Source organism: Artibeus jamaicensis, unplaced genomic scaffold (assembly GCF_021234435.1).
Source record: "Artibeus jamaicensis isolate MK-2021 breed Jamaican fruit bat unplaced genomic scaffold, CSHL_Jam_final scaffold_614, whole genome shotgun sequence".
NCBI classification, from domain to species: domain Eukaryota; kingdom Metazoa; phylum Chordata; class Mammalia; order Chiroptera; family Phyllostomidae; genus Artibeus; species Artibeus jamaicensis.
This window is the reverse complement of record NW_026522050.1, coordinates 4,695,453-4,821,043: the sequence shown is the minus strand read 5'-3', so window position 1 is coordinate 4,821,043 and position 125,591 is coordinate 4,695,453. Positions and strand designations below refer to the sequence as shown.

General features: G+C 38.7%; 5 protein-coding genes, 1 non-coding gene and 1 pseudogene across 11 annotated transcripts; all 7 read left to right on the top strand.

The window, feature by feature from the left end:
• Nucleotides 1-8,735: 8,735 nt before the first annotated feature.
• LOC119043714 (membrane-spanning 4-domains subfamily A member 7-like) lies at nucleotides 8,736-23,461 on the top strand. Its single transcript, XM_037137807.2, is given in 8 exon segments — nucleotides 8,736-8,790; nucleotides 9,490-9,622; nucleotides 14,470-14,604; nucleotides 16,495-16,551; nucleotides 18,532-18,738; nucleotides 21,338-21,436; nucleotides 22,195-22,238; nucleotides 22,240-23,461. Coding segments are annotated over 8 exon segments (708 nt in total). The 5' UTR covers nucleotides 8,736-8,785; the 3' UTR covers nucleotides 22,268-23,461.
• Nucleotides 23,462-28,057: 4,596 nt separating this feature from the next.
• On the top strand, nucleotides 28,058-44,685 carry MS4A14 (membrane spanning 4-domains A14). Its single transcript, XM_037137826.2, has 6 exons — nucleotides 28,058-28,195; nucleotides 29,603-29,731; nucleotides 34,131-34,181; nucleotides 35,698-35,847; nucleotides 40,420-40,518; nucleotides 42,862-44,685. Exons 1-6 carry the CDS (start codon nucleotides 28,058-28,060, stop codon nucleotides 44,683-44,685), a joined length of 2,391 nt encoding a protein of 796 aa, XP_036993721.2.
• On the top strand, nucleotides 31,539-33,447 carry LOC119043675 (nucleoporin NDC1-like; annotated as a pseudogene).
• A 4,746-nt stretch (nucleotides 44,686-49,431) lies between the features above and the next one.
• MS4A5 (membrane spanning 4-domains A5) lies at nucleotides 49,432-56,396 on the top strand. Its single transcript, XM_037137825.2, has 5 exons — nucleotides 49,432-49,587; nucleotides 51,305-51,433; nucleotides 53,779-53,835; nucleotides 54,774-54,926; nucleotides 56,286-56,396. Exons 1-5 carry the CDS (start codon nucleotides 49,432-49,434, stop codon nucleotides 56,394-56,396), a joined length of 606 nt encoding a protein of 201 aa, XP_036993720.1.
• Nucleotides 56,397-57,788: 1,392 nt separating this feature from the next.
• LOC119043732 (small Cajal body-specific RNA 1) lies at nucleotides 57,789-57,952 on the top strand. Its single transcript, XR_005081471.2, has one exon. It is a non-coding gene; the product is annotated as a small Cajal body-specific RNA 1 (non-coding RNA).
• Nucleotides 57,953-62,803: 4,851 nt separating this feature from the next.
• On the top strand, nucleotides 62,804-77,322 carry MS4A1 (membrane spanning 4-domains A1). 3 transcript variants are annotated; one of them, XM_037137804.2, is made up of 7 exons: nucleotides 62,804-62,927; nucleotides 69,127-69,301; nucleotides 69,727-69,846; nucleotides 71,225-71,281; nucleotides 72,806-73,039; nucleotides 73,806-73,907; nucleotides 75,498-77,322. In XM_037137804.2, exons 2-7 carry the CDS (start codon nucleotides 69,143-69,145, stop codon nucleotides 75,711-75,713), a joined length of 888 nt encoding a protein of 295 aa, XP_036993699.2. In that variant the 5' UTR covers nucleotides 62,804-62,927; nucleotides 69,127-69,142; the 3' UTR covers nucleotides 75,714-77,322. The 3 variants fall into 3 exon arrangements, with proteins under 3 accessions (XP_036993699.2, XP_036993700.2, XP_036993701.2); XM_037137805.2 differs by having other exon boundaries at nucleotides 62,848-62,927; nucleotides 73,845-73,907; XM_037137806.2 differs by lacking the exon at nucleotides 71,225-71,281 and having other exon boundaries at nucleotides 62,848-62,927.
• A 15,538-nt stretch (nucleotides 77,323-92,860) lies between these two features.
• MS4A13 (membrane spanning 4-domains A13) lies at nucleotides 92,861-117,760 on the top strand. Of its 4 annotated transcripts, XM_037137708.2 has the most exons (8): nucleotides 92,861-93,134; nucleotides 96,021-96,133; nucleotides 98,225-98,365; nucleotides 104,273-104,329; nucleotides 105,474-105,593; nucleotides 110,222-110,317; nucleotides 117,240-117,312; nucleotides 117,541-117,760. In XM_037137708.2, the coding sequence occupies exons 2-7, from the start codon at nucleotides 96,086-96,088 to the stop codon at nucleotides 117,297-117,299; spliced, it is 522 nt and encodes a 173-aa protein (XP_036993603.2). In that variant the 5' UTR covers nucleotides 92,861-93,134; nucleotides 96,021-96,085; the 3' UTR covers nucleotides 117,300-117,312; nucleotides 117,541-117,760. The 4 variants fall into 4 exon arrangements, with proteins under 4 accessions (XP_036993603.2, XP_053515164.1, XP_036993602.2 ...); XM_053659189.1 differs by lacking the exon at nucleotides 117,240-117,312; XM_037137707.2 differs by having other exon boundaries at nucleotides 117,240-117,760.
• Nucleotides 117,761-125,591: the final 7,831 nt, after the last annotated feature.

Sequence of the window (125,591 nt, the reverse complement as noted above, 5' to 3'; positions counted from 1 at the left end):
CTGTGGAAAACAGTATGGAATTTTCTCAGAAAAATAAAAATCGACCTGTCTTTTGATCCAGCAATTCCACTGCTGGGATTATATCCTAAGAACCCTAAAACACCAATCCAGAAGAACCTATGCACCCCAATGTTCATAGCAGCACAATTTACAATAGCCAAGACCAGGAAGCAACCTAGGTGCCCATCAGTAAATGAATGGATCAAAAAATTGTGGTACATATACACAATGGAATTCTATGCAGCAGAAAGAAAGAAGGAGCTACTACCCTTTGCAACAGCATGGATGGAACTGGAAGGCATTATGCTGAGTGAAATAAGCCAGGCAGTGAAAGACAAATACCATATGATCTCACCTTTAACAGGAAGCTAAACAATGAAACAAACAGGCAAGCAAAATAAAAACAAAGACACTGAAATAGAGAACAAGGGGACAGTGACCAGAGGGGAGAGAGGAGGGAATTTCAGGGGAAAAAAGGGAAGGATTTACAGGAACTAGTATAAAGGACACATGGACAACAACTAAGGGGGGGATGGGAGGGAGGTGGGGAGCACTGGGGGTGGTGGGCTGGAATGGGAGTAAAAAACAGAAAACTGTACTTGAACAATAATTAAATAAATTATAAAAAATTGAACCAATATTAAGAATCTCAAATCACATGTGTATTGATTCAGAAGGTTCATAAGAGTTTAATTCCATTGCATAATATGATTTGACACATGTGAGAGTGAAATAAACATCGATGGGGCCTTCCAAAAATGAATAACTAAATAAAGCTGTTTATGTGTTTCTATACATGCCCAGTAAGCAAATCTCAGAGAGGAAATTCCCTAAGTATTCACTGGGGAGGAAAGTCAGGACTCTTTCTACCAGTTGTGCAAACTGAATACTGAAAACTAGCACTCTAGGTGGAAAAAATGCATTGTTTAAAACAAGTCCCATTGTCCAAAGTTTATAATCATTCATCAGATTTAGTGGGTTGAATTGGTTGCAATGAGACATAACATTTAGCTTCACTTCCTAGAAATAGTTACTTTTTACACTCAATATTAATTGCTAGCTAAAATTACAGGGAAAAATTGGTGAACAAATCTTGTTTTTTAAAAAATACCATTAACATTTGATATAATTTAGGGGCTGTCTGTGTGGGGTTTAAAGATGAAATATAAACTTCTTCCAAATGTATTTTAATATCATCTGAAAAATGATGGTAAAATAGTTCTATATCCACTCACTGTCTGGTTCAAGAAAATACTTGGGAAAAATCATCCTAAATGTGTTATTACATAATTTTTCAAATATTTGCAGCTAAATCTACAAATGAACTCATAATCAGTCTACTCGAAGTATGCAAAGAACCCAGCTCACCAAGAAATTATCATGCAAATTCAACACTAACTGTAAACAGATAATTTGCCTCTTCACTATGTGGCCTCCCTGTCTTCCTGACACAACAGTGGTGACTGTGTGGCTGTGTTCAGCAATGGTACTGTGCATAGCCAAGGGACGATATTCTCCAGTGTTTCTCGTGGATGGAAATGGCAGTGTGACATGGCTCTAGACAGTGAGCCCTCACAGGGATTTTGCTGGGAGATTCTTGTGAATGTGTCGATTCCTTATTTTCATATCACTCCTTTTCTTCATGTCTTTCTTCTTTTTCCTACAGGGAAGGCGAATGGAAAGATGGAGGTAAAATGTCCCACTTGCTACCGCACAGCTCCCATGAGGCTGAAAGCCCACAGTGGATAGCTGAGCAGAAAGACAAAGGAGTGCAAAACCCTGACAACGTCATAAAACTTCTTTATTAGCTTCACACGGCTTCCGCAGGCTTCTTGGATAACTCTAATTTCCTAAGCTTTGGTGTTAAGGAATCTGTGGTATAGAATTAAATGCAGTCTATTTGATAGGCTAATATAGGCATCTCTACAAAGAATAAATACAGTTTGTGTAAATGAGAAAATAAGCCTGATGATGTTGTAATAAAGCAAGTTTCAAAGTGATCTTCACTAATAATTACCTCGTGTACCTCTTCCAACACTTTGGGACACACCGTTATTTAATGTTATAGTTGAAATGGCCTTAGAGAGTCTCTGGTTTTGTTTGTACCCAGCATTAAGCAGGTGGGGAAGCTGGGCTGCCTGGAGTTTTGATTCAGACTCAGAGCTCCTAACTCCATGGCCAGCATTGTTTCTTACCCGTTATATTGCCTACAAGGCTCCGTGTCACCTGTTCTCTTCCATTTATTGTTAATGCTCTCAGGAAGCAAGATTAGTTAATAAGGGGACATGTGTCAGTAATGCCAAAATGGGCTCGTTCTCGAAGGTAAGAGTGATAGCATTGCACCAGTTTGGATTCTCAGGGTCTCATAAATGCTTTTGCCTATAACTTCATCAAAATATCTCGAGGTGATGTAGGACATAAGTAGATCACAGATGTAGGCAATTAATTATCTACAAATGCAACTGTGAGGGAGACCACAGACTTAGCTAGCAGATTGCCTATTCTAGGACTAGGGACTCCTCAGTATGTTTTCGTGAAATTTTCATGTATGGAAAATGCAATGGGCTTAGAAGATGAAGAACAGCGTCCAATTTCTAGCTTGTACAGAGTTATCAGCTGTGTGAATAATAAAATTTTGGCAACACTATTATTTGTGTTGTATTTGGGGTGTGGGTGAGGGGATTATTTGCACGTATATGTGTCTGTATTTTTTATGTCTTTTTGGTTCTGCTGGTCTCTGTGGCTTCTCATGTCTATGTGGTCACATCAGTCCACATAGATTTTTTTAGCCCTCAACCAGATGACTTCCCATTTGTTCACTCAACATAAAAAGTGTAGAGTAATCAGTTGTGTGAATTTATCATATGTGCATATTTCCAAAACTTCCAGTTCAAAGCCACAGGTCCTCTTTCACATGAAGGGAGAATCCACTTAGTATCACCAGAATGACCTGTCGTTTCCTGTGAAGATGTGGGTGGGAGAAGCTCTCCAGTGCTGTGCAGAGTCAGCTGAGCTACTAAGAACTAAAGAAATAAAGCCTATTATCTATTCATGTTTTTTTCCTTGGTGGTATAAGAATTATCCCTGGTGAAATAAACACTGTGAAAAAAGAGTAAAGGAATTTTTACCTACCTGTAGAGGGAAATTAACTTTATTATAAAGTCTGTCAAATTTAATGAAAACCTACTGATTTCTAGAGCCTTCTTAGAATTTGTCAAAATTTAGAATAAGTATCAGGGCCTCTCAGAGGAAAAAGGAAAAAGTGCACAAAAAAGGAACAAAGTCGTTTTCGCTAAGGGAAGTAGACAATGATCTGGTGAAGATAAGAAACACAGACATGTACGTTGGTTTCAGGGCCATTTTAAGAGATCCTTTTGTATTAAGCTACTTTTTAGCAGAACACTTAACAACACAGTTTATAAGTGTTGATTTGCACTTGGTTTAGAAACTTAGGTGCAAAATTTACTTAATTCTCATAATTATGGCAAATTCTTGGAATAGATTGCTTAGTTAAATTCAGTTTTAAAGACAGTTATCTATCCTCTCCCCAGGTTTATCAATAATAAAGAACCTGCCAGTATTTTTGTGTTTGGAGACTTTGATAATTGTATGACTAAGGTTGGAAATCAAATTAATTGAAGCTTCCTAAAATTCCTTGCAGGTTTCCTAGATTGGATAAATGATCACCACTCATGCTAAACATCTAGTGCTGTGTGAATGTAAACTTTGTGTTAAACTAAATTGGGTCATAATAACTGAAGCCTTAATAAAAATGGGCTCACATTCAGACAAGTACCACAAATTATGTGAATAGTGGACTACTCTCAGAGTGTACTAACATTAAGCAGAAGAAAATAATTAAAAATCTTTATTAATACAACCATTTAAAAATAATTTAAAGTTCATAGATACAAAGATCGATAATAGCCACCCTTCAGTTTTTCTGCTTATAGTCAACAATTTTGTTCCTCATAGCAGGGAAATGGGAGGGGAAAGCAATCTAGAGAAAAACCATCGCCAAATGTTTGATAAAGTGTGTCTTATATTTTAAAAGTAAACAGCAATGTTCTAAATAATGTTGTCATCCAACAATATTAAATATTAAGGTATTCAAATATACATATTGTTAAAATTAATATTTTCAAGAATATTGAGAATATAGAGGATAGAACTGATAAGATTTTACCTTCTATGAGCTTTAAAAACCCAACAACTGTACTTGAACAATAATTAAATAAAAATTTTTAAAAAGAAAAAATCTTTATTTTTATAACTGCATAATGAGCTCTGAATGTGTTAATTGCTAATTTTTCAAAAGGAGGTGTTCTATTAACAAGTAAATCACATCTACTTAATTCATGCATAGATTCCCTAGAATCTTTATTCTTACTTTCAGAGTATAAGCAGTAAAACACTTTCGCATAAAGGACAGCATGATCGAGTAGTAATCCATTGTATACATGTGCAAACACATTCGTATCCACTCATCTACTGATGGGCACTTGGGCTACTTCCAGATCTTGGCTATTGTAAATATTGCTGCCTTGAACTTAAGGGTGCATGCATTATTCTGCATTAGTGTTTTGGGTTTCTTTGGATATACACGCAGAAATGGGATCCCTGGGTCAAAAGGCAGCTCCAGTTAGGCTGTTCTCATTTTGTCAAGAGCTCGGGAAATGGGAAAATAAATTCTTCCAAATTCAAAATTAACATCACTATTATCACTGGTTATTGAGTGCCTACTTTTCATTAGCGCTTTACATCCTTTCTTTTTAATTCCCTTAACAGCCATACAGTGGAATTCTTATTATCCATCCCCATCTAGCAGGTAAGAAAATTCAGGCTAAAAGGAACTAGTTGAATCACTAATAGGAAGGTGGGAAATGAATTCTAAATGGAGCCATGCAACTTGCTAGTCCTCACAAGCTCTTTTTCTCTCATGTTACTTATCATTTGTATCACTTTCCAGACCTTGAAATTGAGAAAAAGGAAGCAGAGGTATTTTAATATATAGACTATGTATAACTACAGCGAGACTCTTGTGTAATCATAAATATTACTTTGAGAAAGGGGCAGGAAGTCTCAGAGGCTGGAGAGCAAAGCGGCAAGATCCTTCTGGCAGGAGCAGCCAGGAGGAAGTTCTGGCTGAGAGCTCCCCAGAGGTGAGCTGGCCCACCAGCCATTACACACAGAACGGGGCTGCAGGAAAGGTAGGACGCTGGTTTGATCATACATTTTGGGGGTGACTGCTGGTTTTTTAACAGACAGCCAGGAATTATATTCTGACCTTGTCTGTGCTGCTGACCTATTGCATGGACTGGTGAGTCAGTTTCCCCTTTGGGTCTCGGTTTACTCACTTTCCAAATAAAAGAACCAGGTGAGACCATTGGTTAGGTTTCCTTCACACTTTGAGGTGGTGATTTTCTCTGATTTTCTGGATTTCCTGATGTGTTGCTCAGTCTCACACAAAACACACTCTCAAGAAAAACTGCAGTTAGATTACTGTAAATCCTGTGTTAGGACCCTGTTGTTCCACTCTAATTCTGTAACAGAGAAAATTGCTGTGTGCAAAGAAGTTGTCCTGCAAGCTACGATTTGTCTCCCAGGAGGGGATTTTAGAACTGTCTTGAAAAGTTGGGGGCCACCATCAAGTTTGTCTCCACGTGGTGAACATGAAAGGCCAAAGATCCTCCTCAGCCTGCGGAGTTTGGAGATGATGGCATCAGTGTGGAGATTTCTTCTGAAGCCACCCTTACAACTGAACTCCAAAACACTGTCAGCTTTCCAAACTGAAATGCCATGCCTGTGAAACAGTAACTCCATGTTCCCCTCTCCTCCCAGCACCTGCAACCATCAGTCTACATTAAAAAAATTAAATTTACTGGGATGACATTGGTTAATAAGATTATATAGGTTTCAAGCATACAATTCTAGGCTACATCATCTGTTTATTACATTGTGTGCCTACCACCCAAAGTCAAATCTTCTGTCACCACATACTTGACCCACTTTACCCTTGACTACGCCTTAACTCCACTTCCCTCTGGTAACCACCATACTGTTGTCTGTGTCTATGAGTTTTTGTTTGTTTTCTTGTTCGTTCATTTGTTGCTTTCAGTTTTATATGTCTATGGATTTAAGTACTGTGGCTGCCTCACAGAAGTATAATCATGTATTCATCCTTCCATGACTGGCTTATTTCAGTTAGCACATTGTATTCAAGGTTCATCCATGCACATGTCAGAATTTTCTGCTTGGCTTTTACATTTAGAATTGTTATCATCTCTATGTATTAGTATCAACAATACCCACAGAATAATGTTGAGTGCAAAAAGGTTGATAAATAATGTGAAAAATTATTCTATGTAGAATTATGAATGTATATGAACATACATAGAGAGGAGGAAAAACAAGAAAGGGGAAAAAGAATGTAAAGGACATGCATGAAATAGTCATTGCGTGGTAGTTAAGATTTAAGGAATTTTTTATTTTCTTCTTCAAACCTCATTTCCTTTTCTATTGTATTTGCTGTGTTATGCACTCTTTTAAACAAAACCAACAGAACTAATTAAACAAATGAGTGTGCATGGTACCCAATGGTGCAGTGAGCTAGAGGCTACCAACTGGGCTTGCAGGTCCTGGCTTCAGGCTTAGAATCAGGCACATGCTGTAGTCCTTGAGTATGAGGACTGACAAACGCAAAAAGGGTTACAGAAGGACAGAGACTTTAAAAAAATCCTTAAGTTGGGGTCGGTCTTTAGTTCTCTGTCTTCCCAACCTTATTTCTTTACTTTTTATTATAGTAAAAGTACTTAACATAAGACTTACCCTCTTGACAGCTTCTTAAATGTATTATACAGTATTGCTATCTATAGGGACAATATTGTACAGCACATCTCTAGAATTTATCTTGAATAATTGAAATTTTATACATGTTGCACAGCAAATCCCCATTTCCTCCTCCCCTAGGTCCTGGCAACCACCATCCTAGTCTTTGCTTCTGTGAGTTTGACTATCTCCCACACCTTATATAAGTTAAATCACGCAATATTTGTCTTTCTGTGACTGTTTTATCACACTTACAGCATTGTCCTCAAGGTTAACCTTGAAAGAAGGAAATCTTGCAATATGTGACAAGATAGACACACCTTGAAAGACTGGTTATTAAGGCTAGAAAGAAGAAGGGGTCTACATGGCATATTTGGGGCATTAAACCACAAGAGTGAGGCAGAAGCCAAGTTGCCAGAATACAGGAACAATTCTGGAGTTAGAGACCATCAACCCATATTCGCTAAGGTCAGGAATGTTACAGTGTATGATGGAGCTGGTGAGTGGCAACCGGTGGACTATAGCTATAAGGGAGGAAGGAAAGGATACAGGGGCTGAGGATTATATGTAAGTGGATGGGTAGGCCTGAACCTACAGCATATAGAAGAGCTCTGGCATCAGACTACCTGGGTTGAATGAAGTCTTGCCTTCACTACCTGCTAAGTCTTTTGAAAACTGTTTGCGTTTCTAAACCTCATTTTAATCTGCAGAACTCAAGGGAAAACAGTAACTATGTCAGAGAGTCATTGGGTAGATTAAATAAAAACCCACACAAAGTTCTTAACAGAGTGCCAGACTCATAGTAGTTGCTTAATATTGTTAGTAATTATTCCCATTTTAGCAAAAATGTATTTGGTTTTGAAATTCAGAATTTCTCCAAATCTGATTATTTGTTTACTTCTCTGGCTTTAAAGATGTGCCAAAAGAGGCCTGGACCATCAATGGCATCCTCTCTCCAGCGCTATTGTGAGGATTTGGTGTCAACACTGTTCTTCTCCTTGTTCATGTAATTTCACCCAAACTTCTGCCCGGATTCCAAAATCCCCCAAAATGATCACTATTTTCATAGTGAAACCTTTATTTTGATAAGTCTTTGATTAAAGTACTTGATGCTGTGAGAGCATGAGAAACTTGACCAAGGCATAGAGACAGGAATAGAAATGGGGTTAGAGGTCACTGACCTCTCACTGAGTATTATGGAGCACCTGATCAAGACTTCAGAGGCATGACAAAGAACACTCATGTGCATCCCCTTATTCCAGTCCTCACAAGAATCCTTTGCGATGCTATATTATCAGAAAAAAACTGAGGATGAATGAGGGGAAATAATCTGCCTGTGATCAGCTAGTAAGTATCAGAGCTGGAATTCCAATGAGTTTTAGATATAGCTAATATGTATTGAGAGTTTATCAATCCCTCTGTGTTGAACACATTACATGCATCATCTCATTTATGTAACCCTCACCACAAAGGTACAGAAGTGGCTAAAATAACTCATCTATGGTATTTTAGTAATGATTGGAGGGCATAGAATGTAAGCATAGGACTGGACTTCAAGACTCATGCTCAGATGTGCAGCTGGATGCTGAAGCTATGACTCCCAGCTCAGTGACCTTTTTCACCTCTTCCACTACCAGCAAGATTGTGGATGCCATTTCCAATATTCAGATGTTACACACTTCGAGAGAGCCTGGAACCATTGAGGTGATGTGTCAAGCGACAGAACTGTGGCACCATTAGATTACCATAAGCCTTTATCCAAACTATGGCCTTCAAGAGGGAGAATGTTGTGCTGAGAACAGATCTGGGGAGCAGCCCAGTGGCTGAACTGTGCTGCTGACACCACAGAAACCCAGCAGTGCTGCTGAGCTGGTAGACAGCAGACAACTTACTGCTTGAGTCTACATTTGGAACTGACAAAGCTAGGAAGGAAGAAATGGGGAGATGAGGACAACTAATGTGGTAATGAAAAAAATAGCACAAGCTTGAGAGCCAGATCAACTCGGTTCATATACTTTCTGGTTATGCAAATATAGACTAATTAATAATTATATTTGCTACCATACATTAAAACTTTCTATGTGCCAGGCTTAGTGTTTCGTGTGACTAGTTTATTTAGTGAAAATCACTTGAACTTAATTAGTCATGAGTTTCTAGTGTATAGAGTGGATTTAATAATATCTAAATTGTTATAAGAATTAGAACTGCTATGGCCTAGTGCCTAAAGTTCATCAGGAGTTAAGGAAATGTTTATATTAACAAATTTTAAGCTAGTATCATTGGGGGGGTCATTTCAGGTGGTACTGAAAAAGGATATGGAAAAGGATTAATCAACATCTTAATGGAAAGAAAATTCAAGAGAATGATGGAAGCCTGAACAGGCAGTATAGGTGTAGCATAAAGGTAGAATACAGGGAGATGTTGTGTGAGAATGTGCCACAGGTGAAGTAGAGGTACAAGAGGAAGAGAATTTGGAAGTAGAGATTATTGGAAGGCAAATGAAGTGGATTCAAGGCTGCCAAGCAAGTTCTGTCTGCCTAAGGACAGGTTATCCCTTGGACAATGGAGCACAATCTTAAGTGCCTGCAAAGTCTGCTCCCTGGGACTTTTATAGCATTAAGTCTAACCTTGGGTCCTAACCGAGTTCATTGCCTCTTTCAGCAGCATCAGCATCATGTTAACTCAGCCCAAGGCCAAGGAAGCCTTTGACTCCTTCACTCCAAAGGACACCATTATCTCCCCAGAAGAAGATAAACTGGACAATGATCTCCAAAAAGAAACCACAGTTCTTGGGGTAAGTCCACCTCATTATAACGAGAACCCTGGGGGAACTATTGTGAATGTATCCCAACTACAGATCTACAATAGATCTGGGAGAGTTTCTCACTTTTTTCTGTCTGACTCCAGGCTCATAGAGGCATGGAATGGGGGCTTTATGGGAAAACTGTGTCCTCCCTCGGCCTTTCTGCGAACTAACAAAACCACTGGGTCTTTTCCACCTGAAATCTCTTGTAAAGTCTCTTGTAAATTGTCCTTAATTACAGTAGAGAAATTGATGTAACCACATGATTTTACTCAACATGATTGGAATAGATCTTACTTTAAGCTCATTTCTTAAACATTTTGAGGCCACACGACCTGGACTAATCTCACCATGGGAGAAGCACTTTCTCCCTGTTCACATGAGTCACTATAATACACCCCAGTGTTCAAGGTGATCGTCTCCCTTCAGATTCAGGACTTTAATTCCTTCACGGTTCTGAATATCCTATTTTAAGACCAAAATCCTACTTATGCCCAGCTTTAGAAACCTGCCCAATCGCCCCCTCTAGAATTCAAGGTCAGTTAACAGGATAATCCTCTTTATGCCATAGTTTTTTATTTTTCTCAAAGGCCTCTTCATCTATAGTGCAAAGAGAAATCTAGCCCTGAAGGAACTGTTTCCACTGCAACCTTTACTTCTAGGCACAGAAGTGACGTCAGTGTTTTCTTGGCTTCTCCTAGACACTTCTAGATCAAGCTTTCCCTCTCATCTCTACTTCTGCTTTAGAATCTCCTGTCATCTTACTAGATAACTCACTCCCACCTGAAAAAAGAATTTAATTGTTCTTTTTTACTTATTATTTGAAAAATCCGAAGTCAGTATTCTACCAAAAATGATATTTTTTAATGTTATTTATATTTTGCTTGCTTGTTTGTTTTGTTTTTTAGGTTCATGTTAAAGGTGAGATCATATGGTATTTGTCTTTCACCACCTGGCTTATTTCACTCGGCCAGGACACTGAAATAGAGAACAGCTGACAGTGACCAGAGGGGAGAGGGGAGGGAATTTCAGAAGAAAAGGGGAAGGATTTACAGGAACAAGTATAGAGGACACATAAACAAAAACTAAGGGGGTGGAAATGGGAGGGAGGTGGGGAGCACTGGGGATGTGGTCTAGGATGGGAGTAAAAGACAGAAAACTGTATTTAAACAACAATTAAAATAAAAATAAAAAAATGTTATTTATATTTTGAACACTGGAAAAGAACAATTATTTCAAGTAATTATAGTCAGTCATTAACTTCAAGAGGGTTTTTCTAAAGGTAATTTTAACTAGAAATAATTGAGAATTTATAGAAGTATTAAAATTCTAGAAGATTTTTTACTTTAAAAACATAAAAATAATCAGAACATCAGATGATGTATTGGCAAATTGAAAAGCGATCATCCTTAGAAAAATCATTTGATGAATAAGTTGCTTGAAACTAAAACCAGTCAACATTTGTTATTCTACTGTTATTTACCAGTGTTAACTCCTTCATTAACTTCTTTTAACTGACTGACGCCATGCTGACTTGCCTTTTTCCCTCAAAAGAAAGCCCTGTTCCTTCAGCTGGTGCACCCTACAACCTAGCCTTCACATAGCCTAGAATAACAAACCTATTTCATTTGCCTCTGCAATCAATAAGGAATATTGTAAATATGTTTATTTATTCATCTACCATTAATTGAGCACCTTCAATACACTATTTTACACACTTAGAATAAGCAGGGAACAATACAGCTGAAAGGGGAAAAGGGACATACTCATAGTGTTTAAAAGATAATGACAAATTTCAGTGCATTCCCACTTCTTTCACTCTCCCAGGTAATTTACCTCTTTTCCCTTCATGAAATTAGCTCCTCAATCACTGTCACTCCCTGAAGTGAAGTTTCTATTATTAGACTTGACTATTTCAATATTTATGCTTATGATTCTTCCAGTATCATGTGCTCTTTGTTCCTTGACCTCTTCTTCCCAGTATTTTATTCATACTTCCTTAGACAAACATTCCCTGAGTTTTACCCTGGACCTTATCAATACTAACAGCAGTAAACCCATCAATATCTACATTTCCTGCATCCTATACTCCAACCACTAGCTCTAATCTTTCCAGGTCACTCCCTCTTACTGTACAGTGACTTGAACTTTCTTTGCTCTCACTGAGACTTATTGAGAATATCTCTTTTTTCAGTCTTACTTTCTTATATTATCATTTCCTTCACCTAGCCAAAATTTTATAGTCCACTCTCTCTTATGGAAGCTCTCAACAGCCTCATCTCTAGAAAGCATCGTTTTCACAAAAAACTGTGACATTGATTTAATTCTAATTCTGCTCATTTTCCTACTCCATATCCAAATCTATGCAACTAATCTTAGTCACACACATATGCACACACCCTTTTGATTTGTGTCCATAACCACAAATCAGCCTTCTAATTTGTGACCATAACCTCAAATGGACTAAAAAAAGGTACCTAAAATATATATTTCTTTCATCTATTCATTTTCCTATTATTCCAGAAAACTATTTCATACATTCTTATTCCTCAAACCTCTTATGTTTCTTCCATCCCCATTTATTAACTTGTTTCCTATTATACTAAAAATGTTGAGGCAATCTGGATAGAATGTCCACAAACTGTTACACACCTACAATTTCTCATACCTATATCCATATATTCTTTTCCCCAACCCCAATTACTAAGAACAAAATGTCCATCTAGTTAATGATAACCCTCCCTTCTTCATACAGTATCTTTTATCACTTGTTCCAGTAATTCTCCCCATTGTCTCTGCAAAAATTTAAATTAATTCCATAAGCACAGAATATTACTGCAACTTTTACTATCTTGAAAAAGAAAAGCAAAGCAAATACTTTTAAATTCATACTTTCTCCATTGATATCCTCAAAAGTGGGGGGAAGGGTTTTCAGGAACTACTATAAAGGGCATAGATAAAACCAAGGGGGAGGGTGGAAGCAAGGGATGGAGGTGCGTTTGGCTGTGGTGATGGGGAGTAGTGGTGGGGAAATACAGACAAATGTAATTGAACAACAATACAGTAATTTAAAAATAAAAAAATCTGCTGCAATGCTGACCTCATCTAGTAATATGACTTCAAATATTACCTATACTTACGACTTAGAAAAAAAAGCTGTGTCCTTTGCCTGGATCTCTCCTTCAAACTTAAGACTCATATGTCCAAAAGCCTATGTACCTCTCTGCTTGGATATCTACTAGACATCTCTCTTTTAACCTGCACAGGACTGAAATCCTGATCCTTTTCCTCAAACCTGCTCCTTATACAATATTTCCCATCTCATACCAATTGTCATTTCTATCATTTCAGATGCTCAAGTCAAAATGCTTGGAGGCAACCTTCATTCTTCTTTTTAAAAATTTATTTATTTATTTTAGATTTTATTTATTTATCTTTAGAAGGGAAGGGAAAGGAAGGAGAGAGGGAGAGAAATATCAATGTATGGTTGCTTCTCATTCGACCCCTGCTGGGAACTGGCCTGAAACCCAGGCATGTGCCCTGACTGGGAATTGAACCACGATCTTTTGGTTCACAGGCCTGTGCTCAATCCACTGAGCTACACCAGCCAGGGCTTCATTCTTCTCTTTCATAACCTACGTTCAAACTTTCAGCAAATCCTATAGGTTTAATCTTTATGGTACATCTAGAGTCCAACTACTTTTCATGATTTGTACTATCAAATTTTCTTTTATGTCAAGACCATCTCACATGTGACTTATTGCAGTATTCTCCTTTTTGGTGATCTCCTTGCTCTGTTTCCTTACAACATTTAGCAGAGCATGTGGAATAATCTTTTGAAAATAGAAATCAGATCATGTAATCATTTTGCTCAAAATTATCCCATGGGCTTCCTTTTTTACTAGAAATGAAAGACAGAGTTGGTAAAATAGCCCACAAAACCCCTACATAGTTTGTATCATGCCCAAAGTACTTCTCATATCTCATTTCCTACTATTTTGCTCTTAACTCATGCTATTTTCTAAGGAAGTCATTGTAAAGAACATAATACCTGTCGAGTGGCAGGGATTTATATTTACTTTATTCCCCTGATGCTTGGCATACAATAAATATTTAATAAATTAATTGTAGGAATGGTTGAATTCTCTTGACTTTAGGTTATTTCTCCTATATTTGCATCATCATTCAACTGCATATTCATTAAACAGTGAGTAAGAGTGTGAGCTCTAGATGAAACTAACAGGGTCTAAATCCTGGTTCTTCCACTCAGCCATTTATGTGGGTTTGTACAAGTTATTTTAACTCCCAGTGCCTCATTTTTCTTATCTGTGAATAAGATGAGATGAGTAGCTAGAAGTAGAATGTGTTATCATCACGGCTGTCATAAAAATAGTAATTATTATTAAAATCCAATAATGACAAAGATGAGATGAATTCCTGCTCTATTCTATTTCCATTGACATCAAGCCCTTTATGAACACCCCCTTGGTAAGTTTGCTTTCTATATCCATCTAACTGGACTGTTGTCCAGAAAAAAATTTTCTCTAACTACTTCTCCTAGAACCATAAAAAATTTGTCAACTAATTTTCTCAAAATAAAGTTAAAATGTCCATATAATCATGCCCTGATTTGCTAGTTTAATAATACTATCAGAAAATAAAAATTGTTACGAATTCCTCTTAGAGATTGTCTATTGACTTTTTGTAACACATTTTTTTCCTTTTTAGTATGACAAATTATAACATTTTAAGACTTTTTATAATTCACGATGTACATGCAAAAGCCACTTTTATCTATTTAAAGTGCATTCCAGAATTTTCCTTCTTGTCTCTTGTAGAGTATCCAGATCCTGTGTTGCCTGCTGATTTTAAGTTTGGGGGCCATTTTGGTTTCTTCTCCCTACTCCTCCCACCTCAAGCCAGCAGTTTCCATCGTGTTGATGTCTGGGTACCCATTTTTAGGAGCTCTGTGTGTGAGTAGAGTGGGATCTTCAAGAGGGGATACACTTCATAAATGCTGACAGGGTGCTAAGTCATGGAGTATCTCAGTCCCAAGAGGAGGGGAGAGAGAGGGAAAAAGCAAAGGTCTTCAACTTTCCCTCTGTTATTATCCCTCATCATGTCTCTGCAATTCAAGAAGAGCAGAGAGGGGCTTAATCTGATATCCTGAGTGAGCATCCCATGGGGTGAATGGATGGGACAGAAGGTAAGAGGGTAATGCAATGGGCATACCAGCATCTCTTACCTGGCCTTACACAGTGCCTCTGGAAAAGTGGAAGATTTTTTCACACTTTTTTTGGGGCCTTGAATGAGGCCATTGGATTCTCTCCAGTTTAAGAATAATTCACCTGTCAGGTAGAGAGTGAAAAGGTCATTTTTAAAATAAAATGAGCACCCCTGGTAGATGCCACAGGTTTGCAGAGGATTAGACCAACAATGGTAAAATTCATGGGAAGCAGGGATACTCTTGCTTTGTTTTCAGAGGCAATCAGTGCTTGGAAAGATTTTTTGCTGCCTTCCATTTAATGGCTCACAAATAAGGCCCCAGTGGATTTCTTTATTTGGACACTAGCCAGGGCCTAATCATATCTCCCCCTATACTTGTTTCTTTGTGGTATCCTCCACAAAGGAGAAAAAGGCATACATTCTGGGCAGATGAATCTTACCAAGGCATCAGCTCTGTATGGATACAGTCCTTATGTGGACACAAAAAGGAGCTACTCCTACACCCAAAGCATAATTTGTCTTTGACTTTTCTATTTAGCCAGTGGTTGTGTCATATATATCAGAATTAACTCCTGGTGGGCCTTATTTGTGACAACCAAATCCCTAAATCACAGCTTAACCAACACTGTAGCTTCTCAGAATATCTTTCTAACTCCAGCTGAATCCCTAACACCAGCAGATCAAATATTGACTTCCAGGGCTTTATGATGAAAGACTATTCACATATGACCCTGTACTTCCCACCTTCCTCCACTCCCAGTCTGACTCAGGCCACCTACACCCCTGGCTTGAAGCCCATTTGTTTCTGTACCTTGCCCCACCAAGTGTTTCTTTTGGCTGCTCCCATCTTCTATCCCTTCAAGTCACCAGTCTTTCTCAACTTCCTTTCTTTCAATCTTGTAAAAAAATTTTAAATGTACAATGATGTTTTTTATGGAATTACTTTAGATGGTGAGCTGTTACTAACCATGAAAGACAAGAATAATGATTCAGTGAGAAAAGGCTTAGATGATGTTTAGTGAAAAAAAAAAAAAAAAAAGAAAACAAAACTCTATTTACAATTAAATTCAGGGAAGAAAAGCCATATGCATAAACTGTATTTACAGTCAGATTCTGTGATGACAAAATATAGCCCTAACAATAAACATGAATAATTTAAAAAAGATCCCTACCTATTTAAAAGATCCCTATCTGTTACAGTTGATTGTAAGTGAGGAGTTTCCAGATGTTTCTATCTCACATCAAGTGCTTTGCAGATACAGCTTCTAGACAAGTGTGGCCTGTTGCAACACATAGACATCCTTTGACCTCTATTGTAGGGAGATTTCTAGATGATACACTAGGCCTGGGTTAATAATCAATCTTGTAATAACACTCTCCTCACATCATGCACACCTCCTCTCCAGGCTTCCCCAGCTTGCAACTATTTTCACTAACATGAATGCATTCCCTTGGGCATCTGTTGATTCTTTAAAGTCAATGTAAACATCCTGAGGGCAGAAATCAGGTCTCTTGGTATGGATCTATACCATTCCTACAGCGTTATCTTTCTAAAAGTTTTACGATACTTATTGATTGAGTGATTGACACATTTCCACAAAAGAAATGAATTGATTATTTCTCTCTTTTCTGAACAGTTTGCCATTGCTGGATTCCTCTCCATTATCTCTGGGAAAAAATTAACTAAGCCCTTTGTAAGTATAAGAACCATCAAATCTCAGCTGGTTGGTGTGAGTAGAACTTCAGAGTTAATTCTTCCGGTTCAAAATCTCCATTTGAGTGTCTAGAGAAATACGGCTCAGAACAAATGAGAGAGCTCAAGTTCTTCCTGCTGGTCTGCTGGCAAAACTAGGAGTAAAACCCAGATTCCTTGCCTTTTGGACCAGTGCTCTCTCCCCTACAAAATGAAGCCCCTGGATAATGTTCCAAGTTTAGAGGAGGTTTACTCAGTTGCTTAAACAGTGGAAATTTTTACATATACCAAGAATTCTTTAAAGCTTTTTTCTTTTTTTATTGAATTTTTTTTGGTGACATTGCTTTTTAAAATTATATGGGTTTCAGGTGTACAATTCTATAATACATCACCTGTACATTGTATTGTGTGTTCACCACTCAAGAAGTCTCTGTTCACCACCATTTATCCCCTCCATACCCTCTTGTACCTACTCTTACCCTTTTTTCTCTTTGATAATGACTATACTGTTTAAAACTTATCTTGGCTCTGAATAGGATACATCCCAGCCAGACCCTAGAGATTCTTTTTTTTTTTTTTTTTTTTTTTAGAAAAATCAACCTAATAATGACTCAATTTCCCTAAGTGGCATGGACAGAGGCAGAGGTGTGTGGGCTTAGATCTTCTCCAGCTATCTCCTCCATTCCTGCAGGAACAAGAAATGATCAGACTGTGGCCCCTTTCCTGACAAAGGTCAGGAGTTGGGGCTAGTGGGTAGAAGCAGCTGAAGCCATTGATTTTCTTCATAGCAACCCTCTCCCTTGACACAAATGCACAGAGATGTTAGGGAAAAAAACACATCCTGACTCAGGAAGATTCAGGGTCTGGTTAGCCATGGATGAGTACACCTAAGATTCACAAGACTGGTATATGCTCCTGATGCTTGAAGCTAGAGTCTGAAGCCCAGAACCTGTGGAAAGGGTTTTGAAGAGTTCACAGCATTGGATGGAGTCAGAATTCTGGACTTGGAATCAGGAAACCTATGCTCCTGTCCCAGCTTTGTCCCTGATCCATCTCTGTGCTTGAAAATTTCCTCTCTTCTCTGCGCTTCAGTTTTCTTATTTATAAAATGTGAAAGATGAATATGTGGATCACAGATGTGGCTTCCTAAGTGCCCTGAATACACTGAAAGGAAAGACTGTACTTGGGATGAACTGATACAATACAGGCTGCACATGTTGGCGACAGGATGATAAGTGGGCTCACATGAGAACTTTGGGACAAGGTGCTGCCCATTCACTCTATTCTTCCTTCAGGAATGCAGCAACTTGAAGCCATATAGCTACTGGGCCACGGGAGAAGAAGATAAAGCAACCATCCTCCCAATGCCTAGTACCCTGCAATGATGCTCAAACAGAAAAGGGCATGACCTGGTACAGAAAGGAGGACTGGTACAGAGTCTGGCCCATCAGTGTTTTTGCAGAGGAATGACAACCCATAAGAGCCCTTTCCCCCAAAATGTAGACTATGACCCAGGAGTATGTGTAGTAAATGAGGTTCTCATAGGCCTGATTCACCTATAGAATGTATTCCAACTTCTCCAGTGTGATTCTGCCTTTTCTCTGAAGCCACTTCATTATGGAAGAAGAAGCCATAGATTGGTCTTTCAGGGAGGGAAGCCCTCAAAGCTTCTAGAATGATTCTAAGTCTATTGAGGAAGTCAAGGGAGGTGTTGACAATACCACTTCTGTCTTTAGTGCTACAGAGAGTCAAGGGGCCAGAAGCCCTCTTTCAAACCAGGAATTACTCATTACATGAGGTGATGAACTAGATAGTGAGGAGATGTATAGGGATGAAGGGAACACAGTATGTGCCCATTAGGAGTATGCTGGTTAGAGTGGTGACAGACCCAAGGAAGCTCCACTGCAGTGCAGTGGAAGGAGGGAAACAGAATCACATGTTGCTTCTGTGATGAGATTCCAGTGCAGAATTTCTCTTGCAGGCCGTGAGCAGCCTGATGTCCAATGCAGTGAGTTCTGTTGTTGCTGTAACAGGCCTCATCCTCCTTGCTGACAGCCTGGTAGCCCTGGGGAGGGCCTCTCAACTATGTGGCTCACAAAGGGAACATCTAACTGCATTGCCTAATTTGGAGTACGATTATACAACATATGAAGTTGAGGGCTGTGTCTTGGGTGGTGTCAGCCTAACAGTAAGTAGTTTTGGATCAAATATCCTGTCATGTGAAATCTCTGTCCCCCACCCTTGCATAATCATGCTTTTTCAGTAGTCCCTATCCTTGTTAGTCTGAACGTCTGGAAGCAGACAGAAGAAAAAAAATTATTGTTGAAGGAGGCCCATCAGCAGACTGCATATTATGGGGGATGCATTGTACAAAATCAAAAAAAGGAAATCAAGAAGGGATGTGGGTGGTCCCTTCTTAAATCTCAGTAAGTTTAACTCTCAAACTGCCCCCTTAGTTGAACAGGCATTTTTTCCTCAATGAAATATCCCAGAAATATCTCTCTTTATTTGAATTTCATTGGTTTGGGATGAGTGTACCCTGCATTAAGTTAGATAAGAATTTTGAATCCAAAGCCCAAAAATATCATTATTATACTTTGTCAGGCAGAGAGTGAGAAGGGCATAGGAGATGGCCCACCAAAGGGTTCAACTCTTAGCAGAAATGCCAACATCTCTGGGCAGCATTTTCTTGCTTCTTTTCCCCCAAACTTGATGGTCACTGCCTGTTGGTGGTGACAATCCTGGCTTAGTCAGTCCTCTCTATACAGTCTCAGAGTTTTTGAAATCATCAACTCTGACCCTTTAAGAAGAAATATTTCTTCTTTTTCGAGCCCTCTCAGTAGGAGCTAGGGAGACAAAGGCACTTCTGTCTAATTCCCTGGGATCTATCTGTCTTGTGGATTTCAGAGAATGTGTGCTAAGTTTATGGACTCATAGTCTCTCATGGGTCTGCCCATGTGACCTAGAGGTTGTTAAAATTAACCCCTTTGATCCAAGAGCTTGAGGAAGCGGGAGAGCACCGAGACCCATCTGGTAGAGGCCAGCATGAGGAAGCCCAGGAGATAGTATAACCCTGATGCAGGTCAGACATTAGGCAAAGCAATGGGGCTGGGAGAGGCATCCTCCCCACTGGGAAAGTAGGAGCTTAATTTAGTGAAAACTAATGTCGGTACACCAAACTGCCTCCCACTCTTGGATAACTGGAGTCAAAGAGGACTTCCTACAACATCCGAGGAGGTGTACCATGGCAAAGTAAGCTAGTTCAAAGGTTCACTCTTTCTTTACTAACACAAAGATAACCTGGGCAAAAGTAACAAATTAAAAAATATTTACAGTATATACCCATGGTTTTCAGAAGAAGGAAGAAAGGGGGCGGTGAGAGGAAGAAAGAAATCAAGGAAGAAAAACATTATATGTTCTAGAAACTAAGAAAAACCCTAAAGCCAGGTCATGACCAAACAAGAGCTGAGAACAGAAAAGGTGTCAGAGACTGGGGTCATGGGGTTTTAATGCCCATGGCAGGATCTGAGGCTCTACAGAAAGCAGGGAGTGCACAAAAATGTTAGAAGCTGAGACAGAAGGTTTATGAAAATAAGACAAAGAAAACTCTGCCCAACATTCCAAGGAGCTTTAAGAAACTCTGCTGTAAAAATTTCTAGGATGAAATAATCTCATCAAGCCTTGTGCAGATATGGTATACAAATATAAAATTACATAGGAAAGGATAGAACTTCAAATAAAAGCATTAACTTAAAAACTTTCTGGATCTGTGAAACTCCTAAGGTTTTATCAGAGTCAAACCTAAAATTACTATTGAGGGAGACATCCATAAACCCAATCTATGAGTCTCCCACAAATGAAAGAATTTCCCCCAATACCACCCCCACATTGAAATTATCTAAGAAGAAAAATATTTTGTAAAACATAAGGAAAAAATGAGGAAAGCAGCAAATGGGAGAAACACAAAAGTTAGTTGCTCAAGAATTACAGGTTACATAATAATTTGAAAAAAGTTATAATAGAAATATATTTGGAACAATAAAAGACACACAAAAAATAATTGAAACCAAAATGAAAGAACATGACAGTGAAAAAATAAAGAACAAGTAGATTTGAAAAAGAAATAAATGGTATGATTAGAAATGAAAATTATAACAGCTGTTATTAAATTAAAAGCTTAGCACACCAGTTAAATAGCAGTCAACATATGCAAAGAAATAAACAGTGAAACAAAATGGAAATTTGATTAAAGCACACCAAACACAACACATTAAGATAGAAATTTGGAAAATGTGACAGAGAAATTAAAAGACGTAGAGGATACAGAAAACTAAAAAGGTTCAACACATATCTATCAGAGCTCCAGTGGGACAGCATGGGAGAGGAAAGTTGTGCAAAGAAAAATCGCTGAATATTAGTCAGAATCTTAAAAAGACATGAGAGTTTAAGCTTAAGGAATGCACTGAGACCAATGTGAAATAAATGAAAATAAGTCCACATCTAAAACGTCATGGCAGTAAAAAGCACCAAAGGAAAAAAGGAAAGAAAAGCTGCTAGAGGTAAATGAAGGAATACTCTTATCTCAGAAAGTTCTGAGATGAAGGTTCTGAGATGAAACTGTAGCTGCTACTTCTCTTCTGTTAACAGATTGAAAAGAGAAAGCAGAAGAGAGCATTAAACTATTTTCTTTCTGCCTGAGCCACTGCTAGAGCTTTCATCTTCTATATTCTCTCAGTCAGGTGCAAGGGCTGGCTTAGGGTACCAACCATTCCTGTCCTGATTTGCAGGGTGTGCTGGTGGTGTTGTTTGTCTTCACTGTGCTGGAGCTCTTGCTGGCTGCATACGCTTCTGTCTTTTGGTGGAAAGAAGTCTACTGCAACCCTGCGGTGAGTACTTTGACATGTCACATGATACCTGCTGGGTCCCAATATTTGAGCTATGATGATCCAGGTCTAAAAAGAGAAGTCCATTATTGGTCACTGAGTACATGTGGAAGGCAACTTTTATAGTGAGAAAAGAGTTCAATTAATGGGATCCTTCATGATGACACTCTGGTCATCTGAGATCAGTTGGTGCCTATTGGATGGCAAACTAGTTAGAGAATTGTTTAATATGAAGCTAGACAACTTTAGAAATCACCTGGCTCAGTCCCTTATAAAAGAATCAATGCTTGGATTAAATCACATGGAGAATGAATGATGCAGGCTAATGGGCTGAGGCTGAGAACTTGCATCTCTTCACTCTTGTCATGAACAGCCACCTGCCTCCCTTCTCAGTTCCCTTGCTGGTATGATGAGATTTTACTGGAACATCCTGTGTTCTGTTTATGCTTCCCCATGTTCCTTCTTCTTAGGTCTTGATGTTACAACTTTTTAAAACTCTTACTTAAAAGCTGTAGTAGAAAAAAGGAGAAATATTTAAAGAGGACAACTAAATTATGATTCAATCATGATCTTATCAGGAAATGGTAACCTAATTAGCAGATTAGAGAATGGCATTTGTTTGAACTAATATTGATGCAATTACATATTATGAGAAAGTTGGGAGAGCTATTCTACAACATTTGTGGGGAAAGCGTTATAAATATGTATTTTAAAAGCCTCTAAAATCAAAAGCCTCTATTAACAAATTTTATCTTTCCTAGAGTTCATTTTTTTTGCCTCAGTCACAAGATTATATCAAACATGTCAAAGACTTCTTCAAGGTCATGGATGTGAGAACTCTCAGCTCTAGAGAAAAAACGAAGGAGAAACCCAGTGCTCAAGGCAAAGTGTGACTTCTCTGAACTTTCAGTGATTTTAGACTATGAAAGAAACTTAAAAAAAAATAGCTACTGTTTTGTAGTTTGTCAGTGTGAGTAATTTTCTTGCCCTTGAAAATAATTTCCCAAAAGGCTGGGCCAGTAAAATTTCATTAGCCTGTCTTCCAAAATGACCATAAAATTTACAAGCTTCTTTGGGTAAACTGGACAGAAAGTAATTGTCTATCATAAACAAGAGGAGAAAATGTGCTCTCTTGTGTTAGTGTGAATTGGCTATGTGCCTGAGCAGGCGCTGTTTCTGTATTATTTTCACATGAATATTGCTTAAATAATAGACATTAGGATTGCAGGAAAATTTTAATTAAAAATACTTAAAAATATATGGCTTCCTTTTTGTCAGTTGAATGGATTACATTTTTGTCAATTAAATATAATAGCTCAATGGTTTGTCTCATTTAATGACTTTATTCTTAAATATCTGGTTTCAAAGATTATAACTAATTATAGTGCTCTGTCCCATCTAAGTTATAAACCAAGTAAGAAATTAGACCAATAAAAATAATATCAACTTCATTACATATTGGTGTAAACAACATGAACTACCTAATAAAGAGCTTCTTAATACTGCCCTTGGGTCTGGGTCTTGGGCCCTGTCCCAGAGGGGACTGTGCAACAGAAACATCCATGTATGTTTTCCAAGTGACATGTACAAGAATGGTCATAGAAGTCATACACATAATAATCGTCAAAGGAAAACTATCCAAATAAACAGTAGAAAAGACAAATAAGAATTATGGTATATTTAGATGATGAAGTACTATACAGCACTGCGAATGAACAAACTACAGTTCCTGCGGCCACATAGGTAAACCTACAAAAAAATAATGATCAGGGGGACAAAAGCTATGTATAAGAGAGAATATACTGTATAATTCCATTTACATAAAATAAAGTTTAAAAAACAAGCAAAACTAACATAGAGTTAGAATTGAGAGCATGGTCACCTTTGTGGGTAATAATTGGAAGGAGACCCAGAGAGCCTATGGTTTCCTGGAAACATTCTCCTCAATCTGGCTGCTGATGCTGTGCATATGTGATGTGTTCTCTCGCTTCTCCGTTATAACAAAATAAAAACCATTTTTAACAGTTACTTTTGACTTCTTGTACTTGTCTAGTTATTGAGCCAACTCTCATGTCTTCTCCTCAGTCAAATTCTTTTAAAACATCATCTCCCCCAAATCTTGAAGTCATCATTGACTTTTCTATTTCTCTCACACATCATATCTAAGCTGTCACTAAACCCTGCTAGTTCTAACTTCAAAATATATTGAGCCTGATTACTTCTCACCATCCCACAAGTACTCTGGTTCATCATTTCCCTTTGTCATTATCACAATAAGCAGCCAGCTGGTCACCCACACCCCTCAGCCTTTTCTCCTCATAGAAGACAGCAGGAGTTTTGTTTTTTAATCTAAAATAGATCATGTCATTTCTCTGCTCAAACCCATTCCATTTTATTCCAAATAAGAGCCAGCATCCTTAAGTGTCCTTATAAGATCAAAACTCTCAGTTCCTCTCCGATCCTCTCTCTGACTTCCCTCCTCCTTGCTTCCTCTACTCCTGTCATAATGGCCTTTTGCTGTCACTTGGCATATTCTTTTATTTTATTACACAGCATTCCTCTACCTGAAAGGATTTTCTTTCAATTATTTTTATTGCTTGTTTTCTCACTTCTTTCAGGTCTCTCTTCAAATCTCTGAGCTGCAATAAAACTCCCTCCCCAAACCTATAAAAATTGTAACCCTCTTTCCTTGTCGCTTGCTTATTTCTTTCTTCATGGTATTTACTACCATGTGACTCACTATGTATTTTATTTGTCAATTGTATGTCTACTCCAGTAGTCTGTAAGCTACATTAGGGCACTCAATTACTACTCCCTGCTGAGGTTTCAGCTCCTATTTGAATGGTTTTTAAGTGTGTGTGCAATTGTGAATATTTTAAACTTGGGTGCAGAACACTTGAGGTTCCTCTTTATCTCATATGTCAAGCAATGCAATAAAATTATATTTTATCCAGGACATATTTCTTTTTTAAAAAAATTTTAATTGTTGTTCAAGTACAGTTTTCTCTATCCAGGACCTATCTCTTATTTGTTTGTTTTTTTGCTGTTAACAAAAAGTTTCTTCGGTATAGCTGGAGAACTATATTAAGAATCAGACACTGAAATAGAGAATAGGGGGACAGTGACCAGAGGGGAGAGGGGAGGGAATTTAAGGGGAAAAAAGGGAAGGGATTTGGAGGAACAAGTATGAAGGACACAAGGACAAGAACTAAGGGGGGCGGAAATGGGAGGGAGGTGGGGAGCACAGGGCAGGTTGGGCTGGGATGGGAGAAATAGAGAGAAAACTGTACTTGAAAAATAAGTAAATAAAATTTAAAAAATCACCTGGAATAACATTGTAAACTGACAGAAGGTACAGTAAAGTTGCATCTTTCATTTTCAACTCTCCTCTGCTATCCCCCAACCCCCAACCTGGTTGTCTTTAACAAATGACATGACCACCCACTAGTTTCCAAAGACAGGAATTTGGGAGTTGTTCTTGACTCCTCCCTTTGCCTCTCTACCACATTCCCATTGGGAAAACTGTTAGGCAAAAACCACTAACAGGAAGGTCTAATGAACTCACAGCAAGAGGAGTGAATGGTTTCAACCAAATCCAAGCAGATATTGCAAATCTTTAACATACACATTAGAACTCTGGGTTCTCACTCTTAATTTTTTAAAAAATGCATCTTCCCCCAAACAGTAACCCAAAATCAGTGACTGAGCCACACACACTCAGACCTTTATCACAAACTCTACAATCTTTCCTCCTATCTTACCTAACTTGGTACAAGATCTCCTTGGTCTGATGATGTAGTAAGCAGCCAGGTGAGGCAGCAAGGCATTGAAGGAACCCCTAGGTCCTGATGGCAGCCTCTTGCCTCTAGCCAGCAAAGCCAGCTTACTCATATGCTCATAAGGAAACAAATTCCGTCAGCTCTCCGAATGTGCGTAAAGTGGGTTTTCCTCAGCTGAGTCTCCAGGTGAAAATACATCCTGGCTGACTTGTTGACTGCAGCCATGCGAAGTCCTGAGCAAAGGCACCCAACCAAGCCATGGCTCCTGAGCCACAAAAGATGCAAGCTAATGAATGTGTACTGCTTTAAGCCACTAGATTTGTGGTAGTTACATAGCAATAGTAAACTAATACACACTGAATTGCTGCATGGAGAGTGGAAGCGAAAAAGCCAAGTTCAAATTTCAGCCCCACCACTTAACCAGCAGTAACTACAGTACTCAGGTATGTCTTCAATAATAGCTATGATAATAAAAACCTACTTCTCAAGGTTGTTGGGAAGGTGATTTGGTAATACTGACAGAAAGATGCACTTAATGAGGGAGTGAATATCTCATTTTACTTAGAGCAGTGTTGGCACATACTGAGCACTAGATAGATGTTACTTGTCAAACTCAAGGAAGAGAGGTCTCCTGCAGGTTGAAGGCAAGAGGGAATTCCATTTCCACTCAAAGAATATCACCCTGCTTATAGATACCCCATAAGGATTCTGTCATTTCACCTCTCCATGGAAAACCTAGTTCCTGCCTTCTGGTCTGATTCCACTGATTGAAATATTAGAGAGCCCATTTTTAAAAAGTTTGAAAGTCTGAAGCAGGAGGCAAAGGCAGAGGCCGACAATCAAAATGACATGCATTTTGAAATAACCAAGGCATATAGAATTATAAGCTTCTTCTACTTAATGTCAGTAATTCATTCCTAAAAACCAGGGGTTTTACGTGAAGACAGTTCTTTTTCCTTATTTTAAAGGAAAAAAATTATATGCTATTGGCTAACTCAAAGTCCTATCCAATTTTCTAAAATGTGAGTAAAAGGCAATAAATTATTTATATATAAGTTGTAAGTTAACAGGTTATAAAAGGTTTAAAGTACTGCAATCACTTGCTCACCAAATAATCACAGCAATTGGTCAAGATGCTGTGTGTGCAGTTCGTGGCTGCAGTTAGAGTCAGCACCATTGGGGGCGCACTTCTCTTTTCTTGCGCAACTGGCTTTTGAAACTCCGCATGATTCTGATGGCCGGTCAGTTCTGCTCAGATTTTACATACAGACTTGTCCCAGACTTTGTTTTGTTTAAAATGTTGCATTGCACTTTAGACACAAATTAAAATTTACCCGAATTAACATTGGCAGAAAAAAGGTGTGCTGAGAAATACATTCCTTCTCTGTGGTTTGGGTGTAAAAAACAAAGAGGCACTCTCTATAAAAAAAATAACAGGGGGAACAGTCTACGACTATTTCTGTACATCAGTGGTTTTCAACCTGGAATGATTTTGCACCCCCAGCGAGCAAATTTAGCCAGGTCTGGAAACAGTTTTGGTTGCCGTAGTTGAGACGCGCTGCTGGCATCTAGTGAGTAGAGGCCATGGATGCTGCCAAACATCCTACAATACACAGAACCCCCTGCAGCAAAGAATCATCAGGCCCCACCGGCCAGCAATGCTGAGGCAGAAACCCTGCTATGTATGGTTGCCACAAACGAGGAAATATTAAATATATATTCAAATAGTATCTTTGTTTTAAAGTTTATATTTCAAACAAAGTCTATATTGAAAGTTTATATTGAAAGTCTATATTTCTGTTTAGAAAAATACACATTTTGTCCCATGTCAGAAATGTTTCTGAGGACTTATTTAACTCTGCAAAATAGAATATTTGACTATAGTTACTAACTCCCACACCTCAAGGAAATCCTATGGCTGTTTCATGAGGAGTATTTGAATATATATATACATATATATATATGTATATATATATGCATTTCTTTGGTTTTCTGAAATCATTTTCCTTTATGAGTTAATAGTTAAAATCATAACAGATATAGGAATATAAAGTATTGACATAGAAAGTAAAATTTCAAAAAAGACTTTCTATTGTCTTAACTGTATAATTGAAACCAGGAAAACCTAGAGTAGAATTAGCTTTACTGGTCTTTCCAAAAGCTAAAATATGCTCTGTTAAAGTGGCAATGATGTTGGGCCTACATCTTCTTAATGACTGATTTTATACTACAGAGGGATATGGTTGAAAGATACAGGAAGCAATTCATTAACTACAAGTGGAACCTCCTTCTGAAAGAGGGTGGAAGCATGATTGAGCAGAATTGGCACAAATTTTGGAGACATAAAAGCAGAGTTTGACTCTTTCTCTTGTCCCTTAGTATGTGATCTTGGGTAAGTTAACCCTTCTGTACCTCAGTTTCAGCATCGTAGAATTGCTTTATAAAATTTAATGCATATTAAAACAAAACGCCTTCTACAGTGCCTAGAGCATAGTGCATATTCTACATTCTTTAGTTCCTTTATATCTCATGAATATAGATGCTAGACTTTGCTTTTATATATACTGCCCATTTATTTTGTGTTTACTGTCTGTTTCTAAACAAATTGACAAGAAAGTAAGTCCTCTGGATAACTGGATTCTTCACCAGGAAGATACGGGGCTGGATATGCTCTGGAATTCTAAGACTCTATGACTTAATGACTGTGATTCTGTGGTTCTAGTACTGAGGTGAGTAATCAGTATGGGCTCATTGCTAAGGACTCCACGTGGGACTGAAGGAAGACCATGATTGTGGCTACAAAGTCTGCTCACTCATTTTTTAGATAGAGTTTTGCCTTTGAATCATGGGGTCATCATTTGAGGTCAAAAGATCGACCCATGCCATCACTTTACAACCAAATGAAACCGTATTGACTGCGTTTCCCTATGGGCCTCATAGCTCTCTGCTGGATTTCCTCAAGGGAGAGCCCAGAGTCTTGGGGGTAAGTCCTCTCTCATCCATGGGTCTTCCTGGAAGGGAAAAAAGAAATGATTTCTCCATGTATGTCTCCAGAGATACTTTTCAGGGAGGGAGTAGACTCCCTTCCCCCTTCTTCACCCTTCAACTACAGTGTATCATTCTTGATTAATCAAAAATACTTCTAAGTCATTTGCTCATACAAATACTTGGATCATCTGTAGAAGAGCCAATATATAGCCAATACAGTTTCCCTAGATTTTGGATAAACAAGAGAAATAAAAATTCTGTTTAGAAAAATACACATTATGTCCCATGTCTTAGAAATGTTTCTGAGGGCTTATTTAACTCTGCAAAATAGAATATTTGACTACAGTTACTAACTCCCACACCTCAAGGAAATCCTACGGCTGTTTCCTGAGGAGTCAGTTCTGGTCTTTGAGTTACAGCAGAGGAGATGCAAGAAACTGGAGTAATTTTTCCAAATATTTTATTGAAGAGGTGACCTCAGAATATGGTGGCACCTCTGAGATTGTAACAAAAGCCATTAGAGTTTAAACTTCCCCTCTGTGCTGTTGCAGGCATTGGGAAGTCTTTAAGAACTACACTCAGTGCTCCATAGTGAGCTACAAAGTAGACACACACATAAAAACAATTGCAGTCATAAATGTACTTAGAAGGGAGCTGTATGCACAAGAGTAAGATACTTAGTACAAGAGTACTTAGTACAAGAGTAAAATCACTACTTGTGGCACCATGACACAGAGGTGTAGCCTAGGGACAGAGCCCAGAGTGCTGAAGGAACAGCTCTGCATTGAGAAGAGCCATGGGCCCACCACAGAGCTCCCTTCTGTGCCAGCTGAAAAGCTCACTAGGTTCCTCTCCACTTTATTCAGGCTGTTGCATGAAGATATGAGACATAATCTCACCCTCACTTCTCCACTCTGCATCAGTGAATTTTATAAACTTTTAGAGAACTGGGCTGAGCTACAATCCCAAAAGCAGACAGTGAATGTGGAAAATGTGTGTGTATTGGGGAGTGGGGAAAGTAACAGGATGCTGGGGCTACAGAAGAAAAAAGGTGTAAAGGTGAATAGCCTGTAGTCTCTGTCTTTAGGGTGTTTGCAATCTATAGGTAGAGTCAGACGTATACTCAAATTTGTCGTATACAAGAGAAATTGGTAACACCAGGGGTTATAGCAAGTAGTGATAAATGAGAGTAAAGCATTTGAACCTGAAGGACCCAGGCAAGTGTGATGAGGAGAAATAATGGGCCTTCTGAAAATCTGAGAATGGTTGGTCAATGGAAGAGAAGGCATTCAGTAAGAGGGAAGAGTGACAGATGCTTGAGGGAAGCCCAAGGGACCTGTGAGAACCAGGCCAGAGACACTGAGGCGCTTGTGACCTCATGTACCTATTTCTCTCTTCACAGGCTGTTCAGATCCTGCTTGCCTTGATCATTGTGAGCATTGGGACAATTTTTGCATTTAATTACTTCAGTTACTCCCAAAGATTTCCACTTGTTTTCTTCACAGGATATCCATTCTGGGGAGCGCTTATTGTGAGTACTGTTGGGAACTTTAGAGAAATTACTATAAAGACTGGCCTCAAGTCCTGGGATAATGAATCCTATGAATATGGTCCCCAAAAAGACCAGTCCCTTCCATGGGAAGATAAGTGACTCCATTTAGTCACCGCACTGCCATCATCAAAGTAATAACTACTTGTAGGTGTGCAGTGTTTAAAGGTTTCCAAAACTGTTTAGTGTATAACAAGACATTAGCTCCTTTCTATCAATCTGGGAGATTAAGTGGGTGAACACCCTGCTTTTCCCTTTGCAAATAAGGAAACTGAGTTTGAGAAGAGTTAATTTAAAAATATGGGGTTGGCCAAAAAGTCTGTAAGGTTTTTTTCCTGTAAAATAAAAGACATTTTTAAATTTTTCATCAATAACTTTATTGATTTGGATATTTTGAGTATATCAGCTATCTCCTGCATAGTAGAATGTTGATTGTTCTCAGTTAACAGCTCAACTTGATCGCTACTAACTTCAACTGCTCTACATAACTCTGGAGCATTGTCCAGTAAGAAATTTCCAGCATGAAACTTTGCAAACCACTTTTGACACATTCAATCAGTCACAACACCTTCTCCATACAAATCTCTTTTTGCATTTCAGTTGTGTTTTTACCTTTCTTGAAATAATAAAGCATTATATGCCAAAAATGTTGCATATATTCTTCTATCTTCAATATTAAAATGGCTAGACAAAATTTACCAATTTCAATTTTTTTTTAAAAAGTACGCTGATATGACAGTTGTCACAATACAATTTAACAGAACTGTTTTGAATAAAATTAAAGACAATTAAGTGCTACTAGAGCCATCTTGTGGAAAAAAACAAGATAACTTTTTGGTCAACCCAATACCTAGCTAGCACTCATAGAATCACAGACTCTCACAGCTTAAGGAGAATTTTAAGATGATCATTATGGTTCAATCCCCTTGTTATCCTGAAATAATTTTATGAGCGTCATTTATCTAGTTAATTATAGAGCTATAAATAAAATTCTTAGTAGAGTGCTATTTCCAGCCAATCTTCACAGCCTTGGTTCCTATTTTTGTACCACAATATTTAAGGGTAGACTCATTAGAACTCCCCCCACTAGAACACAGTCTCCAAGAGGGCAAGAATATTGTCTTGGTTGTTTCATTTTCAGGGTCTAGACTCATGCTGAATGCACAGTAGGCATGAATGAATGCATCATTCAATGGACAAATGGATGGAATGAAAAATAAATGAGACCACTATCTCCATTAAAATCTCTACTCTTTTGAAGAACATAAATATTCTATGCCTTTTTTATAATCTGCATTACAAAGACAATTAGTAGTGTTTTCTCTTCCAAATACAAATAATATAATATTGACTATGATTTTCAAACTACGCACTCTGCACTGTAGAAAAACCAAACAGACCAACTCTTCACTTGTCCTTTTCACAAAGAATTTTCCCAGTATGACTTTGTGTGATTTGCATGCATACATTTTAATGAGATTCTGGCATACAGCTTGTTAAAACTCCACTTTTCATTGAAAAGATATTTACTGAGCACAAAGTATATCTTCAGCAGTGTCCTAGGTGCTGAGAGTTCTGGTAAATAGACCCTCTTTGAGAGAACTGGGGGATTGCTCTTAGAATTTGTTGGGGTTTGCCATGTAATAAGGAGGCTAGAAATGAGGAAGTAAAAATAACATAACCTGTGCTAAGCACGCATAAGAATGGAATACCGGGTGAACCATGTAAGGATTAATGGAGAACATATCTGGCCTTGGGAGGTCAGGGAAGTGCTTGGCACATAGATGTCATGGCACATCTTTTGGCCTACTTGGGCTGGAGGATAGTTGCAAGTATTGTCTGGTCAGTGCTGCTTCTACCCATCTGTACCACAGTATTTACAATCTTCAGCAGCAGTGATTCATTTCATCCTATACAGTGGCTGTCTGATTCTTTCAATGATCTATAGAGTTGTGTAATTTTTTATTTCTTCCTGCTGTCAGTAGTAATAATAATAAGTATTTTCAGTGTAGACTTCTATGCATTGTGCCTTCCATTCTCTGCTCCAGACTGGCACTCATTCATCCTCAGGGATATCACTCATCCTCAGAAGCTCATGTACTTATTTATTCATGCTGCAATGGGAGTGATGGTGGCTTCATGTGCTGCAGAGATAACAAAGGGCTGATGCAGTTTTCTTGTGGTTTCCTGCCCTGGAAACCACTAAGAACAGTACTAAGTACTAAGAGCTTCGATGACCCAGCTGCACAAACCTGCTTAAATAAGTATCACCTTTTTTCCTACTGGCTGGAGCATTTTATGGGTTATAGCTACAGCCTCCTGTATTTTCTTAACAATGTGAACTATCCTCCATTTTCCATCATACAGCAATATAAGTTCTTGTGCTTTAGGAGATCTTTGCTCTTAGTAGGTAATCGCAGTTGTATTGGATCACTATTCTTGATTTAAAATATCTGTATTGCATATTACTGTCTTGGCCCTATTCCCAAAGCACTGCTATGGACCTTCAGATTGATGATCAAGTTCACAGACCTCTTGATACTGTGAGTGGTTGCTTGAATCTCTCTATCACGTCTGGTTATGTGAGTTCTCTTGATGGCTTGGTACATCTCATGGATACTCTTCAAGGTCTATGACACAAAGCCTCATCTGTTCCCTATTTAATGACAATTTTCAGAAGAGTCAAATTAAGGTCTCTTAAAAGTTTTAAATAGCAATCTGCCCCTTATCATGAAGTATTTGGCCTTGTAGGACCTGATGTTGCTTTCTCAATATTCTTCATGAAGACAGGAAGAAGTTTTTAATATTAGCCAACCAAGTGGACAGTTCCACAACTGAACAGCTATTTCCAGGGAGTGTTTGAATCTTCTAAATGATATGACTCAGAAGCTGGTTATCTATCAAAAAGCTGCTACTAAAAATGGAAGGGTGATGTCTTCATCATACCCAGTAGAAACTAAGAAATTGAATTCTCCAAAAGAAACCACTTTTCAGACCCCCAAATTTAGCCAGATTCCCTGGCCTTCTATACTCAGTGTTGCAAGACCTTTTGGGTTTCAGTTTGGTTCTAGTCTAATTGTATCAGACAGCTGGAATTTTTAATGTAAACACCTGCTATGGGTCACCTCAAAGTTCTCAGCTGATAAGAAGAAGGCCAAGTTTATGGACTTCTGCTTCTAATCAGCAAATGAATGAACTTTCTAATCTCCCATCTATTGTTGGTGCCAAGAGCAAGACAGTGAGACAGCCCAGTGTGATTATTCATGAATTCAGAAAAAACATGAACAGATTAAGAATTTCTTGTCACAATGGGTACTGATAATGTATTTTTTCTGTAAGCACCCACAAACCTCTATTCAGGCTGTTTTTTCATTGGAAGGTCTGTCTCAGTAGCAGCATCATTTAGAGAAGATGGATTTGGAATTGTCCAGATCACACGACCAGCAATTCTTAGTACTTTGTTGATTCTGCAAGAGGCAGTACAAGTACTTCAAGCTTCCTCATGCTTCCAGTACACCACCTCGGATTTCAGGAACCCTTGTGGATACGTCTGATAAAACATTAGGATTTGCATTTACAGCATCATGAAAAACTGCCATTTATCAAATAACTACCACATTTGGAGAACATTCAAATGCTGTGCAAACATTGGTGAACCTCAGAAAAGACTTCAATAGTTTTTGGAGTTCAAAGAATAGCTGAGTATATAAACCATGTTCATTTCACTGCTGGTACAACTACAGATGGGACAGTATATGCCCAACATTCTGGTATCTGAATAAAATAGTTAATTAATGCTTCCTTTGTCGTGGTGGTTGCTTAGAGAACTATACTTTAGAGGGAGAAATTATGGGAAAAAATTATCCACAAAATAACCAAAAATGGCCTTTTCTGTACCAGTTGCTCACTGTATATGCGGTATAACAAAATCTTTATTCAATTAAAAAAAGAAGAAGTGGCTGAGATCATTACCAGATTCCAGGCCGCATATCAGCCTTCAGAGAGTTCTGCCCTGAGAAAGTCTCCTTCCATCTGCTCAGAACAGACACAGCTCACTCTTCCCTTTCCCAGACTCAGAGTCCAGGATTATCTTTCTTTTTGGAGCCCAGCTGGGCCAAACATCTGAGTGGTATCTTTTGGACCTTGGAGAGGGGCTTGCCTCTCCCAGCTGACCTTGGCAAAGAGGCCTTGGTCAGTGCTGAGCACAGCCAGCACAGTATTTCCTACATCAGTTCTACCCTCCTCCTCTGATGCTTAGGTAGAGAGACTGGTTTGGGAGAACCACAGACCAATAGATCACAACATAACCTCCTAAGTTAATTATATTGTAAAGTGGTCAAATCCATCACTTGTTAACTTTTGTCTCTTTTCTTCTTAAAAGTTTATTATTACAGGATATGTCACAGGATTCAACAGGAAGGAAAAATGTCTGGTAAGTCACTTTCGTGGCTCCTATGTAATTTGAAATCTTCTACTTGCTTTATCTCATCTTTGTGTACAAAGCCTTCAGTAATCCAAGATCTCCTATGAAAATCTTTACATGCCAAGTTTGTGGTTCAAGTCACTGCTGTTGGTCAGTGTCATCATTAGCCCTACACCCTCCCACTGGTTCTCATCACCCTGGTCAACTAAACTGAAAAAGTTGCTTATTGGAAGCCCTCCTACACTCCTCTAATTTTCAAATTCCAGCAATTTTCAAACAATGTGCTGAAAGAATTTTTAAAACATCCGAGACTTGACTATTTAGTCAGAGGCACTGACCTCTTTTCCCTTAGATTGTCAAATAAAAATGACACAGTCAATACAATAGCCATTGGTGTAAATGAACCAAAATTATACCCAGTATTTTTGTCAGCTCAGTAAAAAAATATATATTTTTTGAGAATGTGAGTAGTTTATGTGTGCTATGGGATGAAAAAAGTTGAAAACCATTGCTCTAATTCAGTGGTTCTTAATTGGGAGCGATTTTGCAGCCCCTCCCCCACCCCCCTGAGAATATTTGGCAATGTCTGAGGACAGTTTTGGTTGTACCTACAAAATTGAGATGTGCGATTTTTCTTTCCTCTTTAAAATGAAGATATTATCCTCCCTTCAAAGGGATTCAGACATATAAGCAAATAATAATAATAATAATAATAATAATATAAAATGGAATGAGTAGAGGCATTTGGATGGGGCCATGTGAACTTTCAAGTTGGTGGAACACTGGAAAGGAAAGGAAAGGAAAGAAGGAAGGAAGGATGGAAGGACCTTTAAGCCTCAGTCCCAATTTGTTACCACGTGTGAATTATGTTAATGATGATGTGGTGGGTTACTGTGCAAATCCCCCTTGAGTAATGGATCTAAGCCACGTGAGGGCAGGACCTCATCTACCCTGCTTGCTTCTATGTCCCAGGGACCTAATGCAGAGTCCGACACATAGCTGGTGTGCACTAAATATTTATTAAAATAGGTGACTAAATGGGTACTGCCCTAAAATTAGGTGACATCACTCTCATTTTTAAAGGTAGAAATCAAGACTCCAAGAGATTAGCTATCTTGCATGACATTCTATTAATAGTTCACTAGACTCAAAATCAGGTTTGATTACAAGGCCAAGATAATTTCTAACACACTATTTTGCTTATCAGTTGTGAAGGGTGGTGCATAGGATAAAGTAAACATTTTCTTTAAAAAAATTAATCTTTGTTGTATTTTCATTACCATTTTAGTCCTCTTATTCTAAGCAAAATAAGCCAGTCAGAGAAAGACAAATACCATATGATTTCAGTCATATGTGGAATCTAATGAGCAAACTGAACTAACAAGGAAAATGGGGACAGACTCAGAGATGGAGAACATTTTCTTAAGCATTAACCACAGAGCACCCTCCTCTACTCCTTCTCTTTCTTGGCTTCCTGGCTCATCCTAAAACTGTTTGCCTTTATTATTTTTAACAACTTTCCCAGGGGCAAGATGTCATGGCCATGAATGTGATCAGTTCCTTGGTTGCAGTGGCTGGGATTGCTCTCACCATTATCAGCTTTCAACATCAGCACCAGTACTGCGACTCGCCTTCCATCGAAGGAATATGTGTTATAGGTAGAATCCTTTTCACTGTAAGTGGTCTTGTTCTGTACAATGAAATCTCTGTAATCTTATCTGAGATATTCATGATGCACCGATTCGATAACTGATGCTGTGTCCACATTTGAACTGACTGTTGAGAAGCACGTTGTGGTTCGAGTCTGGATTTGAAATCCTGGTTTTGTCACGTGTAAGCTTGTGGCCTTGCCTAACATTTTGTCTTCTCTGAGCCCCAGTTTTCCTCATGAAAAATGAAGATAATAAGAGTATCTACCTCATTGGAAGGATTACTTAAATTAGAATACTACCTGGTACAGTGTAAATGGTCAACAGATTTTAACTATTACCTTTAGGGTTGACATGGATTGAATTAAACTTTACCTTTTCAGCATTAATGAGGAACAGAATGATTTTAAAAGTTTACCTAAAACTAAAAGCAAATACAGTGGGAGAAGGCATTTAAGTCGCTTAATAAAATATATTAATAATTTTAGAAGATAAATGATTGTATATAAATGTGCCCATTTTACTTATTAAAGCAGATGAGATGTGTCTTTACCAGAAAATGTAATTGTAGGTATAATTTCATATGTTTATCTACAAAGTATTCAATGAGATTATTTTTACACATGTCAATAAATCAAAAAAGCCATTCCCTCTACTTCCCCAAGTGAATGCTGGGGTTTCATTCTCTGTCTACCAGCCACATCTTCACAGCTTTTGTTCTAGATTGTTAATGAGATCTGACCCATTTGGATGGAAGTGAAGGGGAATCATGGGAAATTGTCTTCCCCAATGAAGAGGAAAAGAAAAAAGAGCTATTAGTTACTCAATAGATCTTATTTGATCCTCATAATCACTCATTAAAGTGAGTGATTGTGTTTCCATATGTTCTGAGGTAAATTCCAGACTTAAACTCATAAAAGGTTACTAAAGAAAGCTAGAGATCAATCAATATAAGAGATGAAATCCTGTCCTAATTAGGCCAATCCTGTCCTAATTATAATCCTTACCTTTTTCATAGTGGGAAGAGGGCCACCACTGTACATTATTTTAGTATGTACAAGGAAGAAATTGTGTACTGAAAGTGTTAAACTTCCAATATAAATGAAACTTTGGTGCCTACTTCCTGCCCCACATGGTTGGATATTGCAAGATTAGTTTCTACATACAGTATTAAAGATGATTTTTTGGGACTATAAGATGCACCTAGGTTTTAGAGGAGGAAAATAGGAAAAAAATTTTTGAAGCAAAAAATGTGGTAAAATATTTCATAACATAAATGACATAATATTTCACCAGTGTAAATGTAAACAGAACTCAACAGCAGCATTAACAACCATTATTCCTCCCAAATTTGGACAGGGGGAAAGGGCAAAGTGCATCTTATATTCCAAAAATATGGTATATCTAATTTGTTTCAGACTTCATTTCTATAACTCCACAATTCCTTGCTGTAATGCATACATCATAAATCATAAATGCCAGAGCAATGGGCTTTAGGCATTTCTTGGACTGGCTTTTGTTCCAAAGACCATCCATTTTCTACACTTCAGTCTATACTTCAACAGGTAAATCTGAGGACATTAGTCAATGGCTTCCTGTTAAACAGAATTAAGACCCCAATCTGAAAAGGCTTGTAAGACCCTGTAGAAACTTCCTGCCTATCTTCCTGACATCATTCCAGACCTTTATCTTCCTCACTCCATTCTTCTGCCACTTTCTGAAATTCCTTAAGGTATCAATACTCACTGTCCCAGGGCCATAATACCAGTTTTTCTTTGCTTCAAATGTTCCCCAGACCTGTTCCTACCATTTTCCACCTACTCACTGAACCCCGCCTCTTTCTTTACTTTCAATTGAAACATCACTTTTTTTTACTTTTTAAAAATTTTATTGATTATGCCATTACAGTTGTTCTATTCCCCCCTTCATTCCCCTCCACCCTGCACCGCCCGCCCCCACCATTCCCCCCCTTTAGTTTATGACCACATGTCTCAAGTTCTTTAGATTCTATATTTCCCATACTATTCTTGCCCCCCTATCTATTTTCTACCTGCCGTCTATGCTACTTATTTTCTGTACCTTCTCCCCCCTTCTCCTCCTCCCACCTCCCTGTTGCTAACCCTCCATGAGATCTTCATTTCTATGGTTCCGCTCCTGATCTAGCTGTCCTTTTAGTTTGCTTTTGTTTTAGGTGTGGTTGTTAATAACTGTGAGTTTGCTGTCCTTTCACTGTTCATATTTTTAATCTTCTTTTTCTTAGATAATTCCCTTTAACATTTCATATAATAAGGGCTTGGTGATGATGAACTCCTTGAATTTGATCTTATCTGAGAAGCACCTTATCTGTCCTTCCATTCTAAATGAAAGTTTTGCTGGATAGAGCAATCTTGGTTGTAGGTCTTTGGATTTCATGACTTGGAATACCTCTTTCCAGCCACTTCTTGCCTGTAAGGTCTCTTTTGAGAAATCCGCTGACAGTCTGATGGGAACTCCTTTGTAGGTGACTGTCCCCTTATCTCTTGCTTCTTCTAGAATTCTCTCCTTCATTTTAATCTTGGCTAATATAATGATGATGTGCCTTGGTGTTTTCCTCCTTGGGTCCAACTTCTTTGGGACTCTCTGAGCTTCCTGGATTTCCTGGAAGTCTATTGTCTTTGCCAGATTGGGGAAATTCTCCTTTATTATTTGTTCAAATATGTTTTCCACTGGTGGCTGTTCATTTCCCCCTTCTGGTACCCCTATAATTCGGATGTTGGAGCATTTAAAGATGTCCTGGAGGTTCCTAAGACTCTCCTCATTTTTTTGAAATCTTGTTTCTTCATATTTTTCTGTTTGGCCATTTTTTTCTTCCTTCTGGTTCACTCCCTTGATTTGAGTCCCAGTTTCCTTTTCATCACTATTGGTTTCCTGTGCAATTCCCTTCATTTCAATTAGTTTCACCTTCATGTGTTCCTCTAATTTGTGACTAAAATCAACCAGTTCTGTGAGCATCCTGATCACCAGTGCTTTGAACTGCACATCTGATAGTTTTTCTATTTCTTCGTCACTTAGTTATGGGCTCTGGGGCTTTGAGATCTTCTTTAGTCATTTTTGGTCTGTTCTGCATGGTTAAGTAGGAGGAGCTGAGCCTTAGGTGTTCACCAGGGCGGGGCCGCCCATGTAGCTGGGATGTGATGCTGTATGTGGGGGCGGGGTCAAAGCAGGGAAATGGTGGCCCCCTCTGCTGCCTCTTGCTGCTGAGGCCTGCTGGCTCCCGTCTCACTGCCCACTCCCTTGCTGGTCTATCTGTGCACGAATGCGTGACCACAGTCAACCCGACCACCCTGCACCCTCTCTGGGCCGGCTGGTCGCTCACTGGGTCACGCACTGGGTTGCTCACTGGGCCCGCCCGTTGCAACCCCATGCCTGGGATCCAAACACCTGAGTCCATCTGAGGGAGTTTTCTTGTGCAACCCCACTCCACCAGCTGCTGGCTTCACCCCTCTCACTGGTCAGGCTGAAGAATTCGTTGTTATCAGACTTCCGAAAAGTTCAATTTTCTGTGTTCCGGCTGTGTTTTCTGTCGCTAATATTTTGTTGTCTCTAAACTTGGTTGTGTGAGAAAGCACATAGGTGTCTCCACCTATGCTTCCATCTTGGCGGAAGTCCTGATTCCAATCAGAAACATCACTTTTTTAAGGATATCCTTCTCGATTGCAGCTCTACCTTCCCCAGTGCAGACCTGATCAGATCTCTTATGAAAGCCATGCATAGCTCCCAGCACTTTTTCACAGCACCTACCATAATTTAGTTAAGTAAGTAATCACCTATTTATTGCTGTTTGCCTTCTTTACTATGATAGAAGTTCCACAAAGACCAAAACCAGGTATCTCTTGTACAACAGCTAAAACCAGTAAATTTACAGTAGGTACTTCATACCTAATACTTCACCAACAAACAGGGTATATCTAAGCTTTTGAATGTGTTGCAGAAAAATCAAGATTCAGTTGGACTCAGTCACTTCCTCAAGGTTAAGTGTAACCTTGAACCCAATTGTACCACCTCTTTCTATCTTATAGTCTATGCTTTTTGGACACCATGCTATTCCATGCTGCTTCTTGATTTATGCATTACCTTAAAGCAGAGTGTGCAAAATGGAAATCTGTGGGCTATATTCAGCCTGAACATATGTTCTAGTTAATTTACATAAGTAAATAAATAACTGGAAAATTTCACATTAAAAATATGTATATCAGGCTTTCTTAAGTGGAAAAAAAAGACCAGGCATCATGGGGCCCCTATTCCCACATGGTAACTATTGCCTGAAACTGAATAATGGATGAATTCTAGAAATACCTTTATTCTCCACCATTTCTCCTCTTACCTGTTTAAGTCATGTAAGATGGTTGCCTGGCCTCTACAGGCATTGGAATTTGTTTCCTCTGCTTATTGGGAAGACATGAGATGAAAATTGTTCAACCGCTGATGGCTACAGAAGCATCTACAATATGGGTTTTACTTTATTTGGCCATATAGTGTAAAGTGGTCCTTTGCTTAGATCTGTAAAATGAAACAGTTTTCATCCTAATTGCCATTTATTTATATTCATTTTTTTGCAGGGCATTTTGTCAGTCTTACTAATCATCAGCTTGGTAGAGCTCAGCATCTCTGTGACTATAGCCTCCTTTAGAAGCAAGTGCTGGACAAGGTCAAATGAGGTGCGTTCAATTGTTGTTATAAGAACGGATTCCCAGTGGGGCACTCCAAGGTGATGTCTGGCCTATCAGTGCACAGAGCAATATTCTCAGATGCTGAACTAAAACTTTTAAGTTTAGGATGGTGAAGAAGGTACAAGCTTAAAATTGAAGGCCTACTCTAACCTTTGAGACAACTATACAACTTTTTCTTTGCTCTACTTACTATCTCTATTCAGATAGCTCCTTATCTCCCTGCAAAATGTATGAAAGACTGGACTTAATGGGAACTCATATTACTGTTGCATGAGGAGCTTATATTTTGGTCATATGGGTGTGTGAGGCAATTCCCTCACCAGAGAGAAAGCAGAGAAGAATATTTACCAGTGATACTAATATGACAAAATAATCATTAGAAATTATATTTACTTAATGCTATGTCAGTCATTATTATGATCACTTAGCACCAACTTACTCAATCTTAAGAAAATTATTAAAGCACCTTTATTTTACATATAAAAGAACTAAAGCTCAAAGAGTAACCTCTCCAATGTCTTACAACAACCAGGAATCTGACTCAAATAATGTGGTTCCATTGTGCTCTCTATATATCGATGACAATTCTTGGCCCTGTGTTAGTGGTTTCCTGCCTTTTTTACATCAACTTTATAGAATTATAATTTTAAATAATTAAAATATATTGATTTTAAGTGTACTATTCAAGGAATTATGATGGTAGTTAAACTACCATCAAATAAAAATGTGAATTCCTGACACCCCAGATGGTTCCCTGGAATATGTCTTATGGTCAAATTATCTTTATTACTTCTTTCAGTTGTTACTTTCTCAAACTTCATATACATGGGATTTTATGTAAGTACTCTCTGTATTTGGCTTCTTTTGTTTAGCAACATATTATGAGATTCATCCATACTATTGCATGTATCAATAGTTTGTTCCTTTTATGTAAAGAAACACCACAATTTGTTTATCCATTTACTTTTTAATGGGCATTTGTGTTCCCTTCCTTGTGTGGGCAGATGTTTTCATGTCTCTTGGTGTGTTGTGTCTAGGATTTGATTGCTAGGTAATATGGCAAGTGGATGTTTAACTTTATAAGAAAATGTTATTTTCTTGGACAACTGAATCTTTGTATTATTCTGGAGACACATATACAACATGGGTATACATCCATGGAAAAATGTTACACAGTTCTTCAAAGTGACTGTACCATTTTGCATTCTTTTTTTGAAATATTTTTATTGATTATGCTATTACAGTTTTCCCAATTTTTTCCCCTTTATCCCCACTCCACTCCACCCCACCCCAACCCTCCAGCATTCCCTCCACCCTTAGTTCATGTCCATGGGTTGTACATATAAGTTCTTTGACTCCTCTGTTTCCCATACCATTTTTATTTCTCCCCATCTATTTTATGTCTACTAATTATGCTTCTTCTTCCCTGTACCTTTTCCTCCTATTCCTCCCTTCCCCCTCCCCACTAAACTCCCTCTGTGTGATGTCCATTTCTCTGGTTCTGTTTCTATTCTAGTTGTTTGCTTAGTTTTTGTTTCCATTGTTTTTATTTTCTTTTAGGTTCATTTGTTGATATTTGTGAGGTTGTTGTCATTTTACTGTTCATATTTTTGATCATCTTCTTTTTCTTAGATAAGTCCCTTTAACATTTCATATAATAAGGGCTTGGTGATAATTAATTTCTTTAACTTGACCTTATCTGGAAAGCACTTTACCTACCCTTCCATTCTAAATAAAAAACTTCGTTGGCTAGAGTAATCTTGGATGTAGTTCCTTGCTTTTCATGACTTCAAATACTTCTTTCCAGCCCCTTCTTGCCTGTAAAGTTTCTTTTGAGGCAAGCATTTAGCATTTAGCATAAAGCATTTATTAGCTATTTACACAATAACTTTTGCTAAACTATATTGTTATCTAGTTTTGTAATGAGCACCTTATGGGCAAAACCCACATCTAATTATTTTTGATCTCCAGCATTTAGCTCATTTAGTAGGTAATTGATAAATAAATAAAGCTGAATATATGAATACTGACTGGATAATTTAAAGTGTCCTAGAAGTTTTATAATGTTAAGTATAGAAAGACTTTCAGACTATCTTAATCAAATTCCCCTATTCAATATTTGAGATAATAGAGGGTGATGACTTGTCCAAAATAAAACTGGTGAGTTGATGGTAAGGGCAGTACTGATACTTGTTTTCTTATTCCTCATGTAGTTGTTATTTTCTATCTACCGTCTTAAGGCAGAGATAAAAAGAATTTGGGAATACAAGAAGAAAAGAACATAAAAAATGACTGTTATACTAATTTTTCTCCTACTCCTTGGTTTTATAGATTGTGTTTCTCTTGCCTTTGGATGTTACTCACGAGAGTGAATTATCTATCCCTGATGAAAATGCTATAATACAAATGGACCTTCAAGAAGAGCCAAACAGAGGTGACTCACCAACAAACATACAACCTGTTTTCTTTGGAGGCTATACTTTCTTCAAGTTAAGAGTCTCAAGAAATCCTTTAACCTTCCATCATTCAGAGAGAAAAGGCAGTAACAATTACTACAAATCTTCTTCATCTGGGTCAGATGAACAACAGAAAAATATCCCTTCCCCTTTTAGCTATTATGAGGAAGAAACTGAGCAGAAACCTTTGCCTCCCAAGTCAGAGAAAAGGCCCTCAGAAGATGACGCACACAGTGATCGAATAAATGATGAAGATCTACAATTTGCTGTTGAATATCCCTCTGAAAGGCAAACCCAAATGCTGCAGGCTGAAGCCTTGCCACTCCAAGTTTTTCCATCCCATTCTGTAAAAAGTCTTGAAGCATTACCACCCAATCACTTGCCATCTCAAGCTCTGTCAGCACAAACCCTGTTATATGAAGCCCCCACACACCATGTCACACAGTCTCATGACCTGATACCCAAAGACATGCCAGCACAAGACATGCCTTCCCAAGATATGCTTTCCCAAGTACAGGATCTGCCAATAAAAGCCATGCAACTTGAAACCCAAACATTTCATGCTGTGCAGGATCTTAGTGTACAACAGCTAGAACAGAAATTCTTGGGCCTTCATCTACAAAACATCCAACATCTAGACCAGCAATTTACACATACGTCATATCAGGACATTCAATCAGAAGTAAATTTGCTGACCCAAGAATGGAAATATGAGAAACACCAAAGCAGGAAATCCATCAGGAAGCATTCCTTTGACCAGCATAGTAAAGGCTGGCAATCTCCAACAAATAAATTCCTAGACTTGCCAATCCAAGCCCCACAACCCCCAAGGAAGAAATCCCTAGACCAACATATCAAAGGCTGGCTATCCCCAAAGAGGCACTCTATAGATAAACAAGTCCAAGGTAAACAATTCTCAGATCAGCAAGCTGAAGACCAGTTATCCCAAGGAAAGCAATCTCTAAAACAACAATCCCAAAATGAACAAGGTGAAGACCAGCAGGACAGAGAGGAGAAATCCCTCGGGAAACAAAGCCAACATAAAGAAGCTAAAGACCTGCAGGCCCAAGAGGAGAAATCCCTAGAACAGCTAGACCAACATCAACAATCCCAAATCCTGAAGTACCAAGACTGGCAATCTTTAGGCCAACAATCCCAAGAGTGGAGTATGCAAGAATGGAGAAACAGAGAGTGTAAAGCACAAGAATGCCAATTTGAAATGAAGCATTCCCTAAATTGGGAGTCCCAAGCCTGGCAAACCCAAGATCTATTAGAGAAAGAATTCCTAAAGCAGAAAGTTCTATACAAAGAAACCCACACTCTGCATGCTGTACCTCAACAGCAATCACAAGATGACATAGTTCCAGACAGTCAGTATCAAGGTAAGAACCAACAAGATCTTCAGTCCACTGGTATCCCAAAAGAAGATATGCAACTAGTCCCTATACAAACAAAAGACCTCAAACTAGTGGACATGAAAAGTCTATGCCAAAAGTCAAGTGAGATACAATCAGAAGACACAAAGCCAGATTTTCATCATGCCTCCTGCCAAAGCTCAGTACAAGATGCGTCTTCCACCTATTCATCCAATGTAGGTTCAGAACAAGATATGCAAGATGTGCAACAAAACGCTTCAATTAGCTCAACTTTAATCTCATGTTATGCAAGGGATCAACAGCAATCTGAAGACTCTGACTAACTTGCAGGATCTACCCAAATACCACACTGCTCCCAATTATGGAACCAAATTAGGGAAAAACAATATAGTCACCTCCAACCTATACTCTCAGGTACTGTTGCCACCTTATTCTCTCACCAGAAAATGAAGGGCAACCATAAAACTCAAAGGATTTGTCCTTAAGTAAAATAAAATGACAACAAATATTAATACCGTTTCAGAACTTTGTGAGGGTAAAGGAGTAATTCACACTTAAACTCTTTGTCATCATGTTAGTGTCTCAATTTATGATCAGCAATTATTTTTACGACCTAATACTTATCAGATGTGCTTTTCTATGGTGCTGACGTTTCTTGCCTCATTCCATGTGTATTACATGGGCTTAGTACATCAACAAGGAAGAAGCCTATGTTGGCTCTTTAAAGTCTCAAGAACCAAAAGAGTCAACAAAGGATAAAAATAAATTCCTCCATTCCTCCATTTTTCTGTTTCCAATCACCCAATTTAATCCCCCACCCCCAAATCTGTGTTGAGAGTATATACTCTATGTTTGTTTAGTTATTAATGGGGTCATGTGGCAATGAGGACAGAATGTGGCATAGGGAGAGAAAAAGAAGTAGGACCCAGAGGAGGTTAGAGAATGCATATGTCATCAAAGAAAGTATGAAAGACTCATCTATTGAGTGATGCTCTGGCTCCCTTCCACCTGCCTGCACTCACTGTTTTGAATTTCTCAACATTCACGACATATAATTTCATCCTCAGTGGTCAGAGGAAATTGTGTGAACAAAAGCCATCTTGTATGCATCTGTACTGATCCCTTTGATACAGTTGGGGTTGTTAACCATCTTCTTTCTGCAGTCTCCATCACCCCTGTTGTCTTCTGTGTTTTCATATTGTTTCAAAAAGTCTCAAATAAGTATTTTCAGAGGACCTCTCACTGACTTCTTTCTTCTTTGAAATCAGGCACATGCCTTGTTTTCTTTTCAATTTTTTTTCACTGTTGTTAAAGTACAATTGTCTCCATTTCCACCTGCCCCCATTCCTCCCATCCCAGCCATCCCCACTTCCCTTCCCTGATCCCACCCCTCCTTAGTTTTGCCCATGTGTCCTTTTAGTTGTTTCTGAAAACCCTTCCCTCTTTCCCCCCATTATCTCCTCCTACCTTCCCTCTGGTTACATTGAGTTTGTTCTTAATTTCAACGTCTCTGGTTCTATTTTGCTCACTTGTTTGTTTTGTTGATTAGGTTCCACTTATAGGTGAGATCCTGTGGTATTTGTCTTGTAGGTGTCTTACATTCTTGGGAATAGGCCCAAACTGTGTCATATCTGCCTTCAAGAGAATTTTGTACAAAGGCTTTCTTCCAGCAGGCATTCAATCATTTTTAAAAGCATGAATGAGAGCCTGAACACCTAGAGATGAGTGAAGTTATGTGTAGTAGAATAATGAGGCATAGAGCTAGAGAGACTGATCATATGTTCCCTGTCTTTGCCTCTGTAGTAAGGATTAGCCTCAGGAGCTACCCAAGGTTGTTTGACCTTGGTACAGGCCCTACGTGAGTTTGCCTCCAGTTCCTAAATGATTATTATTTCATATTCCATTTATTCTGAATACTACTAATCATTTCCCCTTTTGCTTTTACTGGATTTGCGCATGTTTGTAAGGTGCTTGTGTAAAGGCTTTAACTTTCAGTCCACAAACTCAGGTGTTCCAGAACCACATATTTCCAACTCTTAATCAAATTTTTTGAGAATCCAGCCCATATAGTCTTTCCTACCCATTCAGCCCCGTACCCATCCAACACGCTCAGATACGGTGATGCACTCATGCACAAGGGTTCTGGGGTCTTAAACAGTGCCAAGTCATCGGAGAGATGATTACTGTCATCACTGACAAGTCCACACCACTTACCACTAAGAGACTCATTGTCTCGGTTCACATTGACCCTATGTGTCCTATAAACTTGATGCTTCTGTACCACACTTGGAACACAGGTTTTTCTTCCCCCTGTAATTGTAAGAATACAGTGCCTCCTAGGGCAGGGGTGTAAAACTCACTTTCACTGGGGGCCATATCAGCCATGCGGTTGCCTTCAAAGGGCCAAATGTAATTTTAGGACTGTATCAATGTAACTACTCAACAGTTAAGTGAGAGCTTGGCGTTGCTGCTGGTAGAAACAAGGTGCCAGGCTGGGTAAAATAAGGAGGAGGGCTGGATTTGGCTGGAGGGCCTTGTGTTTGCCCACTATGTCCTAGGGTATAAACTCACAGTGTGAAAGTGTAAAAATGTTTTTAAAACCCATCATATCTGAGATTTTACCATCCCAGGGGGAATGACACTAAAGAGCAAGGCAGAAGCCCCTTGTGCCCCTCAGACCCTTAGGCACCTTTCCAATGTGCAAGAACCCTCCATTTCTATCCCTGATTTCCAGGCATTCTCCCCGTCTTGGAGACACCTAATACTGTCCCATCAATGAGTTTGGGTTTGGAGTTGACAAAATCAGATGTGTTTAGGAGCCAATAATGGAGTATAAATATGTGATGTAGCAGTTTATAAGGCCAGGGACAAAATGCTCTGGGGGACCAGAGCATTTATGATTTACTTAAAGGCAATATAATTTGTAAAAACTATTTTATTCCAAACACAACATATCTTTTCCAGAATCTACTAGGGTCTTTCTTTGATAAAAATTGGGAAGAGTTATTTTCTGATGCTACTACCTTATGCCTACAATTCCCAAGGCCCTGTGGGAAAAATGAGCCAGTTATTCACTGTCATTTGCTGGATTACACATCCCATAGCGAGATTACACCTTCCAGCCCCCTTGCATCTAAATAGGTGAGAAGGTGACCATCACCAGTGAAGTGTTGGTGAAGTGATGATCACCACTTTTAGGTTTGAGCCCTCAATCCCTTGCCTTGTTCTCATAGTCTCTCTTTCCTCATGCACTAGCCAGATGCAGTGTATCCAGGACCTGCAATGCTCAGATCTGTAGAGAATTAAACCTGGCCCATAAATAACTACATAGATTAAATCCAGTGCTGAACATTTAGTTGGATTGTGACCTAAGGGAGAAATCTTATACGGCACTAGGCCAAGCCAAGCATGGAATTATTTGTCACAGAAGTTACCCTATTCTGCATAATAGTCACTAAGGCTCAAAATGGTAGACTCTTAGCCCTTTAACAAACTATCACAAATGGAGCTGCTTAATGGAGCACAAATTTATTATCTCAGTTTCTGTAGGTAAGAAGTAGTAGATAACTTGGTTAGATTATTTGCTATCTCACTTAGCTACAGTCATAATACTGGCCAGGTGTGTGGTTCTGAGGCCTGGGACCCTCTTTTAGGCTCACTCATTGTTAGAAGAATCCAGTTCCTTGCTTTATAGGTTTCCCTGTAAGCTATGTCGGGGGCGGGGAGGTGACACTCTCTGCTCCTAGAAGTCACCTGCATTTCTTCTCACGTGGTCCCCTCTATCTTCAACCCAGCGATGGTTTGTCAAGTCCTCCTCAAACTCCCACTTTTAAGGGGTCCTGTGATTACACGAGGACCCCTTAATAATCCAGGATAATCTCCCTATTTTGAAGTAAATTTACTAACTTTATTTGCAAAGCTCCTTCTGTCATTTAAGGTAACATATTAATGGGCATGATATCATTTCCACAGTCCTGGGACTAAAGGAATGGAATTTTCTTGGGAAGCTGCAATTCTTCCTATCACACCTGTGATTAGTGGTAAAGGTAGCAGAAAAAATGATCCAATGTATTTTGATGTATTACTTTTTCATTTAATATATTAACTTGCCTTGTCACTCATGAAACCAAAGTACAATTTATTTTTGAACAGCACAGGTTTAAACTGCATAGGTTCACTTATCCATAGATTTATTTTCAATATCTAATCAGCCCTCTGTATCCCCAGGTTCCATATCTGTGGATTCCACTAACCACAGACCAAAAACAGTCTTTTCCACTCAGATTGGGAGTCTGTGGATGTGGAGGAGGAATGTACGCATTGGTTTATGCCATTTTATATAAGGGACTCAAGCATCAGATGATATCAGTGCCTCTGATGGGAGACCATACTAAACCATCTAGCTCTGGTCACTTCACCAGTTGACCACAGATGCATGAGAAAACTTGGAAGCATAGAGCCAGGGTGGACAAGAACAGTAGAAACACCCTTATGATCCACAGAATTGTGAGCAAAATCAAATAGTGGTTGTTTGAAGCCACTAAGATTTGGGGTCATTTTTTCCTGGCTAAAGCTAATAAATTCAATGGCAAAATGAACAACCAACCAACCAAAAAACCCTGCCAAAGTGACAGGCTAAACAGAGACTATAACTGAGGGGTTTTATCCTTTATCTTTCTTAAGATAGAGAACTAAAATAACATTCACAGTGCTCTTCTACTTGGGAATTGAAATGACTTTATAGATCAACTAGTCCCACCTGGTCAGTGTACATATAAGGGAGCTGAAATCAAGAGGGGGGATGTGACTTCCCATGGTCACAGAGACAGCCTGACTGTACAAGGACTACCAGGCAGGTCTTCTCCCCACTCCTGGGCTTTTGACTCACTCACCTTAAGATCGTGACCAATCCTGAGATTCCATGACTCTGTGATTCTGTGGTTCTATAATTCCAAGACAAAGTACAACAATGCCATCACTCCAGACAACCTTGGGACAGGAGAAGAGCATGGTCTAGACTGAAACACCAACTAAATCACTTAACACTTCAAAATATCAACAACACCATCATGGAGTCAAAAACTGCGCACAATCCTGTGTTTATGGTATTACCTCCAGAGGTCACTGTCCCCGAATTTCATCAGTCACGGGACCCTACAGCCGCAACGCTCGAGTCTACCATGCCCTTCCCAAAATTACTTACTACAAAAATAAAAATCTCTGGGGTAAGTGAGATCGGCCCTAAAGTAAATTCTACTGGAAGTGTGTTACAAATTTAGTATTTGTGTTCCCTAAAGTTCACATTTGGAACCATAATCCTAATGTGATGGTAACTGGAAGCGGGGACTTGGGGGGTGGTAATTAGTCCATTGATGTGGTGCTTTCATGGATGGCATTAATGTCTCACAGGAAAGGGTCAGAGAGCTAGTTAGGTTTCTTTGTGAGGATTCACCAGAGAAGTCTGCAGTCTGCAAACCAGATGAGGGTCTTCACTAGGATATGATCACTGTAGCACCCTGATTTCAGACTTTCAGCCTCCAGAACTGTGAAAAATAAATTTCTGCTGTTCATAAGCTGCTCAGCCTATGATGCTTTGTTATAGACACCTGAACTAAGACAGGAGGCAAGGGGAGAAGAGGAAGGGAAAATATAGCACAATGTTTTAAGGTGGGAGCCAGTTCCAGCTTTTATTTCCATTTGATTCAGGAAGTATTACCATCCTACATCAATTATGTGCAAGGTTCTGTGGAGAGGAAAATATAATAAGTAAGCTAAGGTTGCTGGGTTCCTACAGGTCACAAAGTAAAAATCTCCAAACTGACCAGAGATTTCTCACAGTCGAGCTGAAAGGAAGGAAAGAGAAAAATTAAATAGAAATCAATAGATCAGATTCTATATCCTGGGTTATCGAGTTCTACAGTTTTATATTCCCCCAATAGAAAAAAATCAGAATTCAGTTTGACAACATGACATATTTTTATATGTGCGGCTTTTTAGAAAATCCCCTAATGTTGCAAGTGCCCATCTCTCCATTCGCTCATCTAGCTGTTCATGAATATTATCTTTTATTTACAAATCCTTCCTTCAGACAGTGTGGGAATTGAGGCTGTAATATTGCCCATATCTTAGAAAATATTTGTTATTTTAATTCTCAGCCTCCAAAAATGATATTATTAATTTTTCAGAAAAAACACCAACAAAAAATTAGAGAAAAATGGCTTGCTGACATGCAAAAGAGGTCTCTCAGTCTAAATTTTCTTAATGTGCTTCATATATAATGGTATCCAATCTTTTGCTGAAGATTTCAAGTTATTTTAACAAAAATATATTTAACTGTGTGTAAGAAAGATTCTCTGACTTAGCAGAACACACTCAAGGTCCATCTATGTTGTTGCAAATAGTAAGATTTCTTTCTTTTTTATGCTGAACAATAATTCCTTTTCTTTATCCATTTATCCATCAGTAGTCAGTTAGGCTATTTCCATGTCTTGCCTATTGTGAATAGGGCTTCAGTGAACATGATAGTGCAGATTCTTCTTTAAGAAAATGATTGCTTTTCCTTTGGAAATACACCCAGAAGTGGGACTACTGAACCGTGTATACGGCAGTTCTATTTTGAATTTGAACTTGGGGACTCTATTTAGCAAGCATAGAATATGGCCTGATAGTTTCCATCTCTAATTCCCAGGTGGTCCTAAGGCTGCCAATCTGTGAACTACACCTTCAGGAGCATTGATTTAGATCATTTTGCTTATTACCAAATACCAGATAGAGGGATATGAAAATACCTGGGTACATCATAAATGAGGTTTCTTCTCTCTGGCCCTTATTCATAAAAGAGGACAATTGCCAGATCCTTTTACCAAAAGGAGATCTAAATTTTTGAAAGGGGGGCCCACCATTTTTCTTTGTCCTCACCAGGTCTTTTTTCTCTGTTTTCAGGCTATCCAGATCCTGCTTGGGCTGATGAACTTTTCTTTTGGAGTTATTTTCATTTTCACCTTTGTAGATCCGTACCCAAGGTTTCCCTTTATATTTGTTACAGGATATCCATTCTGGAGCTCCATTTTGGTGAGTATAGTCAATCAAATTCAATATAAAGCCATGCCAACAGGGGTATTAGAGAATTCTTAGTTACAAAATGAGCTACATTCACTTGCATGGTAGGTTTTGAAACATCAAAAAAAGTCAATCTTGTTGAAATTATTTTCCCATTAATTCATCAGAGTTACTGATATTCCATCATTGGGTCTTGAAGGTCCTTTGGGAATATTTCTTTGGGTCTTAAGGTTATTTGTTCATTCATTGAGGAAGATACATAGAGGAAGTCAATGACAATTCAAAGATTAATAATACATGGGCCCAATACTCTGATTTCTCTTTGGATCATATAAATCTTTCACCTTTCAATACATGGGCCCTGACTATGGAAAATGGTATGGAGACTGTTTCAAAAACTAATACTAGAACTATTATATGATGCAGCAATTTCATCTTGGGGGATATATCTGAAGGAAATGAGTATACTATGTCAAAGAGATATCTACACTCCCATTTTCATAGTGGCATTATTTACATCAGCCATGACATGGAAAAAATCTAAGTGTTCATCCATGGACAAACAATAAAGAAGTTTATACACACACACACTGGAATGTTCTGCCATAGAAAAATAAGGATACCATGCCACTGTGACTACATAGATGAAACTTGAGAGCATTATGCTAAGTAAAGTAAGTCAGATAGAGATGGACAAATACTGTATGATCCCACTCTGTGTGAAATCAGAGGGGGTGAGGGATAGTAAAGAAAAATAGGGTCAAATATATGATGATGGAAGATGTAACTTTGGGTGGTTGGCACACAATGCAATATACAGATGATATATAGAATTGAAATTTATATAATTTTATTAACAATTGTCACCCCATCAAATTTAACTTTAAAAAACAAACAGAAAGAAAAAAGAAGAATCAGATTTGAAATTGCCAGAGGCAGAGAGGCATAAACTTCCGGTTATAAGATAAAAAACTACTAGGGATGAAAATGCAACTGTATACATGATGACTGTAGTCAACACTGCTGTATGATATATATAAACACTCATGTATATATATGAGTAGATCCCAAGAGTTCTTATCACAAGGAAAAATACATTTTGCTCTCTTTTTCCTTTTTCTTTTGTATCTATTTGAGATGATGGATGCTAACTAGAGTTATTGTGGTCATCACTTCATAAAATTTGTAAGTCAAATCAATATGCTGCACATCCTAAACTTACACAGTGATGTGTATCAATCATTCTAATAGAATTGGAGGGCAAACAAAAATCAAACACATAAAAGTGATAACATGAAAAATTAGCATACTGTGAGATGAATGGTGACAGGGGACACACACACGCAGCCTCTGTAGGAAGCCACTTTCCAAACAGAGGGGCAGTTGCCCAGAGACACTTCTAGCTTGACTGTTTCAAGAATGTTAATCAGATGAAGACGCATACAGAGGAAGGGAGTGGGGGGACGTGGGGGGGTGTAAGGGGTAGGATATCTTGCTGTATACCAAGGGAGCTACATGAAAAAATTAAAGAAAAGCTGCAGGGTTGTCCAACCATTTATAGCCATCCTGCCGTGTGCAGCCCAGGATGGCTATAAATGCAGCCCTGCACAAAATCGTAAATTTACTTAAAACTTTTTCTTCTGCTCATCAGTTTCTGTTAGTGTTTGTGTATTTAACGTGTGGCCCAAGAAAACTCTTCTTCTTCCAGTGTGGCCCAGAGATGCCAAAAGGTTGGACACCCCTGGGAGAGAACACTTTCTAAGAGTTCAGTGCAGAGAGTAAAAGTGGAGGGATAAGGCTGAAGAAATACCAGGCAATGCACTAGAAATTTAAAAATGGACGTACTGTGATCAGTTTTGAAATTTCTACTAGACAAAGATGCTATCACAATGACTCATCTCCATGAAAATTCTTGGGGTTTTTAAAGAATTCCCAGAATATTAGCTGCAACTCTGCCTGTATTCCCATCCAAGAGAACACATTAGATTGTAAGTGGGGACAAAGGATATCTCTTATAAGAATGATGGAACCTGACTTTATTAGTTGCAAATTGAGTTGACACCAGTATGTCCTGAGTCTGTAATAGCTGTAAAGTGACAATGGATGAGAAAACTAAAGCCCAGTGAAATTAAAAAAAATTTTCATGTTCAAATAAATAGTTAAGGCTAAAGCCAAATTTCTATCCCAGTGTTTTTCCCACTATCCACTAGTGGACCACCCATTCAGAGCATCTCATCCTCCACACTCCCCTGAGAGTTGTGTGAAGTATGAAGGAGGGTCTGTGAAAGAAACGTGCAAAAGTCTGTGCTGTGTGAGCTCTTTACATGCATCACTAAGATATGACTCCTTTTCAACAGTTCGTCAATTCTGGAGCCTGCCTGATTGCATTGGAAAGAAGAGGCACAGAAACTCTGGTGAGTTATGTCTCCCCTTCAATAAAAATTTATTTATTACTTTGAAATGACTCATTCAAGCTTAGAAAATGGATCTGGAAAATCATTAAGCCTCTCTAATTCTATAAGCTGTCAATCACTGATACCCAATCAATGTTATTTGCTTCTTTTTCCATAGAATCATAAAACACTAGTGCCAAAAGCAAATATTCTAGGTCATTCAGTTTAATTCTGATTTTAGATATAAAGACACTGAGGTGTGGGATAAATGACTTGTCCAAGTTCCTCAGCCAAATGGCAGAATGGGTCATTATCACAGTAACTCACTCGTTCTTTCTGTAAGTGTATTTGGTGCCCACTGCATGTCAGACGCTGGGACAGGCTGTGGTCTGACCCACACCCGCCATGATGGGCACACTGTGCAGACAACATCATGAAACCTGGTAAGCAGCATCTGAGAATAAATAGGTTTTAACTGAAAGATAAATTACAAGTAGAATATTTTTACTTTTCTCAGAGTCAAAGCTATGAGACATTAATGAGCCAATAAATTATTTTCAGTGATGAACACTTCCTGCAGGCTTGCAGTTTTAGAAAGATATAAAAATTGCAAATAAATACATACGTTTAGACAGAGTCATAAAACAAAAATGTGAATAGGTCATGACTTTGACCAGAGCATCAAAATGCAGTGTCATTACCTCTCTGAATTGTTTTTTTCCTTCCTCAGCATGTAACCCTCCACCCAAACAAATGGCACAGGTTACGGGGGGTGGAAAGGTTGTGAAAGGTTCCCTGGACCCTGTCATTCTGAAGATGAGGGCCCGGAGACGGGAAGTGACACATACTGGAGGGCAGGGCAGCTCCGTGGCTCTGTGACCAGAGTCCTGCCGTCCAAGCCCCCATCCACAGACTCAGCCTGCACCTGACCATCGTGTTCTGTTTTCATTCTCCTTCAGATGAAGATGACCCGAACCATGAACTGTTTTAGCGTCCTGGCAGCAACATTTGGAATCCTCCTCCTTGCATTTGGTTTCATTGTAGATCAAAACTACCTTTGTGGCTATTCTGGAGAAGTTAGTCCGTGTAAGGCTGTTAACATCCTGTTCCTTGTAAGTATGCTGCATTTTTAGGGTGAGGAGTAATGGGCCAAATCATAAATATTCATTAGCACCTAATCAGCCACATCCAAATAATGTTGCAGACAAATGTGTTTTTCATTACAAATATGTACAGAAATCATAGTACCTAATAGACATTATATCAGGCATTGTGGATAGAAAAATAAACATATTATAACCCCCAACTTCAGGAATACATGATGAGTAAAGGAGATAAAACATATACATTAATGACCATAATATATAAATAAGTGATATACTAAAAGAAAAAACAGGTATAGAAACATGGTAGTAGTTATAGCCTTCGATGTACGTTAGACTTATGAGTGGAATGTTTTTATATCTTGGTTTTAATATTTAGACTGGACTTCTGATAAAGATTGATAGATCAACAGGAACTAGTATAAAGGACACATGGACAACAACTAAGGGGGGTGGAAATGGGAGGCAGGTGGGGAGCACTGGGGGTGGTGGGCTGGAATGAGAGTAAAAAACAGAAAACTGTACTTGAACAATAATTAAATAAATTTAAAAAAAGATTGACAGATTGAAAACAGACATGTTATTTCTGCTCTTTTAAAATCCCACTAAAATTAGTGTAAATGCATCTAAAAGATATAAATCTACACAGACAGAAAAAACAGTCCATGAGACTCAGCAAAACAAATAGTCTCAGCAAAAAAAAATTGCTGAGAAGGCTTCAAATTAATCACATCAGAAAAAGGGGGTCCTAACAGGAGTAAAATATCTTGCATGGCAGATTCAAAGGAACACTGAGCCTGTGGATGTAGTAGAATCACAGAAAACACAGGGAAAGAGAAGAAAATAGATTAGTGTTGGCAATAGTAAAATGGGATTTGTGAATTGACCCTCCTCTAAAAATAAAAAGAAGTCTACATTAAAAAAATTTTAATAGCTTCAAAAAAAGCCCTGAAGAGCTGCAAAGTTATCTAGACCTCCTAGATACACTTTTAGAGGAAAGCCTAATTTGACATCTGTCAATGGAATGCCAAAGAGCAACAGAGTAATCTACCTCAAGATTACTTGCCAGTGTTGCCCACATGGAGAATGATTCCAGTCTAAGTGCAGCAGAGGAGAAACAAACCAAGGGCTTGTGCTGTGAGGTGCTGTGCTGTGCTGTGAGGTGCTGTGTGGTGCAGTGTGGTTTGGTGCTGTTCTGTACCTAAAATAGCTGTACAGTGTAATGAGCTTCCAGTTCACAAACAAACATTAAATACATGTGAGACATGGGGGAGCCTTCTTACCTAGGCATCGCTACTTCATTGTCATCAGAAACCCCACTATTGTGCTAATATCATGACTCTTCTTTTTTCTTTTCTCCTGTTACAGGGAATTTTGATCGTGCTGATGGTCTTCAGCATTCTTGAATTACTCATTACTATGTCTTTTTTAGTTTTGAGTAAACAGTTTGACTGCTGTGACTGTGAGGAATGGTGTTGAAAAGCACTGTGAAAATAAAGAAGTGTTATAATGTCATGGAGAGATGAATTATTTATGTTTGTGAGGAAACACCAGCAGGAACATAGGACATTAAGGCTGGCAACTCTTTGAAGCAAAAGGGAGTGACTCAGGAAATTAGGGTTGGGGAGCATTTTGGCTGATTAAGCACTTCCTGCCTCTTGACAATGCCTTCCTCGAGCCACATGGTCACTTGGGGGTCACCTCCTCTGTCAGTCATGCATTCACTGACTGGAGAACAGCATTCTAACAAACAGAGAAAGGAACCAAAGCCCATTGTGTGCAGTGACCAGGTCCATAATGGCCTGTTGATCTCTAAGAGACTCTACCTAGTGGCTCTTACTCCATTGTTGGGTGGGCAGATGAGTTGATTGGAAGAGTGGCTTGGTCCACAAGTTTTACAAGTTTGATTGTGCAAGATCAATATGATCTACTTACAACGACTGCAATAGTAACAACAATGCATAAAGAACTGTTTCACATGGTGTGGGAATGTAGCCCATCCCCCACTCAGAAAGGCCAGTGGGGAGTGAGGTCCAGCACACAGGAGCCACGCCCAAGGATTGGTCTCCTGTGGGGAATCAGGCCTGCATTGTATCTAGGACACTATGAGACTTGCTTTTGCTAACACTCCCTCACCCTGAATTGAGGCAGAAAGTGCTTACTGTAACTTCCTAAAATCTGAGCTAAAGCTCCCAAGTATGGAGTGTAACCAGTTCAACCACTTTTCCCCCTTAATCTGTAACATCCTTCTCTTTGAAGTAATTAGCAACATTCTTTCCTTTGTTATCTGTAAAAGATAATCACCTACAGTGAACCCGTGCATAGTAAATGAGGACCATCCTGGATGTAATGTACCCCAAAAAGCAATAAAAGCCTGTCCAGGCAGGGGTTGGGGCCCTCTCTCTCACTCAGAGGTTGGCCATGCTGTCCCTTTTTCTCCACAGGACTTCTGTAGTCTGTGTGAATTTGTTCACAGCTGCCACGACACATGGCTCCTGCTGGCCAGGATCCGCATCAATAATGGGGCGGAATATTGGTGAAAGCCACCACAATGTTCCAGGCACCTTGCAAAGTGTTTTATGTGTATGATTTATTTAATCTAACAAATATTCTAAGAGGAAAATTTTACTATGATACTCATGTATGAACAAGAAAACTGAAGCACAGAGAAGGTAAGTGAGATGCCCAGGGGTGCAGAGGCAGAGCCTTAGTACTGATAAGTACCAGGGCCCAAGGTGTAAACTCCTACACCAACATACCAATGTCTCTGAAATTTTTAGTCTCAGAACCCTTTTACATTCTTAAAAACTGTTGAAGACTCATTACACATTACTACAAATAAAACTTTTATTAAAATAACTATGCTTTCCACAGCACTTGATACTAACCGAGCTATCTGTATCCTAGCCTTGGGTCAAAGGCTTGTGATGCATTGTGATAGCTTGGTTTAAGAAGTGTGATACTAAAACAAGAGCCATGAGTCTTAAGCCCAGTGTGTAAAGACACACACTGAGTTATAACTCAGCAGCACAACTGTAAGAGGGAAAGGAAAGGCCCTGGCTGGTGTAGCTCAGTGGATCGAGCACAGGCCTGTGAAGCAAAGGGTGGCTGGTTTGATTTCCAGTCAGGGCACATACCTGGGTTGCAGGCCAGGTCCCCAGTAAGGGACATATGAGAGGCAACCACACATTGATGTTTCTCTCCCCTCTCTCTAAAAATAAATATTTTTTTAAAAAGGGAAAAAAAATAACTATGCTTTCCAAAATAGAAAGAAAATTCATGCAGGCAGGAGCACTGACATATGGTTTTACAAATCTCTTTTTTCAGGTTAGTTAACATTCTTCTATTTTTGGCTTTATTGAGTTATAGTTTGTATACAATAAATTGCACGCATTTAATGTATGCATACTTCTGATATCGTCATCATAGCCAAGATGTTAAGCACATCCATCACTTCCCAAAATGTGTGTGTCCATTTGTTGGGCTCTGTTTTTGTTTCTGGGTTTTGTTTTGTTTTTTGGTAAGAACACAACATGAAATCTTATCCTCTTAATGTATTTTACAGGACACAATATCATATTATTAACTGTAAGCACTCTGTTGCACAGGTCTTGAGAACTTACCTTCACAACAAAAACTTTACACCTATTGCAAACCAAATTCTCATTTACTTAACTGCCCATTCATATCACCTGGAAGACTTTTATAAACCCCGATGCACTACATACTACCACATACCAATTAAATCAGAACGTGGAGAGTGCCATGCAACACTGCTTTTTGAAGATCTCTAGATGACACTGACTCCAAGGCAGAGCAAAGTTTGGGGGCTACCACTTCTCTTCAACTTAATGGAAGACAAGTGGGGTCTCTTCATTTCCTTTGTATTCAACCTTTTGTGACACTTTATCTTCTGTAGCCTGTGGACAATACCACTGTAAACTCATGGGAAGGGGCGAATAGGTCTTATTCAGCATCATTATGAGAGTTGTTTTGAGGTCACAGACCCCCCCGAAAGGGTTTCAAGGACTCCAGATGGTCCCCAGACCACACTCTGAGGACAGCTGCCTTATATTATGTTGCATCCAGCGATGGAATATATGTACTCAGCATTAGAGTCTTTATTAGCTCTGTCGCCTCACTTAATTCTCATGAGAGGCCCCTGAGAGGTATGTACAACTGGCCTATGTCACAGACACGAAAAGTGAAACTCAATGTGGTTAACTTTTTTGATGCCACAAAGGGATTTGATTTAGAACCAGGATTTGAAGCAAAGTCCCCACCTCCAAACCCCATTATCCTATGCTGCTTCTGGCTGAGAAAAAAACCTGGTGTGTTCAAAGAAATAAACTACCAGGTTTTCTTTTCTGCTAGAAGCTGGAAGGAGAGTGCCCTGTAGTTGTATATATGAGGGCAGAGGATGGGGGAACGAGGTTCTGATAAAGTTTTATTTTTAAACGTTTATTTCCAGTGGAGTGAAGTTCTGATGAAAACTGTTTGGTGGCGGCCGAGTGAGGTTCAGACGTGTGAGGTTCGAGATGTATTTAAGGATGAGAACCTGTTGCCTCAGGGTTACGGCTTTTAAGTCAAACCCAGTTTAAATGTCAGTTCTGTACTATAAAGCTGGTTGACGTGAACTAATTATTTAATCTTTGTGAGCTTTAAAGTCTTAGCATAGAATGCAATTGCAACATCTCCATAATAAGTTACATGAGCTTTAAATGAACTCTGTGGACGGCCTGGATCAGTGGCTGGAACTTAAAAATTACTTAGGAAATGGTAGATTTTCTTTTAAATTTATAATTGAGGTTTTTCTTGCTTTCCAAACATCACATTTTATCACTTACTCTGAGTTTGGGCCCATTTCTCCCGTTTCCTGAACTTTAGTTTTTATAACAATAAAACAGAACCAAAATTGTGTTGTTATAGTGACGGTACCTGCTGAACACACAGGTGTTCAACTGGTGCTACTTTCCTGACTGTTAAACCTGTAACGCAGTCCTCCAGGACAGAGAGAAGGCCTCGTAAACTACAAAGCTCTTAAGTACCCAAATTTACACTTTCCTTAGTTTTAATTAGTTGTGAGTATAACATTGGGACTTTCCAACTTGTAACCAAGTTCTGTTTGCAACCAGGGGGAGTGGTGGGTGGTGGGGAGTAAAGGGTAAAGGGGTCAAGTGTATGGTGATGGGAGAAGATTTAACTTTGGGTGGTGTGCACACAATGCGATATACAGATTATGTATCACAGAATTGTACACTTGAAACTATATCACTTTATCTACCAATGTCACCCCAATAAATTTAAGTTTAAACAAGTATTTGCAATGATGTCTTTAGTTTCACCTCTGAGGGACCCTGAATCTCCCTAAGCAATTCTCTGCAACCAAACCCTCCAACAGCAGGTAATTTGGGGTGCCAGGCCTTCCTGATCATGGAGAGGGTTGTGATAATCACCTGCCTGGGAGGCAGGACCCACGTAGAACCGTCCTCTCTCACAGCACTGCAGAGAAGGCGCAATCAGAAAATCTGGCCCTGCTCCCCAGGGATGTGCAGGTCAACGGACACAAATAATTGTGATAGCACCGCAATAGGAAATGTAGAAACTACATGGTGAAACATAGTTTTCATTAGAGAGGCAAAATGTTTCCAGGATAAAAATAAATAAGAGTGTTAGGAGGTAAGGTGAATCAAAGAAAGGAAAATTCCCATCAGGCAAATAGTAATTAAATAAAAGTTGAGTTAAATTTTTATGTAGACTTCAAGAAAGATATCATTCTATGGAAGCAAGAAGGACACTAGATGATGACAAGAGGCTTAATACAAGAAAAAATAGATCTAATAAAATATCTTCAAATACAACAGAGAAAAAAATAACAGAACAAATGAAGTGCCTGCTGACAGACTCAAACAGCGCTGGGGCTGCAGCACACCCAAGCACTTAAAGGTCAATCCAGCCAAACCAGCGAAGGTTACATACGAGTTCATTTATATATACAAATTCAAATTCAAGTTTATTCATTAGCAAGCACACATGGAGCCACCTAAGTGATCTCACTTGGCCACAAAATAACAGAGTAGCAAACACTCCAAGACAGACTTGGGGAAAATGGCATCCACGGTGACAAGGATAAGAAAAACCAGATGTGCAACCCCAATTTGAGCCTCACTGATGCCAGATATTTGCTCAGTATGACCCCATTCCCTGTTCACTGAAATGATCTCACCTTTAAGTGGAACCTACTCAACAAAACAACCAAGCGAGCAAAATGTAACCAGAGACATTGAAATTAAGACCAGAGGGGAGAGGGGAGGGAATTTAAGGGGAAAAAGGGGGAGGGATTTGGAGGAACAACTATGAAGGACACAAGGATAAGAACTAAGGGGGGTGGCAATGGGAGGGAGGTGGGGAGCACAGGGCAGGATGGGCCGGGATGGGAGAAATAGACAGAAAACTGTACTTGAAAAATAATTAAATAAAATTTAGAAAAAAGAACAAATGGACAATAACCAGAGGGGAGATGGGAGGGGATAATGGGGGAAAAGGGAAGGGTTTTCAGGAATATCTATAAAGGACACATGGACAAAACCAAGGGGAGGTGAAATCAGGGGAGGGAGGGGGGATGGCTGGGGGAGGGGGAGATGTGGGGGGGAAAGACAGACAACTATACTTGAACAACAATAAAATTTTAAAAGAATGGAAAACAATAAAATAAAATGAAGGCACACCCCTCCAGCCATTCATCATCCTAGACCCAAACCTTGGGCCTCACTATCATCCACAACTCAGATCTTATGAAATCACCATCCCTGTCACCCACCATTCAAGCACTTGAGCAGATACTCACAGACCCACAACCAGAATGTTAAATGATGGCAGAGCTCATGTTTCCACTCCTCTCCTCCCTACAGCTCTCATGGTACCGAGGAGAGGAGTGGAACAGCTTTCACAGCTGACATCAGCACATTCTCCGTCCACATGGTAGTCTGTTCTGCTGATGAACTGCTCCAGTGGTGGGAAAAGGGCATTTTTTAAAATTTTTTATTAAATTTATTGGGGAGACTTTGGTTAATAAGATTGATCCTAAAGGCAAGGGAAGTAAAGGCAAAAATAAATGAATGGAATGGCATTACTTTTAATGGTGCATCAAAAGTAGTCTCTTCAGAACTGCTATTACCCATTGTATCCAACCCTCTGGTTCCGAACCATCCTAAAGAAAAGGGAGGCAAAGGGAGAGATAAGGAGATGAGAGGAGAAGAAGGGAGGGAAGGAGAGGGGAGGGGAGGGAAAGCAGAAACAGTAGAAAATTGTACCGGTGGGAGAGTGTAATCCGTCCCACTATTCTTTTGACATTGTTTCTGTAAGTGCTGGCTCTGACTAATACATAGCTTGTCGATAAATGTTATATTTGTGTAAGAGTCCTAGTATCTAACTTCAGAAGATACAGACTCCAACCTTCAGGCATCTCAGCCCCGGGAGATTTGCTGATCTTCAACTGTGGAATCAGGAGGATATTCACAAGTACATGGGCTTAATAATTCTTGACTTTGTCTGCTAGACGCCTCCTTCCCACCTACTGACTCCTAAAAGTGAAGTAAAAAGGTAAAAGTCCTCACAGCCCATCTTTACAGAATTTCTAGAGCCCTTGTTGCCCTTGGGGACTCACGACCCACACCTGCTTGCAGGGTGGGGGCTGCAAAGCTCTTCTAATTAAGGTAGCATAAAGTACACCATGCAGTCCCCTGGGGTCTTTTTCAAGAAGCGAAACCTCCTAGTATGGCAGAAACATTTTTGTACATCCCTCAGCCCTGGCCACTGAATGTTAAACTAAAATAACTGGGGCAAAGCCCAAGGTAGCAGAAGCCACCGATTTCCTGTCACCTGGTATATATCAGAGGTCCCAGGCCTGGCCTATCTCACTTACCCTGTGGACTTGAGAAAACAGCCCTCCAGCGAACTCAGCAGCGGACATCAAAGCAGCCCCTGGGGCCTAAGGCTTTGGAGACTCGGGTAAGGAATCAATTTACATACTTCGTTTAAATGACTTAAAACTTTGTTTTAAATGACTGATGGGTAAGGTATAGAATGGTTTGGGAGACTGGAGATGTTCAGCTCTAACCCTAAGGCTTCCCTGGTCAAGTTTTCTGATGGTGTCATGACTGAGGAGGGCTGATATCAAGGCTTGCTGCTCACTCACTCCTAATGTCTCTCTCTCTCTTTCTCGCTCTCCCTCGATCCTGGCCAGAGTTGAACTTTGTGTCATGCTACAAAACAGCAGATTACAGCATGTAGGTTGAAGCATGGCTACCAACCTGCTGGACTCAAACTGGCACTCGACCACTTACAAGCCATAGAACCTCAGGCCAACTTACTAAACCTCTAAGTCCCTCAGTTTCCTCTTCTATAAAATTAGAGCAACAGTAATACCCACTGTGTTATGAAGCTAATGCAGTGCATATTATCTGATATCCTTAGATACCACAGTGGGTATCTAAGAGCTAAAATCCTGAAGCTCTTAGAACCGGTTGGTTGCCTGGTGCCAAACAAGAAAATAAGCAGTAGTGGCTGTAACGAAAATAACTATTCCTCTTGCTTTAAATGCTTTTGTCTCCAGAGGTATCCCACTCAATGCAAATGTCCCTAGATGCTAAACCTCAAGAGCTAATGTTCCTGGAGGGGGCTAATGGACACCAAAACGAGCCCTAAATCCTGCCTCAAGACCGTCACAGAAGGGTGCAGGGAGGACAGATTAGAAAAAAGAAAGACTGAAGGCAGAAAAGTGAGATTTCTGTGCCTCTACCAAGAGAGGAAATGAGAACTGAACGCATCAGGTGACACTGGAAGTAGAAAGAAGGTCCACCTGCAGGATGAGCCCTATGGCACAGGCTGACGGGGCACCACCTGGCCACTGCCTGACCATGGGAGACAAAGCGGCAGGGGGGAAGATGCCTCCGGCATTTTAAGCCTGGGTGACAGGGCAAACAGAAGTAAAGCGACCTGAGTGATGACACCTGAGGAAAGGCCAGCGACTTGGCAGCACAATCCCCGAAGGGAGCAGTTTCAGTTCAGTGGCTCTGGCTGCAACTGGCTATGAAGCTTCATGAGTGAGGGGGCGGGAGGAAGTGGAGGAAGAAGGTGGAACCACAAGCTGGCTTTTTAAAAAGCATGTTTTATTGATTATGCTATTACAGTTTTCCCAATTTTCCCCTTTTCTCCCCCCTCCACCCTGCACCCCCCAACCCTCCAGCATCCCCCACCTTAGTTCATGTCCATGGGTCGTACGTGTAAGTTCTTTGAGTTCTCTGTTTCCTATTCCATTTTGACCTCTCCCCATCTATTTAATGCCTACCAATTATGCTTCTTCTTCCCTGTACCTTTCCCCCCCCATTCCTCTCCTCTCCACTGAAAACCCATTTCTCTGATTCTGTTCCTGTTCTAGTTGTTTGCTTAGTTTTTGTTTTCATCATTTTTCTTTCTTTTATTTTTTTGAGGTTCATTTGTTGATAGTTGTGAGCTTGTTGTCATTTTACTGTTCATAGTTTTTATCTTCCTTTTCTTAGATAAGTCCCTTTAACATTTCATATAATATTGGCTTGGTGATGATGAATTCCTTTAACTTGACTTTATCTCCCCTTCCATTATAAATAAAAGCTTTGCTGAATAGAGTACTTTTGGATGTAGGTCCTTGCCTTTCATGATTTCAAATACTTCTTTCCAGCCCCTTCTTGCCTATAAGGTTTCCTTTGAGAAATCAGCTGATAGTCTTATGGGAACTCCTTTGTAGGAGTTCCCGTAAGAAGGAGGTAACTATCTCCTTTTCTCTTGCTGCTTTTAAGATTCTATCTTTGTCTTCAGTCTTGGGTAACTTAACAATGATTAGTGCCTTGATGTGTTCCTCTTTGGGTCCAACTTCTTGGGACTCTCTGGGCTTCCTAGACTTCCTGGAAATCTATTTCCTTTGCCAGATTAGGGAAGTTCTCCACTATTTGTTTAAATAAGTTTTCAATTTCTTGCTCTTGTTCTTCTCCTTCTGGCACCCCTATAATTCAGCTATTAGAACGTTTGAGGTTGTTCCAAAGGTTTGTAAGACTCTTTTCACTTCTTTGAATTCTTGTTTCTTCATTCTGTTCTGGCTGGATGTTTATTTCTTTCTGTTGTTCCAAATTGTTGATTTGAGTCAGGTTGTCATTGTTGGTTCCCTGCTGTCACTGTTGGTTCCCTGAACATTTTGCTTTATTTCATTTTTGGTATCTTTCATTTGCTTCTTTCATTTTTTGACCAAGCTCAATCAGTTCTGTGAACATTTTGATTACCAAGGCTTTAAATTCTCCATCAGATAGGTGGCTATCTCCTCATCGCTTAGCTCTCTTTCTGGGATTTTGCTCTGCACTTTCATTTTGGCCCTATTTTTTTGGGGGGGGCCCTCTTAAGTTGTAAGGGGGTGGGGCCTTAGGTATTTGCCAGGGCAGGGCAAACCTCCTTGCTGAGCTGCAGTGCTGCCTGTGGGGGAGGGGCCAGAGAGGGAACAGTTCAGATCATCTGCTAGTCTCTAGCCCACTTTTCCAAGAGCTCTCCTGTGAGACTCACTCTGTCTCACTTCTGAACCACTTCTTTAAAGGACTGAAGTTGTAGTGGAAGGAGATGGGCTAAGGTGCACAGGCAGAGGGAAAGCAAGGACATTCTTCCTCAGAGATAAGTATACAAGAGGCCAGAAAGGATGAAAATGCAAAACTATTTTGAGTGACGAAGGAGGAAGTTGAGGTAATAAAGGGGGAAGTTGAAGTAACAAAAGCTTTAAACTTCTCAGTAAATGATGGAATTATTGGACCTAAAGCTCCTAACTCAAATCACAACCCATGAAGGTTGTGAGTTGTTTTTCAGAGGATGGACAGAAACAATGGTGCCTTTCGGTTAAGTTTTTTTTTTTTTAATAGATTTTATTTACCTATTTTTAGAGAGAGGGGAAGGGAGGGAGAAAGAGAAGGAGAGAAACATCAATGTGTGGTTGCCTCTTACGTGGCCCCCAGTGAGGACTCAGTCCACAGCCCAGGCACGTGCCCTGACTGGGAATCAAACTGGCAACCCTTTTGTTCACAGCCCCTGCTCAATCCACTGAGCCACACCAGCCAGGAACAGTGGTGCCTTTTTAAAAGTCAAGAGAGATTTGCAGAAGTTGCTGTCATAAAATGGGGCAGTGTCTGGTAAACTGAATCCTGATTTTAATATAGTTTAGTGAAAATAAGATTTTCTTGTTACCACATTTTGATTACTGTGATGAGCAACCCCAACTAGTATACCAAATAATCTTTAGGCATAACTATTTGGGGCATTGTTTAATAATTGTGGACATTTTTTTTTTGGATAGGGCAAAACTTCAGCAATCTATTATATCCTTAGCAGTATGGGGTGTAGTTTTATATATTCCCACAGAATGTAACTTTTCATTACCCAGTCAGTCTAGGATTTTCTGGCATTATATATATAGAAACAAGTATGTCTGTGTCTATAAACTACCATTTCACAGTAATATTTACTGAAGGCTTTGTAGAAATTTCCATAGCAAGATATAACTTTAACAGAGCACGCTGTTCTCCCCAGTGGTCATGACTACCATTCGCCACTGCAGACACGGCCTGAGTAGAACTTGCTTGCATAAATGGTTTGTTTCACCAGTCATAGAGACACAGTCTTAGGCAGCTGGAAAATATGGAGAAATTAGTAATGACAGAGGTTCAATCACTGAGATAATTGGTGACCTTTGCTCTTTAAGTCACTGTCACTGAAATGAGCCCTCTGGAGAGGAGTGTGGTGACTCCCAGCTCTTTCCAGACTAGTCATGGGACAACTGACCTCTGTGAACCTCCGTTTCCACATCTGCAAGAAGACAAAACACCTACTCAGTAAGGAAGGTTCTGGGAGGTTTGGCACTAGGTGCACATGCACTGTCCCTAGCACACAGCGGTGCTCAGTGAACAGCTCTGTGTGGTCTGGTGTGTGGTGTAGCACAAACAACACCAGTCTAGGAGCTGTGGGGGCTGCCTTCCCCTTTGGCTCAGTCACTAAATGCAAGGGCTTTCACAGGGCATGTCCCATCCCCGGGCCACAGTTTCCTCTTTTGTCAGATGAAGAGAATGGTTTCTGAAGTTCCCCTGACTAGCTCTAAAAATCCTTCCTGGTGACCAGAATCAGTTTGTAAAATCCCTATGGGGCTACATTACTACAATTCTTTTTGGTTGGTGGTCTGGTGGGGTGGTTTGTGGTACAAAGCAGATCCCCATGACCTCGTAATATCTGATAATATAAAAGTCAGGCAAAATCAAGTGCAAAGCACCCAAAGCCTCCTCTCTTCCTTTCAACCCAGACGGATATTCTGTTGGCAACTGATTTATAGTAACTCATCTGTCTGAAGGAGAAGGAGGAGGTTCATTAGTGAAATAGACTGAATTCCTATTCCCCACAGAGGACAAAGCAGTCTGGTACCATAGATACCTCCTTAGATAGGTCCAAGTCCTCATTTTAAATCTTTATTCATCATGAAACTTTGAACAAGTTACCTAACTTCTTTATGCCGTTATCTTCTGTACAAAAAGGGCAATAACTCATCTCTAATCTCCACTCTGTGAGGCTCAAATGACATGTCAGGTGTGAAATCTCTCACTGTAAAGTAGGTACAAATGTGAGGCCTGTCACCTGTCTCATGGCACACCTGCAGTTGCCCAGCTGTGTGTGACTTCAGTAAGATAAATGAGATAGACAGACAGCCTTGGTCTCCAAGGCTCCTTATGTGACTTGCAGTCAATAGAGACAAGAACAATGATCTGTCCCTAAAGAGAGATTTCCAGGGTCCAGGAGAAACCTGGTAGAATTCACGTAAGTAACTGACATAAACAAATTAATACCAAAAGGAGGCACGAGATGAAGAAGGTTGAGCAGTCTTAAAATATTAGAGCTGGGGAGGACCTTGGTAATAATCACTAACTTCAGCTACTACAATTAATGAATAAATCATAAATTGTAAGAATAAATAGCATGTACTACTTTTGCCTCATGTACTAGGCACTTTCACGTTTGCTTACTTGTTTCTCATAAATGTCGGTGAAAAGGGTATTGTGTTTATTTTTCAGATGGAAACAATGCTCATAAAGTTAACAATATGAGAAATAAGGGCAACAACAAAAATAGCTAATAAGTATTCAGACATTAGTACTTTACATGCATTTATTTCTTTAAACATATTTACTAAGAAACTACTGAAATACTGGACAAGAAAGAACTATACCTCTGCTTTGATGGAATTTATATTATAGTGGGGAGGTTGAGACTGTAAACAAGTAAGAAAACAATCAAGGTGATTCCCCACAGGGTAAATGCATGAAGCAAATACAATGTGTTGCAGGAGAGAGTAACTAGGAGGATGCTTCATGGATTGAGGGTTCAGGGAAGGCTTTTCTGAGAATCTGACATTGGAGCTACACCTGAATAAAAAGACACCAGCCACCCACAGACCATCAACCCATTTATGATATAGTAACCCTATGAGACAAGAATTATTTTTATTCCCATATTACAATTGAACTTGAGGTGCAGAGACATTTAAAAAACTTGCCCACCGTTTCACAGCAAATAAAAGAACATGATTTAAACTATACAATCTTAGAGAACCTCCTTGAAGTGATTAACTCAAGGTCACAGAGTTAGTGATAAAGGGCAAACTAGAATCAGCCCCTCCTGATTCCAAGGACGGTCATCATCATACTCCGTCATGATGCTTCTGGTCCATCACAATGGACAAGAGCAGGTAAGCAAAGGTATAGGGACAAGTCAATGAAAAATACATTTTCTAATAAAGCATGGGAAAAGCATCCAGGGATGTGAGAAAAACAGAACATGCAGATATATGAGCACTGAGTTCTCTATTAAGATCAAGAACGCTCCAGTCATGGTTGTCAAGAATACTGGCAGTGGCCCTGGGTCCATATGTCCTTGCCTGAGATGCCCTGCCCCTCCACCCCGGATCCTACCTTAGAACACAGCAGTAGGCCTTGCTTCAGCTCCAAAACAGAAGGAAGAGGCCATATCCTCCTTCCTTCAGTGTCACCTATGGAAAGAATACAAACAAAAAGTATTGAGGTCAAATGACTCAAAATAAAAGACTGCTGAAATCCTGTTCTCTCTCTTCTCATTTTATTATTGGTTTTATTTTTTTTAGGAGCTTTGAAGGTGAAATGACAACACCCAGAAATTCAATGAGTGGAGCTCTCCCAGCGCATCCTGTGAAAGGCCCTGTGGCCATGAAACCTGCTCAAAAAATTATTCCCAAGAGGGTGGCTTCTGTGGTGGGCCCCACACAAAACTTCTTCATGAGAGAATCCAAGGCTTTGGGGGTGAGTCAGTTGTCCTCCATTCCATATTCTAGGGACTCTCCGGCCTAAAGAAGCAAATGCTGTTGGCCAAGTGCAGGACTCAATCCAATTTGAAGGTATCTGATCCAGCCTGAGGTGTTCTTTATGTTGGAAATGATGGGTCAAATCAGTAATGTACTGAGAAGTTATCACAGTGATGGTACATCACCTTTTGACTTGAGGCTTGTGTATTTAAGGATCTCCCATCTCAGTTCATCACTAACATCCTAGATATATCTGCCTTGGAAATGTCCCAGGTGATAGAGAAAATGGATCTGAACAAAGCAAATGTCTTGGCATCTTTACCACTCCCTTTGGGCATTTCACACAGGCTTCCAGCCTTACCTCTACTTTCTGACTTGGAAATGATTTCAGTTCACCCACCAGTGCCCCTATTTCCTCCCCAGGCTGTCCAGATTATGAATGGGCTCTTCCACATCGCCCTAGGTGGTCTCCTGATGACCCACATGGAAAACTCTGTACCCATCACTGTCACTGCGTGGTACCCTCTCTGGGGAGGCATTATGGTAAGTAAAAATTCACAACCATTTGGGGAGTGATGCAGACAAAAATGTTGAAAAGCTCCACAGAAATATACCAGATTATTTCTGTGTTGAGAAAAGTTGAGCAGAAAACGGGTTATCAGGTTAAAGTAATGTAATGGAGAGGGTTGACTAAATTGGGTGTGAATGCCATGGTTGAGCTAGTTGCCATACGTCATGTGAGGTTAGAGAAGGATGCCCTACGTGAATCCACATAGGGAAGGAAGATTGTTCAAAGCATGGCCTCTACACAGTCAATTTGAGGGGGGCAGGGAAGAGGAGCGCTAGGTATTTGGACTATATAGCATGGTGTTTCAGAAAGCAAAAAGGGGTAGGAGCATCCCACTTCCAGCTGGTTCTTCTGCCCTACAATTCTGCTTAGTTACTATTGCATGTGGTGCAATTAGTCCCATCCCAAATAAATCTCTCATTGCTTATCAGAAGAGCAGCGGTTTCATGTACATATTTTCCAAGCTCGTAACCCTGCCTGGTTGTGGTATGGGGCAGTGGCATTCAAATTACCATTATAGTTTTTAGGTGCTATGATAAAAGATGAATCCAAGATCAAAAATTTCAAAACAAGGAGAAAGGGATGAGAATGAGAATTTCCTCCATTTTGCAGCTTGAACCATAGAAAAGGAAAATGATAAATACTCATCACCACTTCCTGTAGCGGCCAATATTTTAATGGGGTGCCTGTGGCATTCAGGCCAAGTATTTCCTGCACTGATTCATCTTTCACTGGTGTCAGTCCTGTAAATCATTGTGTGTTACAAGAAGCAATTCTACAGTTTTTTTAAAAAAACTAAAAATAATTTAAATTCACGTTGTGACTATTAACTGATATAAATGTGAATTCTGCCTCTTTGGTTTTATTATATTCCTAGTCTCAGCTCCCCAGTTCATTGAATAAAAGGCATAGATTAAGTGTCATTGAACCTGAATAAAGGAGAAATAGGACCACTGAAAAATAAATGAATGTGATTAAAAAGAGGCTGGATAGTTTAGTGAAAGTGGTTGAAAGTGTGGATAGCTTTTTTACAACCAGTTCTCAATGTTAAAAAGTAACAGACCGAAAGTGACCAGAGGGGTGGGGGAGGGGGATAACGGTAGAAAGGAGAAGGGACTAGACGAAGAACATTTACGAATGACCCATGGACAACAGTGCAGGGATTGAGTGTGGGAGCAGGTGGGTGGGATGAGTGGAGGAGGGCAAAGGGGGAAAATTGGGACAACTGCAATAGAATTACAATAGAAATGATTTAATTAAAAAAAGTAATCTTCTCCCTCTGGGCCTCTCTTCCCCTCTGCCTATTCTCCCATTTCCCACACCCTTCCCTACCCACTGCCTCTCTTTTTCCAGTATATAATTTCTGGATCACTCCTGGCAGCCGCAGGGACAAGCTCCAGAAAGAGTCTGGCAAGTAATCGTGTTTTTCTCTCCCACACAATCGAGACATATCTAAGGTCTCAGCTGAAAACAAGAACCCTTAACGACCTTTGGAATCACAGTAACATTGAATTCTCTAAAGCTTAAAAAGCAAAAAATCCTCTTGATTTTATTTATGAAAAAGTTGGAAATGAGAATCTACCTGAAATGCATCCATGGAAACAGAATTAAAAGCAGATGGGTGAAGAGCATGCTTATGATCTTATGAGTGATAAATGCCGTGTGAAACTAACATATCCCTTTAAAAACTGTGTCATTTTCTCAGGCCATCATGTAGGACAACTGTTGAATCAATGCTACGATTGACTCCCTAGTTAACATCAAGTTTTAACTTTGAGCTCACCTCCATGTAACTTTGAGTTTTCACCTGTAAAATGGAGATAACAGTCCTTGCTACCATATGAAATTGTTTTTGGTGGAGTACAATAAAGGAAAGTGCTTCAGAGGCTATGAAGAGCTACAGAGTGGTCTTGTTTATAGGGACACATTTACACCTAGGAAGAACTCCCCATACTGTATGGGTCAAGAGCTCACCAACAAGTTAGTTTCCTTGCTCTACTTTTTTTCACACCTACTAAGCTATTACTGACTTGAGTCACTTCCAAAGTCAGTGAGGGACTGAGTGAATTGAGATGCCCCTCTCTAGCAGAGGTCTGGCAAACCCAGTTTTGGGGGAAAAACAACTTTATGAAGGTTACATTGTTTTATTCCCCAAATACAGCCCATCCTACTGACTTGCCACCTGTAGGTCATATAGTTAAGGATGAAACACGTTTGTCTGAAAGTAATCATCCATAATCTCATATCATTATGGTACTTGTCACATATATTTTCCAGTTTATACCCTTTATTGTCCTCACAAGGTAGAACCCACCCACTGACATCCTCTTACCTAATGCTACCAGAGTCATCAGCCCTAATGGTACTTTAAAAGGTGGCTGACTGGGACTGATTGCAACCAGTGTCAGTAGGAAGTAAATGGTGGTGTTATTCCTGCTGCTGTTTGTTTTTACTTGATAGTCTTTTCCCGGGGGGTTCTGTCTGCTCTCTCCCTACTTATACCCACAATACCACCCACTTCATTGAGATGAGAGAACCTCCTTCTTGCTCTCCCTTCTGCCTTCCTACACAGGCAGATACGATCTGAATATTTATCTTTATTTACCCAACAAACATTTATTAAATGCCATCTAGGACATTGACAATAGCAGTAAAAGGAAGTGAAAGAGGGTAATTGATAAGAATTAAGAATTATTCCCACAATTTTTTCTTGATAAATTAATTGGAGATGGGGAAGACTGAGACAGAGTGAGAGATGAAGGTTTTTATTTTACAGTGTCAGAGACTGAAAACAACTGAGAGACAAGTGGTATGGATTATTTAGGTATAGCACCTTTGTGAGTCACAGGCATAAGACCTAGAATTCACCCCTGGCTTAAATTCTCCCAGTGGAAATTAAACCCAATTAATGACTCCTTTATATCTTTATTTCAGGTCAGAGGGAAAATGATAATGAACTCAGCGAGCCTCTTTGCTGCCATTTCTGGAATAATCCTTTTGATCATGGACATATTTAATGTTACAGTTTCCCATTTTTTAAAAATGGAGAATTCAAACTTGAATGAAGCTTCTGCACCACTTAACATACACAACTGTGAAGCACTTAACTCCTCTGAGAAAACCACTCTACATATGGAGTATTGTTACAGAATTAGGTCCGTGTTCTTGGTAAGTGTGAAATTTGATTTCTTTTCAGAGAGGAAGTGTGATATTTTTATTATGAGCATCAACTCTAGATCCAGACTGCCTGCATCTGGTACTTATTGCCTCATGGCTTCGGACAAGAATTTTAACCACATTCCATCTGAATTTTAATTATAAAATGTGGAGGCAATAGTACTTATCTTGTAAGGCTGTTTTGAGGGATTAGTTAATATATGCAAAGCATTTAGAACAGTGTCTGGTACATAGAAAGTGCTATACAAATACTTGCTTTAATATTAATAATAATGTTATTATTAATGGTGTTGATATTTATTATTATTATTGATTAATGTGAACACTGAAGAACTATCTGAGGAGTCATGAGTTTGCCTCAAGAAGTTTTTAGTGTAGAGTTTGAAGAGGAAAAAAATGTATCTACCAAGTGTGAAGAGGTGTCCTTGGTGTAATACCACCTAAATAAAACTAGATAAAATTTAATTTGGGGTTCAGTAATTATTCTTTCCTACATAGAATTGATTCTTCAACAAATTATTAGTTTCTCATTTTTCTATCAGCAACATGTGTTAACTATTTGTTGTATGTCAGGAGTTGTGCTAAGGGTTAAGGTAATAAAAATACTGGTATTAACAGTTCTTCCTGATAGTCATCATTTACTTGAAGAATTGATCTTTTAATAATTTAATTTTAGTCAAAGTAATTTACTGAGCAGCAATCATATTCTTGTACTTTTTATTATTACATTTTCATCCTCACTTTTGTTTTTCTTCAGAGCCTTTTTGTGGTGATGCTGATCTTTGCCTTCTTCCAGAAACTTGTCACAGCTGGTGCTGTTGAGAATGAATGGAGAAAGCTGTGCTCCAGACCCAAAGCTGTAAGTCGTAGCCCATCTGTCTACAACCTTCCTCTAGGAAAACTACGTCTCATTAACAAAACACCCTTCTCGAATCTTCACAGAAGAATGCAATGCAATGAGACTTTGAGCCTGGAGGCTTCATGAAAAAATGGCCTCGGTGTGAAGAACCATGTCTGGAAATTTGAAATAAGTCTATAGGTTAGACAGAAGATACAATTCTATAATGTGCCACCCTCTTACTAATCTTGACTTTTGCTTGACTTCAGGCATCCAACTTGATTCCATAGTAATGAGTAAAAAAGCAGGTGGCTGAAGGATGAAGGCCAATGAAAGCCACTAGCTCTTCCACTTTATTTTTCAGTATTTCTTTCTTCCACCTACCCCCCATACATACCACCTTCTTATCTAATCCCTCCTCCAAAATAATAGCTCAAAGAAGCTCCACAACTGAGAAATAGTAACACCTAACATCAACCGCTTCAGAACTATAGAATGTCGATTTAGAACAAAATTTAGGAATCATCACTAATTCCTTCATTTTGTTGATGAAAAAAGAAGAATTGCAGATAGATTTTCCCCAAATTATCTCCAATAGAGGCAAATCAAAATGATACTCCATTGTAAATTGTGTTGCTAGGAACACTGGGGTGCAGAGGTTCTTTTGAATTGGTTTTTCAGGATTCTTAGGTATAATCTCAGTAGTGGAATTGTCAGGTCAAAAGGCAGTTAGTTCCATTTTAAGTTTTTTAGAGAAATTCTTACTGTTTTCCACAGTGGCTGCTTCAGTCTGCATTCCCACCAACAGTGCACCAGGGTTCCCTTTAATCCACAACCTTTCCAGCACTTGTTTGTTGATTTATTTAGGATGACCATTCTGACCACTGTGAAGTGGTATGTCATTGTGATTTTAATTTGCATCTCTCCGAAGGCTGCAGATGCTGAGCATCCTTTCATATGTCTCTGGGCCTTTTGTATGTCCTCCCTGGAGGGCATTATGCTAAGTGAAATAAGCCAAGCAGTGAAAGACAAAAATATCATATGATCTCACCTATGAGTGGAACCTAATCAAAACAAAGAAGCAAGCAAAATATAACCAGAGATATTAAAATAAAGAACAAACTGACAGTAACCAAGGGAAATGAGGGAGGGGGATAACAGAAGAGGAAGGGGGACAAAAGAGGAAGGGTTGTCAAGGAATATGTATAAAGGACCCATGGACAAAGCCAACAGGGGGATGGGGTAAGATTGAATGTGGGAGGTGGGGGTAGGTGAGTGATGGAGGGAAAATGAAGACAACTGTAGTTGAACAATAAAAAATAGCTCTGTAAAAAACCATGAAATTCTAAGTGCATTTATTATTGCAGTATTCCTTCCTAAATATTATATGATCATTCCAGGCAAAGTGGCAAAAACTGCTGGCCTTGAGGATGATAAGTGATCTGATAAGAATGTAAGCACCTAGGAAATCAATCCTGGCACTTGGAGCCACATAGGAAATAAAACCAATAGCATAAAAACAAGGAGGTATTTGGTAAATATTTGTAGAGATTGTTGAGAAATGTGTCAATGGTAAAGATTAAAAAATTCATTGAATTTTGTGTATTCTAGGATGTTGTTCTCCTGTCAGCAGAAGAAAAAAAAGAACAAGCAGTTGAAATAAAAGAAGAAGTGGTGGAGTTGACTGAAATATCTGTCCAACCAAATAATGAAGAAGACATTGAAATTATTCCAGTTCAAGAAGAAGAAGAAGAAACAGAAATAAACTTTCCAGAACCTCCCCAAGAGCAGGAATCCTCACCAGTAGAAAATGATAGTGTCCCTTAAGCCATTTTTTTGTTTTCTGTTTCCCTTTTCTAAGCATTAGGGTTCATAGCTTCTCAGAGACATATCTCCCCTCATTTCTCGAGGCGCTCTGCATGTATCCTGCACAACTGTCTCTGGTCTTTGTATAGAGTGACCACGGCTCCATCTCTGTGTTTCTCATTCGGAGAGTATGCTATTGCAGCCGATTGTGTCATAACGTTTCTTGTTCAGAGCGGTTTTCTATATTAAAAAAAAACAGCAGAATGTGATTTCTCACCAGCCTTTGCCTTGGCTAAGCCAGAGTAGTAGCAACAGTAGGGTATATTTTTCATTTCTTACCTTCTCAATAGGGAAGAAATGCACCTGATGAAAAGGAAAAATGACAGCTTCATGCCATCCCTAAACTATCTCTAATTCCTTACACATCTACATTTTTGGTGGAGTTCCCTTTGTACCACTGTTTTAAGGAAAGTAAAAATAATGATAATGAGGTGCTATAAGGAGCCTATTTCATCCGTCTTTCTATGAGGCTGACACTGTGGCACATTCTTAGAGCCTCCACCTCTCCCACCGCAATCAGGGATGCTCTAGGTGGCCAACACCCAATCCTTTTTTTTTTTTTTTTGTATAAACAGCGCAGCTTATATACGGCCATATCTTTGTCTGTCTTAACTTTCTGTAACTCCTGCTCTAGGCCCTTAGTTGCATTGTCTACCTTTAAGCAAGGGAAGAAAGAATGAAAGAAAAATACCATGAGTACCCACATCTCAAATGATAATCAACACCAGCATTTGTTGACTATTTTCCAGTCAACAAAGTATTTTATCAAATAATTGCATTTTATTGTCCATGATCAAGAAAAAAAAAAAAACCCTATTTTACCAATGATTCAAAGAGGCTAAGTAATTTGTAAATAATTAAAGGTTATTTCTTGATGGTCATAGCCAGCAATTTTGAGAGCCTTTTTTCATACCTAGATCTTCTTACTCAAATCCTGCAGTATTTGGAATAATCAAATTGCCTGTCCAACATCCACATAAACTATTAGAGCTAAGTCAACAGGTTTTATCAAGCACTTACTCTCTGACCAGGACCAAAAAGGTTTTAAGAGAGACAACAAAGAGTCAGAAATCTTTACTACTTGCAGATAAAAAGATTTAGTCATTCATCACTTTGTAAAACTACTTATATGGTAAATAGAAAATTAGTTTTCAGATTATATAATGCAGACATGAAGTGCTACAGCCATTCTGAGAATGAAGATTCTGCCTGAAAATGAAATAAATGGTTACAATCCCAAATTTCAGGCAATAGCTACCCTACTTTTGATTCTTGTTCATATTCAGAGATACTAGTACTTTACGAAGAAAGAATGTTAACCTAGGAAGATGTCACTAGAATCTATCAACTACATTTGAGCATTTGCTACATGTTGAGTACTGCCAGATTTTCGTAGGTATATAGACAATATAATTTCAATTCTTTGTGATATTTCCATTTTCTTAGGGGCACTCATGGAAGATATTTCCTCTGATTAGAAAGAAGGAAGGTAGGGCATTCTTCTGTCTATGTAAAGAATTAGATTTAGATAAATAAAATATTTGCATTCTTAGTTGCAACATGATTCCAACATGGTGTTTCCCCAGTCTTCTTTATTCTTGTAACATCAGACCGTGCGAGGCTCCTCGAGCCTTAAGTTCATATTCATACAACCCAAATCTGGGTTGGAACTGTGAGGTGTGAGGATATTGACCATTCATGTCATTATATTCTTACACACACACTATCCCCCCACAAAACTTTTCACGGAACAGGTCATTAACAACATATCCCTCACTCTCAGCACTCCAGAACATGACTGAAATACATGGCAGGCACTCCTGCCTTGAATAAGAGGAAACACAAGAATTTCATTTTATTCATTTTTAAGATCTCAGATAACTAGTTTTTACTAACTTCAGATAATTCTTTATAATCTGAGACGTTGTTAATGCCTGTTGTTAGTAATCCCTGCTATGACCTTCTTCCAATTATCCTTTGGACAATTTGTTCACAGTAGGTCACAGACCACCTCAATCTGTCCAGGACTGAGGGGTTCCCTGGGATGAAGAACTTTTGGTGCTAAGACCCAGATGGTCCAAGGCAAACCAGGATGGTTGATCACTTTTGTTCACAGATTACAGATTACAGATTTTACCCATCTGTAATCACTGTAAAATATAATCTGATTTTTATACTAAATATTTTTCATAAATACTTTTCTTAATTGACATATAATTTTCATATTAGTTTTAGTTGCAACTTAGCACCTCATTAAATCAACGTGGAATTTACCACCCCTCTAAAATTGGTTACTTAGGGTATTTCCAAATTTTGGGTTTTGGGGTGTTTTTTTTTTTGCAGATCACTTTTGGAGCTGCAGAAACCTTGAGAAATATGCATATTTCCTCTTCTCATTATTCAAAATGTGGCTTCACACTTCAAGCTTATTCAAAGTCTGTCAGAGGCCTAAATAAGAGCTAACACTATAAAACTCTTAGAAGAAAACATATGTGTAAACCTCCAGACCTTGGATTACACAATGGTGTTTTAGGTATGACACAAAAAGCATAAGCAAACAAAGAAAAAATATCATCAATATTAAAACTTTTTTGCTTCAAAGGAAACTGTAATGAAAGTGAAAATACAACCCACAGAGGGGAGAAAATAGTTGCACATTATGTAACTGACAAGGGTCTAGTGTCCATAATGTATAAAGAAAGCTTACAAATCAGCAGTAAAAAGACAGGCCAATTTAAAAAATTGGCAAAAAATCTGAATATATATTTCTCCAAATACACAAATGATCAACAAACACATGAAAAAGAAGATCAATGTCATTAATCAGTAGGGAAATGGAAATAAGAACCACGATGAATACCACTTCACACTCATGGGGATGGCTATAATCAAAAAGAAAGTAATGGGACTTCTGGTGAAGATGGGGGCATAGGTAGACACACTCACTTCACCTCTTTTTGCAACAATGGAAAGAATTGCAACCAGATCTCAAAACAAATAATACCCAGAACCATAAAAAAATCAAGCATTATGGAAGTCCAACAACGAAAGATTTAAAGAAGCCACTTTCATCTAGTCAGGTAGGAAGGGTGGAATTATGGAAACAGGCAGAGAGGCACACAGATACAGAGTGGAGTGGAGAGGTAGCAGTGGCGATGGAATGGATATAGTGGATAAACATATGGTAGATAAAAATCAGGAGGAATACCTCGGTAGCATGTGATCCCAGACCCAGGCCAGCCTACACAGCTCAGGGTTTCAGCACTAGGAAGATAAATCCCCATAACTTCTGGCTGTAAAAACCAGTGGGGTTTGGGGTGTTTTGGGTGGTGAAAGAAACTGCCAGATTTTCAGGGGACTCAGCTTCAAGGACTCAGATGGACTTAGACCATATGCAAACCCACTCACTCTGGGATTTACCACCAGGGCAACATCTGGAAGTGGGTGAAGTGACTAGAAAAGGGGCAAGTACCAGGCAAACCTCCACAAGCCCAGCAGCAGCACTGTCCCCTCTCTAAGCCCTCCCCCACACAGAGCCACAAAATGGTGAAGTGGGCTACCCCTTCCTGGTGATTACCTAAGGCTCCACCCCTCACTATTTACAGGTGCCTTTTCTATAATAGTCCATGCTAGTAAGACAGGGAGTCAAAGCAGCTCTATCTAATACACAGAAACAAACACAGGGAAGCTATAAAATTGAGGAGGCAAAGAAATATGGCCCAAATGAAAGAATAGAACAAAACCTCAGAAAATGAGTAAAACAAAATGGAGATAACCAACCTGTCAGATGCAGAATTCAAAACACAGGTGATCAGGGTGCTCAAAGAACTCACTGAGTACAGCAATAACATAAAGGAAGAAATGAAGTTTACATTAAATGAAATAAGGAAAAATCTACAGGAAACTATAGGTGGAAGGGAAGAAGCCAGGATTCAAATCAATGGTTTGGAACATAAGGAAGAAATAAACATTCAATAAGAACAGAAAGAAGAAACAAGAATTCAAAAAAATGAGGAGAGTATAAAGATCCTCTGTGACATCTCCAAATGTACCAACATCCAAATCATAGGTGTGCCAGAAGGGGAAGAGGAAGAGAAACAAATTGAAAATTTACTTTAAAAAATAGTGAGAACTTCCCCAATTTGGCAAAGGAAATAGACCTCCAGAAAGTCCAGGAAGCTCAGAGTCACAAAGAGGTTGGACCCAAGGAAGCACACACCAAAGCACATCATAATTACATTACCCAAGATTAAAGAGAAGGAGAGAATCTTAAAAGCAGCAAGAGAAAAGGAGGCAGTGACCTATAGAGGAGTGTCCATAAGACCGTCAGCTGATTTCCCAAAAGAAACCTTACAGGCAAGAAGGGGCTGGAAAGAAGTATTCCAACTCATGAAATCCAAAGACCTACATCCAAGATTGATCCATCCAGCAAAGCTTTCATTTAGAATGGAAGGGCAGATAAAGTGTTTCCAAGATAAGTTCAAGTTAAAGGAGTTCATCACCAGGCCCTTATTATATGAAATGTTAAAGGGACTTACCCGAGAAAAAGATGATCAAAAATATGAGCAGTAAAATGACAACAAACTCACAACTATCAACAACTGAACCTAAAAACACAAAAACAGAAATGAACTACACAGACAACTAGAACAGGAACAGATTCACAGAAATGGAGATCACAGGGAGGGTTGTCAGCAGGGAGGTATAGAGGGGAGAATGGGGGAAAAGGTACAAAGAATAAGAAGCATAAATGGTAGGTACAAAACAGACAAGGGGAGGTTAAGAATAGTATAGGAAATGTAGAAGCCAAAGAACTTATATGTGAACTAAGAAGGGGGAATGCGGGTAGGAGGGGGGTGCAAGGTGGAGGGTAATAAAGTGGGGGGTATGGGACAACTGTAATAGCACAATCAAAAATATATTAAAAAAGAAGCATAATTGGTAGGTACAAAATAGACAAGGGGATGTTAAGAATAGTATAGGAAATGGACAAGCCTTTGGACTTATATGAACAACCCATGCGCATGAAATAAGGTGGGAGGGTTGCTGGAGGGGAGGGGAGTACTAGGTGGAGAAGGGCAAAGGGGAAAAAATTGGGACAAGTGTAATAGCATAAACAATAAAATACATTTTAAAAAAGAGTCAACCCCCAAATTATTAATAAATGTAACAAAGAAATCAAACCAAAAAATAAACTTATGATTGTTGGTGAGGTTTTGGAAAAGTTGGCACCCTCATAAACCGCTAGTGGTGATGAAAGTTGGTGTAGCTGTTGTAAAGAATTGTTTGAGCATTCCTCAATAAGCTAAACATAAGTTACTGTAAGACTCAGTAGCCCACTAGTAGGTATATATACTCAAGAGGATTGAAAACATGCATGTGATCACACAGACTCTTTTATACAAATGATCATAGCCGAATTATCCAAAAAGCCAAAAGTGGAAACAACCCAAAAGTGTATCAAGTGATGAATAGATATAGACAGTGTGGTATGTCTATACAATGAAAGTATTCAGGCATCAAAAGGAATGATGAACTCGTACATGTACAACATGGATGAACCTTGAAAACATCATGTTAAGCACAAGAAGCCAGATTAGAAAATCCATGTATGATTCCATTTACATAGGTGCCCGTCAGTAAATGAATGGATCAAAAAATTGTGGTACATATACACAATGGAATTCTATGCAGCAGAGAGAAAGAAGGAGCTCCTACCCTTTGCAACAACATGGATGGAACTGGAAAGCATTATGCTGAGTAAACTAGGCCAGGCGTTGAAAGACAAATACCATATGATCTCACCTTTAACAGGAAGCTAAACAACAAAAAAAAAAAAAACAAGCAGAATAAAAACAAAGACACTGAAATAGAGAACAAGGGGACAGTGACCAGAGGGGAGAGGGAAGGGAATTTAAGGGGAAAAAAGGGGAGGGATTTGGAGGAACAAATAGGAAGGACACAGGGATGAGAACTAAGGGGGGTGGAAATGGGAGGGAGGTGGGGAGCACGGGGCGGAGGGGGCTGAGATGGGAGAAATAGACAAAAAACTGTACTTGAAAAATAATGAAATAAAATTAATAAGAAATAAAAATAAAATAAAATAATCATACTAGGTAAATTCATAGAAACACAAAGTAGATTGGTGGTTGCCAGAGGTTAGTGGGTGTGGGAAGGAAAGTGGAGAATGACTGCTAACTGATTCAGGTTTCCTTTTGGGGGTGACAAAAATATCCTGAAATTATATAATGGTGATAGTTGCATAACTTTGTAAATATATTCAAAACAATTTAAAAGGGTTGGTTTTATGGTATGTGAATTACATTTCAATAAAGATAATTTAAAAAGAGAGAACCAGTGATATAAGACAGCCAGGAAGGACTAAATAATGGTAAAATGCCCTAGTGACAAGCACAAAATAATTGCTCAATAATATTACAGGATAGGAGTGAGCTATCCTGTAATATTATAGTGAAAGCCAGAATATTATAAAAAAATCTCATGGAATAGGGGAATTTGAGTTGAACCTTAGAGAAGAGGCAGAAATTATATAGTAAAAGAAAAAGGTATTTTTATTAAAAGTAAAAGAAAAACACTATTTCAGGTAGAGGCAGCAATACCTACACAGAATGAAAACAAAACATTCTGGCTGTGTTCAGGGGCACTAACAGAGCAACCTGGGCGGATCTCAGTTAAATCAGAGTGTTCTCATACTTAAGAGAGTAGAGAAAGCCAGGGTACATACCATGCAGGGTCTTCAAGGCCTATGGCAATTAGGCTTTAATTTATAAACATTAGGAAATTATTAGAGGTGTTTGAGTAGAGAAGTAAGAAATTATAATATTATCAGCCACACCTCACTTTATTTCATGGTTTCAATTTCAAAATAAAAGAAAGCTTACACTGAAAAAATAGTCTAGAAAATAAGTGAGACTAATAAATAAGAAACTAGACATGAATTAAAGGTTAATAAGAAGAAGGTTATATTTTAGAGATATTTTGGAGTAAACAGGACTTAGTGGATGTGAAGGAGTTTATTATATATAAAGAGGGAAAAGAGAAAGAAATCAAAGACATCGCTCAGGTCTGAGTTTGGAAAATCGGGAATGGGGCAGGAGAGAGATAGGAAGCTAAGAAGTGAGAAGCATGGGAATTGGATCATGAGCTCTGATTGGACTGGTCTATAATTTTACAATGTAGATTGAAGATTCATTATGATATGTATTGCAAACATCTTGAAATGCTGGTTGGAAAGTCAGATGAGTGAACAGGATTAAACATATAATTGTGTGAAGTATTCACATAAAATTGGTAGAGTTATGGGAATGGGTGAGAGCTCTCAGGGGAGAGCAACAGTAAGGAATGACTTAGTTGTCAGAGAAAGTGAAGTCAGCGAAGATGAAATGGAGGACGTCTGATAAAATAGGAGAGGCACTTGGAGAGTGGTCTGTCTTGGAAGCTAAAGAACATGAGTGTCTCAAAGGGCAAGGAGGCAGCTGAGCAGCATTGTTTAGAAATCCCAAAGCATCAGAGTTGAGTAGAGATCACCGGATTGAGCAATTAGGAGTCGCTGACAGCACTAGGAGAAACAAGCTAGAAAAGCACTAACGAGAGAAGACAGACTGCAACTCAGTGAAAAATTGAATGTGATATGAAAATATTTGAACTGGGAGAACAGACTGCTTTGGGGCTGTTTGGTCATAAAAGGAAGGAGAGAGATGATTCAGCAATTTGAATGAGAAGCAGGGCAAGAAATTATCCAACATGGTTGGTGGTATGAAACACGTAGGCACAGACAGGCACAAGGCTACATTCACTTAAGAAATCCAAATATTTATCGAGCACCTTCCATGGCTTGATACTGTTCCAAGTGATGAGCATACAAGGTTGGACAAAAGTAGATCTACAGTTGTGTGTACACAAAACACAGCTATTCTTATATTATTATTTTATTAATTATTGTATTATTTTTCATATGAACAACCGTGAAGCTACTTTTGCCCCACCCTGTATAAGCATTGAACAACATAGACAAACATGTCTGCCTTTGTGAAGTTTTACATCATTCCAATGCATTAATCTCCTGTCACTAGTCAAGAGGATGTTGTGAAGTTTGGCCTCTTTCATTCACCTCAGGGATGGGGTGTGTTGTATCACTCCCAACTTACTGACCTTCTGACAACTTACTGACAACTGTGTGTGACTTTTACAGTGTTCTTGATCATCAAACCCCTATTTTCCCAGCTTTGGCAGGAATGACCCCTGGAGCCAACGTGACAGAAACAAATTTGTGGGCGTTGGCATCAATGAGAAGAGCAACGTCACTCTACAAACTAGATGAGATCAAGCAAGGGAGAAGGGGCTGGTCCCAACAGAGCAAGAAGCTCTCCATGGGTCAGTAACTCTGACATCGTCTTCCATCAGCTTCTGTGGTGAACGAGGTGCCCAGAGATCTAGTCACAACTCTCTGTGCTTTTATCTTCATAGGAAATGAAACCTGCAAAAGTTATGCTTTTGTATTTTGCAGGAAACAGCTGCAGTGAACCTAATTATATTACAGGAACAATCCAAGTCACAAGATGGTAGAAAACTTTATTAAAATTTAGTATATAGTCCCCCTCCAATTTTTTTCTTTTTAAGTTAACATGAACTATGTGCTTGACATAATGATGTGTTGAATTGCATCCGGGATGTATTTTTTGCAGACCTTTTGTTTACCGATGTGGAATAGCAACAGATTCTTTTAAACACTTTCTCTTTCCTAAACCCTCTTGAAAATTGGATTAGTAGGAAATCTCTGAGATAGACAAATTTGGGAAGGGGTATCATTGAATGGGGAACAACTGGAATAGATTTAAGCTGAACTGAGTTTCATGCAGGCATTTTAGCATTAAAAGAAGCTGGGGTGTGTGACATTCTTTAAACCACTCTCTTTCAGCGAAAGCTGTGCCCTGCAATCACCTGGTTATGAGGGGGCACGGTTAAAACTGCTGACATCTAAGTGCCAGCCCAGGGATTCTACCAATTGTCCTGGGGTCAGGATGGGCATAGGATTGAAAAAAAACCTCTCACAGTGGCCCTGGCTGGTGTGACTCAGTGGGTTGGGCATTTGTCCCCAAAGAGGAAGGTTGCAGGTTCTACTTTCAGTCACAGCACAGGACTGGGTTGCAGGCTGGGTTCCTGGTGGGGGGTGTGTGAGAGGCAACAGCAAACAATCAATACTTTCCTCTCACTCTAAAAATAAATAGATTAAAACTTTTCAAAAATTAAAAAAATAAAAATTCTTACAATGATTCTATTGAGGACTACTATTCTAAATTCTTTCTATGAAATCTAAATAGTTAAAGTAATGTAGGCAACTAGTTGTTGCTTGAAATAGCTTCTGAAATACACTTTTGATTTGTAAAGACAATATTTCAAAATTTGGAAAAATTAAAGGCAAAAGCCAGCAACATAAAAACAGGCCTTTTCTGATGGCCCCATTTCACCTTGCTCTCTAGACACTGCCACCAACTTCACTTTAATTCTTTGCCTGGCACACTAGTTACAATCTGGAGTTTCTAACATTTGTTTGTTTGTTCTTTTATTTGTTTCTCCTTCCTAGAACACAACTTTCTGACTGCTGGGACTTGTCCATTGTGTCTTGTCTATCACTGATGCTCCTTTACCTAAAAGAGTATGTGGTACATATTAGGTCCTCAACCAACACTTATTGAACAATGACGGTGCAAATCAGTTCTGTTTATGTTACTTGTATTTATAGTAATTGACAGGCATATTCTTTTCTCTATATAACATTTATAGGGTTTCATGTATATTTTACTTTATTTTAATGGTTGCATAATAGTCCATTGCTAGAAATGCCAAAATTGTTTTAACCATTTACCCTGTGGGTAAACACTAAAGTCGACTCTGATTGTATATCTCTCTACTTATCTATCTCTACGCGTATGTCTGGTCTATTAAAATATGAGCATTCAGTTTTATTCTTCTTTTATCTCTTTATTGGACAAGTTTGCATTACAAGTCAGTAAAATATCGAATCAAAGGGATTTTAATATTTTCTTTTTTTATAAGGAGTCTTTTATTTATTTTTATTTATTTATCTTCAGAAGGGAAGGGAAGGAGAGAAATATCAATGTATGGTTGCTTCTGGTGTGTCCCCTGCTGGGAACTGGCCCCTGCTAGGAACTGGCCTGCAACCCAGGCATGTGCCCTGACTGGGAATCAAACTGTGATCCTTTGGTTCACAGGCCCATGCTCAATCCACTGAGCTACACCAGTCAGGGCTCAATATTTTCTTTGTGTGTCAATTTTTTACTATAGTTTGTATAGTTAAGATTCTCAGTCCCACAAAAACATAAGTGTATCCTGGTCATTAAATTTAGAGTAACTTTAATAAATTACCACTCTCTTTTACAAATCCTTTTTCTTAATTCATTAAGCAGAAAATTGTATGTAATTTCAACAATTTCCCATTGCTAGTGAAATGAAATAGCATTCTAATAAATTTCTTTTTATTTTCTGTTCCTATTTTCTGTCCACTAAATGCAGTTTACCTTTGCTTTTATTTTTACTAAATTAATAATATCAAGTATTTAAAACATAGTGGAAATATAAGACACACCAAACCACAAAATCCAGCGTGGAATAAAGCACTCTGCCTTTTTTTTCCTCCCTCCCTCCCTCCCTTCCTTCCCTCCCTTGCCTCCCTCCCTCCTTCCCTCCTTCCCTCCCTAAGGGTAAGACACTGCATATAGTGTATAAGCTCATCAAGCTAAGCTACTTTCCTTAATTGGAGAAATGAGAATCACTTTTTTTTGGCTATTCAACAAGCAGAGAACAGGGTGGCTCCCAAGAGATTTTACAGGCATTCAGAAGTTAGATGAAAGCAAAAAGGTGATCTTCTTAACAAAAGGAGGTAATATGAAGCATAGATGAGACATCCAGAGGCAAATGACCCCATCTTGCTTAGGTCTAGGTGCAAAGCAGTTCAGGTGATGATTCTCTCAAGTGTATGTTTCAACCAGCAGGGCGGGAACAAGAACAAAGAGCAAGGAGATAGCGATGGCAAGAAAGAGTAATGCTCATCTGCACCAGAGACCCCTCTTCATAAGGCATCTCAGTGTAGAATATACCCACACGATAGTGGACCAAAGCAAGAGGAAACTGATTTAAATTAATACAAGAAATACACTGATGTAAATTAGAAGGAGAGGAACTACCTTTTGTTAAATATACCCCACGTGACCAGTATTAGGGTGGAAGTGTTATATCCAGCATATTAGTTATGCCTCACCTCGACCCCATGGAAGTTGGTGTGATTCCATTTGACAGATGAAATAATGGAGTTTAAAGAAACATTACTTCCCAGGGTCACACAGCTAGTAAGTGGGAGCTGGCATTCACATTTCAACCTAACCACAGATTGTCCATCCTTTCTCCAACTGCCTCCTTTAAGACTAAAAAGGGAAAATCTCTGACTTCAAAAAGATACTCCATTTTCTATTAAATCTATAAATCAAGAACCAAATAGACATACTATACAAGCACTGTTATAAGATTCCCAACTATTTGTCACTTTCTAGGGTTGCACAGTGTCCGGGGAGAAGCAGAGGGACACATTTTCTTGCTTCTCCAAGGTTCCAAGGTAACTCCTTGCTATTTCAGAGAGAGAATAGAAGTGTAATTATCCCAAACATGTATGAAGTTAAAAAAAAAAGGCAAAGATTAACCATGAGGGACATCTGGTGGTCAAATCTGGTACCATCATGTCATGATTGCTTTTCTGGATCACACTTGCCACCAGAGGCCACTACTGAAGCTCAGACACCACACAGAACTTCCAAGCCTTTGTTTGACTCCCTGCCTAGTTGGCTTATCATGACCTACAACTGACCCGGTTCCCTGCAGGCACCCTGCTTCAGTACACGGGTTGAGTTCAGACACACCTGCACACAGACCCTCTGCCACTTCCTGTGTGGTCTCTATCAGATTGCTCCCCATGCAAGGATGCAGTTTCTCTGTGTATATGATGGCAATGAAATCTATTGCAGGACTTCCAAAAGAAACACATTAATGTGAATCTATGAAGTCCCCAATACATGGCACATGATTTTATTTCATAGCCAGTTCTATGCCCGACATGGCATATACTACCATTGTTTGACTACCAGTGATTGAGGTTTAGAGTTTTTGTCCATAGACGTTCTAGGAAGCCTAGCCCTTTTGGCTCTCTTCCTCCTGTCTTTATTCTGACCCAATGTATATGACTGAGCCTTGGTTTCTGTACTGGGCTCTCCAGCCTAAATAGTCTATTCCTTGCCACTTCCCTTTCTAGAACATTGGATCTGACTCTCTACGCCTCTAGCTTCAAGTTGGAGCCTGTTTGGCAAACAGGAAGTTATGATGACTGACACAGGCTGGTGCTCCTGAAAATGTGGACCACAGACCAATGCTGGAATGCTCCTTTATACGTTAACTAACCCATGAAAAGATAACTACAGCAGACAAAAGTAAAACATGTAGGGACTCTTGCCTTACTGACCCATTACACTGATATAGACCACACTGGCTGTTCAAACTTGTCTAGTAAGTTGCATGTGGTATAAGCCCCATATTGATCAAGCCCTTCAGGTCCACATTACAACATGTGGTATGTTAAGGTTGAAGGAAAGTGCACTAAGAAGTGCCTTTAAAGATTAATCCCCTTTTTTGAGAACATAGGTATTAGAGAATAAGAGGCCAATAAGAAAATGTTTGCATACTTGCAATTAAAAAATAATATAAATGAGTGCAAAACCAAGTAATTAGATATATGATTTAAATAAGAAGAAACAACAGAAATTTAGAAAAGAAAAAAGATGGCTTAAATTGACAGGTACAGTCAAGAAGATGTCATGGAAAAGGTGGAGCTGAGCTGAGCCCTAGGAGAGGCCACACTGAATAGTTAAGACGTGGGCTGTATAGTAAATTAGCTGTATTAAATCCCCTAATATGCCCCTCAGTAACTGTGTGACCTGGATACTGCTCTGGTGGGAATGGTGGGACTCTTGGGAATGACATTAGTGCTTTATTAAAGAGGCTCTTGAGAGACCCCTAGCCCTTCAGCCATGTGAGGACACAGCGAGAAGGTGTTGGCTATAAACCAGGAAGAGGGACTTCACCAGAAAGTGACCATGCTGGTGCCTTGAATGTGGACTTCCCAGCCCACAGAACTGTGGGAAATAAATCTCTGTTGCTTATCAGCTACCCAGTCTGTAGTACTTTGTTACAGCAGACTCAACAAACCAAGACAGACAACTACTCTCTTTATGTCTCTGTATCTGCATCCAGTAGATGGGAGGATTACAAGAAAAAACAAATGTATTTATAATATTATCAAGCATATAGTTAGTGCTCAATATGTTATTTTCTCTTCACCAATACTTTCCTGATGACAGGGATTACCCAAGCAGAGAATCGATCCATTTGAAAAAAGCTATCATGTTTTCTTCTAAGTGTGTCTGAGAGGCTCTCAGCGGGTGTGGGCTTAAGCAGTAGCACATTCTGAAACTCTCCTTAGGCCAAATCTGCAGAACTCCCCATATACCTCAGACAAGGCCTTATGCTAAGGTTCTGGTTTAGTGTATGTGACAGCCTCACTGTGACTCCCCTCTTCTGGTACAGGTGTGCCTGAATGACAGCCAGGGATCTTGGCAGAGTTGACAGAACCAGCAGTGAATATAGCAATGTGTCAGGGGTGCCTGAAAGTGAAAAGCAAATTAAAAATTCCTGTTTTCAAACAAAAATGCATAGACATATACAACAATATGGCAGTTATCAGAGAGGAAGGGGATGGGTGGGAGGCAGTAAAGGGAAAAGGGGTCAAATACATGGTGATAGAAGGAGATGCGACTTTGGGTGGTAAACATGAAATGCAATATATGGATGATGTGTGGTAGAACTGTATGCTTGAAACCTATATAATTATGTAAACCAATGTCACCCTAATAAATTTAACTTAAAAAGACTTAAAAAAATTAGTGTCCATCCAATGTGTCAATAGAATATGAGTTCTGCCTTTCTCAGTCTAAACCATTTCTGAAATATATATTGTTGTGGACATAAACTGATTTTGGCTCCCCAGTATCCATCTACTCATTGCTCTTCTGGTACCCAAATCCCTGATTTACTTGGGGGAAATGATCCTCTATGAATTTAGTCATTCTTAAAAATGATTTACCCCTGGAGTTTTCAGTTGCATGAACCAATAAAAATCCCTTTTGCTGCCCTAGCTGGTGTAGCTCAGTGGATTGAATGCAGGCTGCAAACCAAAGGGTCACTGGTTCGATTCCTAGTCAGGGCACATGCCTAGGTTGTAGGCCAGGTCCCCAGTGGGAGCCACAGGAAAGGCAACCAAACAATGATGTTTCTCTAACTCTCTTTCTCCTCCCCTTCCTCTCTCTCTAAAAATAAATAAATAAAATCTTCTAAATTAAAATAATTCCTTTTGCGGAAAAAAAAATAAAGAGAAAATAAAATTCCTGTTTTCTTTTTTTCAGGAGATCATGATCAGACTAATGCACATTGGTTTCGGAATTATTTTGAATTAATGAGCATCACTGATGGATCAGTTTCTAATGTTCCTGAATAAGGAAAGTCTTCTGGCATTTTAAAGAAAAGTCCAAAATTAACTCACATTCCATAGAAATAAGCAGCTGATGATAGCAGAGAAATAATCATGGAGCAAATTGAGTATGACCAATAGCGCATTGGATGAGTCAGGGACTTTTCGAAGCCTGTTGGAGGTCTCCTGAAGAGTCAGGATTTCAGTGTGTTTATTCCTGATCTCAGCTGTCTGGGAAAGGAATTTCAACCATGCTGATTATCCCTCTCTCTCGCAGGTCTGCAAAACTAGTACCACAGCCCACTTTGCCAGCTGAGCAATCAGCAACACCAACAGGGTAAGTTGGATCTCTTCTCTGTAAAGTGTTCTGAATACACACTGGAGAAATACAGACTGAAGTGTCAGCTAAGTCCTACTGTGGGCTTTCCAAGATGGTCTTTGTCCTTGACTCTGATGGGACCCGGGGATAGGGTAGGGGTTTGGGAAACCGGATAGAACTGTAATAACAATACTGCTGTTTTATTTATTCTTTTTGGTCTGTCCTGCTAATTTCAAACATGTATGCAACCAAGATCTTCCTCAGCTCCTCCTAGAAGTGATGGCCACTGAGCTCATGCCACCAGGTATTAGAGAAGAAAGAGCATCACACAATCTTGTGGAGTGAAACTAGTTTGCAGAAGGTTAAGAAGCTGGCATCTACTGTCTCTGATGGCTGCTAGTCTTTAAAGACTACGTTTGAGATTCGTCCTTGGTTTGCTACTAATGATAATTGTGTGTATCTCCCTGCTACTGTTTCCTCCTACACACCACTACCACACATTGGCATGGGTATAGGACCAGAGGATTGAAAATAACTCTAACAACCTTAAAGTTAATTTTTTTCTGCTAACATTAATCTTTCCTCAATAAAATATTACTAAGAACAGGAGCCTGTTTTGGTATATTTTAAAATTTTACTTTGGGTTTGATATTGTTGTAGAGCAACAGTTCCGACAAAAGCAGAATGATACAATTTCTCTGTTGATGATTTCAAATCATCAGGGTGTCTGTCAGGGTGCCCACATCACTTAGAGAGTTCCCTTACTCATCCCCTTTCTGTTCAGAAAGCAAATACCCAATTGCCCTTGTTGGAGGCATATTAATTTGTACATTAATATAATCAAACATCTTGCCTTTTGGATATCTACAGACCTTTGTTATTTGCAAAATATTTTCATGTGCATTAAATTCATTTACAACTGGGGTAGTAGCAGGACAAGGATGATACACCAAGGGGCTTTTACTGGGGTTTTGGCTTTTTTGTTTTTGAAATGGGAGATACGCAGGCATGTTTAAAAGCCAACAGGAACAATCCAGGTAAGAGTGATGTTGAATATATTAGAGATAAGGGATGAATGGCAATGGAAGTTTAAAAAAATTAAGTTTGTATGTGAAGGGCACAACCAAAGTCAGGAGGAAGGGGGGTTTATCTATGTAACAGAAAGGAAGATGTCGTTGTTGCAGAAACCAATCGGTGGCAGTGATGGTAATGAGTAGTATAGGAGGCTCCCATTTGGTGGCTGGTGTCATCCCTGTCACCAGTAGAAGGGAGGTCGTGAACAAGGGGAGAGGGGTCATGGGTCAAGTCAGAACAGTGAGCAGAAAGGGTAATGTTGGAAAAGTTATGGAAACAGGGAAGAAACTGGTCAGAGAAACAGGGAAGGGCTGCCGTGGCGTCCTGAGAGCAGGGCTGAGGGGTGATCACAAATTTACATACAAAGTATTTCAGCTTTGACTCACTCAGCTGTGTATCCAGATAAAGCACCTATGCGATTTTATCCAGGGTTATGGGCTTTGCTAGAGGGGATGATAAAATATCAGGAAGGCAAAAAACTTAGGCTATTGTCAAAGTATTGCTAAAAAGATAGACTGTGGAATTAAAACCTGATAAGTAAATAAAGATATTGTTTGCTTAAATTTTTGTTTCATCCACCTCTTTTAGCTGCTACCTCAGCTTCTCTATGCATCTCTTTTTCTCTCTTTTTTTTACTGTTGTTCAAGTACAGTTGTAGACATCTCTTCAATAAACATGATTTGAACCACTGCCCACATCAAACAGAACACTTGGCGCCAGGTATAACCTGAAAGGTAAACTTACCTCAGCAGGTGGATGGAAAAGTCATTCCGGTGTCTTGCTAAATATTCCCTTCATTAATCTCTATATTTGCCTACCTGTTTTGAAAAAAAATGAGTCTGACTCAGCTACTTGCCTTTTCATTATTTACACCTTCTGAAGTGTACTTGTGGCCAGCAGTTGAGGACAGAAAAGGTGAAGGACAAACTTTTCGTCAGTGCCACTGGTCACATTGCAGGAGATGTGTAGATAAGAAATGCACCAGAAAAGCCAATACCAGGCATGGAGGTTTAAAGAAACCGCACCTAGAGTTACGGTCAGCGGTAGTTGACGCGGGTCAGACCACGTGACCGGGTTCCAGTGAGTTTGCGCACAAGCTCTCCGGTCCTACCCACCTGGTGTGTGCACGCAGGCACACAAGGACCACCGTTGGAGGCCCGGGCGGCCTAAGGGAGGAGCCTGAGGGCCAGCTGGGTCCTGGGCTCCTTGTTACCTGAGTAATGACCTCTGGGCAGGGTCTGGGGACCCGGAGCTGAGAGCACCGCCAGCTGAGATCTGCCTCCTGAGCCAGGCCTGCGCAGAAACGCCCCTAAGCCTGGGCCTGGACCTGAGAGTGTGACACTCGATCGATCCTGGGGACCTTCAACAAGTGAAATGAGGGGTAATGCTATCAGTTGGCTTATGAGTTTTCTGAAGTGTTACAAGCCATAAGGGGGCATGGAGACAGGATTTTCCCACACAAAGGCTGGGCTCACCCCGTCTGAGTCTCTGGGTCATAGCCCAGGACTGTTGTCCCTGAACATCTGAAATGAATTCCTCGAGTTCTGGGAGCTGACACTGACTCGGGGGCCAGTGCTGAGAATCAGCCGCGAGATTGCACGGTGATCCGGAGGCATGCACGTCCAGCACGTTAGGGGAATAGGAGAGCAGGCCCCCCAAAGAGCGTCACTGTGGGAGCTGTTGGGGCTGAAGCGGACGGAGTGGCGGGGATGAGGCTGAGAAGGTGGGCCAGGGGCAGTTAATGAAGGGCTCCGTATGCCCCACTGCAGAATTTCCAGACAGGGAGGAGTTGGTTGCATGGCTACCAAAGATGCTAAAGATGGAGAAGTGGTTTCTAGACATGCGCTCTCTGGGAGTATTCCAGAATTTGTAAAGAAAGTTTGGGGACTTGGCAGCAAGGGCTCTGGACTTGTCCTGCAGCTGCTTTTTGTGTTAGTGATGGAATCAACCGAAAATAACAAAGAATAAATGACTAATTTTATTTATGTATTTAACAAAAATGGGATAGTTAACTGGGTTGTGTAGTATCTGCATGTAGAATGTCTTTTTTAAAAAATTCTAACCATCATTTATTCCGGGAATATACTCTAGCATTTCTTAGTTTCTTCCTTTCATCAGTTAAGCTAAGGATTTTCAACAGACACACATACCTTCTTTTCTTTAGTATTTTAATGAACACTTCGTTTTGGGCAGTTTTGGTAGGAGCCTGATAAAGATGATAGTAATGCTAAATATTCTGCTCCCCAAGTCACTCTTGCCGCTTACACTGTCAACTATGAACGTGAAAAGAATTTTTATGTATACACAAAAGGACTTATTGTATTTATTACTATCCTTCTGTTTGAAAAGTTAAATAATAGCAATTGAGATATGGCTTTTCCTCATCACTGTCTATAAATTCTGTAATTCTATCTCTTTTTATTTAAGCATGACAGAATGATTAATCTTGGTTGCCTATAGGCGTATACCCTTTCTTTTGGTATTTCTCAGAGGTAGTGTTTGAATATAAAAAGCTTACTACTTATACTTCAATTATGTTTTTTTAATTTTTACAAATTTTATTTAGTTATTTTTCAAGTACATTTTTTATCTATTTCTCCCATCCCACCCCCCCTCGCCCCGTCTCCTCCCTCTCTCCCATTTCCGCTGCCCCCCCCCCCCCAGTCCTCATCCCCGTGTCTTTCATACTTGTTCCTCAAAATCCCTCCCCATTTTTCCCCTTAAATTCCCTTCCCTCTCCCCTCTGGTCGCTGCCCACTTGTTCTCTATTTCAGTGTCTTTGTTTTTATTCTGCTTGATTGTTTGTTTTATTGTTGAGCTTCCTGTCAAAGGTGAGATCATATGGTATTTGTCCTTTATACTTCAATTATGTTTTTAAATTTTATTTATTTATCTTTAGAAGGGAAGGGAAGGAGAGAAGGAGAGAAATATCAATGTATGGTTGCTTCTGGTGCATCCCCTGCTGGGAACTGGCCTGCAACCCAGACATGTGCCCTGGCAGGGAGCCAAACCAAGATCTTTTGGTTTGCAGGCCTGTGCTCAGTCCACTGAGCTACATCAGCCAGGGTCTTATACTTCAATTATTAATGTACTGTTTTTTCTATTCTCTGTCAGTAGCTCTGGGATACTTACCTAGGTTTTTTTTCTGTCTCTATACTGTACAAAATTAAGAGACATTCAGAAAATCAGTTTTAGAAACGAAGGCTCTTCAAAATAATCAAGTCATGAGATTTTAAGGATGCAGGGAATTAAAGGTCCTCTAGTCCATACTCCCTGCTTTCTGAAAAGAGAAAGTTTTAGGATCATCTATCAGGTGATCACCTGGCTAAGTGGCATCACTGATATTATTGACCTAAATATGACATGTTAGAAGATGTAGAGCAGTTTAATTTCTGACCCACAAGAGGATAAAGCCCCTTAAGGGGGATACAATTTTTATCCAGGTTTTTATCTTAAAGTAAATAAGAAGATAATCTAAACACCAGAGAGAAATACAGGACTATAAGCTGGGGGGGCGGGGGGAACCCAGCAGAAGTCTTTTAGAGGGTGGAGTGATGGAAGAAAAAGGTCTTGCATCTAGAAAGAGGAACTAGGTAGCAGGTATGTGTCAGGAAAAAAATCACAAGCCCATAATAAACTTAAGTACAAGACCTTGATTTTGAAAATGCAAACATAGCATTAGGAATTGCAATGAATTGATTGTGAATTGCAAGTGAATTGTTAAAAGCTTTACCAGGAATTTTCCAACACTGTTCCCTAAGTTTTCTTTCTACCTTATCATCCAGACATTTGTTCACTACTCAGAAAATATCCGTAGTATACCAATATTTTTTAGCCACAGGCTTTTCAGTTGAGACTCTTATTCAGAACAGGTAAATGCAAGTTGATGCTACTAAATTATATATATATATATATATATATATATATATATAAAGATTTTATTTATTTATCTTTACAGGGGAAGGGAAGGAGAAAGGGAGAGAAATATCAATATATGGTTGCCTCTTATAAGTCCCCTGATGGGAACTGGCCTGCAACCCAGGCATGTGCCCTGACTGAGAATCGAACCATGGTTGCTTGGTTCCCAGGCCCGCACTTAATCCACTGAGCTACACCAGTCAGGGCTTGATGCTACTAAAAATGAAGGCATGAGAAGAAGAGAGTGATTACCTCTGAGTTTGGGGAGGTGGCTGTGAAATAATAAAGAATCAAACTTAATTATTTTTTTTGAGCAAAATGTGTATATGTGTTTTGTATTGTTTTGTAGAAGTTTGCTAATAAAGATATCACCAAAGATTAGAGACGTAATCATCTAGAGGAAATGCTAGTAGTATGGCTGTATGTTCAAATCTTTCTACAGCAGATGCACTTGTGTTAGGGGTAAGTACCACTTCACTTTGACTACATTTGAGGTCATGCACTAGTTCAATTTAATAAGGAACATTCTTGGATCTGGAAAGGGTCAGGTTTGGTTAAGCCAACAGGGTAAAACTTGTTGTTTTTTTTTTAAATGTTGATTGTTTTTTTACAAATTTTGAGTGATCTCATGGCCCTTCATAAACTAGTATCTGTCAGATACAAGCAAACTGACCAAACTCACATACACAGGGAAATAGACAAAATCCAAAGTAGACATTTAAAAACCAGTATGTTTTTTAACTGTAAAAGAGATCTATTGCTGATCCCTTTTAAGTACTGTATTGATGTCTATGCAGCAGAATGATTATCAATCTGTCTCTTAAGTTATACACACTATACGCAGAGAGTTTATCTAGCTCTCTTACAAAAACACCAAGGAATTGTGGAGACCATGCTCTTTCACATGTAAAGGGGAAAACAGTTTCTCACTGGGTGTGAACTTTTCCTTGAAGCTACCTACTATGTAGACCTAAGTCTTCCACCTGACTGTTCAGCAGGGGTTCTTAACCTCTTTGGAGTCACGGACCCCCTAGATATAGGAAGGAAGCTCTGAATCTTCTTCTCAGACTCACGTGTCTATCATAACCCTTTGCACTCATTTTTCCCTCAGGGGAGGACTATGTCTTCCTGGAACCCATTCTTTGGCATTAGGTTAAGAACCATTTTTGAATAAGAAAACCCATCTTGTCCTTCAAACACTAGCAGCTGTGCTTTCTTGTACGGTTCAAACACTAGCAGCTGTGCTTTCTTGTAGATTGGTAATTGTTCTATATAAAACCATGATGGTTTTATATAGGACAATTACCAATCATATAAAAAGGGACACTATTTTTCAAACCCAGTCACTTTTTTAACAGTTGGAAAGTCCTGTGGAATTTATGTTCTTGATACTGAGGTGCTTCCACAGAGGGTATTTCCTGGGTGCCTGCTCTGCACTGGGCACCACAGCAGAGACTGAGGACCAGCTGAGGTCCAGGCCCTGGAGAATTCTGTGATCTAGTAGAGAATTTTTCCCCCCAGTCAGATCCAAAGGACCTCTAAAAATAATGCTGTTCTTCCAAATTGGGTATAGAGGAAATCTTAAATTCTAAATCTATAAAAATACATGGCATTATTACCTACAACAGTGGTCTTTCTATACCAAAAAACCCACTTCTCTAAAATATATATTTAATATCAGCCAATTGCATTTATGTGTTTCATTAATGACTTGCTTTACACAGAACTGGAACTATTAAACTTAAAACATTAAATAGCTTTTTAATTATAATTTATATGAAAATGAAAGTAATCTCTCTGAAATTTTTAAAGGGTAATTTAAAATGTGATTCAGAATATGAAATACCAGTTTATATATACAGTCAGAGATATTTTTTATGCAGACATATTTACTGAGATTGTAATTATATTCTTACACATTAAAGTTGAGTAATAATTCTCCCCTAACCCTAACCCATCCCCATTCAATAGGAAGACCTTGTGCAAGCAAGTCTACTTTGGGTACTCTTTGTATCTCTGTGTACCTCATCCCAGCATGCTTGTGAAAAGGACCCATACCAAGGATTTATTGAAGGAAAAAAGATATAAAACTTTGTAAGATTCAAAAAGTGATTCATTGATTCATTGATTTTCTTGTTCATAATGGACAAGAAAATGTTGGATATGTGGCTACCTGCATCCAAATAGATTAGTAACCACATTTCCTCTCAAGTACCCTCAGTATTCTCCCTTCATGCCATTACTGCATAGAAAAGGAGAGTAACCAGTGATGGAGTCAGATTGTCAACTTTCTTTTGGGAGAATTTGCCAGAATTATTAAGGAACAATGATTAGGTGCTCCAGGTATGGTGATTTCTATTTGGTAAGCCTCAGTCTGTACTTCTTGGTGAAGACCTTCTTCTTGGGTGAATCAATCCAAGAAATACATGGCTAAGTGTATTACTATTTTATCTTTTATAAAAGTTTTGAATGTTTCTCATAATTAACAGTTGTTGGAATTGTATTATAAATTACATGATTTCAGTACTAATAGCACTCACTCTTTTCTCATAGGCTATCCAGATTTTGATTGGCATCTTTCATGTTTTCATGTGGTATTTCCTATTGATTATGTATATGGGACAGATTAAAGGAGTCTTTGGGACCTATGAACCTCTAACTTACAAAACAGGATGTCCTTTATGGGGAATTATTGTGAGTAGAATGCATTTATATGATTTAATCATTCAGTAAATAATATGCATGCCTCTAATGGAAGATAGAGAGCAGTTTCTAAAGAGTTTTCAGAAGAATTATTTAACAAAACTCCAGGTTGGTAATTCATTCAAAATCAATTTGCATTTTTCAATAGATATTTTTTGAGCACTATTAATTTGCCTGTGATGTTACAAGAGATGTGGATACAGGAGTGAATACACAATCACAACCATAGGTTAAATTGCCCTTAGATATATGAGAAACGAAGCATCTCAACCATGATATCCATTAGCATGGTCAGCTTTCATATCAGGGTTGTTATATAAGCTTCTTCACACAATGAGATTATAATCATACACTGTCTAAATTTGCTGCTACCTGAACTCTTCTGTGGTTCTTACATAGCTGTAATATAGTAGAAAAACCTGGAGAGCCTGGCATCCTGGAAACCAAATAAACAAAGAAACAGGGAAAGAGAAACTATTAAATCCTGTTGGTTTTTAAAAATATATTTATTTATTTTTAGAGAGTGGGGAAGGGAAGGAGAAAGAGAGGGAAAAAAGCATCAGTGTGTGGTTGTGTCTTGCATACTCCCTTCTGGGGACCTGGGCCACAAACCAGGAATATTCCCTAGACTGTGAATTGAACTGCAACCTTTCGGTTCAAAGGCCCACATTCAGTCCACTGAACTATACCAGCCAGGGCTAAATTCTGTTATTTTATCAATTAAGACAAGGGCTGATCATGGGATTTAGCAATACAGAGGCCTATAGTAAACTTGATAAGTAGTTTCAGGGGAATAGTGGGGCACAAGCCTGCCTGGAGTTGGTTTAAGACATAGTGGGAGAAAGGAATTATTGACATTAAACACAGACAACTCCTTGAAGGACTTTGATTAATGTGGTGTAGTGAAATGAGGTGGTAGCTGGGGAAAGTTTGGGTCAAGAGAGGGTTTGCTTACTTGTTTTAGTAAGTTGGAAGTATCATGTCTTTTATTGAGGAAAATGAATCAGAAGAGAAAATTGATGACATGAAATAAATGGTGGAAGAGAGGGATCATTAAAATTATGTACTTGTGTAGGCAAGAGATGATGAATTTTAATACACAAATAGCTAAGAGCACGGACAGCTCATCTCTAGCAGTGGTTCTCAACTTGAGGTGGTTTTGCCAGTCAGAGGACATTTGGTAGTGCCTGGAGACAAGTTTGGTTTTCACAGCTGGGGGTGTGGACCTAGTGGGCAGAGACCATGGATGCTGATAAACATCCTACAGTGCATAGGACAGCTCCCACAACAAAGACTTATCCATTTTTAATGTAAATAGTGTCAAGGTAGAAGAACACAGAGAGAGGAGAAACGTTTTGTTAAGTAAGTAGATGGGAAGTTGGGAAGTTGTGCAACTTCTCTTCCAATGGTTTGAAATATTTTGGTGAGTGAGAAATCAAGACCATGAGCTATGAGTGTGAGTGGCAGAGTAGATTGGTTGTTTGAGGAGAGAGGAGGGGACATGAAATAGTCATGTAGGAAAAGTGAGAAAGTGTGTGTATTATGAAAAATTGGTTCAACTTCCATACAGCAGTAAGGGCTTAACTGAGCTTATAGTGAGATGGGTCAAGAAGGTTGTGTGTCTTTCTCAGGCCATGATTGGCTGCATGGGTACAGGTGTGCAGTAAGAAGAACTGCACTTAATCAGGGTTTTGGTCCAAGCATGCAGCTGTGACTAAACAAGAAAGATGCAAAGGAGTTGATAGTGTATATAATAAGTGAATGTTTGTAGAGTTTGACCATGGAATTTAAGAGAATTATGGAGAGAATGTAACAGGGGGGTGAGGGTCTCAGATTATAAATCTAGATGGGGGCATGAGCTAGAATGATAGAAGTTGGTGGTCAGAGTGGGCCATTTGAAACTGAGATTTGAAAGATGTTACAGTTACTGGTAGAAACAAGAACAAGAGAATGGATATGAGAGTGAGTGATTGAAATAGGATCGAGTTAAAGGATTGAAGGACATAAATTTAAAGAACCACAAGCCCAGCAAAGATTAAGAGATGTTAGAAAGAGAGTTAAAAGATGAGATTAAAATTACCTAGAAAGAGGAGAGTGACCAAGGAGTCAACACATTACTTTCACCAGGAGGGACAGCAGGTGATAGAATCTGATGACATTTGATTCAAAGCTAGAGGAGAGAGAATGGTTGGAAATAGCAGTAAGGAGCAGGGAGACCACTTACCCCGTGCTTACAACCAATGTCTAAGCCTTGCCTCAGGGGTGCCCAACCTTTTGGCATCTCTGGGCCACACTGGAAGAGAAAGAGTTGTATTGGGTGACATATTAAATATACAAACAGTAATGAAAATTGATGAGCAAAAACAAAGTTTTAAGTAAATTTACAATTTTGTGTTGGGTCACATTCAAAGCTATCCTGGGCCACATGGGGCTCACGAGCCTTGGGTTGGAAAACCCTGGAAGGGCTGTTGGAGATGAAATGGCTGCTAATTGACAGGGCTTTGCCCAAAGCAGTGGTCTCTAGGAGATACTCTGCCTTTCCACATTGGCTCACAAGTATCAAAGCACTGCATTGGAAAACAATGGGGGAAAAATAGTGAGTTTGCTGGCAAAATCCCAATAAATGATTCATGTCCCTCAGCATTTAATTATTTATATTATCAAAGTAGCATATTTAGGACTTCTGGCCAAGATGGAGGCGTAGGTAGACTCACTGCACCTCCTTGCACAGCCAAAAGAAGGACAACAAATTTAAAAACAAAAAACAACCAGAACTGACAGAAAATTGAACTGTATGGAAGTTTGACAACCAAGGAGTTAAAGAAGAAACATTCATCCAGACTGGTAGGCAGGTCAGAGACAGGTAGCCAGGCAGAGAGGACTCGCAGCAAAGTAGTGGCTGGAGGACCAGGGAGGGCAAGGCTGCAGCTGGCAGACAAGGTGGCAGCTGGCAGACCCAGAGAGGAGGCATATTCAGGACTGGGTACAGATAAACCAGGAGGAGCAACTGAGGAGCAAGACAGACCACAGGACCCAATTTCAGTGCATGGAAATAAAGTCTCAAATTTCTGATTGAAAACACCTGTGGGGGTTGAGGCAGCAGCAGAAAAAACTGCCAGCCTCAGAGGAGAGTTCATTGGAGAGACCAATAGTGTCCTAGAACATACACAAGACCAGCCACCCAGGTATCAACACCAGAAGTGCCAAATTTGATTATGGGTAGTGGGGCAAGTGACTGAAAACCAGCAGAGAGCTGAGCAAGTGGCATTGTTCCCTTTTGGATCCCTCCCCCACATACAGTGTCACAACGCAGTGATGTGGGTTGCCCCACCATGGTGAACACCTAAGGCTTTACCCCTTACTACATAATGGGCACACTGAGACAAAAAATTGCCCAAATGAAAGAACAGATCAAAGCACCAGAAAAAGTACAGCTACATGATGAAGAGATAGCCAACCTATCAGATGCACAGTTCAAAACACTGGTTATCAGGATGCTTACAGAATTGATTGAATATAGTCACAAATTAGATGAAAGAATAAGGGCTACACTAAGTGAAATAAAGGAAAATGTACAGGAACCAACAGTGATGGGAGGGAAACCAGGACTCAAATCAACAGTGTGGACCAGAAAGAAGAAAGAAACATTCAACCAGAACAGAATGAAGAAACAATTCAAAAAAGTGAGGAGAGGCTTAAGAACTTCCAGGACATCTTTAAATATTCCAACATCCAAATGGTAAAGGTACCAGATGGAGAAGAGGAAAAGCAACAAATTGAAAACTTACTTGAACAAATAATGAAGGAGAACTTCCCCAATCTGGCAGAAGAAATAGACTTCCAGGAAGTCCAGGAAGCTCAGAGAGTCCTAAAGAAGTTGGATCCAAGGAGGAACACACCAAGGCACATCATAATTATGTTACCCAAGATTAAAATGAAGGAGAGAATCCTAGAAGCATCAAGAGATAAGGAGACAGGTACTTACAAAGGAGTGTCCAGAAGACTGTCAGCTGATTTCCCAAAAGACACCTTACAGGCAAGAAGGGGCTGGAAAGAAGTATTCCAAGTCATGAAAGGCAAGGACCTACATCCAAGATTACTCTATCCAGCAAAGCTTTCATTTGGAATGGAAGGGCAGATAAAGTGCTTCCTAGATAAGGTCAAGTTAAAGGAGTTCATCATCACCAAGCCCTTATTATATGAAATGTTAAAGGGACTTATCTAAGAAAAATAAGATAAAAATTATGAACAGTAAAATGACAACATACTCACAGTTATTAACAACCACACCTAAAACAAAAACAAAAACAAACTAAGTGAACAACTAGAACAGGATCAGAATCACTGAAATGGATATCACATGAAGGGTTATCAGTGGGGGAGTGGGAGGAGGAGAGAGGGGAAAACGGTACAGAGAATCAATAGCATAAGTAGGTAGAAAATACACAGGTGGAGGTCAAGAATAGTATAGGAAATGTAGAAGCCAAAGAGCTTACATGTATGGCCCATGGACATAAACTAAAGGGAGGGAATGTGAGTAGGAGGGGGTGTGCAGGGTGGAGGGGAATAAAGGGGGTGGAAATGGGACAACTGTAATAGAATAATTGATAAAATATATTTTAAATATATAAAACATTACTCCCCCCAAAATAGCATATTTAGCTCCTAGAAGAAATTACCTAAAAAATTTATGAAATTTAACCCAATCCAAAACAACTTTTTAAAAATTTTATTTATCTTTATAGGGGAAGGGAAGGAGAGAGAGATAGAAATATCAATGTATGGTTGCCTCTCATGCATCCTCTGCTGGGAACTGGCCTGCAAACCAGGCATGTGCCCTGACTGGGAATCAAACCGTAGTTGCTTGGTTCCCAGGCCCGCGCTCAATCCACTGAGCTACACTAGCCAGGGCCGAAAACTTCTTACTTAGGTCATAAACTTTGGGTGTTTTGTAAAGTACATGGTTTGGTAGTTTAAATTAGAGAACACTTCAGTTTAAAATTCAAAAGATATTTTTACTTTCTATTCTGAGTTAGCCCTTACCTTCACTATGTATGTCCTTGGAAATCTCAACTTTTGTTACAGAATGAAGTGCTGAGTGTGTAGATTTAAGTTATCCTTGAGGAGTTCATAAGATTCAGATTTGACCTTTTTTTTTGGTATGGTGCCTAGTATGAATACTATTTTTCCACAAATTAAAACACAACAGATAAAACAAAAAGAATACTTGTTCAGCTCATCTTCAAAAAGTGTGGCATCAGTTTATATTTCCAGGAAACAGACAAAGCAGCCTGTTGTGAAGTAATGGAACTCTTTTTGAAAACAAAGACAAAAATATGAGCCCTGGCTGTATAGCGATATCTTGCCGGTGAGGAGGACCATGAGAGCCACTGATATTACCCCGAAAAGACAAAAATATGAATAGCAGCTGTTAACTTCGTAGTGTCATAGTTTCAGTTAAGAGGTATATTCTGTGCAAACACAATTTTGAGTAGACTCATGGGACACTGTTTTCACATCTGGATATGAATGATTATACAGCAGTTATAATCAGTGGCATCATTTCATGAGGAAGGATGGCATTCCAAGTCATAACTGAATGAGTTCAGAAAGCCTGCACAGATTTGGCCCCTTACTCAGGACCACCTAAGTTATCTTTGTCATATACCACAACCTGAATTCTGCAGTGTCCCCTATATATTTCTGTTACTAGTGACCCTGCTATTGCTTTCAAATTCATTACGATGTGTCCTGACACCTTCAACTGAAATTTTTTTCTATTTTACCACTCTTAGTATTATAAAAATAATTGACTTAGAAGAGGGAGTTGTTAAAAATACATTTTAAGTTGATGAGCATTATTAATGAATATTTATAAATATATGTTTTTATATCCAGTTTATCATTTCAGGAATGTTCTTAATTAAAATAGCAAGGAATCCAACTCTACGCCAGGTAAGTTGAAATGTTTAGGGTATCCTAGAAATCATTCGTCACAAAGCTAAATAAGTTTTAATGAAAAGACTGTGAGTATCTAAACAATGCAGGAATCTACTCTACCTGTAAAATAAATGAAGAAATTAAGTGAAAATCCAAACACACATACTTTAATGTAGACAAACACACTATATTAGTTAGGATCTATGATATGTAAAAGTTTCTAAATTTATTTTTTATTATTATTTTTTCATAGGAAAATTCTTTAAAAAGTTTTTATTTAATTATTTTTCAAGTACAGTATTCTGTCTTTTATGCCAATCCCAGCCCACCTCCCCCTGTGCCCCCCACCTCCCTCCCTTTTTCACCCCCTTGGTTGTTGTCCATGTGTCCTTTATACTAGTTCCTGTAAATTTATATATATAGCTTTTTTTGGGTTTGGTATTCTACCTTCTTTTAAGGGTGTATAAACTTTTCAAAAAATGTAATAGGACCTAATGTTTTTATATACAAACATACCACTGCTATAAAACTCCATTTTCCTAACTATCCAGTTTGCAAACAGAATTGCATCTTGTAATAAAATAAAGGATATGTTCGAAATAAGATTCATCTTTGATATAGGCAGAAAGCTATTGGGAAGGGAAAATTTTAGAGTTAAACAGTACCTTAGAAATTAATTCATCTTATCTCATAATTGTACAGATAAAAAAGCTACGTATAATTGTACAGATATCCAGAGGTATTAAGGGATTTTTCTTAGAGATTTAAAACCTAGCATTAAAAATCATTGATTCCTATTTGGCTTATTTCTACAAGTAGTCCTTTTCCATGTTTTTCTTCTATTTTTCTGTTTGCAGTGAACTCCTTTTGTTAGAATCACATCTTATAAGGCTTTCTTCCAACTGACTCAGAAGATTGTAAAATCTTTTAGCCCAAATGAAAGATTTATGCTTAATGATGTGATAATATTTTCATGTTTTCTCCAAATTTACTATGTTTTATATAAATCAGAAAAATAATTTATTCTAATAGCAAGCATACCAACATTTCTAAAGTTTCAGAAACTAGATTGGTTTTAACTAGATGATTTTTTTAGCACACTGCCTAACCGAAGTGCTTATTCTGATCGTAATAAATTTAACCTATATCTTCTTTTCAGGTTGCATGTGCTTTGATCTTGCACGTCTTCTGCATAATTGTTACAGTCGTTGGAGTAGTGCTGACTGTATTAGAGTTGTCTACTTTTGGTTCTGTGTCATATAGGAACTATGGACAAGCGGTAAGTGACCAATTCTGTAGGAACTTCTCAATTTCGAAGTGATTCCTTTCAGAGGTTTTGAAGGCTTAGGAGGTAAAATTAGGATTTACTGGTCCTCACAAAACTCTCTGTTTTAATTACTATTGGTTGAAATAGTAATTAAGCTCTTGGTTGAAAATTCTAACTCAAAAATAATTCTATCATAATTCTTTGTAAATATTACTAGAATATTTGAATTCTTGATATATTCAATTAAAATAGAGCAAGTAAATACTTTGAAGGCTTTGGTGGTAAGTATATCTGCATTAGGCATGGTTTCACTGATGATGCTTTTAAAGAAAGAAAAGTATAATGCTCAACCTTAAGACCATTCCCATAACCGACAAAAGAACTCTGCTATTTATGCACATAGTTGGAATTATAGATGCCTCATAACTTCAGGTTTAACATATAACATTTCATGAGCAGCCTATTTTTGTATCTCATGTGAGTTTTGCTTTAAGCCCTTAAGTACCACATAAATGTGAATATCTTTACTGATATAATAGTTTTTTTCCCAATGTTGGCTCTAGATTTAGAATCACAGATTATTACTGCTGCAGTACTTATAAAATCTTCTGTGTAAAATCATAACAGATTGGAGTGGAGCTCCTCTTTGTTACTGAACAACAGAGCAAAACAAAGAACTATTTGAACGTTTTAATTCAAACATCTTTCTAATGAGTAGAAGAGTCAACATAGGTGAGGGATAAACTTCCCACTCCCTCCATGTACCCCCCCCTCTGTGGGACCATCAGTGGAAGGAACCCAAGCATGGAGATGAAAAAAGGTACAATAATCCCAAAATAGATTGTGTGTAATTAATGATATATTGATTTAAATAAGCATGAGTCAGATTTTCCCTATAAATTATAAGAAAACTCTCCACTTGCCCTGGAAATTCAATATACAAATCTTCAACTTTAATTTTTGGGCCAAAGATAGGGAGGGGAATTAAGTATAGAGGAATGTCAAGTTATTGTATCTTACCGCTCTTATTCATAAACTTGTAGTCATCAGTTTAAAATAATATGGCATAATCCCTGCTTGGTGTGGCTTAGTGTATTGACTGCTAGCCTGCAAACCAAAGGGTTGCCTGTTCAATACCCAGTCAGGGCACATGCCTAGTTTGTGAGCCAGGTCAGGACCCCAGTAGTGAGCATATGAGAAGCAACCACACATTGATGTTTCTCTCCCTGTCTCCTTCCATTACCCTCTCTCTAAAATACATATAAATAAAATATTTTTTTAAAAGATAACATGACATAATTGCTAAGGCCTACCTTTTGCAAATATTATTACAAAGCACTGCACACTGTATTTACCTGACACAAACTCAGTGTTAATGATCAGTTTCACAATCCACCAAACACACATTTCAGCTTTATTTCCTGTAATTTGTTACACAAAATGAGCTTGTATGTTAGGCTTACATCTCTTATTTTAGAGGTATTATAGAATTATCTACCTACATTTACAAAAGCATTGTATAGGATTTCCTATATGCCAGTCTTTCCAACATAAACAAGTGGCTTGACTAAATCCACAAACTCATCAAATTACCACTGTTCGTAGGTAGGTTCTGGTAGCTCCAAAAGTGTATGCCTCAAAATGTAGTCCTCATAGAGCAAAATGGTAAGTAGTATATATAAATCCAGAGCCAGACTGTCTTTATTTAAACACCATCTTCAGTACTCAGTGTGTGTGACCTCCTTGGACAAGTTTCTTAACTTCCTTGTTCCTTAGTTTCTTTGTGTGTAAATGGAGAAAATAGCATAATCTATTAGTTAACTGCTTTGTCTGTCTCCCAAACTCCAGTCTTCTTGTTCTAATGGCCAGCTTGACTTTTCTACTTGGATATGCTTCTAGCATCATCATCTCAAATGCAACAGATAAAAAATGGAAAATATTTACCTCCTCAAAAATACTGTACTTCAAAACTCCCTATTTCAATCTCCTAGGCTCAAACTTTTCTGTAACCCCTTTCTCTACACTGTCTTCCCAATTACCAAGTACTGGTTTTTTTTTACTTAAATTTTTATTAATTAGAACTCTTTTTCTTGTGACAACCCAAAGTGATTGAAGTAAAAAAAATGGTCACTTACTGACTTAAATTGCATTTAGAAGCTTAAATTATGTGTTCAGAACTCAATCACTCTCTCTGTTGTTCTTGAACTTCTTTGGCAGACATCTTGCTACTTTCAGGGAGAGGGTTTGAGAATAACACTAACATATAAATTAAGGAATATGGGCAAAATGACTTTTTATAATCTTGCCCACTAAGAAGTCACAAGTACTTTTCAGCTAAAAAAATGTTACGATCATGTTTCTGCCAAGAAAATTAAATCAGAATTCTTCACCTTGCTATTTCAAACCCTTTATAGTCTTTATCTTGCCTTATTGTACGTGAGTGAACACTATAACTTGAGTTAAACATTTTATCGTTTTCTCAACATGTCATACTCTTTCTTGCATTCAGTTTTTTGCTAACATTATCAAACCATAGATCATGTGATATATATTTTAGCTATATTGTTGGTCCTTTTTAATGTCTCCATTTCTTAATTATTTTGTCACACTTGTAATTTATGCTATTAAATTATTTTTGGAACAAGAAAGGTTACAAAGAAACAAGTAAATTAAAGCTGCAGAGTGTTGCTTCCCCATTTCCCTTTTCTCAGTTCTACTCTTATTTCAAAGGTCCTACCTCTTTATGAAGCCCAACTAGATATGAATGACTTAGGGCGGATCTCCTGTTCCTGGTGATGATGAACTCCCTTAACTTTATTTTTTCTTGGAAGTACTTTATCTGCCCTCCCATTTTCTGGATTGAGTAATCTTGGATGTAGGCCCCTGCCTTTTATGACTTCAAATACTTCTTTCCAGACCCTTTGTGCCTGCAAGGTTTCTTTTGAGAAATCAAGTGTTAGTCTAACTGTCTCCTTGTCTTTTGTTGCTTTGAAGATTCTCTACTTCTCTTTAATCTGGGGTAATGTAATTATAATGTGCCTTGGAGTGTGCTTCCTTGGGTCTGACCTCTTTGGCACTCTCTGAGCTTCCTGGACTTCCTGGAGTCTATTTCCTTTACCAGATTGTGGAAGTTCTCTTTCATTATTTTTTCAAATAAATTTTCAATTTGTTGCTCTTCCTCTTCTCTTTCTGGAACCCTGTGATTCAGATGTTGGAATATTTAAAGTTGTCCCAGAGGTTCCTAAGCCTCTCCTCACTTTTTTTGAATTCTTGTTTCTTCGTTCTGTTCTGGTTGAATGTTTATTTCTTCTTTGCATTCCAAATTGTTGATTTGAGTCCCAGTTTCCTTCCATTCACTGTTGGCTCCCTGTATATTTTCCTTTATTTCACTTTGCATAGCCTTCACTTCTTCCTCAATTTTGTATCTATACTCAATCATTTTTGTGAGAATCCTGGTTACCAGCGTTTTGAACTGTGCACCTGATAGGTTGGTTATCTCCTCATTGCTTATTTTTTTTCTGGAGTTTTGACCTGTTGTTTAGGCCGTATTCATTTGTCTCACGTGCCTGTTATGTTTTAAGAGGTGGGGCCTTAGGTATTTGTCAGGGCAGGACAACCGAGTTCACCTAGTTTTTGTACTGTATGTGGGGGACAGATCTGAGAGGAAACAGTGCCACTTGCTAGGCTCCCAGCTGGCTTTCAGTCACTTCCCTCACTACCCACAAGCAAATTGGGCCCTTCCAGTGCTAATTCCTGGGTGGGTGGGCTTGTGTATGTTCTAGGACTTAGTGGGTCTCTCCAGCAAACCCTCCTGTGAGGCTGGGAATTTGTACCACTGACATAACCCTGATGTTTTTTTTAAAGATTTTATTTATTTATATTTAGAGGGTAAGGGAAGGTAGAGGGAGAGAAACATCAATGTGTGGTTGCCCTTCATGTGTCCCCTGCTGGAAATTGGCCTGCAACCCAGGCATGTGCCCTGACTGGGAATCGAACAGTGATCCTTTGGTTCGCAGGCCCATGCTCAATCCACTGAGCTACACCAGCCAGGGCTACAACCCCGATGTTTTTACAGTCAGAGGTTTCGAGGCTTTAGTTGCCCACCCTGGAATCCTGGTTGCATGGTCTGTCTTGCTCCCCAGTTATTTCTCCCAGGTGCCTGGTCCACTGCCTTGCTGCACATCCTCTCATCCCTAGTTTCCAGTCTTGACTCCTCCTACCAGTCTGGATCAATGTTTCTTCTTTAACTTCTTGGTTGTCAGACTTCCATACAGTTTGATTTTCTGGCAGTTCTGGTTGGATTTTTGTTTTTAAATTAGTTGTTGTCCTTCTTTTGGTTGTGCAAAGAAGCAAAACATATCTACCTTCACCTCCATTTTGGTTAGAAGTCACGGTAAGTCAAATCTTCTTGAATGAAGAGTTTGGATTGTGAGTTCACTGCAGGGATAATGAATCAGGGGAATAAAAGCTAGGAAAAGTAGAGCAGAAGGCAAGGGAGTAGAAATGCCTCTGGGAAGAAAATAGTAAAAGATGCTTAAATTATTCTTCCTATTTTCTTCTCATACTAGGAGCTCCTTCCCTGAACATACTTGCTCTTACTTAAATAATAATGAAAAATTCTCCATATTTTCTGATTTCAGAAACTTGGGAGGGAAGTTTCTCGGATTTTGCTATCCTCCTATTCCTTGGAATCAGCTATTGCATTCACATACTGCACCTTTGCCTGTGTTGATTTGGTAAGTGTTTATCTACTCTCTGGCATATTAAGAAATATTGATTTTAGTGAGCACATTCTATGAGGAGATGAAGTGCACTGATACAATATGTTTAGAATTACTAAAATGGAATATGTGATTTTTTAAATTTTTTTCATCTTATTGTTTATAAAATTACAAAAAGACTACATGAAATAAATAAAAGAGTAAAAACTTAGAGTAAAAAGTTATTGTCTTCTTAATGTAATTTTTGTCATACCCACACAGGCAAATCTTCATAAAAAGACACAGACAGGCACGCTCAGAGTTTTCTTTGTTACTAATTGTGTGATCATACTCATATTGTTTGGTCACATGCATTTTCTTCAACTGCCATAAAAATCTTTTCATTATAAAGCACTTCTAAACAATGCCTTTTAATAGTATCATACTTTTTCTTATATTTCATTTTAACATTCCTTTATTGCTGCATATTTAGCTTTTTTCCAATTTTTTAAGTTATAAAGAATGATGCAATAAACATCTCAATACATATGTCTTTGCATGTAAGACTAGTACTTCTGTCGGTATTTGATCTGTTTAAGTGTACAGTTGACCCTTGAACAACGCAGGGATTAAATGAGCTTAGCCCCCATGCAGTTGAAAACCTGCATATAACTTTTGACTTCTCCAAAATTTAACTACTAATAGCCTATTGTTGACCAGACACCTTACTGATACATAAACAGTTAAATAACACATATTTTGTATATGTATTATTACAATAAAGTAAGCTAGAAAAATTATTATTAAGCAAATTAAAATGAAGAAAAATACATTTATAGTAAGTTTATGCCGTCTGTTTATAAGATGAATTGCCTGTGAGCATCAATATTGTCTTACAGGTTATGCATATTACTAACACTAGACATCAAAAATGAAAATATGAGAAAAATTTATATTTCATAGGTTAAAAGGATTTATGCATTGATAATGAAAAAAAGCTATCTGATTGCTAGTATAATGGATATGATTGACTCAGAGTATCAGCCTATACTCTAATAATTAAATCATTACAAAACCTTTGTTACATACGGTATTATAGTCATATTAATAATGCAGTATCAGAAACATTGTTACAGTTTTAAAGAAATCATTTATGTGGGATGACAGGCTGATATGCAGTTCCTCCAATTATGAGAGAGACAGAGGCATACTCTACAGCAATATAATTCTGTAATGACAATGTTGTAATCATTCTCTAGACTTTCATGATGCTCTGTCTGTCAGGGTTCTATTCCATAGCATTGAAAATTCTTTCTATGAAGTACCATGTTACCATGTATAATGATGATCCTTAAGTGTCCTTTTGATCCGCTAATGTAGAGGCTGAATCAGAGATGTTGTGTTTGGGAGCAGGTAGCCCACTTCAACACTTTCAGTGTTGAACTCATGGGGTTCCTGGTGGCCAGGTGCATTGTCCAATATCAAAAAAACCTTAAAAGGCAGTTGCTTGCTGGTTAGGTACTTCCTGACTGCAGGGAAAATGAGCAGTGGAGCCAATCTAGAAAAAGGGGTTTTGTTGTCCAGACCTCCTTTCTTGAAAGGCTGGCAGCTGGTGTTTATCTTTCCCAAGGCTTAGGGAAGAATCCGCTTTACAGATAAGAGTGGTCCTGATCATAAACTCTACTGTATTTGCACAAAACGGTAGTTAGTCTATCTTTTTCTGCCTTAGATCCTGGTGCTCTTTTCTCTTATTTACTAATAATATCCTTTGTGGCCTTTCTTTCTTTTTTTGACAGAATAGGACACTTTCATCTTCATTAAAAACCTGTTCAATCAGATATGCTTTCTCTTCATGATTTTCTTAATGGCTTCTTGGAATTCATCTCCCCCTTGGTCAGCAGAAGCTGCTTCTCCTGTTATCTCCATGTTTTTTTAAAGCCAACCTCTTTCTAAAATTATCAAACTCTCCTTTGCTGGCATTAAATTCTCCAGCTCTAGCCCCTTCACCTTCTTTTGCTTTAAGTTGACATGTGATGACTTTGTTTTTTCTTGAGTCACATTAGAGTCTATAGGTAAGTAGTTCTTAAGGCAATCCTGCACCCACACAAAAGCTGCATTTTCAATGCAAGAGAGAAAGATATTTCACAAAAAAATGCAAGGCTTTTGTGCCTGCTGTCACAGCTGTAGTGGCAGTGTCACAAATTTCCTGTTGTTTTTACATTTGGATTTCTTTATCTCAAAATGGTGGTCAGGCACAGCTACAGATCTCAATCTATGGGTGTGTGTTAGATATCAAACAATTCAACTTTTTCTTGGAATGTCATGACCTTTTTCTCTGCTTCTTGGGACCACTTCCAGCATCATTAACATTGGGTCCCATGGTGTTATTCATAGTTTACAATATCATACCTAACACTTTGAAAAATATGTAACAACTGTGAGATCCCTTTTTACTGCAATACACAGTATACTGGAGAGAAAAAGTCATGTGGAGTTGATTAGCATCACATGACATTTAATCATGTACTTGCAACACTTGAGCTTACCAAAGTGACACCAGGAGATGGCTACAAAATTATTACAATAGTGCAATAAGAACTACAGTTAATTTTATGCAGTTAGGATTTAATATGGCATCTATTTGTTTACATTTCTCTCAACTGTGAATGGTTCTATGTATAGTCAGTGTTTTATGCATAAGCTATGGTACATTGAAATGTATCGTAATAACTTGTGTATGGTAGTAAGCGATTAAATGGACTGCTGTTTACATATATTTTATGCATTCATGACATACCTGACTTTTCTTATTTTTTTCAATGTTTCTACTCTACACAGTTCATCTGTTTTTTCAAATTATCACAAATCTCTAAAAAGTTTTTCAATATACTTACTAAAAAGAATCTTCAGTTCAAACCTGTATTGTTTAAGTGTCAACTGTAATTGCAAGTTTAATAACATCTCAAATTGCTGTAATAATTCACAGTACTACAAAAATTTATGCAAATGATTTATTTTCTCATAGCTTAAATAGACTATATATATTTATTCTTTCTTTCACAAATATTTATAGAGAGCTTACTATATATTAGGCATTGTAATAGGCACTAAGGATGCAGTGATTAACAAGACAGCATTCCTATTCTCAGGGAGTTTCTATTTCAGTGGGATGCAAAGAAAGACAATAAACATATGCACAATAATTTTATGAAATGAAATAAAACAGAGTAAAGAGATAAAGCAAAGATTATTTTATACAAGATGGTACGGGGAAAGCATTTTAAGTAGAGACTAATTGAAGTGCAGAAGTAACTACAGGGCTATATGGAAAAACAGTTTTCCAAGAATAGAAAATGTGTGGGACTTCCAGAATCACTGAGTAAGGATCTGGCAAATGTCCTGAAAAAGAAATGATAAAACTGGAGAGAATTGTCAGTAAACAGTTTTTAACTATTCCAGACACTTATCAAAGAATACAACAAATGAGAAGTATTTAAGAAAATTTACTGAACCTCAGTAAGAACAGTGGGTGTCTGTGACATTTTATCTTGGTGCTACTCTGATTTTTCTCAACCGCTCCCCACCCCGACCAGGTTTCATTTTGCAGAAGTTTACCTGGGTGAGTTAGACTGTGAAGACCAGCAGTCTCACTACTGGAGAGGGATGATTTTATTTATAGGAAAGCACAGAAATTTCCATGACCAGAGGTGTCATTATAACAGTAGAGATCTCAGTAACAAACAATTTGGAAAAACCAATATAACATCTAGCCTAATTGAAATCACAATACTTGTTAGGACAAGAAGTTGACTGGTAACTGGTTAGAAACTTAAAAGGAGATTCTGAGAATAAGAGAGCCAAAGTGGGCCTTGGTGATATCCTACTTATCCCTGTGGTCTGGAAGATTATATTTGTGTCAAGAGCTATCTATGCATGCACTGAGGAGGCTGGAGAGGGTCTTAGTAAACTAATTATACTTGGCTGAATAAAGAGGCCTTGCAAACACAGAATAAAAGCTGGGGCAGATTTACAAATAGTTTAAACTTTGAATAGATTCCTTAAACTACACTTATTCACTGACAAAGGGTAGATCCCACTGCAAGAGATCCAAACTCCACAATATCAGTGTAGGGGAGTCATAAAAGGCGGCAGTGACAACCCTCCTGGGGGAAGATGAAGCAATCAGAACCTGAAGTTGTTACAGTATATCCTGGATACAGGATACAGTAACGAATCCATTCTTAAACAACAACAAAATATAGCATGCAAAGAATGAGAAATAATGAACCATACACTTGGGAAAAAGCCACCTTTTGAGGGGAGAGGAAGACAAATGTTGAATTTCACAAAGAAAGACTTCAAAGACTAAAGGAAAATATGTTTAAAGAATGTATGACAATAACTCATCAAATAAGATTATCAATGTCTATTATCTTGATTGTGGTGATAGTATCACAGTGTTTGCATATGTCTGAATTTATCAGATTTTACACATTAAATATGTAGTTCTTTGTATGTTAATTATATCTCAATGAATCTGTTTAATTTTTAAAATAAGATAGAATTAAAGGAGATATAAATTATTAAAAAGAATAAAATGGAAATCCTGGAGTTTAAAAATAGAATTGCTGAGATTAAAAAATTATTAGAGAAGCTTAAGAACAGATTTGAGCTGACAGAAGACAAAATCAGCAAACATGACAGAGCAATATAAATTCTCCAGGCTGAAGAACAGGGGGAGAAAAGGACAAGAAAAATGAACAAAGTCTCAGAGATCATTGGGACACCATCTAATTACACCTACATGTGAATAATGAGATCCCCAAAAATGAGAGAACAGAAAAACCTTGAAGTAAAATGGCCAAAATTTCCCCAAATTTAATGAAAAAATATTATTCTATACATTAGGAAGCTCAATAGTCTCCAATTAGAATAAACGCAAAGAGATTCATTCCTAGACATTTCAGAGCCAAGCTGATTTTAAAAATTGTGAGAAAATCTTTAAAGCAAGAAAAAAATGATTTTTCATATACAATGTAACCACAATAAGATTAACAGCTGATTTATCATCAGAAACAATGGAGTCCTGAAGGTAGTAGAATAGCATATTGAAGTACTGGAGGAAAAAATAGTCAGCATGAATTCTCTTTTAAAACTATTCTTCAAAAATGAAGGTGAAATAAAGATACACATGATGAAAAAAGACAGAGACTATGTGACTAACTGCTTTATAAGAAACACCAAAGGAAGTTCTTTAAACTGAGAGAAAGCAATACCAGATGGAACACAAATACACATAAAGAAATAAAGAGCATCAGTGAAGGTAATTATGTAGATGGCTATAAAAAAAAAACAGTATAAGTATATTTTTTGGTGTTTCCTTGACTGATTTAAATAACTATGGCATGAATCGCACTGGGCCTACCCGGTAATCTTAATCTCCTTATTTTAAGGTCATGTTATTATCAATCTTAATTCCATCTATCACAACTCTACTCAGCTGTACCTTGTAGCATGAAAGCAGCCATAGACCATACATAAATTAATGGATTTGCCTTTGTTTCAATAAAACTTCACCACACAGGTTGTGGTCCAAATTTGGTCCAGATCCATAGTTTGCCAACCCCTATTCTATAGATATAGTATTTCTCTACTTTTTTCTATGAAATTTTAAAAGACTTATGATTACAAAAGCAATAACTGTCACAATATATTATGTGCATGGCATAGGTACATATAATATGCATGACAATAATAACACAAACAAAGGGGGAAGAAATGAGACCTACATGAGACCTACATGTAGACCTATATGAGAACAAAGTTTCTATATTTTACTGGGATTAAATTAGCATTCATGTGAAGCAGATTATGACAAATTAAGATGTATATTATAATCCCTAGACCAATGACTAAGAAAACTTAAAAAAATATATAGTAAATATCAACAAATTTAAGATGATACACAAAGTATTTAATTTTTACAAAAAAAAGGTAAAGGGAGAACATAAAGTACATGAGACATATAGAAAAACAAAAGCTATTCAACACAAATCATTTCAATAATAATATTAAAATAAAACTACAATAAAATATTAAGTACTTAACAGAATGACTAACTTTCACAATATAATTTTAAGTGATGGTAATGATTGGGTAAAAGAAATGTCTCACACATCCCCAGTTGGAATATAAATTATATAAATTTGGGGCATTAATTACTAAAAGTTAAGGTGTGCATAGCCTACCAGTAACTTCAGTCCTTAGTATACATCCAAATAGAAATGTGTGCACATATGCACATACTACCAAATATTCTTCTAGGAAATTTATATATGTACTTTATAGTAGCTCCAAAGTATAAACAATGCAAATGGATGTACAATGAATATATTGAGATATATTATTCCAATAAAATTATACACAGTAATTACAATGAACTACACCTATATTTAACAATATGGATGAATCTCATGTATATAATGTGGAGTGTAAGAAGTCGAACACAAAAGCATACTTTATAATTCTATTCACATGAAGTTTGAAACCAGGCAAAACTAAAACTATAATTTTTAGGGGAGAATACAAGCTAGCTGGTAGAACTAGAAAGAAAAGAAAAGCTTAATTACCTAAAAGTCAAAATGACTTACTTTTGAAGGGAAGGAATAAGTAGTAATTGGGAAACACCATGACAAGGTGACTTTTGGGATGCTGGCAACTGTTCCGGGTAAGGAAGACCATGAATATTTTTTATTGTGAAAGTCTAGAAGTAAAGCAAAAGTTACAAGTAGCCCAATAGGAATTAAGACAGTGATTGTGGTAGAGATTGGACAGAGTGAGGACAAATGTCACTTTAACATTTTATTCTATAAATATCAGGATTGCTTGTATTTTTAAAAGTATTTATTACATGTATGATTTTAAGAAACATGATTTTAAAGAGGTTAATTTTTTTCAGGGTCGTAGTAATGAAGATGCTCTTTCAACTGTTACAGTGGAAGCTGAGAGCAGTTTTTAAAAACCTTGGAAATGTGAGATTTTTCCTGGTACCCAGACCTGATGTGAACCCTAATGATATCTCTGTATAACAACGTTGCTTCAAAACCTACAGATGTTGTGCAAAAGAAAATATAAAACAAGTTGGATTTTTTTCTTCTCAGTATTCAAGAAATTTCTTTGCACATATTTTTGTAGGCCCTAAGTGGAAAGCTTTTTCCTATTTAAATCTGATATTCTTACAACGAATAATTTTTTTCTAGGTATTCTGAAGAGCTTTCAGCTCTCTAATGGAGTTTTCCTAAGATGCCACAAACAAGATCTATGATTTTCTGTAGAGTGCAGACTATGAAGACTTGGGAGCATGTTACTGTATTATTCTCAGGAAAACTTTAAATAATTTATGCCCCTATGAGTAAAGAGTACATTTCACTCTTAGTTCTTCTACCTAATCTAGCTTCTACCTGAATAAAGTATTAATCAAAAGGCATCCAACTCATAGTCCCTTCATTGGTCTCGTTTGATTTCTCATGAAAGTTTCTTTCTGCCCTGCTGTGGGGTCAATACACGGCTCCCCCACCACCTGCAACAAGGGCTGGCCAGGGGAATGTGTACTGTTCTGAGAATGGATTGTAACTCCTTTTTTATCTCTTTTGGGAGTGGCTTCTTGTCCTATGACTGCTTCCTGACCTTTTCCTTCTGCAAATACACAGTGAAGTATTGTAGCTCCAGGCCACATGTAAGTTTCTGCAACCTGGACCCATGCTGCCTTTGTCTGGGACCCCTTTTAATGAGCCTCAAATGAAGGAGGTGCTGTCTGTCTCACATCAACATACCACCTTTGGTGCAGTCTCCTGTAATGTGAGTAATGATGGCAAAACAAATTTGAAATTAAGTCTAAATATATGAATATAACAGCAATTAAGCATAAATGATGAGAAAAACTCTGAGCTACAAGAAAAAGCAGTAAGAAAAATCAGAATGAAATATTTACAAAATGGTACAAAATGCAATGCAGACGGTGGACAGAGCAGGAGACATATGGTGCTAATGAAAAGTTTTAATAGCATGTATTTGGATTTCAAAAGGAAAATAGGGATAAAAGCAAATAGGTAATATTTGAAAATAATGTATCTGGGAATTTTCCCAACTTGATAAAAAAATTATAGTTTCAAGAAGGGTTACAATCCTAAGCTAAGTAAATATAAGGGAATCCACATCTAACTACATCATAATAAAACTGCATAAAATGAGCCATAAAAAGAAAAGTCTTAAAAATAAACAAGGAGATTCCCTTTTCATTTTGCTGATGTTTTCTTCAGCTGTGCAGCAGCTTTTTAATTTGATGTAGTCCCATTTGTTTATTCTTTCCTTTACGTCCCTTGCTCTAGGGGACATATCAGTGAAAATATTGCTACATGGAATATCTGAAACTTTCCCACCTATGTTCTCCTCTAGGACTTCAAAGCTATAGCCAAGTGATGGAAACAGCCTAAGAGCCCATCAGTAAATGAGTGGATCAAAAAACTGTGGTACATTTACACAATGGAATACTATGCAGTAGAAAAATAGAAGGAGCTCATACCCTTTGCAACAGCATGGATGGAACTGGAGAGTATTATGCTAAGTGATATAAGCCAGGTGGTGAAACATAAATACCATATGATCTCACCTATAAATGGAACCTAATCAACAAAACAAGTGAGCAAAATAGAACCAGAGATTTTGAAATAAAGAACAAACTGACAGTGGCCAAAAAGGAAGAGGAGGGAGATAGCGGGGTAAAGAAGAGTAAGGATCAAGTCAAGGAACATGTGTAAAGAATCCATGAACAAAGACAACGAAGTAGGGGATGACTGAATGTGGGAGTGGGTAGGACAGGGGAGAGTAATGGGGGGCATGGAATGGGGACAACTGTAGTTGCACAACAATAAACAAAAGAAAAATAATAAATTAAAAAATTTCATTCCCCACATAGCACAGTGGGGAGGCCTCCAAGAAATCTACACCTTTCTCTTGAGCCCAGATACCACCTGAATCTCTTCCTCCCTGGTCGGTCCTCCTGTAAGGCCCCTTCCTGACAGCACACAGAGTTTGGGGCTGTGTCAGTCCATCAGGGGGGTTCTAATAACCATATCTCAGAGGGATGTGGTGCCACTTCAGTCCCTTGCCTTCTATACAAATTCTCTCAACTTCATCTCAGACAACGTCTACCTTCCAACAATTACATTTCAACAATGAAAAGCATCCTTTGTCAAGCCCCCACCAGGCTCACCACCAAAAATGTTCTTTTACATTTTCCCAGTTGTACATTAGACACCAATCTTTTAAATTTGTGTAGCCACATATGTGGCCAGAGAAGAATCCCAAAGGACTGACTGCACACCATAATTATGTTTTATAACCATTTACAGAAAGAAATGGCAACTAGTTTGCTCTGCTGAAAGTGTTTTCAGTTATGATACATTAAACATCTTGTGGCATTTTAAATTTAAATCTCAGATGAGCCCTGGCTGGTGTAGCTCAGTGGATTGAGCACAGGCCTGGAAAGCAAAGGGTCGCCAGTTCGATTCCCAGTCAGGGCACATGCCTGGGTTGCAGGCCAGGTCCCCAGTAGGGGACACATGAGAGGCAACCACACATTGATGTTTCTCTCCCACTTTCTCCTTCCCGTCCCCTCTTTCTAAAAATAAATAAATAAAATATTAAAAAAAATAAATCTCACATGATATATACCTGTTTATACATAATTTTTAACTGAGGATATGGTTAGCAATAATTCATAAAATCATTATTATGGGTGCTTTTTCTCTTTTATAAACTTTCTATAATTTCACATTATTATATATTAAGAGATATAAATAGGTATAAGTTTTCAGGCTGTGAGAAATATTCATATTCAGCATCTTGGAGTGAGCACAGAATCTCATTGGACAAAAAAGGCAACATCTGAATCATCCTTTACTGCTAAAGTCAACACTATTTCTTTCTAGTAAATCAGGACATAAACCTACTATGAAGGGCTAATATAGATAGAATTGGAAATTTGAAAATGATCTCCCTAAACAGTTTTCCTGGGAAGTTGAAAAATTCTGCAGTAAGCATATTCATGTTTTGTTTGTTTCTGTGTTTGTTTGGCTTATAACTGAGTGTTTAAACAAAACTCCTATAGAAAACTGCACAAGTTTGAAGTTTGTTTTCTATATCTTCACCCTCCTAAGAAAATAGGGGAACATAAGTATGATTTTCTGTCTCAGAAATGTTTTATTTTATTCAGTATTATGTCGTTCCTGGGGCCAAAGACATTTGGTACGTCATGATCAGCCATAGGATTAAGGACACATTGAAATATTTGGCCCCTATATTTTATAATTTGCTGTACACAAAAAATGCAGGATATTTTAAGTATCTTTACAAATCGACATTTTATTTTATTTTATTTTTTCTGGAAACATAGCCCAAGAAAGGAGGATGCAGAAGTTATTCAGTAAAGACAGAAGTATTTCTACTCTCGTCTGTGTCAGCTTTCTCCCACACACCTCATTCCCTGTCCTTGTCCTGAGAGCCAACAGATTCAGCGGAGCTTCTGGGCCCCCACCACAAAGGTGTCCGCCCGCGCGGGACTCCTCTCGCAGTCCCACCCGCCTTCCAAACCGCGCTCTTGGCCACAACCGCAGCGTTGGAACCGCGCGAGGAGGGATGAGAGGTACCACCACCATCACCATCGCCATCTCCATCTCCATCTCCATCACCACCACCACCACCACCAAGGAAGCAGCCAGCATCCATGCTGCCAAGATTCTTGGAGCAGAAAGGTCTAGAAGTAAGGTTGCCAGCTGCTAGATCGTGCCCCTGTAGCCTTGTGATCACGTGAAAGTAGAAATATGGGGTCATACCCCAGATGTGGAGGGAGAGGCGTTCCCAACGCTAGTTCTTGTTTGAGTTTCAATTTTGAACCAAGCCTCTTCTTTGCCCCCGGATACACTCCTGTAGGTTTTTTATTGCCGAGGACACAACCTTTGAAAAAGTAAAGGATATGGGCAAAGTCACATAGCAACTGGTAAGGACAAGGTTTAAGCTCAAGTTTGACTCTTTCCAGCTATATCTAAATTTTCTCAGTTTCAAGTGTCAGTACGCCATCTCAGGGGCAACTGAAATCGTACATCCTGTGGTTTATGTAAATGGAAGGAAAAGTTTTTAAGTTAAAGAATTTGAAAACAAGGTCTCAGACTTTGGCTATGGCTATAGACAAGGGGATGAAGGGGGAAAAAGAAATCAGACATTGAAAATTTTGGAGAGTAGTTTGCCAAAGCTGTATGATTAGGAGACAAGGTAATTTTAAAAAACAAAGAAAGAAAGAAACAGAAACTATCTCTTACTAGTTTTAGCAAAATGAAGACATATTACTGTAATGTAACAACAGACATGTTTACATAATGTAAGGGCAAGAAATCAGTCAGGTTGCCAAAAGAAATGGGAACTAGAATATTAAAAATCATCATAAACTCCTCAAGTTCTGTCCCTTCTCGTCTCTGCTTTTCTTTAGGTGTCCTCTCTATTCTTCTCTCTCTCAAAACTTACTTTCTCTACAACTCTCTCCATTAGGGGAGAACATAGCAATGCCACTGCTCTGAAGGTTTTAAATCTTCTTATCAAGAGATCACCCGAAACAACCTGAGAAAGAATAGATTATGGGCACAGCTTAAGTCAGATGTCACCTTTGTCCCAATCAGCTAGGCTTAAGAACAGATTCTCATGGATGTTAAATATGGAGTCTAGGGTGACTGATATGAGCTATACAAAAACTCCAAAGGTTATCTGCAATTTTAATGATAGTTGTCTGTGAGTTTAATTTGTCTTATCTATTGCCACCTTTCCTAAGGAAAATTTATAGCACTTTATTTTTCAGCTTCCTGTGCAGATGATATGGGCATGTAATTTGGGTCCTGCCAGTCAGGTGCCTCTGCACCAGACTTTAATTTGGAAGGAAATAACACTTAGTAAGAGAATATGCTATAACAAGGAAAAGTCCAATTTTCCTGACCCTGTGAAGGTGGGATATGGGTAAATTCTAGTGGTATTGGTGGATAGGGCCACACACCACATATTATGTAATACAGTCCAATTTGAACTTGGCAAATAAACAAACATATTTGAAAAATATTGGATTTTTTCAAGATAGCAATATTGCCAGCTTAATGAAATACATCTAAGGTCTAAAAAGTAGTGAGAAAATTAACAGCTCTAAGATTCAATCTCTTCCTCAATTTTAAGTATCTCATCCAGGAAAATAATTATTACTCTGTCTCATGTTTCCCACAGAAAAGAAACACGTGTAACCTCTCTTTTTTTTCTGTTGCATTCTGGTGGAAAATGCCAAGAACTGATCTGAGAATAAAAAAAGAAACAAGAATGTTGGGGGTAAGGACTAAATGCTACTTGAGTGAATAAATGACTGTGATGTTGCAATTTCTAAATATAAAAAAGAGGAGACTTTAACCTCCTCTATTATTAACTCTCCCAGTGGAAGAGAGTTAGTGAAAATGTCCCAAAATGGCTATGTAACATCTGCATTTTTCACATGAAAACTAAACATGTAAACCGTTTATCAGGCCAAAGTTAAATAAAGCAGAAATTATGAATCTATCAACTACATTTAAATAACTCCGAACCATTACAGTCTAGTCATACTCCTAGGAAATGTACTTTTAAGTCTGTAAATGGGGAGAAATCCTTATTGGCATGTATAAATTCTTTAAAGCTAAACTGATCATGACATGGTCCCAAAGAGATGGTTAGGTTGTGGAAACTGTGTTTAGGAGAAGTTGTAGACCATAGAGCTTTGTGGGCAATGGTCATCACAGCATTATCTTCTTGACATTATCCCCAAACATGCCACTGTCTTCTAGTCAACTCCCATCAAATCCAGCAGGTTTTGCCCTTTTGCATTATCCATTTATATTGGACAATAGGCCAGATTAGGAATCAAACCAGTGGGGTTAAAACTTGGTACAGGAATACTCCCCAAATCTCAAGTCTATTATTGACTTCATTTATTTAAGATCTACATGATCCTCTGCCAGAATTGAACTAAGAGATTTGCATAAAGTGAGCAAGGAACCCAAACTTTTCTCCTCTCATTCCCAATGTTATGATGTTAAAGATATGGATTCCTAACCCCCTTGTCCACTTATCTGGTCTGAATATTGAGAAGTAATAGTTAAAATGTGTCTGAAAATAAATTGGTCTGTTACTGACCATATCGCTGTCCTTTAATGAGACCTACCATTATTCAAGGGTTCAGTTTAATTTTATTCAGCAAGACATTCCAACTTCCAGTTCTGAGCAAGATGAAGTAGAAATACTTCTCCCTATCCCTACCACTAATTACAGCTAAAACTTTGAACAAATATAGGAAAACTATGAAAGGCACAGAAGAGGCACAAGAGCTAGGGACCTAGGAACCCAAGGAATGACATGGTGAGTTATCTGAATTTGGGTGGGGGTTAATTTGGGGTTTGAGGGAATTTCTTTAAATATGCAAATTAAGTGCTCAGGAAGCTTGTAACAATAAAACAGTGGTAAGCAGGGACAAGGAGAAGAAGGAGGAGGAGAGGAAAAGACAAAAAGAAAGGAAGGAAGGTAAGAAAGAAATGGAGGGAAAGAAGGAGGGATGCAGGGAGGGAAGAAGGAAGGGAAGGAAAGAAGAAAAATTAAAGAAAGGAAAGGAAGGAAGGAAAAGAGAAGAGGGGAAAAAAGAGAGAGAGAGGGTCAAGAAAACACTGCTTACCTCCTCACACAACCACATCAAAAATTACAGCTAAAATATTGAACAACCACCACTGAGAACCATTAGAAATTGAGTTGAAGAGAAGTCTGACAACTATGGAATTAAAGACCCACATCCATCCAGACTGGTAAGAGGGGCAGAGATGCAGAATGGGCTGGTCCCACAACCACATGTAGTAAATAAAAAATTTGAGAGGATATCTCAGGAGTAAGTAGTCCCAGTCCCCCATACCAGGTGCCCCATCCCATGGTACCAGTGCTAGGAAGATAAGTCCCCATAACTTCTGGCTGCAAAAACCAGCAGAGATGGAGTTGGTGAAAGAAACTTCTGGAGTCCTGAGAAGTTCCCCTTAAAGACCCGTATATGGACTTACTCAAGTTCATATTCATTCCTTCTGCACTCTAGCACTTGGGTAACAGCTTGAAAGGCACCAGTGGCAAACAGGGAGGAACTGAAATGTCTGGCATTAAGGTGGGAGCTGGGGGACAGCTTTCTTTCAGACAGAAAAGTTAGCAGAGGCCATGTCCCTTTGCTGAACCCTCCCCCAGAGAGTCATAGAGCTGGCAAATGAGTGCCATATCTGAGACTTCATCAACCTGGCTTACACCATTTGCCTCCTCATAATCACACACCAGAAGAGAACCCTAATGCAAACTTCAAGCTGAAGAGGAAATATGAGTTGAGATAAGGCAAGAGATGCTAGGTTCTATACTTCAATATAATTCCTTCAATTATTTCGGGCTTAATGCCTAGTTGAGGGGGCCAGGGAGGGTGGCTCATCCGGCTGTGGCAGAAAAAGGCATACCTGAGAAACATCTATTTGAAAACCAACTGAAAAAACTCCACAGTGAGATTTACAGGGCTCTACATAGTAAGCTCAGAATTTTCCTCCTCTTTTGGCTCAGAAACTATGCTGGGTGATTTGGCTTCACTGGGCAGAAATTATCTGCAATACCAAATCAGCTAATGGTCCCTAGGAAAAGCTACAGAAAATCAAGTACTCCAAGGATTCACCATCTTTCTTTAACTCTTGCTTATAAAGAGCCTGGGACTCTTGATATAAATCATAGTTACAGGCGGGCATGGTGGTGGATAGAATGAAGGGAATCAAAGTCCAAGCACCAGTTTTCAGAGCATGAGAGAAGAACAGGTAGAGTCAGAAATACCAAGTATGCTAGACTATAGAACATAAGAATTGTATCTGTGAGGGTTTTTAACCACATAGTATCGAGGGTCACCAATGCTTTCAGGGATCCAGGGCTAATGTCATATGACCTCTTGAGTAGAGAAACAGGCTCCTTGTACAATTTAATTGGACATGTAAGTAGTTATTGTTTCTGCGAACTTCTCTGAAATAATAACAACCACTCCCCATTTGAGTTGAAAGTTGAGAATCCTGAAATTTTGCTAGGTCACCACCTTCCTTCCCTATCTTGGCTTTTTCTTGATGTGTGTTTCTTTCAATGGTTGAACCAGAATAGTAGTAAGTAATTAACAGTGTTCTTTTCTCCCAGGCCATACAGA

What these genes read in the sequence shown, in the direction of transcription:
- MS4A14 (XM_037137826.2), top strand. Translation starts at nt 28,058, where the DNA reads ATGGGGTCATCATTTGAGGTCAAAAGATCGACCCATGCCATCACTTTA. An exon ending in TAGGTAGAATCCTTTTCACT is followed by an intron (nt 35,848 to 40,419) that starts GTAAGTGGTCTT and finishes ATTTTTTTGCAG; the next exon opens with GGCATTTTGTCAGTCTTACT. An exon ending in GCTGGACAAGGTCAAATGAG is followed by an intron (nt 40,519 to 42,861) that starts GTGCGTTCAATT and finishes TTGGTTTTATAG; the next exon opens with ATTGTGTTTCTCTTGCCTTT.
- MS4A5 (XM_037137825.2), top strand. Translation starts at nt 49,432, where the DNA reads ATGGAGTCAAAAACTGCGCACAATCCTGTGTTTATGGTATTACCTCCA. An exon ending in CAAAAATAAAAATCTCTGGG is followed by an intron (nt 49,588 to 51,304) that starts GTAAGTGAGATC and finishes CTCTGTTTTCAG; the next exon opens with GCTATCCAGATCCTGCTTGG. An exon ending in GAAGAGGCACAGAAACTCTG is followed by an intron (nt 53,836 to 54,773) that starts GTGAGTTATGTC and finishes ATTCTCCTTCAG; the next exon opens with ATGAAGATGACCCGAACCAT.
- MS4A1 (XM_037137804.2), top strand. Translation starts at nt 69,143, where the DNA reads ATGACAACACCCAGAAATTCAATGAGTGGAGCTCTCCCAGCGCATCCT. An exon ending in CAAGCTCCAGAAAGAGTCTG is followed by an intron (nt 71,282 to 72,805) that starts GCAAGTAATCGT and finishes TCTTTATTTCAG; the next exon opens with GTCAGAGGGAAAATGATAAT. An exon ending in GAATTAGGTCCGTGTTCTTG is followed by an intron (nt 73,040 to 73,805) that starts GTAAGTGTGAAA and finishes GTTTTTCTTCAG; the next exon opens with AGCCTTTTTGTGGTGATGCT.
- MS4A13 (XM_037137708.2), top strand. Translation starts at nt 96,086, where the DNA reads ATGGCTGTATGTTCAAATCTTTCTACAGCAGATGCACTTGTGTTAGGG. An exon ending in GTCCTTTATGGGGAATTATT is followed by an intron (nt 98,366 to 104,272) that starts GTGAGTAGAATG and finishes TTTTATATCCAG; the next exon opens with TTTATCATTTCAGGAATGTT. An exon ending in GGAATCCAACTCTACGCCAG is followed by an intron (nt 104,330 to 105,473) that starts GTAAGTTGAAAT and finishes TCTTCTTTTCAG; the next exon opens with GTTGCATGTGCTTTGATCTT.